This window comes from Erythrolamprus reginae, chromosome 1 (assembly GCF_031021105.1).
Source record: "Erythrolamprus reginae isolate rEryReg1 chromosome 1, rEryReg1.hap1, whole genome shotgun sequence".
In the NCBI taxonomy this organism is placed as follows: Eukaryota; Metazoa; Chordata; class Lepidosauria; order Squamata; family Dipsadidae; genus Erythrolamprus; species Erythrolamprus reginae.
The window spans coordinates 264,999,528-265,143,706 of record NC_091950.1 but is presented as its reverse complement, the minus strand read 5'-3'; the positions used below and the strand labels follow the sequence as shown (position 1 = coordinate 265,143,706).

The 144,179-nt window shown below is 40.6% G+C and overlaps 1 protein-coding gene across 1 annotated transcript; it reads right to left on the bottom strand.

Moving 5' to 3' along the window:
- Positions 1–82,286: 82,286 nt before the first annotated feature.
- Positions 82,287–138,946, bottom strand: DCDC2C (doublecortin domain containing 2C). The gene is made up of 16 exons (XM_070762692.1): positions 138,864–138,946; positions 138,328–138,619; positions 132,171–132,463; positions 125,925–125,976; positions 123,283–123,359; positions 120,556–120,687; positions 115,725–115,862; positions 113,470–113,518; positions 111,863–112,016; positions 103,746–103,846; positions 101,179–101,241; positions 100,761–100,817; positions 98,688–98,711; positions 94,929–94,986; positions 84,127–84,258; positions 82,287–82,337 (listed from the first exon to the last, which is right to left on the bottom strand). Exons 1-15 carry the CDS (start codon positions 138,944–138,946, stop codon positions 84,167–84,169), a joined length of 1,665 nt encoding a protein of 554 aa, XP_070618793.1. The 3' UTR covers positions 82,287–82,337; positions 84,127–84,166.
- Between the last annotated feature and the right edge of the window lie 5,233 nt (positions 138,947–144,179).

The window sequence follows — 144,179 nt, the reverse complement described above, 5'->3', positions numbered from 1 at the left end:
ATGGGGGGAGGGGCTTTTTGATCAAAATAAAAATATAAGTCTCAATTTTTCCAGTTCAATTTTCATATCATTATGTTCATAAATGTTCAAACTAGTTTTCCAGTTGAAAAAGTGTTCAAAAAGATCAAATTCAAGTACCTAATAAAATATTTTTGGTCCGGTCACATACGAACAGAAACAGATTCAAAGTTATGATTTTTTTTTGCCCAGAAAACAATTAGCCACCACCCCAAAAATATTTTTTGATGATCAGCATTGTTAAATTGAGTAAATGAATGCCTAAGATTTTAAAGAATATTTCAGATTTGGAGCATAAAAAAATAAAAAGTGAAAATGGTTGCAAGCAGCCAAGGGGGAGGAGGCCTTATTTCTGATGTTAAAAAACCAATAAGAATCATTTTTTTCAGTTCCTTTATATTTTTCTTATATTCAGAAATGTTCAAGCTACCAATCCCACACCAACTTTAGTAAAATAGAATGCATTTTGCAAGCAAAACTATCCATAAATTGAAAAAATTTTCACAAAAACGGGGGGGCGTGCATTATATCCGCAAAATAAACCAATAAGATTTACTTTTTTCATTTCAATTTTCATATCATTGTGTGCAGAAATGTTCAGACTACTTTCCAAGTGAAAAAAGCTTTCAAAAAGACCAAACATAAGCACTGCAAATGAAGAGTTTTTGGTCCGGGTCAGGGTGACCCAGGAACATAAGATTTGTAACTTTTTTTGCCCAGCAAAAACTAAGCCCCCCACCCCCCAAAAAAAATTCTCATAGAGAGAACCCCTGAAATGATGAAACTACATGAAATTTCAAGTTTCAGATATGCAGGGAAAATTTTTTACAGGGACTCAAACTTGGCTTCGGGTCACATACGACCCGAACAGAACAGCAGGGTTTTAAGGAGCTTACGAAAGGCAAGGAGAGTAGGGGCAGTCCTAATCTCTGGGGGGAGCTGGTTCCAGAGAGTTGGGGCCGCCACATACAGCCACTTTCATAATGAACACTGCTTACAATTTATAGCCTCTTAATGATCCTTGTGGCCCGTATTTTATCAAATTTTCTCCTTTTTCACTTTTTTTAAGGAAATTATAATACTAGATCAAGACTGTTCTCAAATTATATTTCATTGATGTTGCAGCTTGACTATAAAGAAATGCCCATCTGCAAGTAGATGTCTGATTAAGTTTGCCTTCATATTCTTTAGTCCTAGTAAGTTGCCAAATAATTATTTCTCCTTATGGCGCCAGCCAATTACAATCTAGGTTCAAAGCCTGATTAATGAAAAACTGGCCTGTTTTAGAGGAAAGAGCCATTACACACATACTTGATTTTGTATATGGAGAAAGAGACTGTGACCTTTGGATGAAGGACTGTAAATTTAACAGTGCTACAGTTTTAAATACAGGATTTAAGATACAGGAAATTAAATGGAATTTGGGCTGTGGGTATGTTTTTCCTATCGCAATAAATGAAGTTGAATGTGTATAATTTTAGAAGAGATGTGCATGTGTGTGTGTGTGTACATACACATACAGTTTACATAGAAAATAATGTATATTTTTGTGTGCCTGTGTGTAATATATATTATTGTGGTTGGCTCTGGCCCAGCTCCTGCCCCAAGGAACGTGGAGGTGGATGTGGGGGAAACATCCACAGGCCATAGGCCTGTTTTGCTCCTGATAGAATCTCCCGACGAAGGCTCCTCTGATGAAGGAAGGGTGAGTAGCAGGGAAGAGGGGAGTTTGGCAGACAGCCCAGGAGGAGACATCTACATGAAACCGCTGGGTGAGATCATCCAAGGACATGGGGTGAGGTATCATCAATATGCCGATGATACCCAGCTTTACATCTCCACCCCATGCCCAGTCAACGAAGCGGTGGAAGTGATGTGCCGGTGCCTGGAGGCTGTTGGGGCCTGGATGGGTGTCAACAGACTCAAGCTCAACCCGGATAAGACGGAGTGGCTGTGGGTTTTGCCTCCCAAGGACAATTCCATCTGTCCGTCCATTACCCTGGGGGGGGGAATCATTGACCCCCTCAGAGAGGGTCCGCAACTTGGGCGTCCTCCTCGATCCACAGCTGACATTAGAGAACCACCTTTCGGCTGTGGCGAGGGGGGCGTTTGCCCAGGTTCGCCTGGTGCACCAGTTGCGGCCCTATCTGGACCGGGACTCATTACTCACAGTCACTCATGCCCTCATCACCTCGAGGTTCGACTACTGTAATGCTCTCTACATGGGGCTACCTTTGAAAAGTGTTCGGAAACTTCAGATCGTGCAGAATGCAGCTGCGAGAGCAGTCATGGGCTTACCCAGGTATGCCCATGTTTCACCATCACTCCGCAGTCTGCATTGGCTGCCGATCAGTTTCCGGTCACAATTCAAAGTGTTGGTTATGACCTTTAAAGCCCTTCATGGCACTGGACCAGAATATCTCCGAGACCGCCTTCTGCCGCACGAATCCCAGTGACCGATTCGGTCCCACAGAGTGGGCCTCCTCCGGGTCCCGTCAACTAAACAATGCCGGTTGGCGGGCCCCAGGGGGAGAGCCTTCTCTGTGGCGGCACCGGCCCTCTGGAACCAACTCCCCCCGGAGATCAGAACTGCCCCTACTCTTCCTGCCTTCCGTAAACTCCTCAAAACCCACCTTTGCCGTCAGGCATGGGGAAACTAAATATCTCCCCCTGGGCACGTTGAAGTTATATATGGTATGCCTGTATGTGTGTATGTTAGTATTGGGGATTCTCTTAAACTTATAATATTTTAATTAATTGGATTGTATTGGATTGTTTTTCACTTGTTGTGAGCCGCCCCGAGTCCTCGGAGAGGGGCGGCATACAAATCCAAATAATAAATAAATAAATAAATCATCCTTATTATCCCTGGATTCTGAACAAGAACCTATGACGGACCCACACATGCGTAGAGTGATGCATAGGAGAGAACAACTGAAGGATTATTACAGGAGATAAGTGAGGCCACCTGTGGTTGGGTGGGGCTGCTGTAATTAGTGCTACAGATAAAAAGAGCAGTGTGCTGGTTTAGCCTTGTGGAAGTTTATCTGATTCATAGTTTTGTCAAGATCGTGGTTTTGCTGTTTCCCTGTTCAAGACTGTGTATGGCCTTTCTGGGCTTTGGAATTGAGCTCAATTTCCCAGTTACTGGGTGAGAAATTGGATTGCATTTAACCTGTGCCTTGTGTGTACCAGAAAATTCCTTTGACATTTAAAAAGGGAGTTTTTTCTGCTTTTCTGTTGATAAAGACTTTTGATTTTCCTTCTATAGTGTGGTATGTGTCTTTTTGGACTAATTACCCTGTAATTACGGGCGGTTGGGACACGCCGGCAGAACAATATATGTACACATACAGCATACAGCATACAGTATACAGTATATACATAGAATTAAAGAGTAATAGTAAATAGATAGGGAAATTGTATCTCTTTGAGGCAAGGTGAGGTCAGGCACCCTAACCCTAACTCAAACCAATGACATGACTGACATCCAGTTGGCCACATTTAAGCCAGTCACATGACTTTAAGTCACACCCAGTCACATGATTGTCAAGCCACTCCTACCTGGTCACATGGCCAGCAAGCTACACCCACAAAATAAACCACGCCTGCAGTGTGGTAGTAAAAATTTTTGCAGCCCTTCACTGGATCCATGTATTGTGGTCAGCTGTAATTCAAAATGTATTTTTGAAATATTGCTAATGTTCTTAACAGAAAAGGGGTGGCTCAGATGTAATAAAACCTTTTATATTAAAGGTACTTCAGACAAATTCTGCACCACCTGCTATGTTGACACGTGCAAAGAAGAATTGTCACCACTTTATCCTGAAAACTGAAACTGGATGTTTCAGTAATCCTTCAATATTTTATGTATTTGACCTGACTGGAAAACAAAATGCAACAGCAAGAATTCCATTTATGTCAACCAATGCTTTCGCAAGGTTTGTGTTAAATATTCCCAACTCAGTTGATAATTTGCATGCTGCCCTGAAATCATTCCAAATATAATGATTGTTATTGTGCCTCGACACACATATTCCTCATCAACCAGGCTGTGACAAAAAATGATAGACCTGCCTATAGAAGTGTCCAACACGCTAACAGTCATGCTGATGAAATCACAAGGACTGATTATTGATGAAATACCCACTGTGAAAGCACAGATGCTCAATAAAATCAATAGTTGTCTCCAAGACGTCCTTGAAAATCATGAGGTTTTGGGGAGAGCTCTGGTTGATTGTCTTTGGAGGTGTCAGACAGCTGTCTCCTGTGGGAAATCAGCTAATTTTTAAATTGTTGATCTAATGTTTTAGGTCACTAGCAAATCCATTTTCCTCCCTGTGTGAATGATTTAAAATATATGAACTGAGCAACAAAATGATGCATAAGTACTTGCAAAAGTATGCTAATGTATCATTTTATATATACTGTATATACTTTGAGGACTGCAATGCAACTAATTCAAGCAAGTTTCTCAAGCAGACTTCCTGAAGGAGGCAAAGGGTATAAAGAAATGTCAGAGAAGAGCAGGGGTGGGCTACTGCCCGAATGGGGGTGAATGCTGTGGGGTAGTGAAAATGGAGCTCCACCCCAGAGTACCCATTTTGCACTGAAAGATGTTGAAAGAAAATGCAGGGCATCCTGCATTAGCCACGCCCACAGTGTTGTACAGTGATCCCCCGCTCGTTGCGAGGGTTCCGTTCCAGGAGCCCCCGCAACGAGCGGGTTTTCGCGAAGTAGCGATGCGGAAGTAAAAACACCGTCTGCGCATGTGCAGACGGTGTTTTTACTCCCACAGCGCTAGCGAGGAGCCGAAGATTGGGGGCGGGGCGGCTGTTTGCCGCCGGCATGGAGGGCTTCCTAGCAGCCCCCCAAACCCGGGTTGGGGGTCCGGGGGGCGCTGGCTCTCGGCGCTTTTGAGCTGAGTCCGGAAGCGAATTCGCTTCCGGACTCAGCTCAAAAGCGCCGATAGCAAGCGGCAAGGAACGGCTTGTCTCGGCGCTTTCGAGCTGACCGGACTCAGCTCGAAAGCGCCGAGACAAGCCGTTCCTTGCCGCTTGCTATCGGCGGTTTTGAGCTGAGTCCGGAAGCGAATTCGCTTCCGGACTCAGCTCAAAACCGGCGATACCAAGCGGCAAGGAACGGCTTGTCTCGGCGCTTTCGAGCTGACAGCTCGAAAGTGCCGAGACAAGCCGTTCCTTGCCGCTTGCTATCGGCGGTTTTGAGCTGTCCGGAAGCGAATTCGCTTCCGGACTCAGCTCAAAACCGGCGAGAATGAACGGCGTGGGCGGGCGAAGGGCGGGCGGCAGCGAGGAGTGGGCGGCAGCGAGGAGGGTGGGCGGCAGCGAGGAATTCGCTTCCGGACAGCTCAAAAGCGCCGATAGCAAGCGGCAAGGAACGGCTTGTCTCGGCGCTTTCGAGCTGACAGCTCGAAAGCGCCGAGACAAGCCGTTCCTTGCCGCTTGCTATCGGCGGTTTTGAGCTGAGTCCGGAAGTGAATTCGCTTCCGGACAGCTCAAAACCGCCGATAGCAAGCGGCAAGGAACGGCTTGTCTCGGCGCTTTCGAGCTGACAGCTCGAAAGCGCCGAGACAAGCCGTTCCTTGCCGCTTGCTATCGGCGGTTTTGAGCTGAGTCCGGAAGTGAATTCGCTTCCGGACAGCTCAAAACCGCCGATAGCAAGCGGCAAGGAACGGCTTGTCTCGGCGCTTTCGAGCTGACAGCTCGAAAGCGCCGAGACAAGCCGTTCCTTGCCGCTTGCTATCGGCGGTTTTGAGCTGAGTCCGGAAGCGAATTCGCTCCCGGACTCAGCTCAAAAGCGGCGAGAATGAACGGCGTGGGCGGGCGAAGGGCGGGCGGCAGCGAGGAGTTTGCGTGGGCGGTGGGGAAACTCCTCGCTGACGCCAGCAAGAGGGGGAAGACCCAGGGAAGCCGCTGCCATCTATGCATGCGTGCCCGGCACGCATGCGTAGATGGTATTTTTGACTTCCGGGTTGAAAAATAGCGAAGTACCCTGTTCGCAATGGTTGGGGACGCAATAAACGGGGGATCACTGTAGTAAAAAATTTAGTAGTCCTTCACTGGAGAAGAGCATCCCCACAACACTGCAGTGCTGAATTAATTAACAACCAAAGCATGTGATGATGCTTTAGGAACAGGCATGGAGACAGCAAGGAAAGCCATCCTATTGGCTGCACACCTAAATAATTCAGTGAGGGATATGGATTATCGGTTCATCCATGACTGAAAATATCAGCCAAACGCACAATAACAAACATTGACCAAAGTGATGATACTGTCAAAGAGTTCACCTTTTGTGAGAAAGATCAAACAAAGAATGTAAAAAAGAATAGGTGAACATCCTCATGGACCCAACAGAGTTCTCATGTGAGCATAAATGCAACACATCTGGAGGCAAAGATGACCAACTTTCCCAGTACATTTTGAAGTCTGCCTTCTGGAACACCAGCCTCTCCAAGATCTGGATAGATGCCAGCCTGACAACCTTCTGAAAGTCTCTGGAGACCTGTATGTTCTCCCATGCACGGAGTTTAGCATAGGCATTGAACCTCTGTCAATGGTATCGGTGTCGAGCCCAGTTCGTGGATTTGCCATACTTGGGGGGAGGGGGTGCTCTGATGTGAACCACACCAATCCTTCTGTACCTCCCAGCTGATTCCCCACCAGTTGGTCAATCCCTCTAGTGTCTGCTGACTCCCAGCTGCTTCCTCTGATCACCACGCTACCGTCTGACCCCAGCTGAGGTCCCTGCTTGCTGACAGCATGGAGAGAGGCAGCTCATTGCAAACAGAGCTGCATACAGAGTTGAGAGGAAACCAGACATTTGGCCACAGGAACTATGGTTGCCGGGGCAGATGGTGGCTGGTGGGGGAATGTGGCTATCAGGTAAATAAATAAATTTAATAAATAAAATAAATTTGAAATGAAATTTCAAATAAAATTCATAATGAAAGTACAAGAAAACAAAACATTTCATGTGTGTGTCGGTGTTTTTATGAGCATGTGCATGTGTACACAGATAAACAACCAGGATTTCAAAGATTTTGGTGGTTATAGTTTACTAATAACTTCATTCATTCATTCATTCATTCATTCATTCATTCATTCATTCATTCATTCATTCATTCATTTGACTTCTATGCCGCCCAATCCCGAAGGACTCAGGGCAGCTTACAATATACAAATAGATACAGAACAATAAAAAGAATATCTAAAACTATAAAACCCCATAATAAAAATAACCCATTAATTAAAACAGTCATGATCACATGCATACATACCATTCATATAAATTGGCCATGTCAGTTGTTAGCACATGGCCACCCAGGCCTGCCGGCAAAGCCAGGTTTTCATGGCTTTACGGAATGCCAGTAGGATGGTAGCAGCACAGACATCAGGGGGTAGTTGGTTCTATAGAGCCAGGGCAGCCACAAAGAAGGCCCTCCCCCACGGTCCTGCCAACCTGTATTGCTTAGTCGACGGGACCTGGAGGAGGCCAACTCTGTGTGCTCTTATTGGTCTCTGAGAGGTATGTGGCAAGAGGCGGTCCCATAAATAGTCTGGCCCTGAGCCATGTAGGAATTTATAGGTAATAACCAGTGGTAGGCTCCTACGAGAATGGTCAGGAATGCAGTTCCGGTAGCAAAATTTGGAGCTCCACCCCAGAGCACCCAATTTGCACTGAAAGATGTTGAAACAAAATGCATAAGCCACGGCCACAGTGTGATAGTAAAAATTTTGGTAGCCCATCACTGGTAATAACCAACACCTTGAATTGTGCCCAGAGAACTAATAGGAAGCCAGTGCAGCTCACGGAGCATAGGTATACCCATGACAGCTCTTATGGCTGCATTCTGGACTATTTGCAGTCTCCGAACACTCTTCAAGGGTAGTCCCATGTAGAGCGCGTTGCAATAATCAAGATGGGAGGTGATGAGGGCCTGAATGTGTAGAGCCTCCTGGTCCAAATAGGGCTGCAACTGGTAAACCAGGCAAACCTGGGCAAAGGTCCCCCTGGATCTCACCCAGTGGCTTCATGTAGATATTAAATAGTAAATAGTAGGGTGGGAGAGGACAGACCCCGAGGGGTGGACCTCCTCTCCCCCACTAACACCGACTGCGAACAACTGGAGAGATAGGAAGAGAACCACCATAAAACGGTGCCCCCACTCCCAATCCCTCCAGTCGTCGCAGTATTTATTCGTATATAATTTTATTAGCTGTTCTCCCTAATGGTCTCTTACTGGAGTATATTGAAAATAATAAAAATCACTATGAACTCAAGATATCAAATTTATAATTAGCAAAAAGTATAAATCACCAAATGTAATAAGTTCAGCTCAAATTACTAGAAATCTATTCTGATTTAGGGATCTTATAAAATCAAAATATAAATTTCATGTATACTTAACCAAATTTTGGAGGTCATACCAGTCCATGTTTTAAATTATAAATCAAGAATGATTTCACTTTGACTTGAAATCTGTGTCAGATTTCCTTTTAGAAAGGAAGTTATTGTAGACATAAAAGTGCCTTTCCTCATCTTGGCTAACCTTTCATTGAAAGGATTGACTACTCTTCAGTAAGAAGCGTATTACATTTTTGCAGCAGATATGATATAGAAAACTAATTCAGCATACTTTGAGGGTTTACCTAAATTTCATATCATCTACTGTAATGAGAACTCATCCTTAAAGGTTGGTTTCATACCAATATGATTCATTTTCCAGAATTGTTAAGTTTCATGATATTGCCACCAGATGTAAAAAAAAATTGATCTTTTCTACTAATTACATTTCCAGCCATTTTTGGGGGGAAAATTATTTAGCAATTATAGCAATAGTAAAATATCAATTTTCTCTGAGTTCAGAATAGATTTAATGTTTTTCTGTTGTCCTTTATTCAAATTCTACATCCATGTAGTTATTCAATTTTACGTGCTTGATTTCTGAGTCATACTTTATCAGCAGTCTATAAACATGGCCCTAAATGTTTTAATTTATATAGGATTTCCAGATGCAATCAAATCTATAAGTATTTCTGATACGTAAGGACGTACTTAGTGATTATTTGCATAGCCGCGGCCGATTGGCTAATCTAGTAGTGGTAGAAATAAACTCCTGTCAGTGGCTAACAAGCTTCAGGGAAGCCCTTAAAACGGGCATCCCTGCAGCCTGCCGGCAGTCCTTATTAGTTCTAGCTAATAGACAATAAAGGTGCTGAACTGTTCTGTGACTTGCCTCTTCATTTACACAGGAAGCCAACAATTTCCACTTGTTCCTGCACTTTTTTTAATACTGTGCTGCATATTTGAAGATACTGAAACCATAACTGGGCCATTGCAAAGAAAGAGTTTCGAAGGATTTTTATCTTCACATAATCAATAATTAGGTCTTCACAGTTGGGTCTATTGGTTTGGCTACCAGGCTAGAAACCAGCTCTAGTCCTGCCTTAGGCATGAAAGCCTGCTGGATGTCTTTGGGCCAGTCTCTCTTTTTCACTCTGACCCAGCTCACAGAAGTGTGCTTATGAAGAATTTGTTTTTTAAAAAAAATAGATTTTATTATACAGTTTTCTTCTTTTTATATTACAATTTATCTTTGCAACCACTCTGTATCGGTATATATCTACAGTTTTTCCACATACATTTTTAATATATAATATATACATGCATTTAATATTTTTAATTGTACACATACATTTAGAATATATATGTATATGTATATGTATCACATATTTATATATATCACGTTTTTGCTGAATTTTTAAAATTAAGGGAGACTAGGGATAGCGCTATTTCGGCCTTGTTCTGGCCTCATCAGTTAGCCATACCCTTACTGGGATTTGATCTGGAGGCTTATATTATACATACATATATATGTGTGTGTGTATGTGTGTTCATTATCAGCATATATGTGTGTGTGTGTGTGTGTGTGTGTGTGTGTGTGTGTGTGTGTGTGTGTTGAAGGGATTGGATACTGTAGCCTACAGGATAATTCTCTGCCTTACAAGGCAAAGGTTGAGGCCAAAATAAGGCCGAAATAGATCCATCCTAGTCTCCCTTAATTTTCAAATTCAGCAAAAAAAACAACAACAACCATGTGACATATCCAATCCCTTCAGCTCTGCACCAGGAAAGGGTTACATATTTTTGTGTCGAATCACCCTGTTGTATTGAAGGAACATCACAGCTCCTTATTTGCCTCTCGGCCCAATATGTATGTATATGTATATCCTAGTCTCCCTTAATTTTCAAATTCAGCAAAAAAACCATGTGACATATATATATATATATATATATATATATATATATATATATATATATATATATATTCTTATTTGTGAAGAATTTTATTTCATTGGAAAAGACTCCCATTTTAATCCCAGTAATAATAAATGAACCCAATGATTTATTTGGTCCCAGATAAACAAGTAGATTCCCACTTGATTCACCCCATTTTGCAATTTTCCACTTGAAGCTACAGCACAAAATCAATCCACTTCTGCAAATGCATCTGCTCTTAAGGAACCGTCTGCACTGTCAAGGGACAGAGTCAAGGAGACACCCAAAACAAGATTTAAAAGCTGATCCTTCCAAGTGGAAGTAGATAATTTTCAGATTCCAGCTGCAATTAGACATGCCGTTCAGTAGGTTCCAGGAGCATCAACCCCGTAGGCGAGTACGATCATACAGAAGTTCTAGCCCAGTATGTAAGTCCTACAACCTTTGTACAAAAGAGGCCAAAAAAAGGCAGAACAAAGTGATACATGGGATTCTCATTAAGAAACTCCCATGAGTCTTCCATGGTTAAACCCTGTCCCAGTTTTTAGATAGCATTTTTTTCAAACCTACTTGGAAATGTTGAGCATGAAACCTGGGTTCTTTATTGAGCTACAGTCCCTTACAGGGAACTATATGTTTTACAGGGAACATAAAATTAATTCTGCGGGCAATTTTTTTTTAAATGGCCAAGAGGGAGAAAATCTTTAGGGTGTTTTTATGATCTATCTTCGCATCAGCCAAGCCTGATTCCTAGAGAGAACAAGAAGGAGCAGAATGACTCCTCTGCAGTCTCAGGTTGCCTGTTGAGTCTTCTCAGTAGAGATAGATGAGCTGCCCTTTCAGAGATTTGGAAGGAGGATAAAGGTGAAAAACAATGGTGGTGGGGGGTGTATTGTGTTAGGAACAGGTTTCATGATAGAGAAAGTGGCTAGATGTCTCCACATTTGTATGAGATTGGGCCAGATTACTTGCGGGACAGCCTTCTGCCGTATGAGTCCCAGCGACTGATTATGTCCCACAGAGTCGGCCTTCTCCAGGTCCCATCAGCTAGACAATGTTGCTTGGCAGAGCCTAGGGGAAGAGCTTTCTCTGTGGGGCTCCCAGCCCTCTGGAATCAACTCCCCTTGGAGATTCACACTGCCCCCACCCTCCTCGCCTTCCGTATGAGTCTTAAGACTCACCTATGTCGCCAGGCTTGGGACAATTACGTCTCAGCCCCCTGGCCAACGAAATGAGATATATGTTGTATGATTGAACTGGTATGATTGTTTTTAAATATTGGAATTTTAGACTGTAATTTTAAATTTAATTAGATTTGCTGTTGTACTGTATTGTTATATGCTGTTAGCTGCCCCGAGTCCTCAGAGAAGGGCAGCATACAAATCTAATTATTATTATTTCTCTTGCTTTTGGTACAGTGCAACAGGAATGACAATAATAAATAAATAAATAAATAAATAATAATAATAATAATAATAATAATAATAATAATAATAATCTACAACACTCCGTGGCCTGCATTGGCTGCCGATCAGTTTCAATTCAAAGTGTTGGTCATGACCTTTAAAGCCCTACATGGCACTGGACCAGAGTACCTCCAGAACTGCCTGCTACTGCACGAATCCCAGCAGCCGATAAGGTCCCACAGAGTTGGCCTTCTCCGGGTCCCGTCGACTAAACAATGTCGTCTGGCGGGCCCCAGGGGAAGAGCCTTCTCTGTGGCGGTCCCGGCCCTCTGGAACCAACTCCCCCTGGAGATCAGAACTGCTCCCACCTTCCTTGTCTTCTGTAAACTACTTAAGACCCACCTATACCACCAGGCATGGGGGATTTGAGACATCTTTCCCCCAGGCTCATTATAATTTATGTTTGGTATGTATGTGCTGTTTGGTTTTTAATTATGATAGGGTTTTTAGTTATTTTTAATATTAGATTTGTGCCATTATAAAATTGTTTTTATTGTTGTTGTGAGCCGCCCCGAGTCTTCGGAGAGGGGCGGCATACAAATCTAATGAATTGAATTGAATTGAATTGAATATTATTAATAATAATAATAATAATAATAATAATAATAATAATAATAATGAGATCTGAAGGCAAAGGAGTGAGTCTGGTGATTTATCTCTCTTTAATCCCCTGCCAGGAACCTGTCTCTACTAAAACACAAACAACAATTCAGCTTTGGCTGGTTGGTAGGTTTTGCCTGGTATTGGTCTATCGTCGTTCCTGTTGTACCAAAAGCAAGATAAATCCACAGTGCATATGAGGTCTTTTCACTTTGGAAGCCCCCTCATTTGCAAGCCACACCTGGATTCTGCAGAAGCAGCAAAGGAGGAGAAAGAAACACGACCAAAGCTGCCCTCTATTTACACCCGCAGGAAGGAGTAATTACATTTAATGGAAACTGCAGCTTCTAAATAGAGGCACCAAGAGATTCCACTTGCACACAGTCGGAAGTCAGGCTGCATAGAGAGGGTTCAATTAATTCCTGGTGTAATGTCATTGACATCCCTGGGCTTACCCCAGAGAAGCTTCTGGACAGTCTGCATTCTGATCATAATGAAGTGGAAGAGAAAAGCACGTGTATTCTGTGGCAGACAAAATGAAAAATGGGCCAAAATGTTGCTGAACAGCCTAATGATGGAGCTGTAAAAGTTAGGCTTCTTGTGGATAGATTTGTCAGAGTGGAGAAATGAGAAGCCAACATATTCACACAGCTTAATCGGGAGAGAGGGAGGGAGGGAGGGAGGGAGGGAGGGGGAGAGAGAGAGAGAGAGAGAGAGAGAGAGAGAGAGAGAGAGAGAGAGAGAGAGTGCTACTGCCAGATAAATTTAATCATCTCACTTTCCAGTCAATACAATCAGACAGGAGACATTTTCCATCTTCTACGATTAGAGTATGTTCCTCCAGGAAATTCAACCAACTATTTCTTTGCAACTCTTGTAAAAGATGTCATTAAATTTTGATTCTGACCAAACCAAACTGAAGGCACAATCGTACATGTCTGGTTGCCAAAACCCATTTTGAAGGAGGGAAAGACCCTGAGCTTTATGATCACAGGTAGTCCTCAGCTTATGACCATTCATTCAGCGACCATCCAGAGTTAATCTTAGAGTATTTATGTACTTAACGTTTTAGGGTTCTAATGCACACTGTAACCATTTCTGTAAAATAGACAGCATATAGATATGGTAAAAATATAAATATACAAAATAAATGTTAGTTTTGTTTCTGATTTTCCACATCCAATTTAGATCTGTTCCTTGACCAGTTACATTACTTTGATTTTTATCCCCGGTATAGTAGCTTATCTCAGGTCTTTTCTCATACTCTGTGGAGCTGCGCCCTTTCTCATTACTTTTTTTTTCAACTCATAATTTGCCAGTGGATTTTTTTGAATGTGTAGCACAGAGCTTCTACATGTGGTGAACCTACACTTCTGATGCTGCCATTGCATCCTGTCTCCACTGCTTTAGTCCGATTCAGAGGTGAGTTTCGGCAGGTTCTGACCAGCTCAAGAGAACCAGTAGCAGAAATTTTGTGTAGTTTGGACAACCAGTAAATAACCCTTCTGACTGGCCCCACCTAGTGAAAGGCTACCAAAACTTTTACTACCACACTGTGGGCGTGGCTTTTACAGGACACCCTGCATTTTCTTTCAACATCTTTCAAATTGGGTGCTCTGTGGTGGAGCTCCATTTTCGCTACCCCACTACATTCCCCCCTATCTGGGATGTAGCCCACCCCTGGCCCAACCCGACATCTCTTCTCTACCTCCCAAGTTCCAGCTGATTGGGAGGAATTGGAGATTTTGCAATAATGTTCCCCTAGATTGGGGTGGGAATGGAAATTATACAGTATCTTTCCACTGTCACGCCCACCAAGCCATGCCCACAGAACCGGTAGTAAAACAATTTGAAAATCCACCACTGGTCCAATCCCAGGGCAAAGTTTGGAAAATATCAGCACCTGTTTAAAATGTGTGAATCAGTTCCAAGATCCCAGAAGTGATATTATATAAAACATTTAGAATGAGAGTTGAATTGTTATTTCTCCTGAGTTAGACAACTAAATCTTGCCGCCAAAAATGTTTGCAGTATGAAGCATTTTATTTTTATTTATTTTTATTCATTAGATTTGTATGCCGCCCCTCTCTGAAGACTCGGGGCGGCTCACAACAATAAAAACAATATTATAACAAAACAAATCTAATATTAAAAGAGGCATATAAAACCCTATCATATATTTAAAAACCAAACAGCACATTCATACCAAACATAAAACAAAATATAAAGAAGCCTGGGGGGAAAGGTGTCTCAACTCCCCAGGGCCGCCGATAGACGGGTATTACTGGGAGTGCTGTCCCGGGCCCAGCCAAATTGGAAAATTGGGGGGGCCCGGCGCCCGCCAAAAACTCCCCAATCCCGAAGAGAGCCGCACCTTTCGGCCTCCAGAAGTGCTGGGCCGGGGGAAGCCTCCACCACGCAGGTTTAGGAGGCGGAGCAGCGCCGGAGGAGCGTTGGCGGCTCCGAGCCTTTCCTGGAGCGCTCCGGACGCCCCTCTCGATGGCCCGGCTGCCAACCCGGGCGGAGGCGCGGTTAGGGAAGGCGCCGCCCTTCCTGTGCAGCGCAATGCCAAGGCGAAAGCGCTGCCCGGCCGACACCTCCGTCCGACCCGTCCGATGCTGGCGCCTCCCTCCCTGCCTGCCGGCCCCTGCGCACCCCAAACCCCCCCGAACTCCCACGGAAGGCAGTCCCCGTTCCCACCCCCCGCTTGCCAGCTCTCGCTTTGGTGTTTCTCCGGCGGAAGCAAGGCGGTTGAGTTGCTCCGAGGTTCCGCTTCCAAGCAACCGTTTGCCGCCCCCCCCGCAAGCCCCCTGCCCGAAGCTGCAAGCGCGAGATCCTGGGGCGAGGGGGAAGCGGCAGTCCTGCGCTTTGCACCGGGGAGGTGCAGCGGGGAACCGGGGCGGCGAGGCACAAGGTGGGAACCTTTGGCTAACTTGCCCTCGAAGAGAACCAGCAAATGGCTGCTGGAGTTAATTAGCCTTCTCTGAGTCGGAACCGATTTTTGGGACGATCAATTTTCCCTCTCAGTGACTCCACCATCTCCCAGCTACCTTGGCTGGTGATGCAAGAGACCAAGGAAGCCTCAGTTCAGCAGCCGTTTTTCAAAAATTTCTGGAAAGCTGAAGTCTGAATGGAGCCCTTCCAGTGCCGTGTGGAGCCCTTCTTGATGCTGCCTCCCCCCCCCCCCCCCCCGCTGCTGGGAAGTTCTGTTTCTAAGGGGCTCCGGGAACCCAGGTGAGGCTTCTCATCTGAAACCTATTTGTGGAAGAAGTTGGGAGAGGTTGGTGAGCAGAGCTCTCCTTGCAGGAGGAAGCCACCCCTCTGTGCTGGGAGGGAAGAAGGAACAATGTTCACCATCTCCCAGGACCCCCAAGCCCCCTTCCAACAGCACATGCGAGGCTCCTGGCCTGCCAGCTCTCAGCTTCTCATTTCTGCTTTCTCTTTCTCTCTTTCTCTCTTGCTCTTTCATTCTTTTTTCTTTCTCTTTCATTCTTTCTTTCTTTCTCTTGCTTTCTCTCCTTCCTTCCCTCCTTCCATTTCTTTCATCCCCCCTCTCTATTTTTATTTCTCTTTTATTCTCTTTCTTTCTCTCTTTTTCTTTCTTTCTTGCTCTTTTTCTTTCTCTCTTTTACCTTCCCTTCCTCTACTTCTTCTTTTCTTTCTCCTTCCTACCTTCTTCCTTCCCTCCCTTCCTTCAGTCCTTCCTCTCTTACTCTCCCCTTTCATAAGTTTCCTTGCTTCCTTCCTCTGTTCTGTCCCTTCCCCCTTTCTTTCTTTCTTTCTTTCTTTCACTCCCTCCATTTTTTGCTTTCCTTCTCCTTCCTCCCTTCTTTCCTCCCTCACTCCCTTCTTTCACTCCTTCCTCTCTTACTCTCCCCTTTCACACCTTTCCTTGCTTTCTTTGCACCCTTCCTCTGTTCCTGTCCCTTCCCTCTTTCCTTCCTTCCTTCCCACCCTCCGTCCATTCATTCACCCATTCCTCTCTTGATCGCCCCTTTTACCATTCCTTCCTTCCTTCCTTCCTTCCTTCCACCCTCCCTCCTTCCTTCATAGCTCACCCCCGCCTTTCTTCCCTTCCTTCCAGATGGGAGTGCCCCCTCAAGACACCCGCCCAACTGCTGGTGCCCTGCTTTTTCTCTCCCCTCGTCCTTTCCAGCTCCTCGCCGGTGGCTGCCGGGTGTGGGATCCCCCTCCCCCCTCCCCTCGCTAGAAAGCACATGGTTTTGTCAACAAGAAGGGAGAAGTGCCAAGGAGCCGTAAATAAGCCTCGCTTTGCCTGACCGATGCCAGGAGGATCTTTCTTTCCCTTGTCACTCCCGCTTCTTTCTTTCTCCTGGACAAGTCCACACAATCGGCTTAGCCCAGTTCCTGAAATAGCCTATGGCAGTGCTTCCCAACCTTGACAACTTGAAGATATCTGGACTTCAACTCCCAAAATTCCCCAGCCAGCATTCATTGGCTGGGGAATTCTGGGAGTTAAAGTCCAGATATCTTCAAGCTGCCAAGGTTGGGAAACACTGGCCTATGGGACCGTCTCTCTTGGCGTGAAGCGGGAAATGATCCCCGGGGGATGGAGTGGCTTGGTGACTTAAAATAGTTTTAAAATGGCGGGGGGGGGCAAACACTTAGGCTGTATGGGCCCCCAAAATTCCTAATGGTGGCCCTGCAACTCCCCCATGCCTTGCGGTATAAGTGAGTCTTGAGTAATTTACGAAAGACAAGGAGGGTGAGGGCAGTTCTAATCTCCGGGGGAAGTTGATTCCAGTGGGCCGGGGCCGCCACAGAGAAGGCTCTTCCCCTGGGGCCCACCAAACGACATTGTTTAGTCGACGGGACCCAGAGAAGGCCAACACACACACACACACACATACACTTAGAGAAAGAGAGACATACTGCATATATGTATACACACACACACATCATAATGTCAAGATCAAATAAAATATTCCTGAAACGGACCTGTGTTTCTTATGTATCTTCATTGACTTTAATGAAATCTACCTCCGAGTTCACTTTTTCTTTGCTGTTTTGTAAGCTTTTCTCTTTCTATCTCATTACCATATATTTTCACAACTGCCGTAATTAGGTCTAATTACACAATTAGTGGAACTCATGCATGATCATGTCACCAGAATGTGTAATGATGTGCAATTACATAATTACCACACTTAATGGCATTAGGGTGCAGAGCTCTGAAATACTATAGCAGAACATTTTATGGGTTCAAAGACAGCGTATTATTTTTCTTATCCAGAATAAAATAAATCAGATGGCCATGTCAACAAACTTTAATAAAAATATGAAAGGCCAATGCACAGAAGCGGGAACTGATTTTAAGCGCCTAATTAATTCTAGCGACTACACAAAATAGTGCTTTTGTGGAATAAAATGAATAATGACCATTTGTTCCTTATTTGTGGTGTGCTCTGTATTTCTCTTACTTCAAATTTGCATTTAGTGATGCACACAGTGAAGGACCCTACTATGCAAAGTGCAATGTTCATTATGTGTTTGTTTCAATTACCTCCATCTCTCTCTTGATAAGTGCATCCACTGCTATTACCACTTATGGATGAAATATGGCAGTGTCTGCATGTCAGACAATTAATGCCTATTGTTTTTATTATAATTTATCATTCCAGCTATGAAATTAGAGATCCAAATCTGGAAAGAAGTAGAGTGGGGAGTTTGATCTTGCCCACTACATCAAAACTGACATTTCCTAGAATGACTAAATAGGTAGTCCACAGTGACAAAATGAAGGCATCAGCCTTCCAAAAACTGGCATTTGTTTAGGACAATATTTTTAAACTTGACTACCTCCAGGGAGGGAAACAGGAAACTGATGCTGTTTTAGCCCATTAGCCCAACATTGTCACCAGAATTTCAGTAAAGATGCTTTTCTGGTCTTTTTTGAAGATCACACGGACTAAGAGAAGGCCTAGTCCCAAATGTGATGGACATTACTACATTATCTCTATATATATTTTTCTTTTGTCCAATCAAGTCCATTTGGATAAGTCCAATACTGTGTCACTTGCATTGGGAGCTTGTCCACTTTTAACTAAAATTCTTGAATACAGAGTTCATCCATCCATCCATCCATCCATCCAACCAACCAACCAACCAACCAACCAACCAACCAACCAACCAACCATACAGACAGACAGACAAACAGACAGACAGACAGACATCATATTTACATGGCCTTCCATTTCATAGAACTTTGAAAGCCTTACAGAATTTGTAGCTTTCTTTATCTTGTTGATTATCATATTTATTGCTTCTAGTCAATAGGTTGACTGGTCAGGAATGATGGGGCCTGGAGCCCAATGGGAACTGTTAGATGACACGATCCCAATGATGCATGCCAGCAATATTAGCAACAGAATTGGTCCTGCTTTCCCATATTATTTTTAAAACAAATTAAGAGTACAACTATTGCTTTTGATATTTCAGCATCGTTCTGTATTCAAACATTGTCATGTGATTTAGAGGCATATTTATTTATTTATTTATTTGTTTGTTTGTTTATTTGTTTGTTTGTTTGTTTGTTTATTCAATTTTTATGCCGCCCTTCTCCTTAGACTCAGGGCAGCTTACAACATGTTAGCAATAGCACTTCTTTACAGAGCAGTTTATTAACAGAGCTAGGCTATTGCCCCCACAATCCGGGTCCTCATTTTACCCACCTCGGAAGGATGGAAGGCTGAGTCAACCTTGAGCTGGTGATGAGATTTGAACAGCTGACCTACAGATCTACAGTCAGCTTTAGTGGTCTGCGGTACAGCACTCTACCTGCTGCGCCACCCCGGCTCTTATATTACATCAGGAAGCGATTCTTGTGTTTTAGAAACAATTGTTCTTTGAATACTAGTAATTATCATGCTATTTAATATTCATAGAAGAGTAATGGAAAAACTATCATATGAACTATAACTACTATTCGGGGTTGATATTAAATTTCAAAGGAAATCAAAGATACTCAAATGCACCAAGTGAAAAATGCTTCATTAGCCTCCCAACATGCTTTCAATGCAGCTACATTCAGAGAAAATAGAAAAGCTTTTTCCAGTAACTTCGACAAATCCCTTTTTTAAAAAAGCTGAGTAGCAAACATGAAGAGTAGCCATGCCTAGTAATTTTGGTGATTTTCAATATAATCTTAGCTCATCCTGACAAGCTAATCTTTCAAGGGGGGTTGATGGGAAGTGGAACTGCCATTTATAGCAGCATTTGATATGAATTGAGCATGAACTTTGCAAATGATGCTTGCCTGAGAAATGTATGGCAAATATAATTATGAGCTCAAATTTATATTTATCATATAAATCATAAGCCTCCAACCCCAGGGTTCTAATCCTTTTTTTAAAAAAAAATGTGAATCTTCACTGCTCCCTCCCTATAAAAATGTAAATTTCATCTCAGCTGATGTTTGTGGAACTTTAAAGTCTATATGAGTACTGCCACCAATCAATTATCAGAAAGATACTACGCTCTATATTTTTAACAAGAATAAAAACCTATTAAGTAATTTAATCACTATTAATCAAACTAAAACAATAGGGAAAATTTATAAGTATTTGATTGCACACAAAAACATAGATCTGACTCTAAAAGACAATATGATAAGTTGGTGCAGAAATATTGGAAAAGAAATAGATATAGATACATGGGAGAAAGTCTGGATTTACAATTGGAAAATGACAAAATCAGTGTCCCTAAAAGAAAATCAAATTCAAATGTTTTATAGATGGCACCTCCCACCAAATAGGATAGCAAAAATGTTTCCCAAAACTTCTCCAATGTGTTGGAAATGCAAGAAAGAAATAGGGTCTTATTATCACCAATGGTGGACATGTAGCAAAGCCAGAATGTATTGGAAGATGATAGAGAAAATAATGAAAGAAATAGTAAAGCAAGATATAGAAATTACCCCGGAATTCTATCTATTAGGAATTACAAATCAGATCTATAAGAAAGAAATTTTATATTTAATTATACATATTTTAACTGTGGCTAGGATTATATATGCACAAAATTGGAAAGGGGAGGATATCTCCAAAGAAGAAGAAGTCATCACAAAAATATTGGACTGCGCCGAGATGGATATGAAGACAAGACGCTTAAATGACCAAGAAGATACGAAATTTTATGAAACATGGAACAAAGTTTATATATGGATAGATAAGAAAAAACAATAGAATATTAAGATACAAATGTATAAATTGTTTTGGTTATAATAGCGTTAGATAAACTAAGTTTGGTTTTGAAATATATTAGAATTAGTTTATATACAAAGAATTATTATGAGAAGAACTTTCTTTAATGAAAAGTTTAACAAATCTTTTTTTAACATTCAATTATATATTCAATTATGTATTTTTTTATATATGTACTTAACTTCATACTTTTGAGATAAGCGGGGAAAATATATTCCCACCTTTTGTGTTGAATGTATGTATGTCTGTTTGTCTATTTTATGAAAACTAATTAAAAAATTATTTTAAAAAAAAGTCTATATGAGTAGAGAAATGTGGATGTGATGTGCTAGCATATCACTACATACAAGTATGTTTTCCAAGTATTTTACATCAAAGAATTTCCAAGAAATTGCTGGAGTATTAGAATATTAGTGACTTAACAGAAAGGCTAGAATAGTCATGGCAAATCTTTTTTTGCTTGGGTGCCAAAATGACATGTGTGTGCCCACATCCATAATGCAATGCTCTCCACCCTCATGCATGGGTGCACAACCCTTCTGTGCTGCCCCCCACCCATGTACATCACAGTCCAGTACTAAACCCAGTAAACTCATTTACTTTATTAATGGGAGCAAAATAAAACTGATATTTTATGGGAGGTAGGTATATGCAGTGATGGGCTCCTACGGGTGTGGTCAGGAACGCAGTTCCGGTAGCAAAATTTGGAGCTCCACCCCAGAGCACCCAATTTGCATTGAAAGATATTGGAACAAAATGCATAAACCACGCCCACAGTGTGGTAGTAAAAATTTTGGTAGCTCATCACTGGGTATATGGGATTACAAAATTTGAGATCCTCTGCAGTAGTATAATTGAGGTGCCTAAGAATCTGTTATTTGTTTGTTCCAATGCTGGTGATTTCTGAGTGTAAAACGCACCTTCCCCCCCCCCTAAAATAAGTTTGAAATTTGGGTGCATCTTATATGCTGAATGTAGCTTTTCCAAAGCTTTTCTTCCCATCCCTAACGAGGTGCTAACAATTTTCCCAGCTTGCAGGATTTTTTTCATTGCTACTCTAAAGAACTTCTTTTCCAGCCCTAAGTCTTTGCAGACTTGTTTTCATTGCTATGCCCTCCGAAGAAGTTTCTCTTTTTTTTAACCCTAACCAGATGATAAAATAATGTGTTGAAGCTGACCAGACTATGGATACTAGCCAGATGAATAACTGGTAGGTAGATTATTTCTCCCTATTTTCCTCCTCCAAAACTAAGATGTGCCTTATGTTAGATATTTGCCTGGGTGACCTACCCAGACAGGGTAAAAGTCAAAAGTTCAGATTTGTTTATTGCATGTTGATTGGTTGCCTTCTTTTGGTGCTTAAAATGTATCTTTGTAAAACTGCCCTGTTGCTGGGCTAGATTGTATAAATAGGAGAACGGTCATTGTATAGAGCTCTCAATACTCCATTGCTTCTTGACTGAATTGACTTCCTTGTCCTGTTAGCAAAATAAACCTTGCTTGATTCAACCTTGCTTTGAGAGTTATTACATTGGTGACGAGGAAACCGACCCTCCGTGTGCTATCATGGCTACTCCATCGGTAGTCCAGCCACCTGAATTCTTTGACCCAGAAAGAATGACCTGGACAGCCTACATATCGAAGTTTGAAATATTTTTTGAAGCGGCCGGCATGAAAGACGCCGACAGTGGCCGCAAGCGTGCCCTTTTCCTCAATTACTGTGGCACACAGATTTTTGAGCTGGCAGAAACCCTCACTGACCCTGAACTGGCGAACTCAGTTTCCTGAGACACTCTCTCATCCAAGCTAGCCGCTCACTTCAAGCCTTATTCCAGTGGGTCTTATACTCCAAAAAATACAGTAAATTCCTCCTCAATGTTCATGTTGAGCTCAGCTAACCCATATCCCACCCAACCCTATAAATAGAATTCAATGTGGGTATTGCAAAATATTTTATGAGGCAACTGGATCTGTAATCACATGTAAGTCGAAATTGCCAGTGCGGTACCTATGTAGCATATTAATTAATATTAATTAGGTATTGGGTTCCTTTTCGTCAATAAATGTGACATTTAGTCAGACTGGTTCCCTTCTGTGAATGACTGCTGGCATTCTAAAGCCATTTAATGGCTGTGTGTTTCATGTTTGTATAGAAAGCTGGAGACCTGAATAATCAAGATTATAATGTTATGCTTCTGTTTGTTTTACCACTAAGGTGATAATATGATTAACACAGTAAATGTCAATTTACTCCTCTAATATATTACACCTATAGCCTACAACCGAGTTGATCACAGAGATGCTTAATTTTAATAGTCTGTATTTTTAGTCTTCAGGGGGGAAAAAAACTCATTAAACAACTATTCCTAGAAATAGCTGAGGAAACATTAAGAAACAAGGCCATTACAAGTACTTCACCATTGATTTCATGGGTAAGGAGAGGATTATAGGAAAGTGTCTTATGTCCAATCACTATGGAAATTTCTATTTCTCTTCAGAACACGGCCCATTATTCTGTACCAAGCTTATATAATGAAGGGCTTCTTCAAACTAAGTCACTCAATCATTCATGGAAATCATTCAAAGGCTCAGAATTCTGCCCCTGCTGGTTGTTGAAAGGTTTAGAACAGTGATGGCAAACCTTTTTTCCCTCAGGAAAAAACCTTTAGAACAAAAGGAGGAGTTAATTCCTTGAATGCCATCAAATCTAGTCATTGGGCCATTCAATATGCTGCAGACGCAGCACCAGCAGGGGGAAAAAGTAGAGGTGAGTTGATACCAGTAATCCAGGAAGTGGCAGCCACCAATCAGCTGGAGCTGTGCCCGCATCTTCATTTCCGCCGGTGGAACTGCGTTCCACCCCATCCTGCTTGCTGCCCATTCCTTGTGGCACCCAGTTTTTGTCTTGATCTCCTATTTTGCAACCAAAATACATGTTGTAGGCTTTCTTAATCAGGGTTGTGTACCTTCATTTTTGGGATGCAAAAGTAACTTTACCACAAATATAGCAGAAATTATCTGCTTTATTTTTAAACAGGCATAACTAAATTTAATAGCATAAAACAATGTTTAAAGACACTGTCTAACTCACCAAGCAACAGATACTGTGACTTTTATAGAATTTGGTGTATTATTGTCTAATATTGCATCATCTTCCTCCACATGAATCCCAAGGGACCGATTAGGAACCACAGAGTTGGCCTTCTCCGGGTCCCGTCGACTAAACAATGCCGTCTGGTGGGACACAGGGGAAGAGCCTTCTCTGTGGCAGCCCCGGCCCTCTGGAATCAACTCCCCCCCCAGGGATTAGGATTGTCCCCACCCTCCTTGCCTTGTGAAAGCTGTTGCCAGGCATGAGGAAACTGATATACCCCAAGCTATTATGGTTTTATGTATGATCTGTTAGGTTGTGTGATTGTTTTCTTTCTTTAACAAGAGTTTTAAATTGTTTTTTTAACATTAGATTTGTACATGGTATATTGCTGTTGTGAGCCGCTCCGAGTCCTCAGAGAGGGGCGGCATACAAATCTAATTAATTATTATTAATTATTATTATCTTGGTATGTGTGGCAGTTTTCTATTGGACATCAGTACTGATTATGTAATATATGGTGTAATTTGCATCATGCATTTTATAAAACTTACTTCATTAGTTGGTTTATAAAAAGCCAATACACATTTTAAAATGTTATTTTCATTTTAGCACCCCAAAATTATGTAAGAACAGCTGTTTTTATGCTTGCAACTTTTTACTTGTACAATAGTGTTACACTTGATTATTCATAACATATACATTCCAACAGAGAGACACACAGGCACACACACATATTACATCGTATCATATCACACACTCACAGGATTGTACAATTTAATATCAAATTACATTTAGAATGAAAGGTCATTAAACTAGGGTAAGGAACAATCATCCTGAGCTGGAAGATGCTTTGGAAATCTTGAAAGAGGAGCAGAAAATCGTAACAGCAATTTTATCCTTGAGTTTGATTCCAAAGCATCTTTATTCTGAGGGTGATAGTGTGGAAAATCCTTCTCCAGTGGTAGTGATTCAGGCAACAACCTACATTTAGCATGCTCACATTGACCAGATTCTACTTTGGTTCTAGCCCATAGAATGCCTAGGTTGGCATAGATATACCTGTGGGTGGATACCTGGCCAGGTGTAATATTTTTCCTCAAAAGTAGAATGAAATAAAAAGCTCACATTCAATGTTGCTAATGGAAGATTGTTTTACTTCTCTTACATGATAAGATACAGCGGTCTGCAGGATCTGGAGATGGAATCCAGTTTAGTAAAACTCTCTTACCAAAAGTTTTCTGTTCCACCAAAGATTTTCATCTCTGGAATGAAAAGAGAGACACAGCAACAGTGAATGATACACTACCTTCCTTCATCCATGTAAAGTAAAATCTCCATTTGTCTTATTGCAAAAGTCAACAGCCACTGAAGCAACTTAGACTCTGTATTTGTCAACATTTGGCATGCTTTGTTTTTAGTGCTGCTGACATGCTATGGAGAGAAGCCAGCTGGATTGTTTTTCACTTTACAAATATAACAAGTTTTTCTTAGCAAAGGAATCTCAATTGTGATCTCAATTCTGTGAATTTAAGTTATGGAAAGTTGCCTAATCAATGTTAAAGAAATGACTAGTATATACAATGGTATCTCTACCTAAGAATGCCTCTACCTAAGAACGCCTCTACTTAAGAACTTTTCTAGATAAGAACCGGGTGTTCAAGATTTTTTTGCCTCTTCTTAAGAACCATTTTCTACTTAAGGACCCAAGCCCAGAAAAATTTCCCAGGAAATTTGAGAGCAGCACGGAGGCCCAGCCATATCCCTGCCATTTCTTTCTCTGGCGCAGTGTATGGGAGGTAGCCACACGCCGGGTGTATGGGAAGTGTGTGCTCCTCCTCGTCGCCTCAGAGCGCCTCTTTTTTTTTTAAGCATTAAAGTTTGTGATTTTTTTTAATTCCCCTCATCTTCGGCAGCAACTGTCCTCCTCCTCCTCTTCTTCCTCCTCCTCCTCCTCCGACCCAAATTCCGAGCTTTTCTTTCTTTCCTAAGGGGTTTGCATGCATTATTTGCTTTTACATTGATTCCTATGGGGAAAATTGCTTCTACTTACAAACTTTTATACTTAAGAACCTGGTCACAGAACGAATTAAGTTGTTAAGTAGAGGTACTATACTAAGTATGTAAAAATAACAATCTGAAGCTGCATTTTATTTCTATTCCACTGCACTAAAAAAAGCAAGACGTTAATGCTACTTTCCTTTTTGTCCCCTTACCGCTCATTTCTTTCCCTTTCCCTTTTCGTTTTATATTATAATGATTTTAATAATTAATATATTTTAAAAAAAGAAAGTTGGCTTATCACTGAGAAAGGAGAAACAGCAAGTCATCTCTGACCTTTATGATGCAAGTAAGAACCAAATGACAAGAGAAGAGAAGGTTTTTTTAAAATAATATAAAACTTGGTGGAAATGTAAAAGTAAAGAAGAAACTTTTTCCCACATTTGGTGGCAATGTACTAAGGCAAAGAAGTATAGCGAACAGAGAAGGAGATGGCTACAAGAAATAGGAGAACAAATAGAATTTAAACCTGAACTATTTCTATTAGGAATTATTTTATTTTTTAAAAAATATACTTTATTAATTTATACAAAAAGGAATAAAACAGGGGGAAGGGGGATGGGAGTACAGAAAAGAAAAGTGGCAGGGGAGTGGGGTAAACAGTATTGTTATATCACAGCTTATATATATTATTGTATATACATTTCAGGCATTTGTCCATATATAAATATTTCGTATTCAGAGTTCTTATTTAAATATCTTATAGCTGTAATATTTAATAATCCAACAGTAATGTGGGAAAAGAAAGGGTAGAAAGGGAGAAAAGGGAGAAAAAAAAGAGAGAAGAGAGAAAGAAGAGAGAGATAGCAAGATGAGAAGTAGTACCTGCAAGCAAGCAGGCATTTGAATTGTGACGACTTAGATGGATTTCTATTAGGAATTATTAATAACAAGATAAAGAAACAAATCCAGTACATTATTTTACAAATAATAACAGCAGCAAGATTTGTATACGCTCAATACTGGAAACTTGAAAATCCACCGAGTGATGAAAGGATTATATATAAAATACTCAGATATGTAGAGATGTACAGGCTCACTTTGGAAATGAAGACAAAGAGGAAACAGAATTTTATGAGGTGTGGAATAGGTGGTATAATTGGGTAGAGGAGAAAAATAAAGATGTATAGAAATAAATGTAAATAACCATATGATATATATATATAACACCATTCTGTTTTAAAAGTTTATTGATTTGTATATTAAAAAATGAATTTTTAAAAAAGAGAACAGAAGTTTTTATTTCTCTTCTAAAGGCTACATAGCTGATGATTACAGGCATACTGATTTCCCTGTTCAAACCATTTTTCCCTGTTTAAATCAAACATATTCCGAAATATGTTTTTAGACTAGTAGGAAAAATATGGATCCAAAAATTAGGCACAAGACACGAGTCTTTGTTTCCAATATAGTGTTACACCTCTCACTCCTATGAAGGGAAACTGCCCTTCCCCAGTGGGCCGACCTCTAGGAAGGCACAGGATGCCATAATTGCCACATCAAAATGAAGCAACGGAGAAAATTTTCTCAATGAGACGACCTCAATTGTATTGAGATCGCTCCTTTTATTGTATTTTACTTTTCCTGACATGTGGTACAGAATAACCAATTCGCGAACGCCACATACATTAAGCCATCCCCCAACTACCATTCACTCATGTGCTGTATAAGGCAACCTCCTCATGACTTCCCTATAGATAATTAATGGAAGTTCCATTCATTGCCTTTTCCTGGATTGTGTGTTTACTGGTGATTAGCAAAGGAACGAGAGTAAGGCATATATTTCCTTATATGGGAGTTAGCTATATGTTATCTTCATGCTGTATATCAAGTTAATTATTTTCCACGTGGTCATGGATTCTGCAGCTTGCTTACTCAGCCTGGACTTTGCTGCCTTTCCATAGAGGAAGAATAAGGTTTATACAGCACCGATTAGGCTAAAACATCACCCTTCAGCAATATTCTATCCCAATGTTCAGTGCCTAAGAACCTATGATTACAACACTCCTACACCTTGGACTTGCTTTGAGTCTTCGGAGATGGGTGACATACAAATCTAATAAATAAATTCTGAAGGAACTAGTCACAAGCTTCCAATTTAACACGTGATTTGAGACTGTGTGCCACAAATCTGTAAAGTATTTAGCCAAAAGCTCATGCTGGAGGATTGCTGTCACCAAAAATAACCAGTTGTTCTGAAATCCCGCAGCACCCAATATGGTAGATGCCTGCTGGTGACAATGCTTGGAACCTAATATGTTCCTTGGGTGATGTTTAGTTAGATTGACGAAATACTGTAGCAATGGTCTGCCAATTTCTTTGAAATCCATGTATGGAATGAACTTTTAAATATTTTTGGGATGCTCCTTTACATGAAACAAGTGACTGTTTATTTAAAGAAATAAATTAGGGGGAAAACAACAGCTTTGGTAACAGCAACATGATTAAGTTCCTGTTATCAAATTCATAGCTTGCTCCATTTATAATGATACTGTGCAGTGAGATTAAAAAATGCCAGCCAACACATATTGGATCCAGTCCACGGTTCTGACAAATACACCTGATAAATCCTTTCATTTGCATCAGGTCCTCAGTTGCTTGAGTTTTGACTTTGATTTTTTAACACTAAAATAGTATTTTAAAACAGATAATCTATGACTATTTGGAAAAAGAATATTCTCCTGTTGGGAGAATTCTCTAATTATTGAAATCATTTTATCTTTTCTCAATGTTACATAGCTCTTTTGATTAAAGATTATTCAGATTGATGTTGAAGATTGTATTCAGTGAAGTTTCAGCCGCAGCTTTGATTCTCCTCCACTTTTTACAATGGGAAGCATCGAACAGTTTACACAACAAACAGAACAAGAAAATAAAATCCAGGCATCAAGAGGGACAACTGGAAGCTTAGAAGGTATAGAACAGTCTACAAAACAAATAAACAACAAGAAAAGAAGGAGATAACAAAGCTGGGTGGTATAAAATCGGGAGAATAGGGAGGTAGAAAAATAGAACTAGGTAAACCAAAAGTTATCTCTGGGGGAATGATGAAGGGTTTGGCAAATCCAGGAGAGAATTGGCAACAAAAAACAGTGGAGATGGAAACAATGGTTGGATGGAATATGAAACATGTAGATGAAGACTTAAGGGAGGAATATGGAAGGCAGGTTAAAAAAAGGAAGAAGTGTAACTCCTAAAAGGATGAGAGATGATGGTTAAGAAGGATTATTTTTGTTAATAATTAAAATCAGCTGTATTAAGAATTAGAATAGATAAGAGATTAGGAATAGGGGGAATATTATTGTACATATTCATATACTCAAAATACACTCAAATATACTCAAAATATTACATGGGGCAAAACCCGAACTCAGAACAATCTACATATATATATATATATATGTCACATATTTTTTATTTTTTATTGCTGAATTTGAAAATTAAGGGAGACTAGGATAGATCTATTTCGGCCTTATTTTGGTCTCATCAGCTAGCCATACCCACTGGGACTTGAACCTGCAACCTTTGTCTTGTAAGGCAGAGAATTATCCTCTAAGCTACAGTATCCAATCCCTCCAGCTATATATATATATATATGCATAGTTAAAGTGAAAGACAGAGGTTAAGATTATATTTATGTTATATGCTATGCTCAACAATAATGTTATTAGTATTAGAATGGTGTACCAATATTGAATAACTGAAGAATGAAGAGGTATGTGTTGATAGAAATATGTATAATAACATTAGTACCATGTAAGATTGATTAATGTAGAAATTATCATTTGTATCAATACAATTTTTGTATTAATATGCAGGAAACCCATACATCATATTGTACATGTAATAATATTGATTTATATTTTAAAAATTAGAAAAAAACTTGACCAAAAAATGTAGTCTTACAAAATTGTTATTTGGGAACAATTGTCCACAAGTTTTCCTTGCCCCGTGACACAAGCAATGTTGACAGGCATCTAACCAACTTGTGGCACCCAAAAGGTAGATGGCAACAAATGATATTAAATCAACAATGGAGGAGTTTCTTATCCTTAAAAGATGTGCCTATTTTTGATCTGCAGGTTTACCCTCCCATTCTTCCCTTGAAAATGGGTTAAACCTCAGTGCCTGCCTTTCTTAGAATTAGATTGTTAGGTTCAACTGCAGTTCTACAAAAGTCTCACATGAAGCAGATCAAAGACCAAACCCCGAGTATAAAAAGAATAATTTCAACTTCCTACTAGCAAAGAGAAAAATAGACTGAATTTTGTGGCTGTTGATTTCACAAGTCATTAAACATTTCAGCAAATAAAAAGAGTGTGTTTCCTGCCTGTTTTTGAAATGTAATGTCACAGGGTAGCATTGTAATGTTCTCTATGAGTGGCCATTAGATTGAGCATTACATGAGGGCGTAGCACGTAATTGCTCCTCTGGTGTCCTCCTCAAATAGCAGATGCAGCTAGTTGTAGCTGCAGGGGTAAAAAAAAAACCCACAAGTACTTTTTTTGATTGTGGTCAAAGGTCTTATCTGTGAACAGATTATTCATTTCTTTTCTTTTCTTCCCCAAGTGTGAACTACAGTGAATCAGCTCCGAAAAAGATAAGGTACATTTTCATTTTTGAAAGCCAGGTAAATGTTTACTCCTAATGCAAATAACACTTTTCCTTCAAAACTGCAGAGTGTTTGCCACAAATATGCACAGCATGGTTTCTGGCTGTTTCTGGAATTATATTACCTTGTTTATGACTTGTTGAGAAGAATCAGGAAGGGACATGGTAAAAGAAAGAAGATGACAGGGACTTTTATGACATCAGCCATAGATGAATTACAATTACAAAAAATATATTAAGACTCTAGAAAAAGTTCAGAGAAGAGCAACTAAGATGATTAAAAACCTAGAGACTAAAACATATGAAGAATGGTTGGAGGAATATGCCTAGTCTGTAGAATAGCGCCGGTCGACTTACCGGCTGGCAGCCTTTGCCGGAGGGACCGGGCAGACACCGGACTCCCTCATGGCGGCCGCCATCTTGTTTTCGGCCGAAATCTCGCGAGATGAGATTTCGGCCGAAAATCAGGCCCACGAGGCCTGACGTTGCTGCCGGTCAGGGGCGGGGCTGGGAGGCCCTATTTAAGGGCCTGCAGGCCCTGGGCCAAGCCTTTTCGCTTGGACCGGCAGCTGGAGCAGACACTCATTTGAGTTTTGCTCCTGGCAGCCATTTTGTGGTGGCCTCGTGTTGCGGCCGCCATTTTGGATCCAGTGAAGAGGCCTTTCTGCTAGGCCCAGCGGTGCCCTGGGACTCCGGAGCAGCTTCTGAGCGGCGGCGCTGGTGTCCTTGTCCCCCTCGGGCCCGAGGGGGAGTGGTGATTCACTCCCGGCTGGGAGGGGGGTCTGGTTGGGCCTTGCCCAGGGGTCAGGGGGTTCTTGGCCTTGGGGTCCACAGGGGTTCCTGGGGTAAGGGGCCCTGTTGCCACTCCAGGGGGGGTTCTATTGTTTAATCCCCCAGGGTGGTTTTTTCCTGGCAAGGTTTGGGCCTTGCTGCAGGGGTTTTTGGGGAAAAAAGGGTTTTTTTTCTTCATTCATATTGTTTTAAAAAGGTGGCATGGCCCCAAAGAAGAGGCAAGCCATGGCCCCTGTGGCTCAGCCTGCGGTTACGCGCCCCAGGAGGGCCCTTAGGCCTTCTGCCCGGGCTTGGGCAAGTATGGAGGGGGCCCCTGGGGTGGTGCCTGCGGAGGGGGCAGTGGGTCCTTTACCTACAGCCCCTCACTCTGATGTTTCTCCTGCCCTTTCTTGGGCTAGGGTGTTGGAGAGGCTCGATGAGCTCGAGCACTGGCGGAGCGGCTCGGGCCCTTGGGGGGCCCTCGAGCAGGTACCAGCGGCATTGGGAGGAGCTCCATCAGCAGCCCAGGCTGGACAGACGGCCCATACCGGGCAGATGGCCCACACCGGGCAAGCGGCCCAGTCGGGGCACTTGACGGCTTTTCCGGGCCCCGCGGTGGTGGGCCCCCCTTGGATGTCTTCAACCCCGTACGGGGCAGGTGAGGTTGCACCACACAATACACATTCTTCATTTCTCCCCCTGGCTGGTGCGAGTTTTCCCCCGACGGGGCTGGGAAATGGGGTTAGCTTTGGGGGCCCCCAGGCGGGCGCATGCGGGCAGGTATGGTCGCCGCCGGCCCCATTGGCGGGGGCGCCTGCGCCTGGCGTGGCGCCGCCGCTCGGGCTGGTGGGGGCTGGGGTGCCCGGGGTGCCCGGGGTGGGGGGTTGGACCCCTACAGCTCCTGCTGTTATGCCCCCGCTTCCATTGATGGCCTATCCCCAAGGTTTCGGGGTGCTAGGGCCGGGGGCCACCACGGTGTGGGACCCGTTCCCCAGTATTAAGGCGGGGGCCATTCCGTGTGGTCTGCCGGCCACCCCGTTAGGGTACCACCTTCACCCGTCCGTGAAGGAGGCCATTTGGAGGGGGGAGTACGTGGACCTCTTTTCATTGCTCAATCGGGAGGTCCCTAAACAAGAGAAAGAAGTAGTTCCTGGGGAAAAGCCCAAGAAAACAAAGGTCACCAAGTGCTTCAGCTCCTGGCTGTACGCTTTTCTGACATATGCGTCAGTGGTGATTCAGAGGCAGCCAGCCATGGCCTCGGCGATGCTTAAGTATATTGATTTGATCGCAAGGGCTAATTTTGAATACAAAGGCACCATATGGCGCCATTATGATAAAGGGTTTAGGATGAGGATGGCTGTGGAGCCCAACCTGCCGTGGGATATGGTGGTACCGGACCTGTGGTTCAGGGCCACGCATATGTCTGGCAAGGAGGGGTGTGAGCGGACCGACAGCGGTCATTTCATGGAGGAGGAGCCTGCGGTGGTCACGCCGGCCAAGGTGACTCCTGGGGCGGCTGGTAAGGGGGCCTCACCCGCCTGTCATGAATTTGCTGCGAAAGGGGCGTGTTTTCGTCCCTTTTGCAAATATAAGCATGCCTGCGGGAATTGTGGGGGGCCCCATGCATCTGCTGTCTGCCCCCGCCCCAAGAAGGGGGCGGAAAAGAAGGGTGGGGGTCCAGGAAAGCCTCCCGCATCAGCTGGGGGAAAAGGGGCCCAGCCCAATTAATGTCTCTGTGCTTGAGGGTTGGTTGACTACCACCTTCGCTCGAGAGCGGCTGCTCTCTTGCTAGGTTTTTCTAAGGGATTTAGGATCCCTTATGTGGGGGTCAGGAAAGCTTTCATGTCCGACAACCTTAGATCGGTTGTCGGACATGAGGACATTGTTAGGGCCAAGATTGGGAAGGAGGTGGCCGAGGGCAGGGTCCTCGGGCCTTTCCCGGAGCCGCCCTTTCCGAATCTTAGGGTGTCCCCTCTGGGGGTGGTCCCCAAAAAGGCGAGTGGTGAATTTAGGTTGATTCACCATTTGTCTTTTCCTAAAGGGGAGTCAGTGAATGATTTCATTCCTGACGAATTGTGTTCGGTGCGGTACGCATCCTTTGATGCGGCCGTGTCCATGGTTAGGAAGTGTGGGGTTGGAGCCCTTATGGGTAAGTGCGACATTAAGTCGGCATTCCGGCTCCTCCCCATACACCCGGACGACTTCGAGCTCCTGGGCTTCCATTTCGAAGGTGGTTTTTATGTAGACAGGGCATTGCCGATGGGCTGCTCTGTCTCGTGCTCTCTCTTCGAGAGTTTTAGCACCTTCTTGGAATGGGCGCTCAGGAGGCGTAGTGGCCTGGGCTCTGTCGTTCACTACCTTGATGATTTCCTCATGGCAGGGCCTGCGCACTCGGTGCAATGTTTTGCGCTGATGCGGGACTTCGAAGCCCTTTGTGCTCAGATAGGGGTGCCTTTAGCCTCTGAGAAGACCGAAGGCCCTGCCACCAGGATTACCTTCCTCGGTATTGAATTGGACTCAGAGGAGCAATCTTCTAGATTGCCCCTGGACAAGTTGGAAAAAATCAGGTGCAAGCTGGAGGCGGTCCTGGGCTGCAGGAAGGTGACTCTTCGGCAGCTCCAGGAACTGGCCGGGATCCTTAATTTTGCCTGTCGGGTAGTAGTGCCGGGCAGGGCCTTTTCCAGACGGTTGTATAATGCGATGAAGGGGCTGCGTTTGCCCCATCATCGTACCCGCTTATGCGCAGGAGTCAGGGCTGACCTCTGCGTGTGGCGGGAGTTTTTGGAGCACTTTAATTGATTGTCTTTTTGGAGGCATGAGCTTCTTTTGGAAACTGAATTGCAGCTTTGCTCGGATGCTGCGGGGACTTGTGGTTTTGGGGTAGTGCTAGGTGACCAGTGGTGCTGGTCGGTGTGGCCTCCGGAATGGAGTGCCTCTTCTCTGATTAAGGACCTGACTTTTTTGGAGCTCTTCCCCTTGATAGTGGCCTTAGAGCTTTGGGGGGAGCAGTTTAGGAACAAGACTGTGCACTTTTGGTGCGACAACCTAGCGGTTGTCCATGTTGTTAATGCCCTGTCCTCTAAGAGTGACAGGGTCATGCGGCTTGTCCGCCATTTTGTGCACAAGTCCTTGTCCCTAAACGCCTTGTTTTTGGCCAGACATGTCCCCGGGCTGGATAACGGTGTGGCTGACGCCTTGTCCCGTGGTCAGTTGTCCAGGTTTCGGACCCTGGCCCCGTGGGCACGGGAGTCACCAGAGGTGTTCCCAGTCCACCTTTGGAGCCTGGGCGGGCTCCCGAGCATTGGACAGACGAGGCCTCCAGGGCGATCGCCCTTTCGATAGCACCGGGCACCCTGCGGGCCTACCAGAGTGCAGGTAAGGAGTTTGGGGATTTCAGGCAGGGTAAGGGTTACCCCCATAGTTGGCCTGCCCCAGTTGAACACCTGGCGGAATTTTGTGTCCTGCTGAGGCAGCGTGGCCTTTCAGTTAGGACTATTAGGTCCAGGTTAGCCGGCCTCGCCTTTCTGTCCAAGGCGGGGGGCTTCAGAGATTTTTCTGGTGACTTCCGCATTTGGAAGATGCTGGAAGGCTGGTTGAGGGAGCGACAGGGGGTCCCTTCTGACACTCGTCAGGCCCTGACGGTTCAGCAGCTGTCCTTGATTAATCAGGCCTTGGACAGTCTGTGTGCCTCTCTGTACGAGGCCTGTGTTTTTAGGGCAGCCACTTGTGTAATGTTTTTTGGGGCCCTTAGGGTCAGCGAGGCAATAGCTTCCTCACAGGCTGACTTGTCGCTCCGTGCCTTCCAGTTCACTGATCTGGCCTTCAGACAAGGGGGTGTCTCACTTTTGGTGAGACATTCCAAGACAGATCAGTTGCACAGAGGGGTTAAGATAGAACTTAGTGCAGCCACCGATCAGTCTGTATGCCCGGTGGCCGCTTTGCAGCAATTTTGTGCCTTAAGGGGGTCAGGGCAAGGGTACCTATTTAAGCATCAGGACGGTACCCCCCTGACCCGTTATCAATTCTGGGCTTTAGTGTCTAAGGCAATGGCTCAGGTGGGCATGGATCCCGCCGGATATGGAACGCATTCGTTCCGTATCGGCGGCACCACTAGCGCGGCGCTTTCTGGTTTCCCGGCCCATCGGATTCGGGAGATCGGCCGCTGGCGGTCGGCGGCATATTTGGGTTATGTTAGGCCCACCGAGGATCCTAGGCAGGGCTTAGGCTAGGTAACCTCTCTCTGTGTGTCCTCTTTCAGGTCCCCATGCCAATCAGAAACCGACGGCGCTGCTGTGTGGCCACAGCATGGTATTTTGGGCCGGCCGCTCAGCAGCCAGAAGCGCCATCGGGACCCAGTTGTCATTGGGACGTTGGGTCAATGTTGTTTGGATGGGCCGGAGAGGTATGCGGTGGGAGGGGCTCCTACCGACGTTGCTGGGGGGGCGGCATCTCAGGGCTGTACCCGGTGCTGCTGGGCGGGCGGCTACCCAGGGTCGCGCTCAGATGGGACTGGGTGGGCGGCAGCCCATAGCCGCACCCAGATGGCTGGTCTTGCACCTCGGTGGCAATGACCTATGCCTGCTTGGTGGTCTACCGTTGATCATCCAGGCGCACGAAGACCTGCGGTGGCTTCGCACTGTGTGGCCAACCACGCAAGTGGTGTGGTCGGAGATCCTCCCAAGGATCGTATGGAGGGACGCCATTTCCCTTAGGGCCATTCACCGGGTCAGGCGTAGAGTGAATAAGGCCCTGGGTAAAACAGTTAGGGAATTAGGTGGGGTTGTAGTGGCCCATCCCCTCATCACGGTAGATCGGCCATGGCTTTACCGGGCCGATGGCGTTCACCTGTCAGAACAGGGGAACGCCATTTTCTTACAGGACCTGCAGCGGTCTCTGCGTGAGCTGGCGCAGATAGAGGGGGGAGTCGGGGGGCCAAGATAGAGATCTGACCCCCGCTCCATGGCAGGTTAGGGGCGGAAATCTGGGTGGTGGTTAGCAACTGTGCGTTCTCCCTTGGGCATCTTTGGGGATGATTGACAGGTTCTCTCCAAGCTCATGGTGGAGTGCTACCTGAGCAGTTGGGGGGAACCTGTCTTTGGGTCCCGCACATTGAAGTCCCCGGGTAGGGGTGCGCCGGCGGGACTCCCCTCATGCGAGAGCATGGCAGGGTCTCAGGTGAGGGAGAGGTCCCTCACCTGGACTAGCATCGAGCTACGCCCATAGTTGCCCAGGAATGTTGATTTGCTACGTCATTTCCGCCCCGGAAGTATTTGTTTGACCCTGCAGGTCCACTGTTTGGGTCATAGTTAAGCATGTTGATTTATGCTAATTTATGCTAATTTATGCTAATTTAATTAAATAAAGTATGCAAATTATTAATTAATAAAAATGACCCAAGTTTAAATCCAGCTCTTGTGTCCGTGTCGTTACTCCGTCTCTTCGGCAAAAGAAGGACTAAGGGTGACTAAGCTGCCACAAAGAAGCGGGGGTCAACCTATTTTCTATAGCAGTGTTTCCCAACCTTGGCAACTTGAAGACATCTGGACTTCAACTCCCAGAATTCCCCAGCCAGTATTCGCTGGCTGGGGAATTCTGGGAGTTGAAGTCCAAATGTCTGCAAGTTGCCAAGGTTGGGAAACACTGTTCTATAGCACCAGAAGGCAAGAAACACTTGTGGACTTCAATTTTACTCTGAGACAGAGATCCTTTCCTTCTTTCTAGTTTTCACTTTCATCTTACTAACACTGCGTCAGTGATGGTGGGAGGAAGAAAAGAAGGAGGAGGTCAGTCCTGGAGCAAAATATCATCCAGAAAAGTATTTACTTTTTTATTTTATTTTATTTATTTATTTCATCAAGCATGCATTCGATAACAGGTATAAGCATAAACATAATATATATGAATAAAAGGGAATATTAGGACAGGGATGGTAGGCACACTGGTGCGCTTATGCACTTCCCTTAAAGACCTCTTAGGAATGGGGTGAGGTCAACAGTAAACAGTCTAAGATTAAAGTTTTGGGGTTTTGGGGAAGAAACCACAGTCAGACAACGCATTCCAGGCATTGACAACTCTGTTACTGAAGTTGTATTTTCTGCAATCAAGTTTGGAGTGGTTTACCATAACTTTGTATCTATTGTGTGTTCGTTTACTGTTGTGGTTGAAGATGAAATATTCATTGACAGGTAGGACATTGTAGCAGGTAATTTTATGTACTACGCTTAGGTTGGATCAAAGACAGGAAAATTCTAAACTGTGAGCCTAAAATTTCAGGTCTGGTGGCATAAGATATTCTGTTGCAAGCAGAATAGTGGAGGATTCTTCTCATGAAATATTTCTAGACTTGTTTGATTGTATTGATGTCTAATATGCAGTGCTGGTTCCAGACAGATAAACTGTATTCAAGAATTGGTCTAACAAAACTTTTGTTTGCCCTGGTTTGCAGTTCAATATTACCAGAGAAGAAGCTACGCAAGATTAACTTAACAACTCTTAATGCCTTTTTGGCAATGCTGTTACAGTGAACTCTGGCACTGGATCATTTGAGATGAGAACTCCAAGGTTCTTGACAGAGTGAAGGTCGTCTATGAGGTTGTATCCATCCAGTTTGTATTTTGTGTTCTGGTTTTGTTTTACCAATTTGTAAGACAGAGCATTTGTTGGCTGAGATTTGGAGTTGCCAATAATTTGACCATTCTGACACATAGACAAAGTCTTTTTGTAAGGTAGCAGCATTGTCGGTGGTGTTGAAAGCAAAGAGAACACAGTTGCTTATTTATTTAATTATTTATTTATTTATTTGTTTGTTTGTTTGTTTATTTAATTTTTTTTTATGCCGCCCTTCTCCTTAGACTCAGGGCGGCTTACAACATGTTAGCAATAGCACTTTTTAACAGAGCCAGCATATTGCCCCCACAATCCGGGTCCTCATTTTACCCACCTCGGAAGGAAGGCTGAATCAACCTTGAGCCGGTGATGAGATTTGAACCGCTGACCTACAGATCTACAGTCCGCTTCAGTGGCCTGCAGTATAGTACTCTATCTGCTGCGCCACCCCAACTCTTATAATACAATATAATATATTTCTGTTTCTGACATCTAATATCCAAAGTGTATTTTGCTCAGAGATAAAGATTTAGTCCTAGATCTCCTTTGAAAGTGGGCAAATGCCATCCTTTCAACAATCTATTGCATAAGTGCCTAGGTTGCAGTCATTATGAGGATCTTGTTAAAATGTTTTAAATAAAAATATTTTTTTGCAAATAGTGTGTCTTTTTTCATGCAGTGATCAGATCTATCGTATAATATAAGGCTTTAGGGGTTTTGCCCTGTATAATTATGCAGCTCATTATACAAAACTAGTGCCATGTACACTAATAATAAAGCAGTTGTTTTAATCACTTTACCATTCCCAGTTTCCTTCTTTGTAAGGCTTTTGTTTTTTCTCTGATGCTTATAAAACTCAGGAACTGAGCTCACATTATCATAGCTGATTCCCAGAAACCACAGAATTAAAGCTGGGCAAGTAAAGATTATGATCTCTTTTTCTCCGTTTCCCACCAATTCATGGGGTAGTCAACTCTTATCAACATGCAAATACTGGATCCAATAATTACTTTGAAAAATAAAATAGGTTTTCCAACATACTCCTTGAAAATAGGTAAGGATAGCGAAGTATTTGAAAGGAAGATTTCAAAACCTAGTTGGCCCTTTTCTTCTCAATGCATCTTAAATCAAGGACGGGCAAACTGGATCTTATATTTGAGGTGGAGCTGCAAGGTAATTTGGGCTAACCTCAAAATTTCTAAGTGAAGGTTGGTTCAGAACTCAGGCAGTATTTTTATTTTCTTGAAGGTTAGATTAAATTCCTAAATCTGCTGCTTAGAAGGGACAGAAAATAAGAGTATCAGAAACAGAGGGGGAAATATCACGTCAAAAAGAGAAGAATCCAGGTCTACTTTTTGCTGTCTGTTTTAATGTATTCCTTTGAGGAAATACAGCCCAGGAGAATAAAACAAAAGATTGTCCAGTGTCAACCTCTTTTAAGCACTTAAAGCATGCTCAGAATCCAAATTCCCTGGAGTTGGTAGTTTGCTCTTTGTGGAAAACAAGGATTCGTGCTTGAAAACACAGGTAGCAGAACTGTCCCATGAGGACTAGAAACATGGTCATGGCCCATTTGAATTAGGCCTGGATTCAAAGGGATAAATAGCGAACTCCCATGGATTAATCATTTCCACATTTCCATATTCACCCTTGCTTAAATGTCACTGTCGTAGTCAAGCTATCTTCTTCATTTTATAATAGCAGTTCATTTTTCGCTCTGTTACATTTCTCGAATACACAATCTCAACTGGATCACACATGCAAACCTCCATGCAAGTTCATGCTCTCAGATGCCAAGTCTCCCCTTTTTATCTCTTTCCCCACCACTGGTTAGGCTCGGCAAGTAGCAAAGGGCATGGAGAAGAAAAAGGTCTCTTCTGTCACAGGTTCATTTTAGGAACAGGCTATATCAGTGATGGCGAAACTTTTTTCCCTCGGGTGCCGAAAGAGCATGCGTGTGCACTATCGCGCATACACAAGTTCCCTTACCCATAATTCAATGCCTGGGAAGGGCAAAAATAGCTTCCCCAAGCCCAACCCTCCCCCCAGAAGCTCTCTGGAGGCCGGAAATGGAATGTTTTCCAACTTTTAGTGGCCCAAGTAGGCTCATGTTTCGCTCTCCACAGGCTCCAGAGATTTCCCTTAAGCCAGGAGAGGGTAACAACTCCCTCCCCTATCCCCCCAGAGGTTCTCTGGAAGCAAAAAATGCCCTCCCACAGCCTCCTTGTGAGCCAAAAATCAGATGGCCGGCCCACACATGCATGTTGGAGCTCAGCTAGGGCAACAGTTCGCGTACCAGCAGATATGGCTCTGAATGCCACCAGTGGCACCTGTGCCATAGGTTCGCCATCACTGGGCTACATTTAACTTCCATTGGAAAAAGATGTTTTAATATAAAAATATTACTAAACCTGTATTTGTGTTCTCGTATATGTAGCACTCACTCTTAAAGGATCTGCTGCTGATTGGGTCTTTCTGTCCTTCTCAAATGACCAGCCCATCTGGCTCCAATATAGCACCTTGTGAAGTTTATGAAGTTTTAATTAAGATAATTAAGATGAGCTGTGGTGGTGCAGTGGTCAAAATGCAATACTGCAGGCTAACTGCTCACATTGCCTGGAGTTTGATTTCTTCGATACTGACCAGCTCAAGGTCGATTCAGCCTTCCATCCTTCCAAGGTTGGTAAAATGAGGATGTCAAGGTTCCAGATAGCATCCAAATTAAAAGAGAGTCCATGTCAAAGTATTCCTCAAAGTTTCAATTTATTTCCAGAGTCATCCTGGCACCTAAAACACCGAATCGGAGTTTTCCAACCAGTTGAAAGTTCACATCGCTTGAACTTCACCCACAAACTTGTCACGTTGCCCACTCAGATTGTGCCAGCATGGCAAATTCTCCTTCCGCTTCCACCCAGGTGGGAGGACATAGGATGTCCTTGAACCACTCGGAAGAATGCTTTGTGGCTGCATCTGCTCCCTCATGAAAATCACCCCTCCCAAGTTCCCATAACCCTCAGGCCTTCTATAGATAGTGTGGCAAGCTATTAATTTATCACCAACTTCTGCACCGGCTTGACAATCCCCACATTGTTGGAGGCAATAGGCCAACTCTGTAAACTGCTTAGAGAGGGCTTAAAGCGGTATATAAGTTTAAGTGCTATTGCTATAGTCGCCCAATCCTGCTGATTTCCTTCTGGGCACACTTTTTGCAGAGCTAGAGGGAGGTATCTAGGGCCCACCTCTCTAGCCAAGGGTAATGAACCCAAAAACTGCAACCGGATCAGGAATGCAGAAGAAATGGGCCAAGATGTGAGAGGCCTAGCTGCAAAGAGTCTAGCATGACAAAGATGACAGCTGCCTACCAGAATAAAGATCCTAAAGCATGTTGAGACATGTCTATTTTTTTCCAAGAGAAATGATTCAACTGCATTTAACACTCTTCAAGAAATTGTTCAATAAAAATCTTTCATCTAACTCACCCAAGACAGTTGGCTTGATATCTTTGTATGATTGATTTAGGAACAACCAAACTGTACTTGGGTGCAACATCCAAAGCAACAGGATTGTCTCTGTTGAACAACTGTACATGGCAGTAAGTTAAAGCTCAACATTTTGCAGTCCAGACTTTCACCAATATTGTCCATGGAACAAAAATGATCAAAAGTACAACCTGGTTTCAGTATAAACACGGGTATTTGGGATCACACTGCAAGCACCTAACGAATAATGGAAAAGACAAGAAGGTTTTCCAAAGACATGCATTTTTGCCTTAATTGATTATAGTAAGACGTTGGCTTTGTAGATACACATCTCACCTGCCTATTGAAAAGCTATATGACCATCAAGGAGCAACAATTAGAATAGCATATGGAATAATTAACTGATTAAAAATTAGAAGAGATACACTAAATTATATGTTACCACTGAATGCAAAATATATCCAGAGAAATGCTGGACCTATCAAGTTATTTGATATTCTGGTTTTAATAGAATTTTCTTGCTTCTGCGATGTCTTTTCAAGAAGCCAGCAGATTCCGTAGTAGAAGGGTTCATAAATGAAGAACAGCATCCATGGAAGGCCTTAGACAAGGTCCTGAATGACAGGCTGTTCACCCAGATATGGGATGGACAATTTATAGCAACTTTAGGACTTCAATTCCCAGATTTCCTGAGCCAGACCCCTGCCCTGCCTTAGTCATTGTGGGCCTGCATTTACTGATTTAATCAAAGTTTAACAAGCACAAATGATAATCTTTTGGTAAATTATAGGAAGAGAACTCCTTTCACTAGTCTGTTCTATTCATTCCAAGGTTTTTCCTATTAACCATAGATATTTCAGATTCTTGATTTGGAAGAAACTTCCAGAGTTATATAAGTCACCAATTTATTGCCACAATCATCTTTGGACATATAATTTTAATACAGATATTTTTAAAGAAAAATGAAAAATGAAAACTGATACAAAAGAAGAAAAGAAGAGTCTAAAAGTCTAAAAGGAGAGTCTAGATAGAAGAGAAAGTAGAAACATACAAAGCAGTAACTTCCAATCTTGTTTGTAGCAGTTATCAATACGATAATAATTTTACTTATTTTTTGATTTGATTTGATTTGATTTGATTTGATTTGATTTGATTTGATTTGATTTGATTTGATTTGATTTGATTTGATTTGATTTGATTTGATTTGATTTGATTTGATTTTATTTTATTTTATTTTATTTTATTTTATTTTATTTTATTTTATTTTATTTTATTTTATTTTATTTTATTTTATTTTATTTTATTTTATTTTATTTTATTTTATTTTATTTTATTTTATTTTATTTTATTTTATTTTTATGCCGCCCCTCTCCATGGACTCGGGGCGGCTAACAATAGTGATAAAAACAGCATGTAACAATCCAATACTAAAACAACTAAAAAAAACCTTATTTATAAAACCAAACATACATACAAACATACCATGCATAAATTGTAGAGGCCTAGGGGGAAAGAATATCTCAGTTCCCCCATGCCTGACGGCAGAGGTGGGTTTTAAGGAGCTTTCGAAAGGCGAGGAGGGTGGGGGCAATTCTAATCTCTGGGGGGAGTTGGTTCCAGGGGGCCGGGGCTGCCACAGAGAAGGCTCTTCCCATGGGTCCTGCCAAACGACATTGTTTAGTCGACGGGACCCGGAGAAGATCCACTCTGTGGGACCTAACTGGTTGCTGGGATTCGTGCAGCAGAAGGCGGTCCCGGAGATAATCTGGTCCGGTGCCATGAAGGGCTTTATAGGTCGTAACCAACACTTTGAATTGTGACCGGAAACTGATCGGCAACCAATGCAGACTGAGGAGTGTTGGTGTGACATGGGCATATTTGGTTACATATTTGGTTACATATTATGGTTACAACATAACTCTCTTCTTTCTAAAATCTATCCTATACAAATATCAAACCATAATTCATAAGTGTGCACTTGAATCCAAATTGCCAATCCAAACACAGAAGAAAAAAACCCAAACAAGTACGCCAACAAAATGGAAACTCAGGTTGGAAAATGGAACAGAACGGAACAGAACAGAATAGAATAAAATACCTGATCAAGAAACAAGGAAGATTAAGGAACCACTGGAAATAATAAAACAGTAAATAACAGCTGTAGTCAAGAAGTTCAGCTAATGCGAAGCCGGATTTATACTCCATAGCATGGGTGTCAAACTTGCCACATCATATTGCGGTTACATGATATTTTGCAATGTTTTTCCCATTTACAGAACTGAGGTGGGCATGGCCTGCATGTGACTCATCCAGTCCGCCGGCTGCCAGTTTGACACCCCCTGCTCTATGTTGTGGTTCAGCCTGAGGCTGCTCAGGGACCGGCTGTTTCTCTGCTGGCTCCATGCCCAGAGGAGGATGACAGCGAAGAGGAGGGGGCTGAACAGTTGGATGGGGGAGAGGAAAATCAGGAATGGGATGAATGAGAACAGCAGGAGAGCCCCGGGGGGGGGCTCTCCCCAGCCAGTAGTTTGGAGTCATTAGGTGATGAAGCTCAAGCCGTCATTGACATGCGACAGAGACGGTCAGATCAAAGAAAGGAGCAATTAAAGAAGTATTATCAGCACTGAATTAGGAACAGCTGGGTTTGGTTGTGGTCCTCCTTAGCAGGGTTTAAAAGGCAGGCAAGCCCTTGAAGCCATGTGGAGTGTTATCAGTTTGGAGTTGCGTTATCCTGTCTTGTTTCTCGGCGTCTCTGTTCCTGGCTTGTGGCCCAGCAGCTTTGGAAGACCCGTGGGAGGTGTAGGTCTGCTATCTACAGCCTCGGCTTGGCAGCAAGAATTCTGTATTGCTGCATGGACTTTTGCCTTCGTGGATATATCTGAAGATACAGCATTTTCCTGTTTGTAAGGACATTTTCTGTTACCTGTGTTTTTCTTGAATTTTATAAAACTGCCTTTGCCTTTTACCAGTGTGTCTGACTTCTCTTTTTGGGTTGGTATTGGCTTCTGGAGTGACCCAGACAGAACACTCTATAGGTAGATTCTCCTATTTTGGTCAAATCAGAAATGTTTCTACCAACAACAGAGGGACTGAAGCGAGCCAGTCAACACCTGACAAAGAATCACCTTGGGAATTCTAAGGAACAACTCAAACAAATACAATGAGAATGCATCCTAGCTAAAAGAGTTGGACAACAATGAAAAAGAAGCTGAAACTGAATAACTTGTAATAACAGCAGAAATAGTGGTGAAAAGGACAAGGAAGATCAAGAATTGATCAGTACCAGGGAAAGATGGACTACATAATTTTTGGTTGAAACATCTGACTGGTCTACACCCACTCATTGCCAAATATTTTAACAACATACTGCAGAATGCAGCTGCGAGAGGAATCATGGGCTTTCCCAAATATGCCCATGTTACACCAACACTCTGCAGTCTGCATTGGTTGCCGATCAGTTTCAGGTCACAATTCAAAGTGTTGGTTAAGACCTATAAAGCCCTTCATGGCACCGGACCAGATTACCTCAGGGACCGCCTTCTGCTGCACGAATCCCAGCGACCAGTTAGGTCCCACAGAGTGGGTCTTCTCTGGGTCCCGTCAAGCAAACAATGTCGCTTGGCGGGACCCATGGGAAGAGCCTTCTCTGTGGTGGCCCCGACCCTCTGGAACCAACTCCCCCCAGAGATTAGAATTGCCCCCACCCTCCTTGCCTTTCGATAGCTGCTTAAAACCCACCTCTGCCGCCAGGCATGGGGGAACTGAGATACACTTCTCCCTAGGCCTTTAAAATTTTATGCATGGTATGTCTGTGTGTATGATTGGTTTTTATATAATGGGTTTTTAACTGTTTTTAGTATTGGATTATTGTTATATACTGTTTTATTACTGTTGTTAGCCGCCCTGAGTCTGCGGAGAGGGGCGGCACACAAATCCAATAAATAAATAAAATAAATAAATAAAATAAATAAAGAGCTGAAATTGAAGAATAGCTAACAAATGGCAAAACCAACCTGATAATGAAAAGACCAACAAAAGGGCAGTACCTAGCAACTACAGGCCATTTCCTACGTATCACTGTTTGCTGATGCGGTATCTGATATAGACCAAGAGCTTCTGTTGTTGGCACTGTGGTGGCACAGTGGCTAGAATGCAATATTGCAGGCTGACTTTGTCCACTGCTCGGAGTTTGATCCTGACCTGCTCAAGATTGACTCAGCCCTTTCCTCCCTCCGGTGGGTAAAATGAGGAGCCAGATTGTTGGGGGCAATGTATAGCCCAGTGACTATTAAGGGCTTAGAGAGGGCTGTAAAGCACTGCGAAGCGGTATATACTGTAAGTCTAAGGTCTATTGCTTCTGCTCTCTAGTTGAAAACAAGCTCTTTCCACCTGAGCAGAAAGGAAATTGCCCAAATAGCAAAGGACCAAAAGATCAGCTCTTAATTGGTTCTGGTAAATTACAATGTTAAGATCAAACGGAACTTAGCTTGGATTGATTACAAGACGGCATTCAGCTCCCTGCCACATCATTGGATTATCAAGTATCTAGAAATAAGTTGGTAGAAACATCAGAAGTTTTATTCAAAGTTCAATGGCACAGTGGAAGACACAGTTGCTAGTCAAAGATAGGGGGGGCGGGAGGGACATGCCAATGTCTAAGATTATGAACAGTGAAGAAAGAGACAGAGAGGTTAATTCTGGCTGCTCAAGACCAGTAGTGGGTTGCAGCCGGTACGGCTGGGATCGGGGATCTGCGGAAATTGAGATGTGCATGCATCTCTGCATCCCTGGTGCATGCACGTGCATGCACATGTGAGACTTCACTTCTGCGCATGCACAGCAAGCAAAATCTTGGTGAGGACGCTCACACGCATGAGATTTTGCCAATTTTTGATCATTTTTTGCTTCTGCGCATGTGCAGAAGTGAAATCTCACATGTGCATGCGCATGCACAGAAGCAAACAAATCGCCGAAAATTGGCAAAATCTTACACATGAGAGCATCCTTGCATGAGATTTCACTTGCTGTGCATGCGCAGAAGCAAAGTCCCATGCCAACGGGTGCTCACATGCCCACGCTGATTCCAGAGGACGTACCAGTAGCGGCTGGTAAATGGAAACCACGCCTGCCTTAAAAACAAATGCATATGAAGCCAGAATTGAGAAGAAGCAACAGAGAACAAATGGTGCCTCTGCAAAGCAGCTGAAGAAACAGAGGGCCACCTAGTTAGTTGCTGTAAGATCATATGGACGGTCTACAAGTAACGGCATGACAAAGTAGCAACAATGCTACACTGGAAGAGCTGCAAGAAATGCCACTTTGCTGCAAGCAAGAACTGATGGGACGTGTGTATGTGTGTGTGTGTAACATATTTTTACTGATAATTGAAATGGGAGACTCCCTTCCTTTTCAATTATCAGCAAAAACATGTTACACATATATATTATAGTTTATCAACTATAAAAAACAATTTATCTGCCTCATATATGTTCTGTCGAGCTCTCTGGTAGAATCCTCCCAAAAATGCACAGATACAATTTCAGACACACAAACGTTTGAAAATTGAAAACAATGTTCTTTATGCCGAAAATGCAAATAAACAGAGCACTCTTTTTGTATAGCAAAGAGCACTTGTCTCCAAACAAATTGGTAATTTGTACAAGTCCCTTGTCAGTTCTGTGATACTTAGCTTGCAGCTGTGAGGCAATTCACAGTCCTTCTTCTTTCACAAAGTGAAACACACTTTGCTCTGGGTTAGTTTCAAAGCGGGGAAAAATCAGCACACAAAGATCAAAGTCAGCAAAGCAGTCATCAAACACAACCATAAGATAATCCTCCACAATGGCCAAACCCACAGGCTGCTATTTATAGCAGCCTCACTAATTACTACAGCCCCACCCAACCACAGGTGGCCTCATTTTCTTTGATAATAATCTCTCAGTTGTTGTTGCCTATGCATTGCTCTCCGCATGCGTGGCTGTATCATTAACTCTTGTTCTGAATCCAAGGAGAAGCTAGATAATTGATCTCCTTCTGAGCTGTCTGCCACACTCTCCTCCTCTCTGTCACTCATGTCTTCTTGGTCAGAGGAGCCTTCATCAGCAGATTCCACCGGGGGCAAAACAGGCCTGCAGCATATGGATGTCTCCCCCACATCCACAGTCCTTGGGGCAGGAGCTGGGCCAGAGCTAACCACAACAATATATGGCCTGGGTGGGGCCGAGAGGCAAAAGAAAAGCAAGATGCTTCCTTCCATATTTGTGTATACCAGGTGACTTGACAGAAAACAAACATACACAGAGATAGAAAGTGAAGAAGCTACATACTGTGTGCTAGAATTTTACAATTCAAAAAGACAAGCACCTTCAGCCAATCAGAGTAGAACATGAAGGGACCTTGGAGATCTTCTGGTCTATATAACATTCCAGACAAGTGGCTGTTCAGTCTCTTCTTTAAAACCTCCAGTGATGAAGCACCTACAACTTCTGAAGGCAAGCTGTTCCATTGGTTAATTATTCTCACTGTTAGGAAGTTTCTTCTTAAATCCAGGTTGTTTCTCTCCTTGATTAGTTTCCATCTGTTGTTTCTCATCTTGCCTTCTGGTGCTTTGGAAAACAAATCGACCTTTGTGGCAGACCCTGAAATACTGGAATACTGCTATCATGTCATCCTTAATTCTTCTTTTCTCTAGCCATACCCCATTCCTCCAACCTGCTTCGTAACACTTTAGACCTAACAATTGTTGATAAGAAAGACAAAAAAAGCTGGATACTGGACATTACAGTACCTGGAGAAATCAGAATAGCAGAGAAAGAGCTGAAGAAAATTCCCAAATGCAAAGGCCTGCATATCAAAGAAGAACTGTCACAAAACAAAGCAAAAATAGTACCAATAGTGATGGGCACCTTGGATGTAATCCCAAAATAATATGGAGCATCTCATGAACATATCAGCATTGGCGAAATCCCTATCAGTCAATTGCAAAACCCAACTTTATTTGGAAAAGCTTGCATCCAGCAATAATAAATTTTACATCAAGCTATGTCAGTTCCTTCGGAAGGACCTGATACCAAATCCAGTCTAAACCTCAGGCTGACTGTGTGACCAACCATAATAATATCAGCCTGAATACATCCATTTGATGAATGAAGTTTTCTTCACTGAAGATTACTGAACTATAATGTACAACTATCAGTATGGCTTGGAGGAAGAAGGAAGGCAGAAGGAAGAGAAATTGTGTGTGTGTGTGTGTGTGTGTGTGTGTGTGTGTGTGTGTGTAAGAGAGATACAGAGACAGAGACACGGAAGAGACAGAAAAAATAGTAAAATGGAATATTTCTCTCTTTTTTTCAAAGTTTTATAATAGTATTTATCTTTGACAGATTACCAAACCTACTGTTTTCTGTATTTATTGGATTAAATTGCCCATCATCTCCCTCAGCTGATGAATCTTGTAAGCAAAAATATCAGGAGATGTGATCTAAGACATCATTTTAATCATTTCTAAAGGAAGGAAATGAACAAGTCTGCACAACACAGATCTACTGCATTTTTAAAAACAGAAGACATGATTTGACATAATTCCAGAGGTATACCACCAATCACTCTGGGAAGCATTTTTATGGCTAGGAAAAGCTTGGCATGACTATGGACAAATACTGACATCCTGTGACCAGACTGGGTAACCACAACTTCCTTCTTGATTGCTTCAACAAATAGTTGAGAGAGATTCTTTAAAAAACAAAGTATATTCCTGTATCATGGCAAATAACAGTTTCTTCTGCACCTATATTTCTTTTGGAAGATTGTGTGTCTAGCTTTGAGCGTCATGCTTTAAGGAAAAAAATATTAATTTAAAAAGATTAAGAAATTGGAAGTGGGTCAGGACAAACAATTCAGAAGAACAGGGGGAAAAGTCCTTTGAAGGTTGTGAGTTCATTTAGCCTGCACCAAAGAGAGACTTAGAACAGCATTCTTGAAATAGCTAAAGGCCTGGTCTTGTGCTTTGCTGTTTCAGAGGGCATGATGAAATCCAACAGGCAAATTCTTGGACCACTAGAATTCAACAATACAGTCCATATCATCCACTAAAACATTGATAGATCAGGCTGTCCGACAGCAGTTGCTCTTATTGTAAAACCAATCTAAGCTGTACTTAAAACAGACCATTTCTGCTTTCTTAACTTTTCCTTAAAATTGCCAACTGCAGGACTTTAATGCAAGATTTAAAACGTGTATTTTCCCTATGTCATTTCAAGAAGAAACCATGAGCAGTTATCCCTTCTGTTACATACTGATGTATGGATTAAATTTGCATAGCCACTGCTGATTGGCTGATATAGCAGCAGCAGAAATAAACTGCTGTCACTGGCTGGCCAGCAGTCCGTTTTCAGTTTCAGCTGATTTCAGTAAAAGGTGTTGAACTGGCCTACTGGTCAACTCTTCATTCCCATGCAAATCTAACACTGAAGGTGGGATTGCAAGCATCACTGGGTTTGCTAAATTCCTATGCAGTTTTCTTAAAACAGAAGGCAATGGTTGCGGAGCCACTCTATAGACTCCTGGGAAAGTTGACCACATGAACTTGGGGACAAAGGGAAGCCAACGCTTTTGCCGCCATAAAGAGATTATTGTCTTCAAACAGCATACTTATGCAGTACAGCAAGACCCTCCCCCTACTGTTAACATGCGATGCTTCTCCTTTTGGAGTGGGGGTGGTCCTAAGCCACAAATTGCCCAATGGCTCAGGAGCTCCCATCGACTTTTACTCCAAGACCTTGTCTCCAGCAGAGCACAATTACAGCCAGCTGGATAAGGAAGCTCTTGCGGCAGTGGCTGGCATCAAGCACTTTACCGAGTATCTCTAAGGGCTGAAAATTTGAATTAATTACAGATTAGAAACCTCTATTGGGACTATTGGCAGGCAATCAACAAACACATGCTATCCTGCTAACTTGCTGGTCCATCTCTGGGACCGCCTTCTGCCGCACGAATCCCAGCGACCAGTTAGGTCCCACAGAGTGGGCCTTCTCTGAGTCCCGTCAACTAAACAATGTCGTTTGGTGAGATCCAGGGGAAGAGCCTTCTCTGTGGTGGCCCCGGCCCTCTGGAACCAACTCCCCCCAGAGATTAGAATTGTCCCCACCTTCCTAGCCTTTCATAAGCTCCTTAAAACCCACCTCTGCCATCGGGCATGGGGGAACTGAGATATTCTTTCCCCCTAGGCCTCTATAATTTATGTATGGTATGTTTGTATGTATGTTTGGTTTTATAAATAAGGGTTTTAGAGAGGGGCGGCATACAAATCCAATAAATAAGTAAATAAATCTTCCCCTGCGGGTACAACTACAAACTCACTCACATTCCAGGGAAGAGCATTGGACATGCAGACATACTCAGCACCCAAATTCATGGAGGAGCCCACATCTGTGGCTGAGATCCAGCGGTGGGCTGCTGCCCAAATGGGGGGGAACGCAGTGGGGTAGCAAAAATGGAGTTCCATCCCAGATCACCCAATTTGCACTGAAAGTTGAAAGAAAATGCAGGGCATCCTGCATAAACCATGCCCACAGTGTGGCGGTAAAAATTTTGGTAGCCCTTCACTGCTGAGATCCTACTCATCGACATAGAGTGAACCATTCCATGTCACATTGAGGCACACCGTGCAGTGGACCACACAGCAAAAGACAAGGTGCTCTCTAAAGGTGTTGAGGGGATGGCCACAGGGTGATGAAGGGGAAGAATATAAAACATTCAAACCTAAACAGACTGAACTCTTGGTGCTTAAGGGCTGTTTGTTTTATTTTATTTATTTATTCATTTGTCCAATACACAAATACATAGGAAGAAAAATAGACATGTAGTAATATATATAAGGGTAAAGTGAACTTAGAGGAGAGGATATATGAAAGAAAGAAAATATATATGATAAGTGAGAGAAAGGAAAGACAATTGGACAGGGGACGAAAGGCACACCAGTGCACTTATGTACGCCCCTTACTGGCCTCTTAGGAACCTGGAGAGGTCAATCGTGGAGAATCTAAGGGAGAAATGTTGGGGGTTAGGGGTTGACACAATTGAGTCCGGTAATGAGTTCCACACTTCAATAACTCGATTGTTGAAATCATATTTTTTACAGTCAAGTTTGGAGCAGTTCGTATTAAGTTTGAATCTGTTGCAATCCAAGAATTCTGATGAGGATTGAAATGCCATTTAATTTAGAAGGCTAAAAGAAAACACTTCTGGTTCTGCTTTTATTTCTACGCTTTCCCTATGCACGAGGACTGTGAGCACTCTTCAAATGGGGCAGATCATTACAGAAATGCCTGCAGGGAAAGGAGGGTCAAAAAAGTCAAGATGGTAGCCTCAGCCCTGTAGTTGAAACCCTGCCCTTTTGTGCATGTATGAAATATCAACACAAGCACAAAAGGGGAAAAGGACTTTGTGCAATAGCAACTGTCTCCTTGATTTTTCTTTTTACCCTTCTTCTCCCTCTGCCTGCAGATATTTCTAGGAAATCACTCACCTGAGACTGGATATTAGTCTTTCAAGAACTACAAGATTCTTGATTGTTCCTTCGGGACTCGTTCTTAAATGGCAAAGTGCTTCTGGTGTTATTTCTCAATCTGAGGATTTATACCTTTTTTTAAAATTTGGGCAGGGGGCTGGAAAACAAAAGGAGAGCTATGCTAGATCAGATTAAAAGCTTATACATTCCAGCAAATTTGGGCCTGACGCCAACCAAAACCCAACTGGAATCCAACAAGCAAAATATGACCTGCCACTCAGGCAGGCTTTGCTTCTAAAATCAGCACTTGCTGTCAGGATTAGTGGCCGTGCTGAATCCCTGCCAACTCCTAATTTAAAAGAGCAGAGAGTTAAGTGACGGTAAAGAGCTCCAGTCAAAATATTTTACTCAATAGAACAATCTGATACATGGCAGTTATAGTTCATCTGTTAAAGATGCGGCTGCAAATTTTCTTTCTATCAGGTTAAATATTTATGGGGGAGGGGGGTTCCTGTTCTGCCTGACTGGCTCGGCAATGCGTAATAGTCCAAGGAAAAGAAATCAAACACACACGTGCTCTGCTAATCAGCAAACTTGTATTAGATAAACAAAAATAGCTTACTCAAAAAACAGTTCTTAATGTCCGAAAACAATGCAAGGCTTCAGCCGCATACAAAAAACACAGGGAAAAACAAACAGACAACCTGGAATGAGCAAAGACGTTTCAGGAGTCCTTTTGAATCTTTGAAGCAAACAGCAAGTTCCAGAGTTTTCACCTCCCACTTGTCTGAAAAAGCTGGGTTGAAAACTCCAACAGCACAGAAACTTCAAAGCAGGAACCACAAAACAACACAGATAAACAGCCACAGTTTGCCTTGGCCTTTGTTCCCTTTTATCCCTTTAGCCCTCATTAAGGGAACCACACCCAGCCTACGTGCTCCTATAATGATTTGTAATACTCCTTAAAGCGATCCCTTCTTTGCATAGCTCTTCAGCTACGTAGATCAATATACTGATCTGCAGAAGAACCCAGGGAGGAAAGACTGTCTGCTGAATCCTGCGTCCCAATGGCCTCGTCCTCCTGGCTGTCTGCCACATCTTCCTGGCTGTCTGCCACTTCTTCCTGGCTGTCAGCCAGGCTTTCACATTCACTTTGTGCCGCGTCTCTCCCATCTGTGGGAGCAACGGCTGGCCCAGGCCCAAACACAACAGTTCCCAAGTATTTGCATTGGTTCTGGTACAGGGGCAAAAATGTTCCTGGACCAATTATGGCGAGCCTATGACATGCAGCTGACAGGTAACATGCAATGTCACAACAGACTTCCAGATCTTCTGAAAATTGCGCAAGAGGACCAGGGGTGAGTTCCACTTACCTTTGCCACCGATTCGCATCACGGCGTGCAATTTTGCTTCCGGGCATACTCAGTAGAAGGATTCAGACCAAAACATAGCTGAGGAGCTGATGAGCTGTGTTTCGTGCAAAGAAATAAAGATCAGTATTAACCCGGGGGCAGGTGGGAGGGCCCTTTTTCAAGCAGTGGAAGAGGAGAAACCATACAAAAAGGAAAAAAAATTCACTAGATTGCAGCACCCATGGACCTGAAATGACCATGATGTCACCAGCTGGTCACTAACGGTTTAGGCAATCTGGTCCAAACCGGAAGAAGCCTACCCCTGAAAGGGAGCCTGTTTTTGCGTGGCCTCTGGAGTTTCCAAAAAATTTCATAAGTATATCTTTCCCCTCCTTTTTTTGGAAGCTACAAGACCATAGAAATGCATCCTCCAAAGTTTCCAGAGTGAAAACTTTGTGCAACCCAGAGCTGCCTCAGATTAACGATTTTTTCCCCTGAGAGGTTCTCAGAGCTGGGGCAGAATGTTTATTTCACAAAGTACTCAAACTCAATCCAGACAAGACGGAGTGGCTGTGGGTTTTACCTCCCAAGGACAATTCCATCTGTCTGTCCATTACCCTGGGAGGGGGGGGGAATTATCTAATAAATAATAATAATAATAATAATAATAATAATAATAATACTATGCCATTTCAAACAATAATGAATACTTTGGATGTGCTTTTTATGTAATAGATAATACTACATTGATTGGGTTACATCTTTTTAAATAAATCAATATGTAAATTGTTTCTTTTGTTGGCAGCAGGGTGCATGAGATACCACACCAGCAGAATCAAATTAGATATTTTCTGAAGTTTTGATGCGAGATCAAAAGCTCACAATCACTGTCCTAGACTTTGACAACCCAGTAAACCATCTTTGGGAAGTAGAAATTATGACAATCATGAAGTGTTGTACCTCATGACTCTTGACAAATGCATATTCTCTTTTATATACACTGAGAGATATGCACCAAAGACAAATTCCTTGTGTGTCCAATCACACTTGGCCAATAAAGAATTCTATTCTATTCTATTCTATTCTATTATATAAGGCTTTTATTTTAGATTAGTAGAGATGACATATAACTGCATATTTTAAAATAAAAATAAAAAGGGATAAATGTAAATCACAAAAAAATGAGAAGCCATAATACAGATATACTGTATCAGTTTATATTGGTCTAGAAGTATTCCTTGATAGGCTAGTTTTTAGAGATACACTCCAATGCAGTGAAATATTCTTTCTTTGTGGTGTTTTTTGTGTGTTAATTTTGGATTCTTATTCATGTCTATAAACCTATTGGCAGGAGATATTGCCTTGCAGATTAAATAAAGGATAAAGAATACTACTAAGTGATCTCACCATGACTGCATTCAGATGGTTGTAGGAATGGAAGAAGAGGTTGTACTTAAAAACAGTACATAATGTACAGATAGAATATTTGTAGCTTAGGGTTGAACTGTGACGTCCTTAATGCTCTCTGAGTTTGGTGGTTTTCTTGCAGATGTTTCATTACCAAACTAAGTACAGTAATACCTCGTCTTACGAACCTAATTGGTTCCGGAAGTAGGTTCGTAAGGCGAAAAGTTCGTAAGACGAAACATTGTTTCCCATAGGAAACAATGTAAAAGCGATTAATCTGTGCAAAAAGAAAAAAAATCACAAAATGGCGCTCCAATGGGCGCCACCGCCCTGCTGTCACCTTTTTAAAACAGCCGGGGGGCTTCTCGGTGTTCTCCCAAACCCGAACCCGAACTTTTCGGGTTCGGGAGGCCGCTGAGAGGCGCCGCCACCCAGCTGTCACTTTCTGAAACAGCTGGGGGACATCTCGGCGTTCTCCCGAATACCGAAACCGGAGGTTCGGGTTCCGGTTCCGGTTCCGGAGGCCGCCGAGAAGCGCCGCCACCTGGCTGTCATCTCAGCATTCTCCCGAATGCCAAACCCGGAAATTCGGGTTCGGGTTCCGGAGGCCGCCGAGAAGCGCCCAGCTGTTTCAGAAGGTTACTGCCGGGCGTCGCCGCTCAGTGGAGCGCCGTTTTTGCGATTGGCGGTGGCGTTTTCGGCCGATCTGGAGGCTAGAAAGGATGTGGGGAATCCCAATAGGGAATTCCATGGGCGGAGCTTTGAAGTCGGGAGTGGGAGAGTGGAAGCTTTCTTTTTTCTAACTTGCTCCATGTTTAAGAGCTGTTAGAAAGATGAGTTAGGAAAGACAATAGAGTTACACGCTGCCAGTGTTGGTGTAACAATGGAATTACACACAAATGTTGGAGGAAAAATAGTTCACAAACCCTGGAATATGCAATACTCTGGAATTGTCACCTTCAGTCTATTTCCTCCAGATATGAAGGAGCTATGATCCCCAGTTCTGTCTAAGAAATGTGGCAATTACAATTCTAACTCTTCCAAGGCTACTGCTTGAAGTAATCATAGAGGAAATAGCGTTTAATCAGACCATTTAGCCCTGTGTGCTGGCTATTGGCAATTCTTCAGAAATTTGGCCAACCTGTAGATGCTAGGGTTGACCTGCAACTGTTTGTGTGCAAAGCATGTCAACTTTCCACTGAGCAATGGCCTTTCCCTTTGCAGAGTGTGATCTTCTTTTCAGGAAGCCAAACAAGTTAAAGTGAAGAAATTCCCTGATAAAAAGATGGCTCCAGCCAGGCTGAGTCAATATTAATTAGGACTGATATACAAACCTGCAAGCAACATGGATTATGTCAGTACTTGCAGTCATCTATGGAAGTGAAGAGCCTGATTACACAAGAATAAAATGAAAATTAGTCTCCTGGTCTCCGTTTTCTCTTAAATTGCAAAGCTCTTTGCTAAAATGTTAACAGCACATTTATCAGGGATATTGTAAATAAAAAATACATCATGCTTTTAATATTTACATTTACAGAGTGCTTCTTGTTGTCTGTGTGTTTTTTAATATAATTAATCGTCCACAGACCCAAATAAAAAAACTATTGGAAAACAGTGATTTGTAAAGAAATTTGAAAAGCAGGTGGAAATTCCTTGAAATGATCAGCAGCAAGTTCCAGCTCAGACAAACGATATATGCACACATGCAAGCGAAATGGAAACATGCAATCTGTGAGTGAGAAAGAGGGTGGTGGAAGATGGAACAGACATGTTGATGGTCAATTACAAGTCAACACCATTTTCTATTTGTGTCCATCACAGGCATGTCCAGATGGGTTTGAATCTTAGGGTTGCTTCTACCACCTTGCATTTTTTCACCCTCATATAACCACTAGAAGCAATAGTTTTAATGAAAATGAAACAAGTTTACTCTCTAAGCATATTTTATTTTTCTAGTTGCATTATTTGTCCATGTTTAAACAGGATTTGTGGATGGGGTAGGGGAGGGGCTGTAAAAGTTGTTTGTCTCTGAGAAGCATCTTGTCCTTCATTTCTGGGCTCCCTTTCAAAATTGCAGATATTACAAGGCAAAGATTTGCCAGGACTAAAGTTCCACTACATTACATTCCAATTTCCATTTCATGATGGCTTTTATTATCTGATAGTAGCCAAAGACTGAAATCTGAACATCACCGCTGTGAATCCTGTTTTATTATATACGCTGAACTTTACAGGATATATAATCATTTTACTGCATAATCATTTGGATTTTATGATTTCAAACTGTGAGCAAATGCTGTAGCTATAATTCACCATTTCGGCACTCAGTCCAAAGTTCTCCCTCTGCCAATGCCACACTGCAGTTTTTAATAAATCTCTCTTGTAAATTTCAGTCTTGAAGTCAATGTCATGTAACAGATGGGAGTTTAATTGCCTATCTTAAGTGGTACTTCAAGATGTTCTCTGAAGTTTTCTTTTAAAAAAACAAAAACAAAATATATTTAGGGAAGGGGGGTGGAATCCGTATATATAATTGGGAAATATAGGCCATTCCCACATCCCACCAACTTCGCTTTAAAGTTATCCCATAATCACAATCATTTAACTTCTGCTGGCTTTGCAACATTGGAAATATGCAAAGAAAACTATGAGCCAATGAATGCTCCTTCCAGTTCACCAACCAAGAGAGTGCAAAGACAGAATTCAATCAATACTAACCAAAGTTTGTGTGCCAGGAGTTTTCCCTCCTTCTTTCCCATTCACATATTCAGTCCATGTGGGATCAGGTTCATTCACACAATCATTTGGTGAGAACTTCAGTGGCTATGATGAAGGCAAATTTACCTTGTTAGTTGCCTTGGCTTCAAGCTATATAATAAATATCAAATGTCTGCAAAATAAGATCGCATCCAGTCACAATATAGTTGACAGATGAACAGCCAGAGCTGGTCTGGATTACTGAAAACATGTTTGTAGCTTTGACCGAAAATTGCCCAGCAAGGGTTTCAGAGTTATTATTATTTATTTATTATTTAGATTTCTATGCCGCCCTTCTCTGTAGACTCAGGACAAGTCACAACAGAGATAAATACAAAAAGAAAGCATATAAGAAAATAGAACATGTAAGAAATCTAAGCTTAAAATGTAATAAAAACTCCGGTCCTTAAAAGCAGTCATCCACATTCATCCCTATCGTAAATTATGCATTCATATGTTGGCCGGAATTAGATAGTAACACTCAAGGGCCTGCCAGCAAAGGTGAGTTTTTAAAACCTTGCAGAAGGCCAAGAGGTTTGGGGTGATAAGAATATCTGGAGGGAGTTGGTTCCCAAGGTTGTTCAGGAGACAGGATACAAAAGTCAGAGAACAAAGATTAAAACAATTGTTCTCTGGTGGCGATGCAGATCAGAGAATCCTAGGTGAAGCATTTTATCTAGATCCTTTGCAGTAAAGTTTCAAATCCAGGCATGGAAGGAGATCACCTCTGATAGAGGACCTAGCATGTGGATCCTCCTGATATTTTGATACTATCCATCATTGCATTTTTGTCAGCTGCTAAATTCTATCTACTATCAGTGGACATTCAAGCAGTCATAATGGGGAAAGAGCAGTTGAACTCATGGTTGCTCCAATGTAAGGTGCCATATAGTCGGACCGGGTAAGGAACAGATTGTCATGGAGAAAACCTATCAGTGTGGCTGCTAAGGGCAACAACTTGATGCCACATCATCATCATTTCCAACCAGTATGTTAGTGGGCAAGGATAATTATTGTAATATAATGCCATTCTTTGCTTGCTTCTATGATGATGAACAGGTTTCAAAGTCCAACTCAGTGCGCTGCCTTGGTCTCAAAACCTTTTATGAAACTATCATTCACTCAGGTTCGCCTGCTGCACCAGTTGCAACCCTATTTGGACTGGGAGTCAATGCTCACAGTCACTCATGCCCTCATCACCTCGAGGCTCAACTATTGTACATGGGGCTACCTTTGAAAAATGTTCGGAAACTTCAGATCGTGCAGAATGCAGCTGTGAGAGCAATCGTGGGCTTTCCCAAATATACCCATGTTACACCAACACTCCGCAGTCTGCATTGGTTGCCGATCAGTTTCCGGTCACAATTCAAAGTGTTGGTTATGATCTATAAAGCCCTTCATGGCACCAGACCAGATTATCTCAGGGACCGCCTTCTGCTGCACGAATCCCAGCGACCAGTTAGGTTTCACAGAGTGGGTCTTCTCCGGGTCCCGTCAACTAAACAATGCCGCTTGGCAGGACCCAGGGGAAGAGCCTTCTCTGTGGCGGCCCCAGCCCTCTGGAACCAACTCCCCCCAGAGATTAGAATTGCCCCCACCCTGCTTGCCTTTTGTAAGCTACTTAAAACCCACCTCTGCCGCCAGGCATGGGGGAATTGAGATTCCCTTTCCCCTTAGGCCTTTACAATTTTATGCATGGTATGTCTGTATGTATGTTTGGTTTTTTATATTAATGGGTTCTTTAATCGTTTTTAGTATTGGATTATTATTGTACGCTGTTTTATGATTACTGTTAGCCGCCCCGAGTCTTCGGAGAGAGGCGGCATATAAATCCAATAAATAAATAAATCTCCCTCAGGTAAAATCTGCAGGGAGGGGATATAAGTAGACATTGGCCCAAAGGGTAGCTCCTCAGTGCTAATAATGAATACTTTCCCTGCAGAGTGTATTGGCACACTCTTTCTTGATTTTCCACAAAGTTGTGAAGATTGTTATACTGCAACGGGCACTTGGAGCTGGACTTTTCAGTACTCTTTGATTTGTGTACTGTTGATATGAATTTTTTATGGCGACTGGGCTGCTGTTTTTATAGTTGTTTTTATAGCATGAGATTGTTTGGTTTATTGAATTTTTAATCTGATTATTGTAAACCAGACAGAGTATAGGAAAGCAAATACAGGCTGCTTATTCATCATTGAGGAAAAGACAAAGACAGCATCAAGAAACAGGACATGGCATGCATAACAAATATTTGTGTTTTCATGTCTAGACATACATTTAGACGTATTGACTCTCCCTTAAACAACAAAGTCTCTTATGACCCATAAGGGATTTAACAATCCTATTCATCTTGCTTTGGCTTTAGTGAAACACAACTGACTTAGTAAGACACAGGAACATCTGCAGAAAGACTAAGATGGCAGATATGGCCATAGAAAAGAAAACCATTCCTTTTTACATGCATAACTCATCAATGAACTGTGAGTTGGGCTTCATTTGCATGGTCAACCCACTGTCTTGGCAGTTCTGACAATATAGAGGGATATTTAACTTGGTTAAGAGATGTTTCTTTAAGAGATTGCATCAGGGGGAATGTAGTCAGAGACTGGACTCTGGGTAATGTAGTCCATGACATATGACCACATATCTGTGTTCTTATTGGCCATCAAGCTGTACCTAGGCTGCTTGGTAATTGTGCAATGCACACCAGTGGGCATTTTAAGTCTTAACAACAGACAATGTAGCAATGGGAAGATGTGGAGGAATGAATCTCTTTTCACCTACTTGTAATGGGACAGATTACGGACAGACAGCCTGAGGAATTTCAACTCAACAGTAAGTCTTGATGTGAAGATACCAGGCAATAAACGTAATCTGTATGATTTACCCAGTTGCATGGAGTTTTATCTGACTGAGAAAATCATTTATAAGCTTGGACATTTGGCTCACTCTCACAGGTGCCCCTGGTGAGAACCATTAAGGATCGAAACATTTAAATATATTAAAGGGTGAAATAAGGTCCAGGAGGGAAGTGTTTTTAATAGGAAAGTGAACACAAGAACAAGGGGACACAATCTGAAGTCAGTTGGGGGAAAGATCAAAAGCAACATGAGAAAATATTATTTTACTGAAAGAGTAGTAGATCCTTGGAACAAACTTCCAGCAGACATGGTAGATAAATCCACAGTAACTGAATTTAAACATGCCTGGGATAAACATATATCCATCCTAAGATAAAATACAGAAAATAGTATAAGGGCAGACTAGATGGACCATGAGGTCTTTTTCTGCCATCAGACTTCTATGTTTCTATGTTTCTATGAGATGCATGGGAAAGGCATAAGGCTGTGATGGTCAAAAAAGTCAAGATGGCACAGGCAACTGGATAATTAAAGTCTTGCAATGCACTTTTAAAAGACAATGCTTTGATCAGGCAGGCATTTCCATTATCTTGACTTTTTTGACTTCAAAAATCTACGGATAGAAGAATAGAAGAGCTGGCATTTAGAAGTGGTACTGAATTGGATTCCAGTCCCTATATTAGTGCAACATGGCCCAGATTTAATGGCTAGCAGTATTTGCAAGTTAGGTAGCTTACAAGCAAGTACTGTAAAGGTCCATTTGCAAGACTTGTGAGATGGGATTTTTATTGTGCTGGATTAAGCTGAAGATTGTGATATATGTCACATCTTAGAGACCATTCCAAGTACATTCTGTGCTTATTCAATCATTGAAGCATTCCTCTTTCTCATTGCATCTTTACAGCAGACTATCCACATCCTTTGCAGCAATGAAGAAATCTGATTTTGTTTTCTTATAGAACAGCAGTACAAGTTATTTCTAAGGTCCTACCCTAGCCCTGGTCTAATCTAACCAAAACACATCTCCAAATCACACCTGCTCTATGATCAAATTAGCAGAAACAGCAAAATAGGAAATATTACAAACCCCTTTAACAGGACACTGTGTGTGTGTGTGTGTGTGAGAGAGAGAGAGAGAGAGAGGGAGAGGGAGAGGGAGAGGGAGAGGGAGAGAGAGAGAGAAGATGCATCTCATCGCTGAATAAACCATAAGTGTCTCCAGGGCAGCAAAGTTCAATAGCATACAACACTTGACACGTACAATTCAATTTAAGCAGGTGTGTGTGAGAGAAACCAGATTTCTGCCTGGGAAGCTTGTAATCAAGGAGGGCAATGAAGGAATATATTCAAGTGCCCCAATTCCAAGAGCCAAATTATTTGTCCATGTCCTTGTTCATCTTAACACTAAGGCAGGGGGCTTTCCTGATGCCATGATGTATCTGCAAGAAAAAAAATAATGATGTTTAAGAACCATTAAGGCAAAAGCCCTCCAGTTTGGGTAAGTTTAAAAGGCCTGCCTGTATATGCCAGGAGATATCTGCAGCACAACTTCAAAACTTAGGATGCTTGGCTGCATAGCTAGAGGTATAACAAGCAGGAAAAGGGAGATTATGATCCCGCTATATAGAATGCTGGTGAGACCACATTTGGAATACTGTGTTCAGTTCTGGAGACCTCACCTACAAAAAGATATTGACAAAATTGAACGGGTCCAAAGACGGGCTACAAGAATGGTGGAAGGTCTTAAGCATAAAACGTATCAAGAAAGACTTAATGAACTCAATCTGTATAGTCTGGAGGACAGAAGGAAAAGGGGGGACATGATCGAAACATTTAAATATATTAAAGGGTTAAATAAGGTCCAGGAGGGAAGTGTTTTTAATAGGAAAGTGAACACAAGAACAAGGGGACACAATCTGAAGTTAGTTGGGGGAAAGATCAAAAGCAACATGAGAAAATATTATTTTACTGAAAGAGTAGTAGATCCTTGGAACAAGCTTCCAGCAGACGTGGTAGATAAATCCACAGTAACTGAATTTAAACATGCCTGGGATAAACACATATCCATCCTAAGATAAAATACAGAAAATAGTATAAGGGCAGACTAGATGAACCAGGAGGTCTTTTTCTGCCGTCAGACTTCTATCTTTCTATGTTTCTAAAATAGCAGGCATGACCGGGCAAAAGTCTGGCCTCTTTTACAGTTACAACTGCCATCTCTAACTTCATACAACCCCTACCCAACACCACCATTTTGCCTTCAGATGTGAAGATATGAATCCCTGCATCATCATCACTGTCTCGCTTTGTTACATATGCTTCCTTGAGTTATTTATAAACTAATAATAAAATCGGGATAAATAAATATTGTTTAGACATGCATGTCCTTCTTTTTTAAATTCCTTTTTACTACCGTGTAATTAAAAATATATAATCAGGCAGACTTCCAAATTGAATAAATAAAGTAAGTAAAATAAAAACATTCTATAATAATATTCTGGCTTTGAAAATTTTCTTTTTTATATAAACTTTATTGATTTTCATAAAATTGACGAACAGACTTACAAACATTAAACATATAGCTGGGGTTACAATTACCCCTCTCATCTTAGAAGTCTATTTGTATACAGAAAAAGAATACACTATTAACTCATTAGTTTCACATGCTAATTTAAACGAAAAGAAGAATTTTGTTCAAACATTATAATAAAAAGGGTAAACAGGAAAAAAGAAAAAAGAAAGAAAAAAGAAATCATTTTAATATATTTATACTTTTCCATGTCATTTACATTTTATTTTTATTTTTGTTTATCCACGTATATACCTTGTTCCAAATAATATAAAATTCTGATTCTTCTTGATTATTCAACCGTCTTGTCAATCATATCCATCTCTGCGCAATCTAATATTTTCTTTACTACCTCTTCTTCTTTGGGGACATTTTCTCCCTTCCAATTTTGCACATAAATTATGTCAAAATATGGATTACTAAGTAAAAAATATATTTCTTGTATTTCTGTTTCGTTATACCTAATAAATAAAATTTTCTTTTCCTCCTTCTATCCTGGAATATCAATAATTGGGTGCCGTTTTGTTGGCTTACCTGTAGCAATTCCAGTTATTGTCTTCAGATGTCGATCTTATTATTGCTTTTGGGCCTGTCCCAAACAGGTTTTTTTTTCCTCTGCAGCCAATACTTGGATCAATTCACAAGCTAGTGATACATGTTATCAAAGATGCCTTGGAAATATGCTGATGCAGCTGTTCCTTTTTTGGCATCTCGGAATCATTAGGATTCTGCTTGAGAAGGCCCCAAACATTTGGAAATGGATTGTGTTGAGCTTTTACTTTTAGTGAGTGCCCAAAAGACTCATTTTTCTTTCAGGCAATTAATTTTGCAGTTATGTTTGCCTTTAAGAAAAACACAAAATGACATTTGTTCCTGATTGCTTTATATTAAACCATTCCCTCCTCTAAACAAATCTCTACATCAAACCAGTTTGCATTTTATAGGCGCTTATAAAAGTGTCAGAACAAATTATACAAATCCTGTCAGTTCCCCAAGGCAGTTTTGTTACTGGCAATGTTTAACTTTCTTATGCAGTGGTGTCCACCAGGAGATTGTGCAGAAGCCTCCCTTATGCACCTCTGAAGTCATTGCTATGAATAAGGGGAATGTGCAGTACACTTTGGTTCCTCGATTTTCCACAGGCTGCAATACAGCATTTTGTGGTTAGCTCTGGCCAAGCTCCTGCCCCAAGGAATGTGCAGGTGGATGTGGGGGAAACATCCACATGCGGCAGGCCTGTTTTGCTCCCGATGGAATCTGCCGACGAAGCCTCCTCTGACCAAGGAAGCATGAGTGACAGGGAAGAGGGGAGTTTGGCAGACAGCCCAGGAGGAGATCAATCATCTGTATCATCCCTGGATTCTGAACAAGAATTAATGACACATCCATGCATGCGTAGAGTGATGCATAGGAGACAACAACTGAAGGATTATTACAAGAGAAAATGAGGCCACCTGTGGTTGGGTGCGGCTCCAGTAATTAGGGCTGCTGCTATAAATAGCAGCGTGTGGGTTTGGCCGTTGTGAAAGAGTATCTGATCGCAGTTCTTCAGGAATCGTGTGTTGCTGTTTTCTGGACTTTGTTTGTTGATTTTTCACGCCTTTGAAAACAAAGCAGAGCAACGTGTGTGTGTGTGTCTCACTTCGTTGGAAGAAGAAGGGGTGTGAAGTTTCTTCACAGCTGCTAGCTAAGTACTTAATGACTGCTTAAGGGAAATTGTACAGACTACCCAGTTGTTTTGGGATGAGTGCTCTTTGCAATACAAAAAGAGTGCTTAGTTTATTTTGAATTTTGTGATAAAGAACATTGTTTTGAATTTTCAAACGTGTGTGACCCTTGAATTTTCGGGAGGCTGCTATCAGAGAGCCCAGCAGAACAACAGCGTAATGCAGGAGAATGTTGAATTTCAACTGGAAACTGAGGTTCAGTCCCCATGAAGAGGGAGCTCAATATGGCCCAATTGGTTTCTCTTTTTGAAAGCTGAGTTTTCTCCAACTGGAGAAAAATCTTCAAGATTTTTTTTTTTAAAAAATCTCAACTTAGTTTTTTAGAGTACTATGGTAGAAAAGTAGAGATATTCCTTCCAAAAGAAGATGGCTTACACTTCCAGAGTTTTATGTGTGTATGTGTACACACACATGCACAGTACTTGAGTTATGATCACCACTGAATCCAAAGCTGATGTTGCTAAGTGAAATATTTGTTAAGTGAGTTAGTCCCATGTACGACTTTTCTTGCCACATTGGTAAGTGAACGATTGCATTTGTTAAATTTGTAACATAGTTGTTAAGTGAATCTGGATTCCTCATTGACATTGATTGTTAGAAGGTCATAAAAGATGATCCCATGACTCTGGGGACATTGCAACTATCATAAGGTATGAGTCATTTGTTAATGATCTGAATTTTGATCACATGACTCTGTGTGTGTGGTTGTGTGTGTGTGTAGGTTTTGCCATATTCGGGAGTGAATGAGAGAAATTATACCCACAAAATGTAAACAGTTACAGTTTAGTACAGTACATTTGCTTCTTCCACCCAGTGCCTAATATGATTTGATGCATTCAAAATACTTCTACTTATTTGTTTGTTTACTTATTTATTTATAATTTTTACAAACAATCCAAGACTGCAAACATTTCTAACACTTCTTCCTACTCCTATTTTACCCATAACAACAATCTTGTGAAGAGAGCTGGGCCAAGTCACTGGGCAGGTTTTCTAGTCTGGTGCCTTAACACAAATGGGGTAACTGGCCAACATGCCATAGAAGGCAACGAGGGAAACAAATTGTTAAATAAGGATTTGTGATATCAAAATTTTCTGTACCAGATTGCCAGTCCATTATAAATGTAGCATGTATACATTAAATGTTTGCTAATTTATGTTTCGACTAAGGCCTACCCTGAGAAATATCTAGCTTTTTTAAACAGTAATACTACACTGTGTGCTACATCTTTTTCAAGTAAACTACTGAATTTTACGTTCCTTCTACACAAAGTGTGTGAAAATGCTGTTTTTGTGATAACACTAAACACTAACTCTTAATAAGACTTTTACTTCAGACACAGCCTTTTATCTGTTTCCTTTTCTTGTTTGATGGTTTACTTTTTTTTTTTTAAAAAAAGGCACATGTTTAGACGTTGCTTCTTATGGGATTTTGTGATTGTTGGCACATTACCAACTCAATAATGGCAACATTTGAGGCTTAATTAGTATCATGAAGGCATTCGGAAAATAAAATGTGCAATGCGCATGTTCGAAAGCAAAGATAGTTAGCAACAACTACTTAATGAGTTGGGAAAATTTGAGGAACACTCTCAAGAAAAATAAAGGCTCGTTGGCAGAAGGTAATGTTTATTTCAGTCAAATGGATACTAGCTGTTCTAAATAAATTCTGTTCCAAATTCAAGGCTGAAATATAAGGAAAAACACTAATTGCAACAAACACAAATCATTTAAACACAAATGATTTAAAGTTAATATTAACCGCTCCAAACTTGACTGTAAAAAATATGACTTCAGTAACTGAGTTGTTGAAGCGTGGAACTCATTACCAGACTCCATAGTGTCATCCCCAAACCCCCAACACTTTACCCTTAGATTATCTATGGTTGACCTATCCAGATTCCTAAGAGGTCAGTAAGGGGCGAGTACAAGTGCATTAGAGTGTCTTCCGTCCCCTGTCCTATTGCTCTCCTATATCTCCTATACCTTTCTTCTATTCCTATATTTCTTCTTCTATTCTTTCATTGATATGTTCTATTACTTCATCTTCTTTTCTATTATTTCTTAGATATATTTTACTATGAGTATCTCCTCTATAACCTTCATCATGTATTTTATTATGTATATATAGATATATACCCACTAAAACCCTCATTGTGTATTGGATTAAATAAATAAGTAAGTAAGTAAGTAAGTAAGTAAGTAAGTAAGTAAGTAAGTAAGTAAGTAAGTAAATAAATAAATAAATAAATAAATAAATAAAATTGTCATATGTTAACAGTAAACCCCAATATTAGTTTAGTGTCAGATGCTGAAAGACAGCTAAAAGACATGAGCTTTGCGTATCTGACACTGGAACCTACAAAAGGGTTTCAAGTTTCTAAGCCCTATGCACAATCTCCTCCTCCTCCTCCTCCTCCTCCTCCTCTTCTCCTTCTCCTGGTTATTATTGTTATTGTTATTGTTGTTAGTTATTTTTATTGTTATTATTATTGTTGTTATTATCTAAGAATGCTTTTGAATTTCACATTTACAGAGGATGAGGTTTTAGAAAACAAAAATTGTCCTTGAGAAACTGCAGCTCATTCTGATTGTTGGGAAGTGTGTGTGCTTGCCCAAGAAAGCCAACTTCCTAGAGAACTGAAGAAGTAAAACAACCACAATGTGCCTGCCCTTTCGTGCATCTACCGAAAGAAGGTGAATATGGGAGGGAATGTAGTTGTATCATACAACCTTAGCAACTTTTGGGAAGTCTCTGCCTCATTACTTTTCAGTAAAGAGATCTTGGATTAGATTGGATTGGGATCACATGAAATCTGGTGCAAGTGAAATCATAACCAAAATGATTAGGGGACTTGAAACCAAGACTTACGAAGAGAAATTGCGGGAACTGGGCATGGATAGCCTAGAGAAAAGGAGGGGCAGAGGGGACATGATAGCTGTATACAGGTATATGAGGGGTTGCCACAGAGAGGAGGGAGCCACTCTATTCTCCAGACCAGAGCACCAGAGGGCCGGATGAGGAACAATGGCTGGAAGCTGACCAAGGAGAGATTCAACCTAGAAGTAAGGAAGAACTTCCTGACGGTCAGAGCGATCAACCAGTGGAACAACCTGCCTGCGGAGGTTGTGATCTCCCCAACTCTGGACACTTTCAAGAGGAGATTGGACTGCCATTTGGCTGGGGTGCTTTAGGATTCATGCTCAGCCAGGGGGTTGGACTTGATGACCTGCATGGTCCCTTTCAACTCTAACAATAAATAAATAAAATAAAATAACTTTGCTCTATCACAGTAATGGCAAACCTACGTGCCACAGGTGGTACATAGAGCTATATTGGAGGGCACATGAGGTGTTGCCCTATGTCAGCTCCAGCGCGCATGCACACACCAGCCAGCTGATTTTCAGCTTGGGGAAGACCGTTTCACCCACTGGAGGCTTCAGGGAAGCTTCCTGAAGCTCTGGAGTGCAAAAAAATTGCCCAATGGGCAAACCGGAAGTTCGGAAAAATGAACTTCCAGTTTGCCCGTTGTGCTCTTTTTCGCACTCCAGAGGTGTTGGGGAAGCTTCCTGAAGCCCCGGAGTGTAAAAATCAACTCAAAGGGCAAACTGGATATTTGGAAGAATGGACTTCCAGTTTGCCCGTTTAGCCATTTTTTCACCATCCCTGGCTTCAGAGAGGCCTGTGTGCATGCGCGAGGGTGGTGGATGGGTTGTGTACATGTGGAGGGGCAGCGCAGGGTGGTGCACATTCATGGGGGAGGAGGGAATGGGTGTGGGCATGCAAACCCCCTTTTGGCATGTGGAACCAAAAAAAGGTTCGCCGGTACTGTTCTATCAGTTCTCTGAATGTACTGGCCTTGCAAATGAATTTTATACCGTTTTTGGTTTAGCTTGTAGGATTAGCTGAAACTTAAGAAACCAATGCTTTAAAAATGCTCTGTTTTTTTAATTTTGCAAAAGCCAACCGGGAGCATTGCCAACTCTTGCCTTGGGATTACTAGAGACCGACATGGAGCCCAGTGGATAAAGGTCCCAAAAGATTTGGATTTACAAAGCCAGTCTGATGCTTATTCTTTCCCTTTGTATTCTACAGCAAAGAAAAAGAGAGATCTGTCTTTCAGCTATGACCATTTTCTTGAGCAAAGTGCTACCCCATAGATTAGTATTAGATGGCAAAAATTACTTATGGGTCATCAAGTTTTTTGAGAAAATAGAAGACTGATCTGGTTTATCCTGATACTGACAATCAGAATTTTTTTCCTTGACTTATACCCTAACAAAAGCTCAATAAGAAGAACAAAGTTAAATTAAAACAAAAGCTCAATAAGAAGAACAAAGTTAAATTAATCAGTAATGCAGGTACCTTGAATTATTTCATATGTGTAGAGCACAGAAATGACCATGGAAAAGATAGGCAGAGACTGTTAGTAAAACATGAGTATGTCTAGGAAGACAAAAAAGTGTGAGATTCAAGACTGCCTCATCTTGACTTTCTTTGGTATGAGAGAGAGCATTGTCAGGTTTTCAAAATTTGCTATTACTTGCCTTGATCAATGGAGCAGAATTCTACAATATCTCCTATTATCTCTAGCAAGTTTTTTCTAGAAGAAGAGGGTCTATATATAAATCAATTACAATGATCTGGAGTGCCTTATTAATTTAGATGTTAAATAGTGGCCCAAATTATGCCCAAGTCATCTTTATGGCTTTTCTATTGCATTTGTTTGCACCCTTAAAAAAACCCCAAATCCTCCCAGCAAATTGATCTCTATCAAAAAAAGCTGCAAGGGATCACATACAGTCAAGGGCTGCAAAAAAACTTTACCACCACACTGTGGGCGTGGCTTATTTGTGGGTGTGGCTTGCCAGCCATGTGACCAGGTGGGAGTGGCTTGATGATTATGTGACGGTGGACTTAAAAGTCATGTGACTGGCTTAAAGGTGGCCAATTTGACATCACTCATGTCAAGGATTTGGATTAAGGTGTCTGGCCTCTCCTCACCTTAAAAAGATACAATTTCCCTATCTATTACTGAACATTCAAAATATACTCTTTAATTCTATGTATATATGCCATGTGTGTACATACATATTATACACAGGCAAACAAAAATATACATTATTTACTATATAATATACTATACACACAGAGCTCTTCTAAAATTATGCTAAAATTCAACCTCATTTACTGTGATAGGAAAAACATATCCAGAACCGAGAAAAAAGAAAAAAATTCAAAAACAAAATTTCTACCAGTTCTGTGCACCTGACCAAAAATTTTCTACCGGTTCTGCGTAACTGACCATACCCCTAGGATCCCATCACTGATCACATACCCTTAAAGGCTTCCCCATATCTGGAGTCAGTTCCTGTGTTAGAAATGTTGAAGGAGCATTTTGCAATCCTCTAACTTCCTGTACAGCTTTTTTACAAGCCTTGGGCTTCATTTCCACCCTTCACTGATTTAATTCTCCATGCTGGGCAGCCAGGCACCCTTCCATTCTTCCAGAAAGGTGGTCTTATTTCATTCCCTCTTCACCTTGCAAAGATCAGCTGTAAAACGACAAGTAAAACAGGGCTTATGCCCTTTCTTCCCACCAATCCCGGTTACACTGATTACCCAAGATTTATCATGTATTTACAAGAAGGGGAGGGGAGAGGCTTTTAATTTCTTTCTGCCAAAAAGGTGATTGCAAAGGCATAGTTTCCTCACTCGCTGCCTCTTACCTAACAATGAGATGTGCCAGCACTTATTTTTACCTTGCACAAAAAAATGGAGGAGCGATCTGTAGAGGGAAGGCTGGTATATAGTCAGTCCTGGTGTGATCTACCTACAGATCGGGATCAAAGAAAGAAGTGAGTCGGATTCTATGATGGTGATAGTACAGACAGCTCATCTACCAAGCTGTGGTGTTTTTTTTATCTACTACAGAAAACCAGGGCAGTGCTTGGAGACATTCATGCAAAGAAGGCCTCAGGCCCTTTCTGCGTTCCTGATTTATAGCATCTTACAACATCATCCAGCCATTGCTGTGTTAATAGAAATCCTGTCTTCGTTACTGATATATCGCCACAGCGATGGCCGGATGACGCTATAAGACTCTATAAATCATTGCTGTGGAAATGGCCTCAGTGTCTTATGGTTTATGAACTCACTGGGAATGGGGAAAATGAAGACAGAAATTGATTTCTAGGAGTCAAGGGGACTGAATGGCATGAGAAGGAACATTAGTCATCACTGCATTTCTCAGTCAATCCGAATAATGTGGAAGTATTCATGTGAGTGTTTAATTTGCTCCTTCAAACTATAGAAATCATATCTTTCTTTCTTTTTTCTTTTGAAAAGCTCCTCCTTTGCTAAGGAACTCTTTTGCCAGTGATTAATCCGTCAATCCCTCCCCCAAAAGGTGAACATTTGTTTTAATGGATCCATAAGGTATGGGAGAAAAAAAAATCTTTGATTTGGACAACAAAACAAAGAAGCATTTCCTGAACTAGGCATATAAAATAGAAGAATCACCAACCAAGTATCTTGCACTGTCTCCTTTGCAACATCATGCGCCTTTGTTACATCACTAACAGTATGAAAATGAAGGTTCCCATAAAGGACTGAGATATTCTAATATTGTTCTGTCGGGCTCTCTGGTAGAATCCTCCCCAAAATTCACAGGTACAAATTTCAGACACACACACACGTTTGAAAATTCAAAACAATGTTCTTTATAATGAAAATTCACTTAAACTAAGCCCTCTTTTGGTATAGCAAAGAGCACTGGTCTCCAAACAAACTGGTAATTTGTACAAGTCCCTTATCAGTTCTGTGATACTTATCTTGCAGCTGTGAGGCAATTCAAAGTCCTTCTTTCACAAAGGGAAACACACTTTGCTCTGCTTTAGTTTCAAAGCGGGGAAAAATCAGCACACAAAAGGTCAAAGTCAGTAAAGCAGTCATGAAACACAAGGATCAGATAATCCTCCACAATGGTCAAACCCACAGGCTGTTATTTATAGCAGCCTCACTAATTACCACAGCCCCACCCAACCACAGGTGGCCTCATTTTCTTTGATAATAATCTCTCAGTTGTTGTTGCCTATGCATCGCTCTCCGCATGCGTGGCTGTATCATTAACTCTTGTTCCGAATCCAAGGAGCTAGATAATTGATCTCCTTCTGAGCTGTCTGCCACACTCTCCTCCTCCCTGTCACTCATGTCTTCTTGGTCAGAGGAGTCTTCATCTTCAGATTCCACCGTGGGCAAACCAGGCCTGCAGCATGTGGATGTCTCCCCCACATCCACAGTCCTTGGGGCAGGAGCTGGCCCAGAGCTAACCACAACAAATATAGAGGAGGGTAATTTTTGGTCCTTGTTGTCATTTCCTGGAGCCTTCAGATTAATACCAAGAACTCTCTCTAAATTAGCAGTTCAGGCTGGTAAGAGCCGTTTGGCTTTTCCTTGGTAACCTTCTACCAATACATGTGTTCTAACGTCAAGCGCATTCATACCACCACCCAAAGATGTATTATCAAGAGAACCCATAACCTGGAAAAATCACCAGGCTGCAGACACTTCTCAGTGAATGCAGAGGTTCTTGAGATATCTGTTTTTACCTCCTCTTTACTATGGAGAAAACAGAGTACAGGTACTTCTTGACTTACAACCACTTGTTTAGTGACTAGTCAAGTTACAATGGCACTGAATAGCAATAGCATATACCGCTTCACAGTGCTTTACAGCCCTCTCTAAGCGGATTACAGAGTCAGCATATTGCCCCCAACAATCTGGGTCCTCATTTTATCCACCTCGGAAGGATGGAAGGCGTCAACCTTGAGCCTGGTGAGATTTGAACTAGTGAACTACAGCCAGCAGTCAGCAGATGCAGCTTGCAGTACTGCACTCTAACCACTGTGCTACTAAACCTCTGTGAAAAGAATGGCTTATGACCATATGCTGATGATACCCAGTTATACATCTCCACCCCATGTCCAGTCAACGAAGCAGTGGAAGTGATGTGCCGGTGTCTGGAGGCTGTTGGGGCCTGGATGTGTGTCAACAAACTCAAATTCAACCCAGATAAGACGGAGTGGCTGTGGGTCTTGCCTCCCAAGGACAATTCCATCTGTCCGTCCATTACCTTGGGGGGAGAATCATTGACCCCCTCAGAGAGGGTCCACAACTTGGGCGTCCTCCTCGATCCACAGCTCACATGAGAGAAACATCTTTCAGCTGTGGCAAGGGGGGCGTTTTCCCAGGTTCGCCTGGTGCACCCTACTTAAAACCCACCTCTGCCGCCAGGCATGGGGGAATTGAGATACCCTTTCCCCCTAGGCCTTTACAATTTTATGCATGGTATGTCTGTATGTATGTTTGGTTTTTTATAATAATGGGTTTTAATTGTTTTTAGTATTGGATTATTGTTATACGCTGTCTTATTATTGCTGTTAGCCGCCCTGAGTCTCCGGAGAGGGGCGGCATACAAATCCAATAAATAAATAAATAAATTTTGCACACTTACAACCATTGCAATGTTCCCCCAGTCATGTGATCGAAATTTGGGCACTTGGCAACTGACAAGTATTTTTATGAGAGTTGCAGTGTCCTGGGATCATGTGATCTTCATTTCCAGCTAGCTTTCCACAAGCAAAGCCACCAGAGAAAGCCAGATTTCCTTAATAACTGCTTGATTTGCTTAACAATTGCAGTTACTTGTTTAACAATGGTGGCAAAAAAAAAAGATCATAAAATGAGGAAACATTCACGTGACCAATGCCTTACTTAGCAACAGAATGTTTGGGTTCAATTGTGGTTGTAAATTGAGGACTACCTATAGTTGAGGTTGGAAATTTCTAAACGAAGAGAAATTTTGTAAGGTTTGTGTTTACTTTGTATTCAGCATGGAAGTTGCAGGAGACTGATGGTTCTTTAGCCCTTCACAAGATAAGGGGTTAAGAGGATAAGAATGGAGTCTTTTAGGTTTGTCAGCTGTAGGTGAGCATTGATTAGGATGTGATACTTTCAGCATTTTGAGATAAGTAGAAGTGAAGATGAACCTAGGTTGACTTTGAATAATTTGGACTTATTCACAATTTAAACTTGTTAAGATTATTTTTGTTTTACATTTAGTTTCACTTAAATGTTCACACCATTTTTTCTGGTCTGTCTTAATCACCGTAGTTGTGTACGGCAGACTAATTAACTGCTTCTAAGAGCCAAGCAAATAGTCCCGATGAAATTAAAATTAAAATCTGAGGATGTGGCGCATGGAAAAATATTTTATACTTTTACATCGTTTAGATTTTAGTGGTGAATTAAACTTCACTTAAAAATCAATAAGGTTTAACAGAGCTTAATTTCAGCAAGATAGTGTATAGGTATTTTAACACAGAATGCTTTTTCAGTTTTACTTCTCTGGTTAGAATAATCTATTCAGACAATAATGCTGTAGAATATTTCATCTTGTGAAACACATTATTTGACTTTTGTACTGATCGTATTATCAATTCTTAATTCCCTATTGGGCCAGCACAATAAGAAATATTCAGCTGAATCTCATTCCTCAACAGAATGCATACTCTGATTGAAACATTCAGATGCCTCTATATCTGGTTGAGAAAGAATTTAATCCATGCCGAAGAAAGTAGCCTTAGCTGTGTGGACTCCAAATCCCAGAAAAATTCTTAACTATGGTCATATTGGCTGAGGGCATTCTCTGTAACTGTAGTTTACATATTAGAAAATTGCCCAGTTTAGGAAACACTGATCTACAACATAGAAAACTAATGATACAACACTGGTGTAGTGCAGGCAAGTCACATTTTTAATAGATTATTTATATTTGCAATTGATGACCTTAATCCTAGTATTATTCTCAAAATGTATCTGTGATTGTGTGCCTGTAATTCCAAGATGTATATATATAGGTCTATAAAATCTGCCTCAAAGTACCGGTAAGTTAATGGACATTTGATCAGCAGGAGAGAGAATATATTTGGACTTATATATTCTAGTCGGTTACACTATCTGTCAGTAGCCTAATTTTTCCTCTGGAAACTGCCAATCCAGTTGCAAAATCAAAGTTAAAAGCAGAACAGTTCCTTGAAAAATAGAAATGAATTAGCACCAAACTTCAATTTAAAAACAACAACAATGGAGAGAAAAGCTGAGCTAGAAGAAAATTCAAACAGATCTACTAGCGCATGCACTAATGTCATTTCCATTTGCGATTGCTGTATAATTAATAAACTGTCTCCAAACTAGAGCATATATACATACACACACACACACACGCACTTGTTGATATCAGAGGTAGGATTCAGCAGATTCTGACCATTCTGAAGAACCAGTAGCAGATATTTTGAGTAATTCAGAGAACTGGTAAATACCATCTCTGACTAGCCTCACCCCCATCTATTCTCTGCCTCCCAAGTCCCAGCTGGAAAGAAATGGGCATTTTGCAGTAACCTTCCCCTGAAGTGGGGAGTTAAAGAGGATTTTAAAGTATCCTTACCCTGCCATGCCCACCAAGCCATATCACACCCACCAAGCCGCACCCACAGAACTGGTAATAATTTTTTTGAATCCCACCATTGGTTGATTTGCTTCCCTTCTGAATGCAACTCAGATCTCCCCCCTAAAAATTATCCTTCTGTAGAAATGCTTCATATTTTATTGTACATAGTATGTATATTGATTATTTATGTATTTCTCAAGGGAGGGTTATTTTTCTGGTGCATTATTTCATCTGACACCATCTTTTTAAAAAAGGGGGGGGGGGTAGTTTTTGAAATTTCCCTATCATTGAGCAAGTAAATTCTTATCACTTGGCAAAACCCAGAAACTACTCACCAAACAAGTCTCTATTCTCCCAAACTTGTAACATTTTATTTTTAGCAATATTCTGTTTATTTCTTTTCTCTGTAGATAACATTTTGGTTTAGACTTATCCAAAATGTTTGTTTTTGTCTGGAAGGGAGCTAGATGACTTGTCATGAAGTATGTGATGATGTAACTGGCTTTAATCACAAACTGACAGTGTTATCAGTCACCCAGCTGTCAGTGTTTGAACTGGACAGGAGTGAAAGACACACACCTCATTGAGCAAGAATTGTTATGCCTTACACTTTAGCAATTTTATCATCATCAAGACTAATTGACCATTTGCTGGAGGTGCAATAAAAAAATGAAAATAGATTCTGTGTCCCTTTCTACTGGGTAATTGGTGACTCATATGTTTACTTTTCCTCACTAATATTATCTGAATGTATGACTTACACAATAGATATGAGCAATGCTCTGTTTTATAACATCTTCTCAAGGGAAGTTGCAGAAGTTGCCAAAAAAAAAAAAAAAAGACATTTCAATCTCTCTCTTCAAGAATCACATCACAGAATGTACTCACTAAATCAAGAATATGAAGACTCACTGGAAAAATACCATTCAGAAAACATGAGGATCACAATACAGTACCTCTACTTAAGAATGCCTCTACTTAATAACTTTTCTAGACAAGAACCGGGTGTTCAAGATTTTTTGGCCTCTTCTTAAGAACCATTTTCTACTTAACAACCCAAACCCGGAAAAATTTCCCAGGAAATTTGAGAGCAGCACAAAGGCCCAGCCAGTTTCCTGCCATTTCCCCTGGGTTTCTCTCTCTGGCTCAGTGTATGGGAGGCAGCCTCGCGCCGGCTAAGTCCGAATCCGATCAAACACTTGGCGCGTATCATGCCGCCTTGATTGCATCAGTGGAATCTCACCCGGCCGCTCTGTTTAGGGTGAACTGCTCCCTTCTTAACCAGCGGGGAGTTGGGGAGCCCTTGCAGAGCAGTGCCGAGAATTGAAACACATTTTTCGCTGATAAAGTTGCTCGGATCCGGGCGGACCTCAACTCCGATTGGATAACAGAGTCGACTGACAATGAGTCAGTCGAGGTGATTGGGGTTCATACTTGTCCATCTGTCTGGGAAGAGTTTGATCTGGTGACACCTGATGAAGTGTACAAGGCCATTGGAGCTGTGAGTTCCACCACCTGTTTACTGGATCCATGTCCCTCCTGGCTGGTTTCGGCCAGCAGGGAGGTGACAGAGCTGGGTCCAAGAGATTGTCAATGCTTTTTTGGCGAGGGGGTCCTTCCCGGCTTCCTACAAGGAGGCACTTGTGTGCCCCCTCCTCAAGAAGCCTTCCCTGGAGCCAGCCATCCTTAACAACTATTGTCCAGTCTCCAACCTTCCCTTTATCGGGAAGATTGAAACGGTGGTGGCGCTCCAGCCCCAGCGGTCCTTGGAAGAAGCCGATTATCTAGGTCCTCAACAGTTGGGTTTCAGGCCCAGCTACAGCACGGAAACTGCTTTAGTCGCATTGATGGATAATCTCTGGTGGGCCCAGGACAGGGGTTTATCCTCTGTCCTGGCGCTTCTTGACCTCTCAGCAGCTTTCAATACCATCGACCATGGTATCCTTCTGCGCCGGCTGGAGGGGTTGGGAGTGGGAGGCACTGTCCTTTAGTGATTCTCCTACCTCTCCGGTCAGTCGCAGTCGGTGTTAGTGGGGGGTCAGAGTGTTAGTGGGGTGCCTCAGGGGTCAGTCCTCTCCCCCCTGCTATTCAATATCTACATGAAACCGTTGGGTGAGATCATCCAAGGGCATGGGGTGAGGTATCATCAGTACGCTGATGATACCCAGCTGTACATCTCCACCCCATGTCCAGTCAACGAAACAGTGGAAATGATGTGCCGGAGCCTGAAGGCTGCTAGGGTCTGGATGGGTGTCAACAGACTGAAACTCAACCCGGATAAGATGGAGTGGCTGTGGGTTTTGCCTCCCAAGGATAATTCCATCTGTCCGTCCATTACCCTGGGGGGGGAATTATTGACCCCCTCAGAAAGGGTACGCAACTTGGGCGTCCTCCTCGATCCACAGCTTACATTAGGGAACCACCTTTCAGATGTGGCGAGGGGGGCGTTTGCCCAGGTTCACCTGGTGCACCAGTTGCGGCCCTTTATGGACTGGAACTCACTGCTCACAGTCACTCATGCCCTCATCACCTCAAGGCTCGACTACTGTGATGCTCTCTACATGGGGCTACCTTTGAAGAGTGTTCGGAAACTTCAGATCGTGCAGAATGCAGCTGCGAGAGCAATCATGGGGTTCCCTAGGTATGCCCATGTCACACCAACACTCCGCAGTCTGCATTGGTTGCCGATCAGTTTCTGGTCACAATCCAGTGTTTGCCAATAAAATTCTATTCTATTATTCTATTCTATTAATTAGATTTATATGCCGCCCTTCTCCGAAGACAGTTGGGTGCTTCATTACTTGAAGTTCTTAAGAAGAGATTGGACAACCACTTGTCTGAAATGGTATAAGGCTATGATGCCCAATATCAGCTCCAGCGCGCATGTGCATGCTGGCCAGCTGATTTTCGGCCTTGGGGAAGGCTGTTTTGCCCTCCAGATGCATCAGCTTCTGTTTTTCCGAACTTCCGGTTTGCCCATTGGGTGGTTTTTTCACTGTCCCAGGCTTCAGTGAAGTCTGTGTGTATGCGTGGGGAACAGGGGGGGGTTGTGCACATGTGAAGAGGGGACATGCGTGTGGGGGAGGGAAGGGGTGTGGGCATGTGCATGCAAGCCAGCACACCCACACACACCCTTTTGGCACACAAACCAAAAAAGGTTTGCCATCACTGATATAGGATCTCCTGCTTGAACAGGGAGCTGGACTAGAAGACCTCCAAGCTCCCTTCCAGTTCTGTTTGGATAGATTAATTGATTGAAAGATTGAACTTTCGACTCTATTATTAGCTTCATCTTGCATCTGATAAAGTGAGCTGCAGTCATGAACACCTAAACCTTTTGAGATAAAATGTTTTGAGTCTGAAAAGGTTCTATAAGACTCCTGATTTTGGCTACCATAAGATCAACATGGCTCTCCTTCTACAAGGCTTAGAACTCAACAAGTGGTGCCAGAAATTTATTTTGATCAAACGCAGCATGCACTAAATAATCCACTTGACTTAGACTTTTAGAGACAGTATTTATTCTGTTAGAAGTATGAGAGATTAAAAAAATATAATGCATTAAAAGAAAAAGATTCTAGAGGTGACATTGAGGTGAGTTATAAGGGAGCTGAAAGAAATACCACTTTATTGATGTTGTGATGTTCCTAAGGTTATTCTGGTTTTTCTGTTTTGTTTTTTTGACAGCTATAACAATGATTCAAAAGGTTGGGCTGCTGAAAAACAACGGCAGATTGGCAGAACATTAGAAATCCCCAAATATGTTAACAGCCCACTAGCAAAGCTAGAAAAAAAAAATTAAGATCAACCTGTCTCTCATTTACATATATTCTGTCTTCTTCTCTGAAAGAAAGCACACTGACCTTTCATTACAGCTCAGTTTTACACATATCAATATTTCAAAATGCTTTAATTTGCCAGTGAACCATCATTTAAAAAATCCATTTCAGAAATGACTGGGAGCTATCTTGATAAGTCATTCCTCAGAAACTAGATGTCCTTGTCCTGTTTCTCGGGGATCTGTCAGCAGTTACCTCGGCAAAGCAAAAAAAAAAAAAAAGCATCAGGCGAAACCAAAGATTGCTCGCTTATTGCTAAATATATTTTCAACAGTCAGGGGGAATAAGGGATATCAACACAGCATGGCAGAAGCTATCCTGTACTTTGTAATATATATCTGTAGGATTCCATCCTTAATCTTTTCACGGGTTGCCATATGCAATACTTGATAAGGAAATAGAAATTTTGATGCAACTGGAAAAGCTGACAGATGAATGAAAGATGATACATGAAAGGAGAGCTATAAAGGTTTATGGGGTATTTATGGAGCAGAACATTTCAAGTCTTTTATTATTTTTCACCATTGTGGTTTTAACTCAGAATTTCTTCCCCTGTTCATAAACAGCTCTATAGCTTATTTCTGTCTCTACTAGAAATATTAAACAAATAGGTGGCTGTTTCTTTTCATCAAATTTGTTTAAAGGAAGACACAATCAGAAGTGGGTTCCTTCTGGTTCGTCTGAACCGGCAGTGACCCACTGGTGACATCATGATGACATCACCGAATCAGGTTGCTCAGTGACATTCCATATGTAAATGAGAGATTATCTCAGGGACCGCCTTGTGCTGCACAAATCCCAGCAACCAGTTAGGTCCCCCAGAGTGGGTCTTCTCCGGGTCCTGTCAACTAAACAATGCCGCTTGGCGGGACCCAGGGGAAGAGCCTTCTCTGTGGCAGCCCCGGTCTTCTGGAACCAACTCCCCCCAGAGATTAGAATTGCCCCCACCCTCCTTGCCTTTTGTAAGCTACTTAAAACCCACCTCTGCCGCCAGGCATGGGGGAATTGAGATTCCCTTTCCCCCTAGGCCTTTATAATTTTATGCATGGTATGTCTGTACGTATGTTTGGTTTTTTATATTAATGGGTTTTTAATCGTTTTTAGTATTGGATTATTTTGTATACTGTTTTATGATTGCTGTTAGCCACCCCGAGTCTTCGGAGAGGGGCAGCATATAAATCCAATAAAAATAATAATAATAATAATAATAATAATAATAATAATAATAATAATAATAATAATGGGCACCACCATCTTTTTTTAAAAAAAAACATTCTTCTGCGCATGCACAAGCCGTGTTTCTGCGTATGCGTCATCATTTTGTTTTCAGGTCTTTTTTTCTCTCAGGGTTTTTTGCACCACATATGCATGTGCAGGAGGAAGCAAACTGGCAGCGAGGTAAGTTGGAGCCCATCCCTGCATACAATCATTGAGTGGAAAGACTTGAATGCTTCAATTCAGTGTTTTTTCATTCACCAGCCAGCATTAAAGCACTGCTAAAATTGGAATCCCTGTTAAGAACAGAGGTTACATGATAGTTCTAGTTCTAGCCTGCCCCAGACAGGATGCTTAAAGAAATTAACTAATTTGGATCAGTCGCTCTCTCTCAACATAGTACAAATCACAGGACTGTTATTATAGATTAATTTAGTAGGAAGTAGTTCCATGTGTGCCACCTTGAATTCTTGAAAGATAGGAAAGATATCGAAGCGTGAAACTCATTACCGGACTCAATTGTGTCAACCCCTAACCCCCAACATTTCTCCCTTAGACTCTCCACGACTGACCTCTCCAGGTTCCTAAGAGGCCGGTAAGGGGCGTACATAAGTGCACTGGTGTGCCTTTCGTCCCGTCCAATTGTCTTTCCTTTCTTTCACCTATCATATGTATTCTCTTCCTTTCATATATCCTCTCCTTTAAGTTCACTTTTACCCTTATATATATTACCACATGTCTATTTTTCTTCCTATGTATTTGTGTATTGGACAAATGAATAAATAAAATATAAATCCACCCACCCACCCATCCGTTTAATGATCCAGTAGATAAGAGATCTGCAACCTTGGCAACTTTAAGACTTGTGGACTACAAATCCCAAAGTTCCTCAGCCAGCCAACAAAATTTTTAATTTTGTTGGCGTAAATGGTCAAATAAGCATACATGAGCAGTACAAATTATATGTAAAAAGTACCTTTCCTCAAACCATCACAGAGGTACAGAAAGAACATATCATCCTCGTACTCCTCCCTTAAATTTCTTTGCTTTAGCAGTATTTGTTCCTCCCATTGTTATAATATCCATGAAAAAGTAGATTCTATATCTGTAACTTGGGAAAACAGGCAAAGGAAGGTGTGTTTTACAAATAATTCACAGCCTTGAGTTAGTTGTAAAAATAATAAAGGCAGGATGCAAATAGAATAAAAATGAATAAATAACTGAACCAGGATAAGAGTAAATAAAAATGTTTTCAAAAATCTTGGGCTCCAAAAACTCTCCATGTCTCTACCTTAAACTGGCTTAAAGGGATTTGGCTGGTTCTACAAGTATTTGTAATTTATGAGATAACGTTTATGGGTTCAAAAAACACAGTAATAATAAGAAAAATTCCAACAGCTATCACTGAAAAAACCTGTGATTAAGATCAGGCAGGCAGGGAGGGAGGGGAATTATTCTAAATATAATAATTATTTATACAGTTTTTTGCTGATATGAATTGATAGGGGATAATTATATTTCAGATACATTTTTGGAATTAGATTTAACAGCATATCTTTCCCTTATGAGATCTGTGAGTATTTTGCTTCTTAACATTCTGTGAATATTTTCTTGGCCCCCTTTCGAGACTGGTTTTATTAATTTAACTGATGTGAAATGTATTTATTCTTCTATAAGAATATAGTTTCTAAAAATTCAGATGTTATAAATTACATCAAACTAGATTATTCCTAAAACATTGGTGTGTTTTAGCCTCAAAGCACAGGAAAAGATGCTATTCTGTTTGGATATTTGAATGTTATTTCTTCAATCTCTCAGATTTAATAATGAAGTTTATTCATTTCATGACGTGGTGATTCTCTTTCAAGTGCAATTATATTACACAGCAGGCTTGCTGATTATGGAGACATAGGAAGATAGTTCATGATGAAGTTACAAAAGAATTAATCATCAACAACTTGTATAGTGAAAATCACTTAACGTTGCAGTTTTGTTCAAGTATTTTACATGCCCATTCTTACCATAGAAACATAGAAGATTGACGGCAGAAAAAGACCTCATAGTCCATCTAGTCTGCCCTTATACTATTTCCTGTTTTTCATCTTACGATGGGTATATGTTTATCCCAGGCATATTTAAATTCAGTTACTGTCGATTTACCAACCACGTCTGCTGGAAGTTTGTTCCAAGCATCTACTACCAAACCTTTATGGAGAAATGCACCCAAAAATATAAATCAAACAACCCTTCGCTAAAGATTACATTTTTAATTATGCTTGAGAGATGAAATAGTTAAATTTTTTAAATGAAGGCATAGAATATATCATCAATAAACATGATTTTCAAGGGTTGTAAGATTAGAAACCTAAAAAAGAAAAGAAAGAATTTTTATTAGTTCATAATGTGATATTTCCTGTAAGAATGATCAGGTTAATTCTGAATAATGCAATAATAATTTTAACCTAAAATATGCAAACTAATCAATGTTAAAAATATTTACCCTTTAATATCAACAGGGTAATCTTATATGCCATTATTTCAGAATAAGTTCTAATTCATGAAATGTGTCTATTCTACTTTAGTATTAGTAGCTCTCTAATTCTACAGCTATTTAAAGTGCAGTGTCCCATAAAACTTTAAAAATATAATATAATAAATATAACAAATAATATAGTATATATAATAGAGTATAGTAGAATATAGTACAATATAATACAATATAAATATATAGGAATGTACTGCCTATTACTGTACTAATATCAAACCTATTTTTTATTTTTATTAAAGGCTGAAGTTTTATCTAGATCATTTTCTCAGGTATGTGCTAAGACAGTGATGGCGAACCTATGACACGCGTGTCAGCACTGACCCGCGTAGCCATTTTCGGTGGCACGCCGCCGGGGCGAGAACACCGCCTCCCAGCTGGGCGCCCCTGCGCAGAGCGCAGGCTCGCCCACACGCTGCCTTTGGCATGCCTGCCGGGCCGGGGGAAGAATCGCCCCGGTCGGACGTCCGTTTCAGCTGGGGGGGGGCGCCGCCTCCCAGCTAATTGGCGCGGCGCCAAGCGTCGGAGCCCACCACGGACGGTGGTTGCCTCGCAGGGGCCGCTGGGAGCGAGGGGAGGGGTTGCAGGCCTATTTCAGGGTCTGCACCCCTCGCCCCTCTGCTCCCTGCTCGCCTTCCAGAACGGTATTATAAAGGGAGAGAGGGAGAAAGAGAGGGAGGGGAAGGAAGGAAAAGAGAGAGAGAAACAGAAAAAAGTGGAAGAAAGAGAAAGAAAGGAAGGGAGAGAGAGAGAAAAAAAAGTGGAAAGAAGAGAGAAGGAAAGAAAGGAAGGAAGGGAGAGAGAGAGAAAGAGTGAGAGAGAGAAGATAGGAAGAGAGAGAGAGAGAAATGATAGAAGGGGAGAAAAAAAAGAGAAATGAGAAAATGATTGAGGCAGAGAATGAAGTGGAGTGTTTGGCATAAGAACTTTACAATCCTAAAAACTCATTATTGCCTTTAGTTACAGTACTTAGCATTTTCTTTGGAAACTGGGCAGCATATCAATATACGTACTGTAATACATTACTATTTTTCCCAATTAGTTTGTGCTTCTTTATCAAAGTGGGGTCAAACATTTATTTATATGCAACAAGTTATAATGTCACTAAATCAGTGATGGCGAACCTGTGGCAGTCCAGCTGGACTGCCACAGGTTCGCCATCACTGGAAGAATTCCCCCTCCCCCTCACTTATCTTAGTTCATGGCACCCCACACAAGTTAAATAACAGCAAAACAAACAAAAGAAACCAACTGACAGATTAACAAAGAAGTCACTAAGTGGGTAAGTTAAATAATTATGCATATTAGTTATTTAAACTATAAATATCACAAAATTATGTTTTTTTCTCAAGGTGACACACCACCCGAGTTATGCTCAGTTTTTTGGCAAATTTTGACACACCAAGCTCAAAAGGTTGCCCATCACTGTGCTAAGATATATGATACAAGTACCAGATTTGAGTTGCAAAGTCTGTTGACAAGAAGATAGCAGTAGAATTTTCTACCTCTTATTGCTACCTTCTATTAATAATGAAGACTTCTGAAGGCAGATCTGGCAGACTTAATAGAAGAGAAAATATGTATGAAATATTAAACTTTTATATTATACCTTTATAAGAACAGGTGACAATATGTTTAAAATAGTTCCTTCAGTCATACCCATAGGCATCCCAGTAGTCATTTTCTGGAGTGTAATCCATTTGTTTCTTTCTATCTTGTTCTTCGCCGTTTTCCTTTATATCTAAAAATTGTATGCACGTTATTACAATGGTAAAATTCATTTCTACAGCAAGAAACTTTGTCTTTTATGTGAAGAAACAATTAGCAATGGTCATTGTTGTTAAAACGTATCCACGTTTTACATTTTATCAGTAAGAATGAAAAGTAGAATATGGCACAATACCTCTTAATAAAAGCACATCATAATTTCATGGAATAGTACTGCCATTACACATTCAACACTATCTGTTTGATATACACAGAACTATGGGATTTTTTTTCATAATACTGTATTTTATAATGGAATCACTGGATGTAAATATCACTTCCATTTCAGAAGCACTTATTTAAAAATGAGTAGTACTTAAAAACTATGGGGAGTTAGTGGAAAAAACACTGGGAGTATTTAATAGACAATAATAGATAGTCAATATGATTTCAACATCTAGATTTAGGAATATTCAATGTTGCAAGAAAATCAAATTTATAGGAAGTCAAAACATCCAAAGGAAAACATGAATCCTATATACACATTCTTTGATGTTTATTTTCCCGTAATCTCAAGATCACCTACCGTTCCAAGAAAGTTAAGGGAACTGAATGTGGAATTATCCCATTTTACCATTTAAACTTTTGGCAGACTAGGAAACATTCCCAGGTTAAAAATTATCACTAAGGTTAGAATTAATGTTTCAAGCTGAATGGCCAGGCTTTGTGAGAGAAAGTCTACTGCCAGAAATGTCAGCTGCCTGTCTGGTTCTTTCTTTAATGTCTAATAGTGCCTACGTTCTGCTATGACATTACAAGATTCCCACCCCTTCTCTGATTAGCTAGGGTTAGCAGATGAGAAAAAACATTAATGGAAACCAATGGGTGGAAACTAATCAAGGATAGAAGCAAATTAGAACTAAGGAAAAATTTCATGACAGAACAATTAATCAGTGTAACATCTTGCCTCCAGAAGTTGTGAATGCTCCAACACTGGAATTTTTAAAGGTTATGTTATTTATTTATTTATTTGTCTGTCTGTTTGTTTGTTTAGTCAAATACGTATTGGTAATATACATAGATATAACATTGTTTATATCTATAAGATGGGTACTGATAAGAGGGAACATTAGGACAGGGACGGTAGGCATGCTGGTGCACTTATGCACGGCCCTTAATGACCTCTTAGGAATTGGGTGAGGTCATTCTCCTCCTATCTCTCCGGTCAATCACAAGTGGGTATTGGTAGGAGGACAGAGGTCCACCCTAGGCTCCCACTTTGTGGGGTGCCACAGGGGAGTGTCCTCCTCCCCTCCTATTTAACATTTACATGAAGCCATTGGGTGAGATCATCCAACGGCATGGGGTGAGGTATCAGCAGCATGCTGATGATACCCAGTTGTACATCTCCACCCTGTGCCAGTTCAGTGAAGCAATTGATGTGATGTGCCGGTAAGGCTGTAAGGATCTGGATGGGAGTCAATAGGCTCAAACTTAACCCCGACAAGACTGAGTGACTCTGGGCATTCCCTCCGAAGGACCATACCATCTGTTCATATGTGATACTGGGGGGGGGACTTTGACCCCCTCAGAAAGGGTCCACAATCTGGGGGTCCTCCTGGATCTTCAGCTGAGACTTAACCACTGTCTCTCAGCTGTGGCCAGAGGGACCTTTGCACAGGTTTGCTTGGTCTACCAGTTGCTGCCCTATCTGGACCAGGAGGCTCTGCTCACGGTCATTCATGCCCTTAACACCTCGTGGCTTGATTATTGCAACGTGCTTTATATGGGGCTATCTTTGAAAAGTGTTTAGAGAGTTCAGCTACTTCAGAACATGGACATTTGTAAAATAATGATCAGAGAACTTCTGTTTTATTAATATGAAATGCACCTGTTTAACATAACAAAATTATAAATGCTTACTTAATTATAACAAAATCGTGAATGCTTATTTAATCATAACAAAAATCTTTAAAGGTTGTTTTAATTGTAACAGTTAGCGTAATTATTACAAAATGATTGAAGCTTATTTGACGGTGGCTTGCTGATATTGTTGGGAAAGTCAGTCCTATTGTATATTCCAGAGTTGTAGCTGTAATCCCTTCCCTCCCCTCTCCTCCCCTCTTACACTCCGCTTTCCTTTCCTTTCCTTCTTCTTCCCTGTCTTTTCTTTTGCTTTCCTTCTTTCCTGTCCATTCTTCTTCCTGGAGTGGATTAATTACACTTGGCCTTGTCTGGCCCAGGGGCCAAGATTTTTCCATGGGCCACCAGAATTTTCTCATGGAACACAGGTTGGGTGTCCTGTGGACTAGAAGAACTTCAAGGTTCCTTCCAACTCTATTATTCTATTATGTTCTGTTCTGTTCTATTCTATGTAATCCTCAACCTATGACCGCAGTTGAGCTCAACATTTTTGTCGCTAAATGAAACACTTGTTAGATGACTTTTTGCCCCATTTTACAACTTTTCTTGCCACATTTGTTAAGTGAATCACTGCAGTTGTTAAATTAGTAACCCGGTTGTTAAATGAATCTAACCTCCCCATTGACTTTGCATATCAGAAGGTTGTAAAAAGTGATCACATGACTCCGGGACATTGAAACCATCATAGATACAAGTCAGTTGTCAAGCACCTAAATATAAATTATATGACCATGGGGATGCTTGCAATGGTTGTAAGTTTGAAAAATGTTCATAAGTCACTTTTTACAATGCCATCATAACTTCAAATGGTCACTAAGCGTTGTAAGTAAAGAACCACCTGCCCCGAGTCTACGGAGAGGGGCAGCATACAAATCCAATAAATAATATAATAATAATATAATATGGATTACTGAGGCACTGGCTAAGCTGAACTGTGTGACATGGCAAAATATTACACACCACTGTATTTTTAAGGCCTTCATGACTAAATGAAAAAGCCTGGATTTCTTTCTCCAATTTTCTAGACTAACTACCAAAATAGCTTTAGAAGAAACATTTTAATACATTTCTGTATGATTTCATTATCACTGACTTACATGTAGCAGAAGTCTTTCAGACCGCAGTCTCCTTCTTCATTTCCTATAAATTTTCTACCAAGATCAGCAAATGAGGCAGAATCCTACATCTGACAGCTCATGAAAAACTATTTTATTGCCAGGCTCTCATTTCCATATTTTGCTGAATATCTCATCATTCCATACAGCATAGGCAAACATGTGAGACCATAATTAAATACATTTTTACCACACATAGAGCAAGAACATATGTAACCCTCTAAAGACAGCATGCATTTATAGTACCAATTTAGGGTTACAAAATAAGACATTCTGGTTTCTAAATAGGGTTTCTTCATAGCTACATACCGCACATTTTAAAATTTAGGGTTTATTGTCTAGTAAGTATGCACCTTTTGTGTACATTGGCACAATAAGCAGGATATAATCAAATTATCTTTATAAAAACTGCAGCAATCCTCATTCTGTGGATTGCGCAAAACAGGAAATTAAATGAAATCAATTAAGGAACCTGATCCAGTATAAAGAAGTCTTAAATCTACATAAAAGAAGGCATTTGCCTATCAAGACAAATGAGATTTTACATATTATTACTTCCCTGGAAATGGCATGCCCATTAATTGCTGAATATTTGCAGCCTGAGGGAAATGTGAAATGTTTCCACAATATGGCAATGGAAATAAAAACAGGATATTTTAATCTGTATGTTAGGCAATTATATTGACACAATGTACTACTACATCTGCAATAGACATGAAATAATAATACTAAGAACTAAGTGTCTATAATTACACCTTTTCACCAAGAAAAGTAATTGAGAGTACAAAATATTTTTCTCATTAGAGTTATAATGCTCAGTTATTTACCTAAACCTAATCAACCAAGAATTAAAACCTTATGTGAAAGGAAGAGTAAACAGGCTGGTTTTGTTACTATATGAATTTTAACATAAAGTGCTGAATATCATAAAATTTAGAGTATTTTAATAACTGTGCCTCTGTATTTAGGGATTTAATGTGGTGACATTTCAAAGAACTAATTAAGGGAGAAAGAAAGGTTAGAAGACTTCATATGGAAAGCACGAAAAACAAATATATGGTATACATGAAACTGGTGCATTTATTTTACTTTCATCCAATTAAATATAGTAGATTGCAAATGGGAAAATGAGATGTACTATATTTAATAAATATGCTGTCAGATAACTTTATTTATTTTATTCAATTTATATGCCGCCCAATCCCAAAGGACTCAGGCTTACAATAATAATATAAATACAAATACAAATAGATACAGAACAATAAAAAGAGGTTGAATATAATATCTGAAACTATAAAAACTGTATTAAAAAGAACCCATTACTTATAAAACAGTCATAACCACATGCATACATAGTTTGTTATTGCTATTGCCACTTTCTAGAAACAGGTAATATTGATTTTCTCATTGAGTTTGATCAAAGCTAATTATTTTACAATCAGCAGAATTATAAAATAAATTCTTCCCAAAGGCAGAATAAATATAGAAATAGAAATAGTGCAAAGTAAACATTATATGTTTAGTAATACGTGCTGACTTCATGAACTTGCAAAAATTTTACATAGAACTACAGTTGTACTAGCAATTTTCTATACTTTTAATTTATATGGGTAAGAAAAATGTTTCCTTTTTTTCCCTTTTGTTATTAATTTTATTTAATTTTGTGATTTCTTTTTTACTCTTAGCATTTTAGTCTCTTACGTACATCATCTTCCTCTGACATTTTTGCTTTAAGAGCTTTGCCTTTGGTATATAAGTTACACATAAACTTATATTCCAAAGGGAATTATGGTAAAACACTCCTGCATTAAATTCTATGGTTAAAAGCTATGCACTTGTAAAATTTAAATTTTCTCAACTTCTATCGTTTCTTAGATCAGCCTATTAATCTTTTGCAACTGGAAATCTGCAGCAGCATATTCATGCTAGTTATTAAATTTAATAGTAAGACATTTATGACATTTTTTAAAAAAGGGAAACCTTATTTAGCCTCTCCAGTGATAAAAACAATTTTAATAGCCATGATAGGAACAAAGATAATAATTTTCAAAAAGTAATGAAAGAGATGAGGTAAGCAATATGTGGATTAGGTTACAAGTTTACTATACACTTAATATTGGAAAAGATTTCAGAAGAAATAACCAACAATATTGTCTAAAACAGAGCCTCATTCATAACAGAGATTGGTTCATAAAGCCACGTCCATTTGAGGGGAAAAAAGCTTTGAAGTTCTTGAATTACGGAATGGGAGGATTGACGCTGCAAGGGTTCTGCTCTTTCACTGTGAAGAAAAACTTCTTTGAATCATTAACTGAATTATTTAAGGCTCTTTACTACTTAATGTTCATGCCTTGTTTTCTCTTCGCTATAACTTTGGAATGATTGTAAGCTTTGAATAAAATGCAAGGGAGCAAATCTGTGGTCTGTACTACACACAGAGAGAGACAAAATCACTGTAACATGTCAGAATCATAAACAAAGGCAAGCTTGATGGCAGACTAAGCATTAATTAAATATTGATATCCTGGGAGTTAGCAAATTAACTGATCTAAGTGGGTCACTTCATATAAGAGATCTGGACACTTCCCACCTTGAACAGGCTATTCTCCTTGGCTTTGGGGCAGAGTAAAAATTGAGCCTCTGCTGGAAGGGGGTTCTAATAATATGTCATTTTTTTCCTACTTTTTTCTTACTTTTTAACTGTAAGTCATTGGGAATTGGGCACTATACATGTATAAATGAATAATATTAGCGGAGTACCTTCCATCTCAAACAAGAAAGTCACAAATGAAATTGAGCAGTTAGCAATATTAGTGCTCAGGTGCAAACCCGAAATAACAGAAGGATCTCAATTTGAATTAAAGGTAAATCTTTCAGACTGGGGGCACCCCATGATTACGCTCCAAGCATAAATTCAGGATAAACTGATATTGAAAGTTCTATTTTTTTTTCAATACAACACCAAAATTGCTAAAGTTGAAAGTAAAACAACGTATGAAATAAACTGAGAATTTGTACAAAATAAAGCATGAGTACCTCTGGGGAAGCTGCTAAAAATGGCTATGGATTTGTTTGTAGTTGACTGTAGATGTATAGTTCATTTGTTGAATTTTAAGAAAAGGTGATAAATTACTGTACTTTTAAAAATTTACACTTGGGATAGAAGTAAATTTTCTTTTTCTTTATTCTATTCTTATGTTTCTTTCTTTTCTATTTTTATTTTTATTTTTCTATTCTTTCCTACCCCTTATATTATTTTTAAGTTTTAGTTTTGATTTCTAATTAATTTCTAAACTTTAACAAAATTACCATCAAAAAAGAAAACACTGCAATCAACAAACCTAGAGAAATTGATGAAATACAGCAAAACTGTTTAAAATCTTACAAGATGCAGTTCTGCGGCACGAATTCCAGCGATCAGTTAGGTCCCACAGAGTGGGTCTTCTCCGGGTCCCGTCAACTAAACAATGCCACTTGGCGGGACCCGGGGGAAGAGCCTTCTCTGTGGCAGCCCCGGCCCTCTGGAACCAACTCCCCCCAGAGATTAGAATTGCCCCCACCCGCCTTGCCTTTCGTAAGCTACTTAAAACCCACCTCTGCCGCCAGGCATGGGGGAATTAAGATTCCTTTTCCCCCTAGGCCTTTACAATTTTATGCATGGTATGTTTGTATGTATGTTTGGTTTTTTATATTAAGGGGTTTTTAATTTGTTTTTAGTATTGGATTATTATTGTACACTGTTTTATGATTGCTGTTAGCCGCCCCGAATCTTCGGAGAGGGGCAGCATACAGATCAATCAATCAATCAAACAAACAAACAAACAAATAAATAAATAAATAAAGTGATACATGTGGGTTTTAAGGCGGTACAGAAAACACAACAGAGGCCAGAAAAGTGGAAAGCATTTATTTTATTCCAGGACTTTAAAAAAAATGTTAAAGAACATTCTAAAGACAATTGAACTGATATCACATTATAGCATTAATGGGGGGGAAAATCCCAAAGTTCTCAAGATTTTACAGATCTTACAATCTAGACTGCAACAAGACAGAAAATGAAAACTGTGATACATATAAATTGGATTCAGAAGAGGTGGGGTCACTGAAAACTCAATATTAAAATTCAATGGAAAATGGAAAGTGCAAAAAGACTTCCAAAAAGATGTCTATTTTTGTTTATTGACTTTTGACTGAATAGATGGCAAACCTATGGCATGTGTGCCAGAGGTGGCACGGAGAGCCCTCTCTACTGGCACACGCACCATCGCCCCAGGTCAAATCTCTGTGGCATTTCTTTCGTGAGCTTCTGTTTCCCTGCAAACGATGAAACAGAAGCTCACAAAAGAAAAAGATCTTACCTCTTGCCACGCTGCCGATATTGGGATGCCTCACTTCTAACTTACCAGCTGGTTTTCGGGTCTCTGCTGTGCATATCCGTGCATGTACATGCATGCACACATTCACACATGTCTGCGCATGTGCACATTCACACACATCTTTCCATTTTGGCATGCATGCGTGCATAGTTTATTTTATTTATTTATTTGTTTTGTCAAGTACGAATTGGTAGTGTACAAAGATATAACAATGTTTATATACATGATACTAGAAAGAGAGGACAGAGGACAGAAGGCACACGCTGGTACACTTATGCATGCCCCTTAGGAACTGGGAGAGGTCAACAGTGGATAGTCTAAGGGTAAATTTTGGGGGTTAGGTGATGATACTACCGAGTCAGTTGGTGATTCCATGCATTAACTACTCAGTTACCAAAATCTAATTTCCTGCAGCTGAGTTTGGAGCGGTTTAAGTTTGTATCTGATGTGTGCTCGTTACTGTGGTTGAAACTGAAATAGTCATTGACAGGAAGGACGTTGTAGCAGATTATTTTAGGTCATGTTTAAGGCGACGTAGTTTGGGCACTCAGTGTCTAAAAGGTTTGCCATCAGACCATTCTAATTATGAATAGCTATGGATAGGAATGGATTAACAATAACCTTCTAACTATATATCAGTCGAATCACATATTCCCTCAACACTGTCAGACATTCTACTAAATCTGCACTTCTATTCTACTAGTTTTTCTCATCATTCCTATCACCCATTTCCTCCCATGTTGACTGTATGACTGTAACTTGTTGCTTATATCCTAAGATTTTTATTAATATTGCTTCTTCATTGCTTATTTGACTCCTATGACAATCATTAAGTGTTGTACCACATGATTCTTGACAAATGTATATTTTATTTTATGTACGCTGAGAGCATCTGCACCAAGACAAATTCCTTGTGTGTCCAATCACACTTGGCCAATAAAATCCTATTCTATTCTATTCTATTCTATTCTATATGATCTTAAATTTTTTAAATCCATGATAATGATACTCATAAAACGTGCTAAAGAACAAGACAGATATCAACCACACTGGAATTCCAGATCACTTTAAAGATTATGCTTCTTAATGTGCAGCAATGCCATTACAATACCCTTAGCATTATCCTATCCTTCCTTGAATTCAGAGAAACATGATCCCTGAAGGTATAAATGTTTTAACAAAAAGGAATGAGGCGAGAATGCAAAGTTCTGTGTTTTTGATCTCTTGCAGAGTGAAATGGGACAAGGTAAAAGAAATCCGTCTCTCTCTCGCTCTCTCTCTTCTCGTCCCCCCCCCCACCATCACGTAACATTGAATCAAAACTGGAGCAAAAAAATTATACAAGTAGTCCTCCACTTACAGCCATTTGTTTAGTGACCATTTGAAGTTACAACACTGGGGAAAAATGGACTTATAGCTGTTTTTCACATTTATAACCATTTTGCAGCATTCCTGCGGTCACAGGATCAAAATTTAGATGCTAGGCAACTGCCATGTATTTGTGACGGTTGCAGTGTCCCAAGGGGATCATGTGGTCTCCTTTTTGTGACCTTCTGATAAGCAAAGTCAATGGGGAAGTCAGATGCACTTAATAATTTAACAATTGCAGTGATTCACTTAACAACTGTGGCAAGAAAGGTCATAAAATGGGGCTCAATTGTGGTCATAAGTCAAGGACTACCTGTAAACTAAATTAAGGTGCTGGCGGTTGTCTCAGAGGCAGGCAAGCGAGCAACCAAGATACTTACCTCCAGTTACTACATCTCGAGCAGAAGTATCATTCCAATGCTGGATCCAATGGTCCCTCGCAGTAATTTCTTCTTTTGTGTGGCTCATTCTCCAATCAGAGTCCAGAGGCAGAGACACAATAGGTCCCTCCCAAGTGCCTTGCCCCAGAACTCAAGTGACATCATCCCCCCACCCAACCAACCTATGTGAATAGTAGGATGAACATGAATGCTCTCTTTACTATGGCTTTACTATACTCTTTACTAGAAAAGAAAAGAAGTAAGGCTACTTCCAATCACAACAATAAGTAAAACAAAAGAAATGAAACTTTTCTACCCAGAACTGCATTTTGATCCCCGTCTGGAGCAAAACATCTAAATTCAACATGTTTTAGAACCCCAAACTATTTGTTGCATGTGTCAAAAGATTCATAGATAAATATTCTGCATAAGCGGAAGTGACTGCTAGCATCCATATGGTCATTCCATTGTTCTTTATGGCATATTTCAATTCTGGGGTTATATGTTCCTCCCAGCTGCTTTTTCAAAGGCACAAGATTTACTCTACCTTTTGTAAATAGATGACCAGGAGGCCATTTTTTGGATGGGCTTTTCACCTACAGTTCAAATGAGTATTTACGCAAGCTACCACAGGAGGTAGTACACAATTCTTCTCCATTTCATACTATTCATTTTTTTCAGCACAAACCTAAGAAAATGTTAGCTGCATCCACAAAAATATAAAGAATTAATTCAATAAATACACACGTGCACATATCAAAGATCTCAAACTGACTGCTAAGGCATGCCAGGACCCTACAGAAAACGTGACATGGCAGAATATTAGAATGGAATAAGAAAAATATATGTCATAATTTTTTTTCAAAGAAAGAATCAAATGGTACATCGATGGCCACATTGAACTGCCTCTTACAAAATGTCCACAAGTCAGGACTGATCAAAGAATGCCAAGATGACGACAGGTATAAACCTCTTACTAATTATAACAGCCAAGAGCTAAAATGTGAAAAGCTGTATGGATCAGACTATCGCCACCCTGAGTTGGTTGAGAAGAGCGACATAGAAGTCAAATAAACAAACAAACGGGTCTATCTAATCCACAATTCTGTTCTATCTGTCGAACAGCCTATGAGCAGGATAAGAAAACAGAAGCACACTGCTGATCAGTCATCTCACACACTGCAAGTGGTACAAAAATACACTGTCCCACAAAGGGAGGGACATCCATGATTGACAGACTTGCTCTCTTTCAGTATGTCTATTTCCAGTTAAGTTCATACAAAGTTTTGGCTATCACTAAATTTTTAAGCAGCAAATTCCACAAAATGTGCTATATCAAAAAGCACTGAATCTGTCCTGAATCTCAAAACACTTAACTTTAAAATCAGCCAAGAGAATAGAACCTTTTTTCCTATCGGTGAAATTTTCCTGAGCATCTATCACAATATAGATGGTTGATGTTAAGTATGCAGTACTAATACTTGTTGGTGAAGTTGTGTATCTGAAGGCATTTACGATGTCGAAAGAGTAAATATGACATACCTTTTTTTGATCTACTGAAAAAGAATCCAAACACTCTTTTGAAAGCACCTTTTTTCTCCTGTAATAGAAATCAGTCATTAGAGATCATGAAAGTCCTGTTGAATAGCAAGATTTTTATAGATAATATATATTATAATAATAATTTAACAATAATAATTTATTAGATTTGTATGCCGCCCCTCTCCGAAGACTCGGGGCGGCTCACAACACAATACACAATGTACAAATCCAATATTAAAAAAACAGATTAAAACACTTATCATAAAAATTAATCACACAACCCAAGCAAACCATACATAAATCATAGTAGCTAAGTAGAATATACATATATAGTATACGTGTGTGAGAGAGAGGGGGGGGAGAGAGAGAGAGTGAGACTATATATAATCTTATTTAATCCTCTTAATTTTAATCACTTTATATTAGAAAAAATAGAAATCCAAATAATAATAGTTATCATTATTATATTTTGTACCTTTTTAACATATTGGAAGTCACCCAGAATCACTTCATCAGTGAGATGGGCAGCATACCAATTTTTTAAATAAATAAAGCATGTGTACATAGACATTTATAATATATGCATACACGCAAAAATAACAGTAAAGGTAAACACACCCTTACTAAAGGTAAATGCATACATACACACACAGATAACGGTAAAGGTAAACGTTTCCCTCTATAGATATGTCTGATTCTAGGGCATGGTGCTCATTTCTGGAAGCCAGCATTGTCTAAATTTCCCGTGATCATGTGGCCAGCATGGCTATATGCAGAGGCTCACAGAACGTTATTACTTTCCCACCGAAGTGGTACCTATTTATCTGCTCACATTTGCAGGCTTTCAAACTGCTAGGTGAGCAGGAGTTGGAGCAAGGATGAAAGTTCACCCCATCACACAGTGCTCAGGTCTTGAACCGGACAGTCAGCTTTTCAGCTGACAAGTTCAGTGTCTTTAACCACTGAACTATCAGAGGTTAAAGACACTGATACACACACATACACACATTATTAAAATACTGTGGAAATATATTAATTGCTATATTAATATTATGTGTTAAGGTGATATATTATATAAAATATATGTGTCATTAATAGTATATAATGCTATGTAAATATATAAATATTCATACACACACAAATACACATACTCAAACAAGCACACACAGTTATAGTTTGGCTTTCCGGGTTCTTTACTCTTTTTTTCCTGTCGAAACTTCTGCAGCCATTCTCCCCGACAAATGGCAGAGTTTCAGTAAGGAGCGCTAGGTCAACTAGTAAAAAAAAAGATTTTTCTTTTCCTTTCACAGAGATTCCAGCCTTTCCAATAATGTAGAAAATATTTAGAATTTGCACCATTTTGAACTAAAAGGTTTTGAGTCAGAAATTTATGTGCAAAATCATTTTTATTTATAATGGTGCCAAAGGCCTTCTTATGTCACACAGACATTATATAATAGTCTATAGTCTTCAAAACCAAATGCAAAAAATATTGAGTGGGATTTCAAGAGAGTGAGAGATAAAGGATGTGATTGTTTGAGAGCAATAATAAGTTGTACAATGGTACCACTACTTACGAACACCTCTACTAACAAACTTTTCAAGATACGAACCCGGTGTTTAAGACTTTTTTGCCTCTTCTCACAAACCATTTTCTCCTTACGAACCTGAACTGGCGCCACTGGGATGCTCTGCCTCCGGACTTCCGTTGCCGGCCAAAGTACCTGTCATTCTGCTGCAGGGATCTTCCTTTGCTTCCCCCTCCTGGGAATCCCTACATTTCGTGCTTGCCGTCCGTCTGAAGCGCCTATGATTCTGCAGGGATCCCCCTTTGCTTCCCCCCATTTGCCGGCACCGCTGGGATGCTCTGCCTCCAGACTTCCGTTGCTGGTCAAAACGCCTGTCATTCTGCTGTAGGGATCTCCCTTTGCTTCCCCCCGCTGGGAATCCCTGCATTTCATGCTTGCCATCCGTCTGAAGCGCCTCTCATTCTGCTGCAGGGATCTCCCTTTGCTTCCCCCTGCTTGCCGGCACCGCTGGGATGCTCCGCCTCTGGACTTCCGATGCTGGCCGAAGCGCCTGCCATTCTGCTGCAGGGATCTCCCTTTGCTTCCCCCCGCTGGCAATCTCTGCATTTCGTGCTTGCCACCCGTCTGAAGAGCCTGTCATTCTGCTGCAGGGATCTCCCTTTGCTGGGATGCTCTGCCTCTGGACTTCCGTTGCTGGCTGAAATGCCTGTCATTCTGCTGCAGGGATTCTGCTGCATTCCCAGCGGGGGGAGAAGCAAAGGGAGATCCCTGCAGCAGAATGACAGGTGTTTTGGTCAGCAACAGAAATCCAGAGGCGGAGCATCCCAGTGGCGCCGGCAAGCAGGGGGAAGCAAAGGGAGATCCCTGCAGCAGAATGACAGGCGCTTCAGAGGGACGGCAAGCACAAAATGCAGGAATTCCCAGAGGAGTCCCAGTAGGAGACTCCTAACATTTCCAGTAGGAGCAGGTGAGGGGGATTTTGAAGCAAGATCGGGCGGCTGCAGATAGCTCCTCAGACTCACTTCCAAAATGCCACTCGCCTGCTGCTACATTCTCTGCCTGATATCCCTTCTAAATGCCCTTCTCCTGCTGCTACGTTCTCTGCCTGATATTACTTCTAAATGCCCTTCTCTCACTGCTTTGTTCTCTGCCTGATCTCGCTTCCAAAATTACCTCTCGCCTGCCACTTCCTTCGGTCACCACTTTTTTTTTTAAGCCTTAAAGTTTTGGATTTTCCTAATTGGTTTGTATGCATTATTCACTTTTACATTGATTTCTATGGGAAAAATTGCCTCTTCTTACGAACTTTTCTACTTACGAACCTGGGCACGGAACGAATTAAGTTTGTAAGTAGAGGTACCACTGTACATTAAATATAGACTATGAGAATGCATGATATTCTTTAAAACCAAGGAAATAGAAAATTTTTAAAATGTATTAATTATATTTTTCTTCATCCAGAAGAATTATGTGTCAGATCAAACCATCTTTTGATCATGTATACTAAAAATCTTACTCTAAAATTTCCAGACATAGTTTATATTCAGCATAAATATTTCTTAAGCATATTAGCTATTTATGATGTTACAATATTCTACATAAAATTAATCCATTAATGGGCATGTGTAGAACTGTGCCAAAATTTTAATTGCATACCGAGAAGAAACCTAGATTAAAAACTTGAATTGCAAGTTACAGTAGTTCTACACATCTCTTCAGATTTCAGCTGATGCATAATTACAGTGAATTAATATCAGATAATCTTTGGTAGAAATTCTAAAATACTGTATATAACTGTAGGCACGAAGTTGTGTTTCGAAAATAAGCAGAGATATTCACTTAAAAGGATTTGTGGGTAGTCCATGGAAAACCAATCAGAAAATCAATATAGATTTAATTTTTTAAAGTCACACAATTTCAGTGGGAGACAAAATGCTTCATCAAGCAATATGCACTTTATTGGCAGATTTGGCATTGTTAATTAAAAGGTACTCTTTCACTGATAGTAGATTGCTGAAGTAATCAATAGTAATAAATTATTCAAATGGATTTTAGCAAGTATTTAAATCACATTCCTTGCTTAATCCAATAGAAGCAAATGTTTTGTAATTTTGCCAAAGCAAATGTTTTACAGATATAAAAGGACTATAAAGCAAAGAGCATAATTTCCCAACTCAAGAATTTTAGATTTCATAAATTTTAGCAACTGGAAAAAAAATTAATAACTAACCTGCAGTTGCTCACCTTCTTTTGCCTACAGGAAAAAAGCAGTAAGAATTAACCTTTCCACTTTTTAGTCTTTTAATCTAAGAGGTACATTTGCTACATCTTATCCATTATAGCTCAATATAGCTTTTTATTGTGTTTTAGGTTCTACAATAAACAACACTCTAGGTTACTGTTATTTAAAAAATATCTTGCAATAAAAATGAATAGTACCTAGTACTAGAATAACAAGCTAGAGGAAGCCTGTATAAAAGCCAAAACAATCTTGTGCTCATGCTTTATGGCCCAAACCAATCATTTATTTATTTATTTACTGGACTTTTATGCCACCCCTTTCCGAGGACTTGGGGCGGCTCACAGCATATAATTAAACAATACATAACATTTCGGCTCCAATTAATTAAATATAAAATATAAAACTAAAAACCATAAAAAACCAGTCATTGCCATTCAATCTGTTTCTCTCAGTCCATTCATCGGCCAGAGGACAAGAATCTAATGTCCCCAAGCCTGGCGATATAAGTTAGTCTTGAGACTCTTGCGGAAGGCAAGGAGTGTGGGGACAGTACGAATCTCCGGGCAGGGTTGATTGCAGAGGGCAGGGCCCCCCACAGAGAAGGCTCTTAGCCTAGGCCCCGTCAACCAACATCGTCTAGTTGACGGGGCCTGGAGAAGGTCAACTCTGTGGGACCTAACCAGTCACTGAGATTCATGCGGCAGGAGGCGGTCCCGTAGGTATTCTGTCCCGATGCCATGTAGGGCTTGAAACATGAAACATCAGACCTATAGCTGGTGCTTTAGTTGCTGCTTACATTACTATGTGCTGGTTATAACTTAAAAGTCTCAAGTGCTTGAGACTTGCAACCATTTGCTTCAAGCACAGATAGTCCTTAACTTTCATTCAGTGACAGTTCAAAGTTGCAATGGCCATTGGAAAAAAGTGACTTATGACTCTAGGTTTTTCACACTTGTGACTTATTTCAAGCTTATGACCATATGTGTTTGGGGTTTTTTTTACACTTATGATCTTTGCAGCATCCCCACGGTTACATGATCAAAATTTGGGTGCTTGTCAACTGGTCTCTGTGACAACTCAAGTCAACGAAGAAGCCAAATCCACTTAACAAATATGTTACTAATTTAACAATTGCAATGATTAACAACTGTGGCAAGAAAGACTGTCCACCCTCCTCTACCTTCCATGATATTTGAGGAAGGCCAGAGAGACAATGGTCAAAATTGCTATGGCTAAAATCCTTTGGAGGATAAGCACAACGTTTTCGCTCTCCATATAAAGATTCCTCCTGTCCTTAGCGGACGACCATCTGCCAGGGCTGAATTATGTAGCCTTGTGCACCCATACAAGGAGGCAATTTGGACAAAGCAGTGTTGTAATGTTCTGATGCAAGCCCTGTCCCTGTTCCATGTGATGTTACATGCATGTCTCAAATGGCTGAAACTCCGGGGATGTGGGGGTATACTATTTTTGTCATTGTGATTCAGCAGTTTGTCTCAGAAAGGCTTTTCCAAAGGGCAATTGGATCCTTTTGGGTTTTTTTTCCTTTGAAAACATTTCACTTCTCATCCAAGAAGCTTCTTCAGTTCTTGGGAACTAACTTTTTCAAAGAAAAACCCCCAAGAAAGTCCAGTTGCCTTTTGGAAAAGCACACACTTAAAACTGCGACTGAGTTGAATAAAACAGAAATGAGATTGAAATTATACTTAAAATGTATACTAAATATTTTTATGTAAACATAAAAAGTAAATTAAATAGAAATCATATAGTTGTGCTCTCTTGCAAAACATGCCTAAACCATTAAACAGTTAATTCTTAAGAACATAAATTTCAATATTCCTGAAACTATGCTACCCTTCAGTTGAAGTGACTGGCACAATGTCTGGGCTGATTTTTTTTTTTCCAGCTGTTAATCTGATCAATTATCATATACCAGTAGTTTTTTTTAATTTTATGTTCATTTCTTCTTTTAAACTAGGAAGCAAGCACCCAAAGCAGAGATTTCATGTTAAACATCTACGTTTGCTTTCTGGCATTATAAAAAATAAAAGTCAAACTAACCTGTTCCTCTATATTCTTAGCATCAATTGTCTGATCCTGAACAATCTCAGATGGAGCCTTGGTAAGATAAATTCTAGTTACATTTGCATAAAAGATGGAAATGAATCAAAGTTTTCCTATATTATTATGAATGAAAGAAAAGTAACTTTGTTCTGCTATTTAAAAAAAAAATACTTTACTTTTTGCCCTTTGTTAACAACCCTGAAGGTCGCAAATGCAAATGACAAATATCCTACATGATTTTAGTTGCTAAGATTCTTTTATTTATTTATTTATTTATGATTATTCCAATGGGATACAGGGCGGCTAACAATTTTTGGTTTTCAAATGAAAAAAACTTTTAAGTTATCTTCAGGATTTCTTTTTACAATTCCCCATTGCTTAAAACAACAACAAATAAACAAAAAACAAAACAGACCTGCTCTTTTATACTCCCGGGATCTGCATAAATCTCCTCATCCTGGATGATCTCAGCTGGAACCTTGGATAACATAAATTCCAATTCAGATTTATATAAACAACTTTCATCTTTTTTAAATTACAGATTAAGGAAAAACAGCAGTTGGAATAAACTTTCTACGTAGCAAACCTAAGACTCGCTTCTTTCAAGTAACAATATCAACACAAAACCTGCATCAACTGTAATAATAACTGTTGTGGTTAGCTCTGGCCCAGCTCCTGCCCCAAGGACTGTGGATGTGGGGGAGACATCCACATGCTGCAAGCCTGTTTTGCCACCCCCCCCCATGGAATCTGCTGATGAAGGCTCCTCTGACCAAGAAGACATGAGTGACAGGGAGGAGGAGAGTGTGGCAGACAGCTCAGAAGGAGATCAATTATCTAGCTCCTCCTTGGATTCAGAACAAGAGTTAATGATACAGCCACGCATGCGGAGAGCGATGCATAGGCAGCAACAACTGAGAGATTATTATCAAAGAAAATGAGGCCACCTGTGGTTGGGTGGGGCTGTGGTGATTAGTGAGGCTGCTATAAATAGTAGCCTGTGGGTTTGGCCATTGTGGAGGATTATCTGATCGTTGTGTTTCGTGACTGCTTCACTGACTTTGACCTTTTGTGTGCTGATTTTTCCAGCTTTGAAACTAAACCAGATCAAAGTGTGTTTCACTTTGTGAAAAAAGAAGGACTGTGAATTGCCTCACAGCTGCAAGCTAAGTATCACAGAACTGATAAGGGACTTGTACAAATTACCAGTTTGGAGAGGAGTGCTCTTTGCTATACCAAAAGAGGGCTTAGGTTAAGGGAATTTTCATTATAAAGAACATTGTTTTGAATTTTCAAATGTGTGTGTGTCTGAAATTTGTACCTGTGAATTTTTGGGAGGAGTCTACCAGAGAGCCCGACAGAACAATAACAAACTGACAAAAAAGTATTTATACCTGAGATTTCATTTGAAGTAACCAATATCAATTCAAATGCTGTAAAAATAATTAACAAAAAACAAGTAACCTGCTGTTTTCTAATTTCAAGATGCAAATACCTTTTCTAATTTTGGACGTTCTCTGCTACATCTTTGCTTAGAAATAAATCTTGTTTAAGATTTGCATGAATAGAATTCAGTAAAATGAAATTTACCCTATATTATTTAATCACAAATAAGGAATAAAAGACAAGCAGTGATTTATTTCCACTAAAAGCACTGAAGTTTAAACACCTTATATTACTTTCTAATGTTGAAAAACCAGTTAAGAAAACTAATATGTTTTATTATAATCCCAGGATATGAATAAATTTCCTTGTTCTGGAAAACCTCAGCTACAGACTTTATTAGAATAAAATCCAGTTACAATTTAAATGACCAGGAAAAAAAACAAAGCATAAGCTTTCTGGCATAACTTTATCACAATCAGAAAATAAGCCATGTTCTATTTAGCTTTTAAAAACTGATTTTTCTATTTGGTACAAGCAAAATCAAAAAGGCAGTTCTTAGTAATGATTGTGTTTGGTCAGAAAAAAAGTGTGGGCTTTTTTTGTAATGCTCTACCTTTAATAATGGAATATCAAAATCCGGGCAATAGACAACCAGTAGAATTTAAAGATGATTATAAAATATACTGTATACTGCTGCTTCTTTGAAATAAGGGTCACAACCATACCTGGCCAGTAGATGGCAGCAAAAATATGAACACCATCCATCTTTGAAGATGGAATAGTATCTTTAGACCAGTAAGAAAAGTCATTCATCTGGAAATCCTCTTAATAAACAAGGTATGACTATGACTCATTACATAAGTCAGTGCTCAAGAGTCTTGAAGTAGAATTAGGCCAAATAATAATACCAAAGGTAGAGATGAATCTACAAAGTCAGAGACTTCCTAAGATTTTCACATCCATAGTATTTTATTTCTGAAGATATAGCATAGACTGTTTTTTTGAGTATAGGTAGGATTCAAAAACTTTTACTACCTATTATGTGGGCCTGGCTTGGTGGGCGTGGCAGAGCAAGGATACTGCAAAATCTCCATTCCCTCCCCACTCCACAAGAAGGATACTGCAAAATCCCCATTTCTTCCCAATCAGCTGGGAAGCAGAGAATAGATGGGCGTGGAGCCAGCCAGGTGTTATTTACCGGTTCCCCAAACTACTCAAACTTTCTGCTAGCAGTTCTCTGGTACTTCCACTAGCAGTTCTCTGGTACTGCTGAATCCCACCTCTGGTATACATATTAATACCAGTGGCTGTGTTTTCTCATTATTGTTTTTATTATTTATTAGATTTGTATGCCGCCCCTCACCGAAGACTCAGGGCGGCTAATCATTTATGTTCACCTAAAAAACCACTCTCCCTCACTTAAAAAAAAAAAATGTTGTCTGCTACTTAAAATCTGAAATGGAGATCTAGTTGACAAGATGTTAGGTCCTTTACAAAAACATTTTGACTTTATTACTAGTCCTAAAAAAAATAACAAGAGCAGTTGAGAAACAAAATCCTAATACATTCATTCAGAAAAACAAAATCTAAACTGACCTGATCAATGGGGATTTCCACTTTAACATCTTTGTCTTCTTGAATCTCACGAGCCCCTTCAATTTCTGTCGGAGATTGATGAGCTATATAGACACTACGCACTGAAAATAAATTAATTTAAAAACCCTGTTTATCTTACTTTATGGAATTACTAACATAGACATTGTACATATACATGTCTATAAGTGAAAAGTGCAGCTACATTGTTTTGCTAAGTGTCATTTGTAGCTAACAAATATACTGCTCAAAAAAATAAAAGCACTCAAATAACACATCCTAGATCTGAATGAATGAAATATTCTCATTGAATATTTCATTTGCACAACTAAACGAGTAAGCAACAGCATTTGAAATTGACTGTCAATCAGTGTTGCTTCCTAAGTGGACAGTTTGATTTCACAGAAGTTTGATTTACTTGAAGTTATACAGTAATCCCTCACTACTTCACGGTTCATCTTTCATGGATTCGCTATTTCACGGGTTTTCAAAGATGGCTTAAATCCATTAAATCCATTAAAAATTCATAAAATCCTTCTACAGTTCTTCTACTGTACTCTATTAAAGAAACTGGTAGGATATCACATGTAGTTCCAGCTGAGAAACATTATAGAATGACTGTTTAATGCAAAGGGTGGGTTTTAAAAGTCCAAATATTTGTTAAATACATAAAAAAATATCTTTCCTCTACTTCATGGAAATTCATTTTTCACGGGTGGTCTTGGAACGCATCCCCAGCGAAAAATGAGGGATCAGTGTAATCTACTTTTTAAGTGTTCCCTTTATTTTTTTTGAGCAGTGTATTTGAACCTCATTTTTTAGTAACTAGTCTAATAATTATTATTAGAGTTAGTATTTTTTACATTATGAATCATCCTTATTAGTAAACGAGTAAGCAAAAGGAGATATTATTCAGCTTTATTTTGTACGTGTGGGTTCAATTAGTATTTCAAGGCAAATTGATCCTTTTTGGACTGCCTAAAACTCAAATACACAAAAAAGGAACTACTGTAAGCCTTGAATTTTTGCAACTGTTTTCTAAAATCAAAAAACCAAAGTGAGTAGAATAAAAAAGCAACAAAAGTATACACATCAATGAAAGTGAATTGTTCATTGAAATAGGAAGACTCCTATTAGAAAAGCACGCACTGTGCAGAAGTGGTATATTCACTTAATTTCCCTACCAGCTCGCGTGTGAGAGCGTGTGCGTACACACACACACATGTCCTTTCGCACATGTGTTGTGCTTGTGGGTGCTCCTTGCACGCGACTTCTAAAGGAGCCTAAATAGAATGATATAGCACCAGGGCAATCACCGCTACTGGTTCACCCGAACCGGTATGAACCAGCAGAATATCACCTTTGATACTGTTTTTTGAACAGTTGCTAATTTTTCAATATTGCGGTAGTATAATACAATACTTTAGGGGGCATTAGCTTACACTTTTAAAAAAATGCTTCAGCATTATCCACTTTGTTATTTATTACAGCTACGCTAATTTTTGGGTGCCTTTAAATCTGAAGAGTAATCCCTGCAGTTTTCTTGGCAAGGTTTTTTCAGAAGTGGTTTGCCACTGCCTCTTTCCCAGGTCTGAGAGAGAGATAGGAGCCAAGGACCACCCAGCTGAGTTTGTGCCTCAGGTAGGAAAAGGTCATAATCTCCTTCTAGCCTGATCCCTTAACCCAGTGTTTCCCAACCTTGGCAGCTTGAAGATATCTGGACTTCAACTCCCAGAATTCCCCAACCAGCGAATGCTGGCTGGGGAATTCTGGGAGTTGAAGTCCAAATATCTTCAAGTTCCCAAGGTTGGGAAACACTGCCTTAACCAACCTGGCTCTCCTTATGTGGATCTGCAGAGACATAAAAAGAATGAATGCATCAAAAAAAAGGTCATCTAACGTGTTTTCTAGCACTGTCAGAGATTCACTGCTACCTTTGTTGCGACCTTAGAAACAGTCAGCCCTTTATTATTGGCCGCTACTGGGAAGCGGGAGTTTGGGCACGCCTGATTGGCTACCACGCCTGAAAACCCATATAAAAATGCTGTCAGATGTGGCTGAGGTTATTCTTCCATTCGACTTCCTGCTTGCTATTCTTGCTATTAGGGTTGCTGTTTTTCTGTTCCAATAAATAAGTTCTTTGATGTTCATCGCTCTGGTCAATATTTAATAGCCTTCGTTTCGGTTATTAGTTGTACCTCTCTTAAGTTTGATGATAACTAAGCAATGTCGTTTGGCAGGACCCAGGAGGAGAGCCTTCTCTGTGGCGGCCCTGACCCTCTGGAACCAGCACCCCCCAGATATCAGAGTTGCCCCCACCCTCCTTGCCTTTCACAAGCTCCTTAAAACCCACCTCTGTCGTCAGGCATGGGGGAATTGAAATTTTCCTTCCCCCTAGGCTTATAGAATTTATACATGGTATGCTTGTATGTATGAGTGGTTCTCTAAATTGGGGTTTTTTTAGATTGTTTTTAATATTATATTTGTTTACATTGTCTTTTTATATTGTTGTTAGCCGCCCCGAGTCTTCGGAGAGGGGCGGCATACAAATCTAATAAAATAAATAAATAAATAAATAAATAACTGCAACCAAATGTTCAGTCCTTCACATCACTAAATAGGGACGTTAGCCAATTCTCCATGGCAAACTATTTCATTTCAGTAGTAGAAGGTTTTCTAGAATGACCCACACACTTCAGTGCCTGCTGTAATGTTTATGTGATGTTAACGAAGTTGATATTTTTCATTCCAAATCAATTAGTTTGTTTTTCTTTATCCATGCTTCTTGGAGACTTACTTGTACGTTTGGGATCACTACCTTATGGTTTCTACTTAGTAGACAAAAGGTCTAATATTCTTCTGTGAAACCTTCCAAAACAAACAGAATCCCCCTTCCTTTAAATAGTGACATATCCAGATTCTAAAGCAGCAAAGTGTCCCTAAACTATGATACTACCATCTCTCTGATTGACAAGAGGTGTGATACTCTTGTTGTGGAATACCATGCTTGGGTTCTAATAGCCATAACCTCATGTTAGCTTGAAAAGCTGTACTTTTGATTTATCTGTCCGCAGAACATTCCTTCACAAGTCTGGAGAGTCATCCAGATACATTTCTTCCAAACTTGAGATGAGCATTAATGTTCATTTATGAGACATAACTTCTGTCTTGCTATTCTCGCATGGATTTCATGTTTGCTCAGTTTTGTTCTCTTTTCTTGATGTCGAAGTCCTATAAACTTATTTTAAACAAAGGTTAGAGAAGCCTGCACGTCTTTCGATAATGTTCCGGGTGACTTTCTGGACAAATTTATGTTGTGCTCTTGGAGAGATTTTGACAGGATAGCTGTTCCCTATTGTTCTAACTCTTTTCATTTTAAAACCATATTTCTGACTATAATACATGGGTGGATTCCAAAGCTTCATATAAGATGTTGTAATTTCTTCCAGCGATACAGATATCAATATTATTTCTACAGCGGTCTTCAGAAATTACTTTTGAGTAGGCACAACGTGCCACTAGGAAAAATCAAAGTTTGTGTAATATATATAAAGCTGGATCAAATCAGATGATGATTTACTGAAATACTTGTTGGTCCTAATTAACTTTTTAATTACATCAACCAAATAAGGAGAGGGATTAACTTTTCCCTCTGACAAATTACATGTCAGATGACCCTGTTTATTTTTTAAAAATGAAAAAATTTGAAACCTTTGGGTGATTTCTTCACCCAGAGTTCCCTTTTATGTGTAATTTTTATTAAAACAGCAGCAAAGATATGCAAAAATCCAGAAAAGTATACTTTTTCTCATAATTGTGCATTAAGCACAAATACTTTTCATTTGTCAAATTCTGGTTCCTAACCTGAGCTTTGAAGTAACTGAATATGGGATCTAAGCCATTAATACGTGAAATTTGGCCATGGGTTTTACGCCCAAATTTCAATGGCAAATGAGAAGGGTCTGAAGGGACTATCAAGGTTGTGTAATATATAATGATAATATTTTGCTACACAATTCTTAAAGAACAATGATATTACATATCTTGAGACTTAAATTATAACTAAAACAACCTTGTATCTCTAAGTAGTCGCTTATGCCCCTCAAGAGGTACCTATGCTAAGTGTAAATTTTGAGGCTCTTTCTTTGCACAACTGATTTTAAGGCAAATAATTTAAAATGATAGGAACAAGAATTAATATTCTTGAAGAGCAAATTCTTCTGTTGAGCTTATAGAACTAACTGTGAAGTGTTTAAAACAAAACTTGCATTTGGAGACAATTGTTTTGCAATTACTGTCACATATAATTTAACCAAAAGAGTAAGCACCAATTATGTTCATTTCTCAAGCACAAAAAGAATATACACGTACAATTACAAAGGGCCTTTTCCCACTGCTGCCATCCATCCCTTCAGAAAGAATATCATGTGAAAGTTTCTGTTTTCACTGGCAGTCCTTATCTTATAACTATTGACTCTGTTCCTAATCATTGCTGACATTTGACTTCTGTCCAAAGCAGTGTTTCTCAACCTCAGCAAAGTGAAAATATATGGATTTAAATTTATTTATAGTTTATTTATTTATCTATAAAATTTATTGGCTGTTCCTCTTACCATCAAATAACTCTGGGCAGCTTTCAGACATAAAAAAAAAATATCTATCTACCTTAAAACAAGAATAAAATAAAATCAAGGACATGTGGAGAGGGCCTGAATGGAATGGGGAGAGGTGGAATCTGTTGTTACTCGATCAGTCATTGATCAATCAACTGTGCTGTTCCCCCATTGGGGCTGCAAGCCACCTGGCAGGACCAGGTCTTTAGGTCCTTACAAAAGGCCCTTAGGAAAGGCTCTTAGGGAAGGATAGGCAGGTTGGGGCCAACCTCATTTGGAGGGAGGGGAGATGTTCCAGAGGGGGAAAAGGAACAGCAGAGAAGGACCCCACCAGCCAGAATAATCGGGCTGTAGCGACCCGCAGCATACCTCCGCTGCCAGCATGAGTGGGATGAGCCAACCCTAGGGTGGTCAGATGCTCCCTCAAGCAACCTGGAGTCATGCCATGAATGTTTTAATGGTGATTACCAACATATTGAATTACACCTGGAAGCAATGTACCCTCTAATTTTTTTCCGGTGTGGGTGGAAAAGTATAGTGTCTGAGCGACAGTCCCTTTGGGACTGGGCGGAATAGATAGATAGATAGATAGATAGATAGATAGATAGATAGATAGATAGATAGATAGATAGATAGATAGATAGATAGATAGATAAATAAGAAAAAAATCCCTTTTATTAAAAGAAATTAATAATTTAAAAAAACCAAAATCCATTACTACCGTATTAAAACTAAATCAACCAGCAAAACCAAAAACATAACTATTAATAAAAACAGGTGAGGGCTGGGTTTTTTTTCTCTGTTATTATTTAAGTGCTTTTACCATATGCTTTAAATCAAGTCACTTCTCTCTCTGTTTCTCTCTCCTGTCATTCTCTTCCTCAATCATTTTCTCATTTCTCTTTTCTCCCCTTTTTTCTATCATTTCTCTATATCTCTTCCTTCCACTCTTCTCTCTCTCTTGCTTTCTCTGTCTCTCTCTCTCTTGCTTTCTTTCCTCTCTCACACTCTCTTCCTTCCTCTCTCATCTCTCTCTCTCTTTCTTTCTCTTTCCCTCTTTCTCTCTCTTTCCCCCTCTTGGTCTTTCTTTTTCTCACTTTCTCTCTCTTGTTTTCTCTCTCTCTCTCTTGCTTTCTCTCTCTCTCTCTCTCACTCTTTCTTGTTTTCTTTCTCACTCTTTCTCTCTCTTGTTCTCTCTCTTGCTATCTCTTTCTCTCCCCCCTTTCTATCTCTCTCTTTCTCACTTTCTCTCTATCTTGCTGTCTGTTGCTCTCACTCACTCTCGTTCTCTCTCAGTTCTTCTCAGCGGAAGCTGGTGAAGGTGATACTCAATGTCGGGGGCGCGCGGGCGGTTGCGCGCGCTCCCTATCTCCATACCAGCCCATTCGGAACATTCAAAATAAGAAAAGCCTTCGCCGGCAGGCGTTCTCTCAACAGAGGCCGGCAAAGGTGATATTCAATGTTGGGGGCGCGCGCGCAGTTGCGCGCGCTCCCTATCTCCATACCAGCCCACTCGGAACATTCAAAATAAGAAAAGCCTTCGCTGGCGAAAGTTTTTCTTATTTTGAATGTTCTGAGTGGGCTGGTATGGAGATAGGGAGCGTGTGCAACCTGCCCCGCCTCTCCTGCAACCCCCTTGCTGAGAGCCCGGGATGAAAGTGCTCTCAGCAAAGGGACTGTGAGACGGGCAGGGCGTGCATTCTGGGTGCGGGAGGAGCCGCGCCCAAAGGCAGGAGGCGGCGGAGGAGCAGAGGGGGCGGATCGGGCGGGCGGCAATGACGAAAGGCCGAGGGGGCCGGGGGCACCATGGGGAGGCAGGGGCGGCCGCGGCTCCCTTCCCTTCTGCTGCCGGCACCTCCCCACCCCCGCCCCCGCCCCGCGGGCTGGCAGGGGGATGGGGACTGCGCGCTCATGGAAAAGGGCACGCAGGGCGGTATTTTGGGGTGCGCGCGCGCTCATACGCGCAGCCTATAAGGAACAGTGCCTGGAAGCAGATCAGCAATCAACGCAACTTGTGGAGCAGTGAGGTTATAAGGGCTATGAGGTTATATTGTTGTTAGCCGCCCCGAGTCTACAGAGAGGGGCGGCATACAAATCTAATAAATAAATAAAAGAAATAAGGGCCATTCTTGGTGAGCCCAAAACTGCCCTAGCCACTGCACTCTGCACCAGCTGTAGTCTCCAAATGCTCTTCAATAGTAGCTCCATTTAGATATCATTACAATACTCCAATCATGAAATGACTAGGAACTGAGCGACTGACCGCAGGGAATCCTGATCCAGGAAAGGCCACAACTAGCGCACAACAGGAAGTTGTGCAAAAGCTCTCTTAGCTACAACAGCCACCTGCGTCACAAGTCCAAGACAACCCCCAAATTGCAGACTGAAACTGACCGAGGCAGTATCACCCCATCCAGAATCAGATCCCGGAGTTCCGGGTACCCAAAGATATTCAGTTTTGCCCAGGCGGGGGTTGCTACGTACTTCCACTACCAGTGCGATGCACACACAGCTTTGGGTCGCCAGCATGCATGTGCGTGCATCCCAGCAATATTTTGCTTCTCCGCATGTGCAGGAAGTAAAAATCTCACATGAGGATATGCATGTGAGCAAGTTTCAGGGAATTTTGGTTCTGCGCATGCGCAGAAGCAAAAGAATGCTAAAATCTTACACGTGCGCCTTATCCCCTTCACACAATTTTGCTTCCTGTGCATGTACAGAAGCAAAATCTCAATGGGACGCGTGCACGCAGCTCCATTTTCGCTACCAGTGTGGCACGTACCGGGTAGTAACCCAACACTGGTCTTGCCAAGGTCCAGTCGAAGCCTGTTTTCCCTCCATCCAGGTTCCCACAGCCTCCAGGCGCCCTGAAAGAGCAGCTGTGGCATCACTTGGGTCACCAAGATTAGAGGTATAGAGCAGGGTGTCATCAGCATACTGTAAATACCTCAACCTTCGGTGATGGATGGTCTTGCCCATATAGATGTTGGAAAGGCATAGAGAGAGTACAGAGCCCTGCAGTACTTTACAAAAGTGAAGCCAAGGGCCGGACCTCTCGGGACCCAGAATTCTTCAGCCAATCATGCTGTCTGAAGATTTATGCATGGTATGTTTGTGTGTATGTTTGTTTTTAATAATGGGGTTTTTAGTGTTTTTAAATTATTAGATTTGTCGTACATTGTTTTATTGTTCCTGTGAGCCGCCCCAAGTCTACGGAGAGGGGCAGCATAGAAATCTAACAAATAAATAAATAAATTCTGGGAGTTGAAATCCATACAGCTTAAAGCTACTGTGGTTGACAAACACTGCTCCAAAGTAAAGGTGACAAAGGTTAATACATTTTTTTACATCTTGAACCTGGAGTAAGGGCAAAACATGATTTTAATGCTAGTATAGTTAAAGATGACTTAACTCCCATATCAAATCTGTGCCACAATTAAGTGCAAGTAGGAAAAGACCCAATGTCATTCTGAAATCTTAGGCACCAGCTACATTATGTCATGTTACCATCATTGGGAGACACAGGTCTAGTAGCCTGTGTTTCTTGACTTGCTTTGTCAGATTTGGCATAATAAACGGAGGGCCTATCTCCTCCTCCTTGTCTTGATGCTTCTATGGGAGTCACAATGCGATCTCTTTGCTTAGGTGCTTCTATAGGCAGCTGCAATAAATACAAATCCAAAAACGATGGATTTATTTCTTTGGTATTCAGAACTCTCTCGCTCTCTGCTCTGGAGTGCCAGTGCCGTATAGAACAGGGGTCTTCCACTTGTCAACTTTAAGACTTGTGGACTTCAACTTCCAGAGTTCCTCAGCTAGCAAAGCTGACTGAGGAAGTTGGCAAATTTAAGACTTGTGGACTTCAAAACTGACTGAGGAACTTTGGGAGTTGAAGTCCACAAGTCTTAAAGTTGCCACGGGTGGAGACTCATGATATAGAGATTATGGTGTTGGATTGCAAGTGGGAAGACCCAGCATTAGTTCTCTGTTAGGCTGAGGGGTGTGCCTTGGGTACAAAGCCAACTGGGTGATATTGGGCCAATCACTCTCGCTCTACAAAGGAGACAAGGGCAAACCACTTCCAAAACCTTGCCAAGGAAATGCAGGGACTATTCAAGGCAATCACCAAGAGTCAATATTGACTTGAAGGCAAAATAAGTAAAATAAAAAATAAAGAAAAGTAAAATGTAAAGTAAGTAAAACCATATAGTACATCCACTCAAAGTCCAGAGGTAACAAAGAGAAATGGACTGGAAAATGAGAAGACATGGCACAGTTCTTTCCTTTGTTAGAAAATACCCATTTTTAATTATCATTTCTTCAGCAATTGTTCAAAGGTACAAGGGACTGAATGGTTTTTATGCCCTGTCCTCAAACTTCAGGCTGTTACTTTAGCTCAGAGATAACATGACTTCCAACCAGGGATGGGTTGCTTACCGGTGCGGTAGCACATGACCACTCAGATGCCAGTCTTTCTGGCTCCGCCATCTTTTTTCTTTATTTTTTGTATTTTTTTCTTCCTGCACATGCACAGAAGCAAAATCTCACAAGGATGCTTGTGCATGTGAGATTTCGGTGATTTTTTTGCTTCCACGCATGCACGGAAACAAAAAAAATCACAAAAATTTCAGACACACGCACATCCCCTCGTGAGATTTTGGTGCATATTTGCTTCCTGTGCATGCACAGAAGCAAAATCACATTGGGGATGTGCATGCGAGACTCTCCATGCTGTGCGCGCAGTGCACCGGTAGAAGGAGATAGGAGCAATCCGCCCCTGGTTCCAACCCCTTCTAATGTGCTGCCCCAAAGAAGATGGGTCAATCTATGGTGGCTTAGTGAGTTGATATATTTAACCATTATATCTTTGGAATTTAGCAAGATTTTGATTTTTTGCATTGCCACAAGGGAAAAATAACATTTGTGCTGTGATGCTATGGTATTATATTTCGTAATACATGATATGCAAAAATAGTAAGAGTAGTAACTAAAAATCATTTAAACTGAGAGTTTGCTCATATAAATTTAGCTTCACTGCAAGGCTTAAGCAGTATTCAGGACTTAATGTTATATATGCACTGCATATTTCATAGTATTTTAAAACAAATTTTTACCTTTTTCATAGGGGGCTTTTCTGAAGGTTCCAGTGAATTCAAAAAATTTCTAAAATGCAAAGGAAAATTTATCGAAATAATTATTTATAAATGTAACTGTAAATAATATTATTGTAATTATCTTCATTTAATAGAGTGAAAACTACCATTCTGATTCATAAATATATTTCACATTACTTAGTCACAAACTATAATAATCTCAGTGATGAACATGAGAACATTTTTTAAAAGTAGAAAAGTAAAAGAATAGAAACATAGAAACATAGAAGACTGACGGCAGAAAAAGACCTCATGGTCCATCTAGTCTGCCCTTATACTATTTCCTGTATTTTATCTTACAATGGATATGTTTATCCCAGGCATGTTTAAATTCAGTTACTGTGGATTTACCAACCACGTCTGCTGCAAGTTTGTTCCAAGGATCTACTACTCTTTCAGTAAAATAATATTTTCTCATGTTGCTTTTGATCTTTCCCCTAACTAACTTCAGATTGTGCCCCCTTGTTCTTGTGTTCACTTTCCTATTAAAAACACTTCCCTCCTGAACCTTATTTAACCCTTTAACATATTTAAATGTTTTGATCATGTCCCCCCTTTTCCTTCTGTCCTCCGGACTATACAAATTGAGTTCATTAAGAAAACCTTTCAGAGACGTCTTAGGATTTAAGAATTTGCTTTAGTATACAATATTTTATGCGTCTGGACTAAGGGGGAAAAATCAATAAAGCCAGGATAAAAACTAAATTTGTTCAAATTTAGTTTAATTAAATTTAATTAATATAGTATAATTATTCATCACATATTCCCTAGACATTTATCAGTATGTCACACTAAAACTTTCAATATGCTGACATCTTTTGGCAGAACACTGAAGTTGAACTCTAAACATTTGAATACTAAACATTGTTCGCTTTCAATTTAAGTGTATGATCTAGTTTTTGGACATACAATTTCTTCCTAGATTTTATCTTTCAGGTAAATGAGATGTATTTACTGCTAGATACTGTCCTGAAAGTGCTCATTCCCGTATTTCTTTTCTGATGTGAAGCAATTCAGACTGCTTACCACCTAAACTGTTAACCGTTAAGGATGGAAAGTACATAAAGATCAAGGAATACAACATTTCAGATCCCACAAAGTTCTGAATGAAACAGGCCTGTTTCAGAGCTAGACCACTCCCATTACTTTTCAAACCCGTTCCAGATTGTAGTTTGGTAATTACTTTGAGAAATTGTCAAATCTCCCACAAAACATCATGTTCCAGAGAACTCTGGTAATGTCTGGAAGAGAAGCGAACATTCTGGAATGTTCTAAAGCCATTCATTGCTGAATTACTAAGTATAACACACCCTAGAATTATTATTGCAGTCCATCCATAACTTTATTTCTGGAATTTCTCTTCATATTGCCTACAGCAGTGTTTCCCAACCTTGGCAACTTGAAGATATTTGGACTTCAACTCCCAGAATTCCCCAGCCAGCAAATGCTGGCTGGGGAATTCTGGGAGTTGAAGTCCAAATATCTTCAAGTTGCCAAGGTTGGGAAACACTGGCCTACAGGCACAATTTTCCCTAGATACTTCCTTTGCTACGCTTCATTGTCTTTGTCCCACCTAATTTTTTAAAAAGTATATTTTAATAAATAAACAAATTGTTATGGTCATCTCCATGGAAAACCACAAGTGGCCGGAGAGAGTGACTTTTATAACCCGCGAAACGGCTTTGTTGGGGAATGTGACTGGTGACACATATTGGGAGAAGGGGGAAACAGAGCCAGAGGCAAAGTGTGAATTAACTGAGGTCAAAGTTCACTCCACCTGGTCCGTGCAGGTATTAAGCTCCTAGTAAATAACTGGATTTCTTTTGAAGCTTGGCTTGAGGCTCATGATTTAATTAGGGCATCTGTCGGAACCCTGACACCACTATTGTTTTTAAAAATCTCTAAATGATTAGACATATTATGGACATATTAATAATGAAGTTAACATATACAGTATATTAAATAAGTACATGATTCAAGCAAACCAATATTAAACAAATTAGAATAGAGACAAATGATTTAATAATTAAATCTGCATATCAACTTCATAGTTTTCATTTCACCAAAAGAAATAATAATAATTCCTGCAAAATACATGCAATCCTAATAATAATAAGTCTGTATCTTAACTTTAGGAAAAGTAAAGTTTTTGGCTCAGCTACAGCTGGTTTTCAGCAACTAGCTACATATGTTCAGTTTAGATAAGACCAGCTTACCGACGAATATTTTCTGGAACTTTAGAATGATGCCAGTATGGCAAATGCTGAAATCTTTCTTTGCCACATGCAACATAAAATTGGTTATCTTCTAATTGATCAGGTCCATGTATACGCTGACCTTTTAAAGTAAACAATCTGCAAAGAAATTAATATGGGTATAAGTTTACCTAAATGACATAAACTTTACTCACCATTAACTGTTTATTTTTATATTCTGAATTCTATCTTTAGTCTTCAATTATGTAAAACCAAAACAGAGAGAAGTACTGGTAAACTTGAGGAATCTCAAATTCCAAGAAGGAACAGAATGGAATTATTATAAAAAGAGAATTAAGAAACAATGACTATCAAAATATATGGAAACAATGACCTAAGTGAATGATAATTTTTAGTTCTAACATTGAGAAAATTGTTAATTGTTGCATTCAAACCGCAAATTTTTGGCTGGGTGAAAAAAAACAATACCCATTAAAATATCTTTCAGTATAAATCAGGATTAGATCTTTACTGCAAGTTAAAGGCAAGTACAGAGAAAAAAACAGCTTACCTGAAGCTTGCAGTGCTATCCATTGGCAACGCTGCAAAGAAATGTAGTTACTTAAGTTGTAAGCCAAATCATGCATCCCAGATGCATGTAGAAATCTCATGTTCCTTCAACTTGCATGCAAACTGACAAGGGTTTTAAATATTGAAGAGCAAAAACAAATTAGCCAATGGATTCTTCCAAACTATGGTTTACAAAACTGAAAGGGTCCTCAGAATAACAGAGTTGGAATGGACCTTAGAGGTCTTCTAGTCTAACACTCTGCTCAGATAGGAAACCCTATACCACTTCAGACAAATGGCTGTCCAATCTTTTCTTTAAAACATCCATTGTTGTAGCATCCACAAGTCGTTCCATTGATTAATTTCCTGTCAGGAAATTTCTCCTTAGTTCTACATTGCTTTTCTCCTTGATTAGTTTCCATCCATATCTTCTTGTCCAGCTTTAGGTGCTTTGTAGAATAGGCTGACTCCCTCTTCTTTATGGCAACTTGAGATATTGTAACATATCCAATTCCAGCAACCACTCTTTATATGTTTTAGCCTCCGGTCCCCTAATCATCATTGCTCTTCTCTGTACTCTTTCTTGAGTGTCAACATCTTTTTTACATTTTTACATCGTGGTGACCAAAATTGGAGGCAATATTCCAAGGGTAGTCTTACCGAGGCATTATAAAGTGGTATTAACCAGTAGAGGATTCTAAAACCCGTTGCTACTGGTTCGTGTGTGCACTTGTGGGCGCAACACTTCTGCACATGTGCAGAAGCATCCTGAGCAGGTGGGCAGAGCCTCCTGTCGCTGCTGCTACCAGTTCATTGAACTGGGCCTAACCATGAGCAACCCACTGCTGATATTAATACTTCATTTGATCTTGTTTGTATCCCTCCCATTAATGCAGTCTAGGACCATACAGGCTTTTTTGGCAGCTGCAGTACACTGCTATTTTATTTATTTGTTTATTATTTATTAATTTAATTTATAGGTTGCCCAACTCCTTCCGGACTCTGGGCGGCAAACAACAATTAAAAACAATATAAAAAGATGGTTTAAAACGTTAAAACCCCACTTTTTTTTTTGTGCTGAATCTAAGTGGTAAAGCATTGATCAATGGCCCCGGGCCTGCCGGCAGAGCCAAGTCTTCATGGATATTCAGAAGGCCAGTAGGTTAGGGGCAGTACAGACCTCAGAAGTATCTGGTTCCAGAGCCGGAGCCACCACGGAGAAGGCCCTTCCATAGCCAAAACTGTCTAGATTAGATTAGATTAGATTTATTCGATTTGTATGCCGCCCCTCTCCGGAGACTCGGAGTGGGTCACAACACAAAACATGGTACAAATCCAACAATAAAAAGCAATTTAAAACTCTGAGTATAAAAAACAATCATACATCTCAGACAAACCTTGCGTAAAACGGGAAACGGCCCGGGGGAGTCGGCAGAGGTGAGTTTTGAGGAGTTTGCGAAAGGCAAGGAGGGTGGGGGCAATCCTAATCTCCGAGGGGGAGTTGATTCCAGAGGGTCGGGGCCGCCACAGAGAAGGCTCTAACCGATGGGACCCAAAGAAACCCACCCTATGGGCCCTTATTAGTCACTGGGAGCTATGCAGCAGAAGGCGCCCACGAAGATAGTCGGGCCTAAGCCATGTAGGGCTTTATCGGTGATAACCAACACCTTAAATTGTATCCGGAGACTGATTGGAGGCCAGTGCACCTCGCGGAGAGTTAGTGTGATGTGGGTGTACCTAGGTGCAGCCACAACAGCTCATGTGGCTGCATTCCAGACCAATAATAATAATTATTATCATTATTATTATTATTATTAATAATTTATTATTATTATTATTATTATTATTATTTATTAGACTTGTATGCCGCCCCTCTCCAAAGAGAGATTCTAGCACACATGCACACCTGGAGATTAGCTGGCCAGCACGCATGTGCGCACCATTTTTCAGCACTGCTGCTGCATGGAAGACAGCTGATCATCACACATGCATGCGCTGCAGAAACCCAGAAGACAAACAGGCAAGGCCATGTGTACCGGGCCACAAGGCTTCACATGCCACTTTGGGCACACATGTCATAGGTTCACCATCACGGATCTATCCTATACCTGTACGTTTGATTTTTCTTGCATAAATGAAGAACCTTAGTTTTTTCTTTCTTCATTTGTCAACAATAACAAGAGTTTGAACTTTTAACTCAACAAGTTTCACTGTAAATCGTGTTTACTTTGTAAGCACTAAATTAAAGTACAGTTTAGGGAGTGCGGGGATTCCCAGCAGTGGATGTCAATTATTTGGCTCTCTGGAAAAGTAATCTGGGCAAACAATGAAAATTTAAGAAATGTGCTTTTGCCATCAGTAGTACCAACAATATGGTATGAGAATTATTGTCCTCATACTTGATAGAGTACTTAGTATTTAGCCAATTTTATGCTTTTGATTCAGCAGCAAGGTTCTTTTGAAGTATCAGTGCCTTTGGTGATAGAGATTAGGGCTTCAAAAACAATTCAAAACTATTTCAGAACTTGTGTAAGCACAAGCACAGATTGTGCCCAAGCCTGAGAAAAAGATAATTACAGTATTTTTCGCTCTATAAGACACACCTGCTGATAAGACGCACCTAGATTTTAGAGGTTCGGGGGGGTGCTGGGAAGCCCCCCAGGCCGGCTGCGATCTTTTAAAACAGCCGCGCCGCTTCCCAGCTGTCTCCTGAAGCCAAACGCCAAAGGCGAACTTCCGCGTTCGGCTTCAGGAGTCAGCTGGGAAGCGGGTTCGGGGGGGTGCTGGGAAGCCCCCCAGGCCGGCTGCGATCTTTTAAAACAGCCGCGCCGCTTCCCAGCTGACTCCTGAAGCCAAAAGCGAACTTCCGCGCTTCAGGAGTCAGCTGAGAAGCGGCGCGGCTGTTTTAAAAGATCGCAGCCGGCCTGGGGGGCTTTCCAGCACCCCCCCAAACCCCCAACCCGGGTTCGGGGGGGTGCTGGGAAGCCCCCCAGGCCGGCTGCGATCTTTTAAAACAGCCGCGCCGCTTCTCAGCTGACTCCTGAAGCGCGGAAGTTCGCTTTTGGCTTCAGGAGTCAGCTGGGAAGCGGCGCGGTTGTTTTAAAAGATCGCAGCCAGCCTGGGGGGCTTTCCAGCACCACCACCCCGAACCCCCAACTCGGAACCGCCCCCCCCTCTGCTCCAGCGCCTCCCCCCCCCCTCCCTGCCTGCATCTTCGCTCCATAAGACGGGGCTGATTTTTCATCCTACTTTGGGAGGAAAAAAACTGTGTCTTATGGAGCGAAAAATACGGTAATTCTGTTTTAAGAGTTTCATTAATCATGTAACTTTATCTTTCTTTTTAAGCTCATATGGAAACCTACAAAAAGCAGGTCACTTTAATGAATAACAGACTAACAGCCCTGCCTTAAATTTCTGCAAACTAATATTTTGATTATTATAGTGACCTTAAAAGTTCTAATTTTAACTATACTTTAAAGAAGGGCAAAAATTAATATATTAAGTCCACTCTTATAAGGTTACTGTTTATTATTTATTATTATTTAGGATATGGAATCATAAGTCATGCAATCACTGATACACAAACTTGGTTTAAGTGAAGCATCAACATATACATACACATATATATGCATATAAAAGATATGTGAACAATATAATATAGGAGATAAAATATTAAATTCAGATAAAACCAGAGGTGGGCTGCTAAGGTGGAACGGTGACATGTGCTCGCCCCCGTGGCTCTGAGTGCTAGTTGAGTCCAGCACAATTCTGCTACTGCACCTGGGCAGGTAGCAAAATCACACGTGGACACTGGACTCCGCTAACACTGAGCCACGGGGGCAAGCACACGTCACCGTTCCACCAGCCCGCCTCTGGATAAAACCATAATAAAATTACCATAATATGAAGCCATAGAAATACAATAGCATGGATGTTATAATTCGGAAGCTAATCATCTAACTGCTTCTGGTGTGGTTGCAATAATATCATTCGAGGTGCTTTGGAATTTCCTGATGAGGCATTTTTGAACTATATGTGTTATAGTTTGTTCCAGTGTAACACACAGTCACGTTGTGGGCTCTTGGTTATTTGCTTTAATTCTAGCATGGCATGGCCTGGCCTGATTGTATTCAGGTAGCTCCATATTTTGGGTGGAGGAGGGGAGAACTGTATTTCTGGAAGTGATTTTGTTGGAGTTCTTTGGTTGTGATTATTAAAAGGCTCCTATCTTAATTGCCGTTGTTCACTCTTTTTATAGAAGGTTACTATAAGATTATCTTACCTATGAATACCCCCAGAGCGAGGAAATACTTTTTCATTTACAACTGCAAGGACACCGTTCCAATTTTTTAGTGTAAATCTAGGTATAATGATTTTCATGGGCGGTAAGAAGAGATTTCCATTTGTGAAAACACTGTCAGAAACAAACATATATATAAACCTAATTTTAATTAGACACATTGTTGAAGATATATAAGCAAATCACTTTGATGATATTTCATGAATAAATTCTAAACTCCTTAGGTTGTTAATGTTCATATTTCAAATATATAAATATGTCTCATTGAAGAACTTTTGAAAATTTAATTATTTTATCTCTATACTAACTGAAGATGTCTTCAATAATTCCCAAAGGAAATAAAGTGCAAATCTTTTAAAAAGCTAATAAAATCAATTGATTTTTCTACTGAGGCTTGTATTAGAAAACATTTCTTCCTCAACCTGTAATTATATATGGAATTATTGAGGGACTAAAATATACTAATCCAGATATGGTTAGAATGAAATCAATGGGACTTATGCTCCTAAGAAACTATGATTGAGAATGTGGATACAAAAATCTTTGTTTAAAAGGAGGGAATATGGATAATTTATCAGGTAGGTAGGTAGGTAGGTAGGCAGGCAGGCAGGTAGGCAGGCAGGCAGGCAGGCAGGTGGGCGGGCAGGCAGGCGGGCAGGCAGACATGAAGGGGGGATAAACATATGTGTGTGTGTGTGTGTGTGTGTGTGTGTGTGTGTGTGTGTGTATGTATGTATGTATAGATCTTCCATTCATTTACCTTTTCTTTTACAATCAAACATGTGCATTAAGGAAAGGGAAAAGGATTGTTCTCAATATTGCTGTTAATTCCCTTAAGCATTTTACTTAAGTTTGTATCTGTTCCATTACATGAAAAGCTATAAAATACAACTCAACCTCAAGGGTTGAAGAATAGTGAGATACCAATGTACCATATAGTTCTGAAAAATTCAACTACTTAGTTTCACATCCTACTTCTTTATCTAAAGCAATATATCATTAAAACCATTTGTAACAACTATAAATTATTGCTTTAAGTATTATAAATGTACTGTTGCATATTATCTAGGAAAATACATTCCAATATCATTCTTAGTACAGCAACATACTAAAATCACAATGTATTCACTAACCGTCTAAATCAATTATGTAAATCTGGTTTCAGGCCAAATATTTGTGTCTGACTGATTCTTTAAAACAGGATTCTAAAGCAATGGAAGTTGCATTTATAAGACTTTGGGGCCATCTAGTGGAACTGTCATTATATTCAAAGCTTCTTTGTTGAAATAAATTTTAGTGGCACTTACGTATCTTTAAAGAAAGATCCATTATCTGATCATAATAAAGGCATAATTAAGCCTACAGTGGTACCTCTACTTATGAACGCCTCTACTGATGAACTTTTTGAGATATGAACCCGGTGTTTAAATTTTTTTTGCCTCTACTTCCGAACCATTTTCATCTTACGAACCCCAGCACCGCCACTGGGATGTCCCGCTTCCAGACTTCCGTTGCCAGCCAAAGCGCCTGTCCTTGCGTTGCTGGGATTTCCCTGAGCCTCCCCTTGCTGGGAATCCTCACCTCCGGACTTCCATTGCCACCCAAAGCGCCCGTTCTTGCGCTGCTTGCCCTTCGTTTTTGCCGGCGCTGCTTTGAATCCCAGCGAGGGGAGGCTCAGGAGAATCCCAGCAGTGGATGCTTCGGGTAGCAATGGAAGTCTAGAGGTGGGGATTCCCAGCGGCGCAAGGCAAAAGGGGTGACTTTTGGGATGGGTTTGCACGCATTATTCGCTTTTACATTGATTCCTATGAGCCGCCCCGAGTCTGCAGAGAGGGGCGGCATACAAATCTAAATAATAAAATAAATAAATAAAATAAAAATAAAATTGCTTCTTCTTACGAACCTGGTCACGGAACGAATTAAGTTCGTAAGTAGAGGTACCACTGTATTTGCAAACATTGCAAAACATTGTTCCTTCCTTTTCTTTTTTATATATCTCAGAAGTTTCAAAAACTTAGTGTCAGTGCTAATTTTATCAACATAGCTTCATCCTTGTAATTTCAGGAAAGTGAGATTACTTAAAGGTTAGTACTGAAAACAAAATATTAGAGTTTCTCAGGATCGTTTATATAAAAGGAATTTGCTGTTTGCTAAAGTGGTCCAGTTGGAATCTTGTTGCAACAAAAACCAAGAAAATTAGTGTCTGGATGCTCCTACATAAACCAAACTGACCTCTTTTATTTGCTTGATGAGCCTTTTGCCCATCAGATAAACAAATATACCTGGATGGTACCAGATTGGAGAAATTTGTCTTATGATTATTATTATTTTTGTTTGATCCCACACCTGCTCCAGAATCCAGAGCAGCATGTAAAATTGTCTTCCCCTATCCCCAGAAAAGCCCTGTGAAGCAAGTAAGAAAGAAGCATAATTAGGCCCAAACTTACTTCTTTGGTTGTTGTGAGCCACCCAGAGTCATTTTAAAGTTGGGTGGGCCAAAAGTTTAATAACGTTAGTGTGGTCGGTCATATAGACTTCCAAATGTTTATAATGATTTTGGCATTTTTATCCAACTTATTCTATATTGAACTGAATTCTAGCCCAACCCTTAACCCATTTCAATATATACTTTTTCAGTTGGACATAAATTGCAATGTAAGCACTCTTAACAAACTTACAGTCTTAACAAATTGAAAAGAAAATACTCACTTAATATTTCTTGGTTTATTATAAGCTGATTGCCATTTGGAAGGAACTTTTATATTACTATGGACTACTGGTCGAATCTGCAAGAAACAGAAAAACTCCAGAATATTAAACGCTAGCTCATGTTTGCCCAATATATCTGCGCAACTGTAGACAAGGCCAGATTTGAAACCCAAATACTTTTCTAACTATTCAAATTCTGATCAGAATGTATTGCAAATAAAATTCCCTTAGAATTTAACAAGATTTTGTTTTGATTGTCCAGACTGAATAATATTTGTATCCCATTTCCTCACCCCCACCCCAAATAAGACATCCCCTGATAATAAGCCCAATTGGGCTTTTGAGTGCATGGCAATAGGGCCAAGCACAGGTAATGGGCCCCACTCAGTATGAATGGAATCTGCAATCTGTTAGGACTTCTTAGTGGGCTCCGGAGTTAGGCATGGGCGGGCATGTGCCCGACATGTGTGTGCGCACACCCATGCAATACTTCGCTTCTGCACATGCACCCGAAGTGAAATCTCACACGAGGACGCTTGTGCAGGTGAGATTTTGGCAATTTTTGCTCTTTTTTTGCTTCTGTGCATGCGCATGCTGCACATTACTAGGAAGAAATGTCTGTATAGGCATAAAATCTTCCCCAGGACATTTTTCTGTACATATATTAGCATGAACCTCATCTTATCTACTGCGATGAAAACAGGGGAACAAGCAAGGGACATGTTCTTTCCCCTACTGTTTTTATTTTAAAAAGTTAGAAATATTTTGAATTGTGTTCCACAGGGAATGTTGAATTCATTGCAATGTTTGCTCCACTGGAAATTTCTGAGTAAAGTTTAGTTTAGTTTAGTTTAGTTTATTTAGATTTGTATGCTGCCCCTCTCCGAAGACTCGGGGCAACTAACAACAATGAAGAAAACAATGTAACAAATCTAATATTAAAAAGTAATCTAAAAAACCCCAATTTAAGAGACCAATCATACCAACTAGCATACCATGTATAAATTCTATAAGCCTAGGGGGAAGGGAGAAAAAAATTTCAATTCCCCCATGCCTGATGACAGAGGTGGGTTTTAAGGAGCTTGCGAAAGGCAAGGAGGGTGGGGGCAACTCTGATATCTGGAGGGAGCTGGTTCCAGAGGGTCGGTGCCGCCACAGAGAAGGCTCTTCTCCTGGGTCCCGCCAAATGACATTGTTTAGTCGACGGGACCCGAAGAAGGCCAACTCTGTGGGACGTAACCGGTCGCTGGGATTCGTGCGGCAGAAGGCGGTCCTGGAGATATTCTGGTCCGATGCCATGAGGGGCTTTATAGGTCATAACCAACACTTTGAATTGTGACCGGAAATTGATCGGCAACCAATGCAGACTGCAGAGTGTTGGTGTAACATGGGCATGCCTTGGGAAGCCCATGATTGCTCTCGCAGCTGCATTCTGCACGATCTGAAGTTTCCGAACACTTTTCAAAGGTAGCCCCATATAGAGAGTAAAGTTTGGTACATTCACCAGCTTCATGTAAGGTGCTGATATGGATATTTGCAATTCCACAATTCTATGATTGATTTTGTACATTACTTTAAGCCAGTGATGGCAAACCTTTTTTTTGCTCAGGTGTCAAAAGAGTGCGCACGTGTGTGATAGCATGCATGTGTGTGCCCATGTCCATAATGCAATGCCCTCCTCCCATGCATGTATACACAACACACACACACCAACACACAGGCCTCACTGAAGCCTCCAGACTTCCAGTAAGCCTGTTGGGCGATTTTTCACCATCCACAGGCTCTGGAAGCTTTCCTGACGCCCCGGGAGGTTGAAAATAGCCTCCCCCCACCCTCTGGAAGGCCAAACATCAGCTGGCCAGCACGCACACGCGCACTGGTGCTAACATAGGGCAATGCTTCACATGCCCTCAGATATGGCTCTACGTACCACCTGTGGCATGCATGCCATAGGTTCACCATCACGGCTCTTAGCCATAGATTGCATATTCTTGGATTATTCAATAAAATGCAACGTTTAGGATATTACAATAGACTTTGTCACATTACAGTGCACCTATTGAATGTCACTATCATGTTCTTTCTTTGGCCCTCAGAGATGATAATGGAGGAGGAATACTTTCCGTTATATAGCATGGTTTTAAACTATTAATAGGCCTGCAATTACTGTGAAGCATGAATTCATAATTTTACAAAACACTCAATTGTATACAATGGCTCTGTAGTTCAAAGATTAATATACTTATCCTACATTTGATTACAACACAGCCCAGTAAAATGCTACAATTTGTTGATAAACATGTGTGTCTATGTGTAGTTCATATTTCCGAGTCTGCGGAGAGGGGCGACATACAAATCTAATAAATAATAATAATAATAATAATAATAATAATAATAATAATATTTTGCATCATGGTTTATCAACCAATTAAAGCAATTTTACTGGGCTGTGTGGTATCAAATGTAGGATAAATATATGAACTTTCTATGGCATATAAAGTAGTAAAATAAATTCAGGATTTCTATATTTTACTAAACCATAACAAACTGAATTAAATTAAATTGGTACATGATGAATTGATAAAATGGAGTCACTGCTTTTTTCAGAAAATTATTGAACATGGCACTAATGGGATACTCACCACCGCATCCCTCTTCTTTCTTTGAGGTTTCTTTGCCCCTATATCAGAGTAACTGAGGAAAAGTATAATATATCACATTCTTATTAATTTTTCAATCAATTTGTAAAATACGGTCCAAAAGAGAAATCTGGTCCAATAGAGCAGATTTAGCAGTAGAAGCTCAAGGTACCCAGATTCTCTTCAATCAAATGCCAAATACACTAAGTATCTTTACATGCATTTAAAAATGTATAAGCCACAGAATTTCAATATTATTTAATTACTCCCCCTCCCAAATGAACAACAGAATAAGCAGGAAAAATTTATTTGATCTAAACAGATAATAAATTCTCACTTATGTCTATTTTACAGGCTCAGTTTTTAATTATTAATCAATCTTTACATACTGTATGTCTCTAACTAAACTTTCTACTTTTAGCGACTCTCTGTGGAAGAGACCGGAGGTACACAGGGGAACATAAGAATTGAGGTCCCAACAGAAACTCTGAAATTAACTCTCAGATAAATAGTCTGCATGATTTGATGGGAGCTACCCGTAGATATCAGTGTTTTCCTTAGTCAAAGCTGTCAATTTCACCATCTCCTTCAATTCCATCAGCTTCACTTCCATTATAGGTATTTGTAAGTCTTTCCACTTTTGTAACATATAAAATGTAGCATATAGCAATATCTCATTTCTGTTATCATATATAAAAGCGAAGTTCCACAAGATGATTTCCATTTGCATGTCCATTAAATAAATAAATAAAAAATCCTCTGGTTTCAATTGCACATTAACTTTTAAAATCTTCTGCATCAGAATATATGCTTGATCCCAATATTTCCTAGCTTTCTTACATGTCCATCAAAGATGGAAAAGTGTACTCTCAGTTTGATTACATTTTCAATGACTATTGAAATTCCCCTGTATATTTATAACAGCTTATTTAGTATCATAAACCAGCAGTACATCATTTTATAAAAATTCTCTTAAAATAATTTTACACTGAATTATAATCTTAAATTCAACCTCCTTCTTCCCACATACTCTTCCATTGATGCAAATATATACAGTGATCTCTCGGTTAGCGCGGGGGTTACGTTCCAAGACCTCCCGCGCTAACCGATTTCCGTGTTATACTGGATGCGGAAGTAAAAACCACCATCTGCGCATGTGCGCCATTTTTTTCATGGCCGCACATGCGCAGATGGTGGAGTTTGCGTGTGGGCGGCGGGGAAGACCAAGGGAAGATTCCTTCAGCCGCCCAACAGCTGATCTGCTCCGCAGCGCGGAAGCAGCGAGGAGCCGAAGATGGGGTAAAGGCAAAGGGGAAACCCCATCTTCGGCTCCTCGCTGCTGCCGCGCTGCGGAGCGGATCAGGTGTTGGGCGGCTGAAGGAACCTTCCCTTGGTCTTCCCGCCGCCCAGGCAAAGGGGAAAGATCGCTTGCCGCTTTGCAGCTTGGAGCCTTGCTTCGCCTCCTTCGCTGCAATAGGCAAGCGGCAAGCGATCTTGAGAAAGAGAGAGAAAGGAGGGCGACTTGCCAGTCCACGCCCCCCTGGATGAACAGCCTCGCATGGCCCCAGCGCCGGGCTCCGCTGTTGCCTCCGCCCCCATTCGGCTCTGCAGCTGAGAGGCCTTCCCGGCGGAGCCCTCCCCAACAGCTCCCGCCGCCAGCGCAAAAAAGAAAAGAAAAAAAAATCCCCAAAAGAGGCAGGCACAAAGCGGGGGCACAAGGGGAGCTGCCCGGCAGAGGTTGCTTTTTTTCTTCTCGTGGGCAAGTGGAGGGGGGGAGAGAGAAGGGAGGAAGAGAGTGTGAGAGAGGAAGAAAGAGAGAGAGAAATGATAGAAAAAAGGGGAGAAAAAAAGAGAAATGAGAAAATGATTGAAGCATAGTGACAGGAAAGAAAGAGAAAGAGACAGAAAAGTGACTCTTGGTGATGACGTATGACGTCATCGGGTGGGAAAAACCGTGGTATAGCAAAAAAAAACGCGGACTTATTTTTTTATTAATATTTTTTGAAAAACCGCGTTGCAGCGTTTCGCGCTAATCGAGAACGCGCAAATCGAGGGATCACTGTATTATATTTTTAATTGCCTGTTTTATCATACATATTTTAATTGTTCATCCTGTTTCCTTTTCAATAAAAGTTTATACATCTTAGCAGAATTCATCCAATTTAGTGTTACCATGTTCAAATTCATAATTCTTATCAAGCTTAAATCTTCTTATTAATTAAACACAGGGAAATCAATGACATGTAAAATCTTCCAATAGATCAGCAGATCAACGTAAGTTAACCATTTTTGTTTAAATATCATTACCCTTCTCAAAAAATATTCTTGGGCTGACAAACATAAATGGATTTTAGGAGACATTTTGCCTTACGTCTATTCTAAATTCTCAATATGGCACATCTAAGTAAATAATTTTTAGAATCGATATTAACTTTAACTTTATTGTACCACAAATAGATGTGTCAACCAAATCTTAAATTATGTCCTTTCAATTCCAATAACTGCCTATTTCCTAGAGTCGCCCACTTTTTCATCCATATTAAAAAACAAGCTGCAAAATACAGCTTCAAATCTGATAGTCCCAATCATCTTCTTTCCTTAGTACCCTGCAGCACTTTGTATTTAATTCTAGCCTAGCCAAACAAATTTGGAAATATCTTTTTGCCACTGCTTAAATGCTCTTTCAGTTGTCAATGTAGTCTGGAATAAAAATAACCTTCTAGATAAAATATTTATCTTAATCACAGATATTCTTCCCAATTTCAATTTTTTCCACCTCAAAGTATCATTTTTAGCTTCATTCAAAACTCTGACATAGTTATTTTGACAACATACAATTCATATTAGTCAAGACAAAACCAAAATATTTAATCTTTTCCTCAATTTTAAAACCAGATATTTTTCATCAGATCATTATGACTTGTGTAGTTACATTTTTACCAAGACAGTTTTTGATAATTAATCTTAAAAATGCCAATGCCAAAATCTTACAATTTTTTATCAAAAATTCAAAACCCTTCCAGAGGGTCTTGCAAAATCAAAACTAAATCATCATCAAAAGCTCCCAATTTAAAGGTCTCGTTTTTAATCATTAGACCCATTATCTTCTCATCTTGTCTAATACAGTAGTTCTATTTAAAACTTCTATCTTTCTATAGAAAACAAGACTACATCAAGAAAGAACAAGTACACCACAAGATGAACCCTATTATTCATCAAAAATTAGCTGTATCTACACCAGTGCTTCTCAATTATTTTCTGTTACAATCCCCCCTCCCCAAACTCTCTGATCTGAGCCCCAATGGAATTTTACTGTTAATATTTATTATTTTACTTGTTATAAGCTGCGAGCAAACTATTTTCTGGGGAAGACTGCTCTACCCACTTACCTGGGAGTAAGTCACACTGAACTCAGTGGTGCCTGTTTTTAGTTAGACAGGCATTGGCTACCATGGTTAGAGCCCTCTTTTGACATGGGGCCAGGCCAGCTTAAGTTCACGGCTACTGTGGCGCCCATTGAGAGCAACAGGAACCCACGCAGCTACTCCGCCTAGCCACATTCTCTTCCGGGCTTGGAGCAGCGTGCAATTGGGAAAACACTCCCCGTTTGGGGGATTCGATTGAGAGGAACCATGCATGTTCCCCAGGGTCACAGGTGCCTCCCTGGCATGGCTCTGTGCCCCCCATGGGGACCCACCCCACTATTTGAGAAGCACTGATCTACACTGACATTCATTTTATTATAATGGAGTTCTATTGTGATTCTAGGAAAAAAATAAAGCATCAAAATGCCATTTTGGACTGCAAAACAAAAAGAATTATAATTGAGTATCATTATTAAAAACGTCATATTCCAAATCATAACCACAGCTTTCTCCAATAGTTTATGTAAACATTAAGTAGTACAGTTCATACAATAAAACCTACAACACTCCAGGAGTTCATTCTATTTTTTTTCACTTTAAATTAAAGTAAGAATAGTAATGCATTTTGACAATTCTATTCCCTTATGCAGGATAAAGCAACAGAGGCTAAAATTATGTCTTCTGTGCTCTGTAAATAGACTGGCCAGGTATCACACAGTAAGCGCATCAAAAAAATAAAATAAAACAAAACATTATCTTACAGTGGGAATTGCAAGCAGCAGCCTATTTCATTTAATTTGAATAGCAGCTCTCATCAACTAAGCAACCAAGAGTTACCAAGTTTCAGCAAACTCAATAATTAAGTTACAGTTCAAGAAATTTGCAGTTCAGTTCTCATTTACAGATTTACGACCACAATTGAACCAATGTTATATTGAGTGAGTTTTGCTCCATTTTACGATCTTTCTTGCCACAGTTGTTAAAAAAATCACTGTAGTTGGTTAACCTGGTTAAGTGAATCAGGTTTTCCCATTGACTTTGTCAGAAGGTCACAAAAAATGATCATGCGCAGAAGCAAAATCTCATGAAGAGACGCATGTGCGCGAGTGATTTTGGCAGGAAAAAAAATCATGGAAATCTCTCTCGCAAGCGCGTCCTGTTGTGAGATTTTACTGCATTTTTGCTTCCTGTACATGCGCAGAAGCAAAAACACGCTGGGGATGCGCACACGCCATGCAAGACAACCAAAGCTGCACATGCAATGCACTGGTAGTGGCGGTAATGGCAATCCTGCCTGTTATTGGCCTATACCAGGGGTATCAAACTCACTGTGTCACGTTGCCGACATTTTATCCCTTTGCGGAGCTAGGGCAGGTGTGACCTGCGCATGATGCATCCGGCTTGTGGGCCACTAGTTTGACCCCCTGGCCTATACTGTAATACCTCTGGTATTAATTTCCTTGCTCCAGGCAAAAAGAAGTATGTAAAAGAACTCTACTCATTGGCTATATTCATCAAACATATAGCTTGGTTAGAGAATTACCCATTTTTCTATGAACTAATCAATAACTTGGGCTCACACAACAAATCAATGGCAAAAAGTATGGTCAAAAATAAAACTGAGGGGTCCCTGGTGCTTTCTGAGCTTGATTGTTTTCTTGCAAATTTTTCACTACCCAAACTAGTAACATCATCAGTGCTAGTCTTAAAGATAAAATTAAGCAAGCTTATGTAGCTACTAAATGTGTAATGGATCTAGATGTTGCATGAATATAGCCATCTCTTCTTATCTCTTTGCAACTCCTCCCTTACCCAGTTAGACTTTAGCAAAGGAAAAAGAGCAGTTCATATTGCATTTGAGCCTTAAATAATTAAGTACTGTAAATCCAAGGCAGGGGAAGGAATAAGAAATATCAAATTAGCAAATAAGGTTGTGTTGAAGCAGATCAGTTATATACTTCCAAAGATGGACTGCCTATGGAAAGATAGAACACAATGCAAAAGAAAAATTCAAAGAAGTTAATATTTCTTGCATATGAATTATAGATTAACTAACAATTTGAAGCATTTTCTATTTTGCAAGATTGTAAAACCGTTCTTCAGAACATTTAATCCCTACTATATATCAGGCCAGCTTTAAATCCACTGATTTAACCAGTTTCTTTTTTTTTACAAAAAAAAATATTTTATTATAAACATACATAAACAAATATAAACATTATAAAAACATTGCACAATGTATGGCAGTCCTGTTTCTATTTTCTATAATTATATTTCTATATTACCATTATTTAATATTTCTAATACCATATACATTTTATTTTACATAGGTCTCATATCGGTATCTCTTTTATTCCTATATTCAACAGATCCTTTTTTCTTTTCTTTCCCTGTTATTTAAGTTGACTAAGACTTAATCAGTTTCTAATGCAGATTATGAATACTGCAAAGTTATTATTGCTATAAAGATGTAGGGGAGGGGAAACCTTTGCAGCAAGGACTTTTGAATTTCCCAGTAATATTTTCAGTGTTATGCTAAACTCAGCTATCTGCTCCCCCCCCCCCCGCCCTTTGGGCAATACTGTACTGTACTGTACTGGATAAAGTAAATTAGCATCCTGCAGATTTTCTTTGTACAAACCTGGGATTGTCATCCAATGAAATAGAGGAGGAAGGACATAAGTAGTTATTTTGGCAATATTGGATAAATGAAAAATTAAAGATTTAAATTAGCATCCTGCAGATTTTCTTTGGAATTTGTACTATACAGTATCTGGGATTAGTATCCAATAAAATCGAGGAGGAAGGAGAGAAGAAGCAACTTTGCACAGTTGTGATACACTTGAACAAAACTTTTTTTAAGGCCCTGGTCTTCAATACTTACTTTATCTTCCTAAATCTCTCCCTGCCAGCGACCACGTATCTACCTCCCTGCTGCAATTCCGGGAGGTCTGCAACAATGTGCCCTTGGGTGGGTGTATAGAGCTTCCGCACCCCGAAGGGCGTTGGCACACCTTCATTCAGCTGGATCATGAAGGCTTCAAAAGTGGGCACGTACCGAGGGTTGATGATAAATTTCCTCCCCAAGTAGAACGGATCCCCGTTACGGTAGACCCAAACTGTCCGGGCAGGGGTGGAATCTGTTAAACTGGGCATCGCCCGGGGCCGGCCAGAAATCTACTATTTCTGACAGAGGGTTGGGGAAAGATAGAAAATACATCTAAACAAAACAAAAAACCCCATAAAACTCCTATCTATCCCACCCCAAAACAAAGTATATGAGGTAAAAAATAAGAGCCTCAAAGTCTCCCTAGTAGCCTCTGCTTCAAGACTTTGCTTCAAGCAAGCTCCTACCTCATAGTGTCACCAACAGGGGTCCCTCCCCACCCCAAGCCCCCCCACCCTTTCCCCGACATGTCCTCTGAAGGGGCAGCTTTGTCTCGGCGCCCCCTTTCACCTCAACCCGCCGGGCTGAGCGTCACGCCGAGGGTGAGGATTGTGACTCACAGATTACACCCGGTGTATCCCGCGAGGGAGAAGGCGGTGCGGTTGCCTCGAAACCTTATTAGGTTGCCGGGGGGGGTGGCGGTGGTAAAGGGAAGGCGAGAGAAAGGGACTCTCTTGTAGTTTGCGCTCAGGCTGCTTGCACCGGGGAGGTGGAGAGGGCGGGAGGAGCTGCTCCGTGCGTGTTCTTGCAGATCGGGCAGAGAGTCTTGTTGAGGTCCCGGGTCTGCTGGCGGGAAAGTCCTCCCAAAATTTTGAAACGTTGCTTGGAGTTCGGGAATGGTTGGCTCTTCGCTGGTTCAGGCGCAGCCTTAGGAAAAAGAAAGTTTTGTCCTCGGTTCCAGGATGGGGGAGTCGAGAGAGAATGGAAGGATTTGCAGCAAAGGGACAAGGGACGCTGGATAAAACCGATTAAGTCCCACAGAGTTGGCCTTCTCCGGTCCCGTCGACTAAACAATGTCGTTTGGCGGGTCCCAGGGGAAGAGCCTTCTCTGTGGCGGCGCGGCCTCGACCCTCTGGAACCAGCTCCCCCCTGAGATTAGAACTGCCCCCACCCTCCTTGCCTTTCGTAAACTCCTTAAAACCCACCTCTGTCGTCAGGCATGGGGGGACTGATATAACTTCCCCAGGTCTATATTGTTTATGTATGGTACGTTGTGTGCATGTTTTTTTTAAATTATGGGTTTTTAGTTTTAATTATTAGATTTGTATTCTACATTGTTTTTTTCTATTACTATTGTGAGCCGCCCCGAATCTACGGAGAGAATTGAAATTGAAATACAAATTGAATAAATAAATAAATTTAATTAATTAATTAATTAATTAAAAAACCATGGCAGAGGTTGAGCCAAATTCTGGTTAGGAAGGGTTTCCTCCCCTTGTAAGTAAAACGTGTCGCCTTTGCAAGGTAAGTTTAGACTATGAGGGATTGTTTAGAGAGGGGTGGGTGGGAAAGAGAAACTCCCAATAGAAGAACAAAAGAAACTGTTTTACTAGTAATGATAATTAAAATTATCCAAACAGGTATTTATTTATTCATTCATTCATTCATTCATTCATTCATTCATTCATTCACTTATCTATTAATCAAACATGTAGCTTGTTGCGTGTATCCTAAGATTTTTATTAATATTGATTTTTTTCTTCATTGCTTATTTGACCCCTATGGCAATCATTAAGTGTTATACCACATGATTCTTGACAAATGTATCTTTTTCTTTTATGTACGCTGAGAGCATATGCACCAAAACAAATTCCTTGTGTGTCCAATCACACTCGGCTAACAAAATTCTATTCTATTCTACCGTATGTATAAGGTAGTAGGTATTGGTATAAACATTAACAAAGTAGGTGCAGGTAAATTAGGCAGTAGGACAGGAACGGTGGGCACAATGGTGTGCTTATGTACACTTATGTACACAGTGGTGCGCGGTATCCTTAGGTAGGAAAATTAAATGTTCAAACTAGTATAAAAATATGCAAATAGCAATTAGGAGGAGGAGGAAGAAAAGGTGGGGCAGGGCTGCCAGAATGTCTTTTTTATTATTTTGCAAAAAGCCCTTTGCTTTTGCTTTTGCTTTTTTATTTAATCTTCATATACATGTGTGTGTCTATCTTCTGTGTTTTGCTTGCATGCCTTAGCAGATAAGAAATAGATGTTTAAAATGACCAAAATTTCAACTGATCATTAGATCGTCCTTTTCAATTCCCCTACACAATCTAGAAAACTTATTGTAGGTTACATGATTTAGTTTTAGTGTATTGCTATCTATGAATTATTTTGTTAATCAGCTGTAATGATGACTGGCCAAAATAGATTTAAAACAAATTCTATGTCTCAGAAAACTTTAAAGAGAATTTATTTATTTATTTATTGGATTTGTATGCCACCCCTCTCTGTAGACTCGGGGCAGCTAAAAACAGTGATAAAAAACAGCATGTAACAATCCAATACTAAAACAACTAAAAAACCCTTATTGTAAAACCAAACATACATACTAACATACCATGCATAAATTGTAAAGGCCTAGGGGGAAAGAATATCTCAGTTCCCCCATGCCTGATGGCAGAGGTGGGTTTTAAGGAGCTTACGAAAGGCGAGGAGGATGGGGGCAATTCTAATCTCCGGGGGGAGTTGGTTCCAGAGGGCTGGAGCCCCCACAGATAAGGCTCTTCCCCTGGGCCCCGCCAAATATTTCAGTTCATATCCAAAAATATCTTCCTGAATATTTTTTTAAACACTATTGTGCTTCAATTTAGCTGCTATACTGCTAAATATTATTTGACTTCCTCATAATATGAATTGCCTTAACTAGAGGGTATCAAAGTAGTTTTTAACATTTGGTATGCATGTGCCATCATCAAGCTTTGGTTTACATTACATGTTTTACCATGTCTTTATTTGTTATGATTATCTTTTTGATATGTACTGCATCTTTTGATTCTTCACCTTCCATGTTATGCACGACTTACTGTCATGTAGACTAAACCTGATTTGAAGTACCGTATTTTTCGCTCTATAAGACGCACCTGCTGATAAGACGCACCTAGATTTTAGAGGAGGAAAATAGAAAAAAAATATTTTGAGCCAAAAAGGGGAGAGGAAGAGAGGAAGGAGTGAAAGAAGGGAGTGAGGGAGGAAAGAAGGGAGGAAGGAAAAGGAAAGCAAGAAATGGAGGGAGGAAAGGAAGGAAAGAAAGAAAGAGGGAAGGAACAGGAACAGAGGAAGGAAGCAAGGAAACTTATGAAAGGGGAGAGTAAGAGAGGAAGGACTGAAGGGAGGGAGGGAGGGAAGAAGGTAGGAAGGAGAAAGAAAAGAAGAAATAGAGGAAGGGAAGGTAAAAGAGAGAAAGAAAAAGCAAGAAAGAAAGAGAGAAAGAAAGAAAATGAAAGAGAAATAAAAATAGAGAGGGGAAATGGAAGGAGGGAAGGAAGGAGAGAAAGAAAGAGAAAGAAAGAAAGCAAGAGAAAGAAAAAAGAATGAAAGAGCAAGAGAGCAAGAGAGAAAAAGAAAGAAAGAAAGAAAGAAAGGCAACTTCAAAGAAAGGCTCACTGAGCATCTCTCACTCTCTCTCTCTTTCTATCCCTCTTTCTTTCTTTCTCTTCCTTTCTCTCTCTCCTCTTCCTTTATCTCCTCTCTCTCCCTCCCTCTCTCTTTCTCTCCCCCTTTCCCTCTCTCTTTCTCTCTCTCCCTCTCTTGCTATCTCTCCCCCCTCTCCCTCTCTCTTTCTCTCCCCCCTTTCCCTCTCTCTTTCTCTCTCTCCCTCTCTTGCTATCTCTCCCCCCTCTCCCACTCTCTTTCTCCCCCTCTCTCTTTCTCTCTCTCCCTCCCCCTTTCTCTCACTCTCTCTTTCTCACTATCTTACTGTCTGTTGCTCTCACTCACTCTCCTCTCTCCGTTCTTCTCAGCGGTGACGCGCGCACGCCCTGCCCGCCTCACCTTTGCCGAGAGCATTTCGTCCCGGGCTCTCAGCAAGGGGGTTGTAGGAGAGGCGGGGCCGGCGGCAAAGGTGATATTCAATGTCGGGGGCGCACGGGCGTTTGCACGCGCTCCCTATCTCCCTGCTAGCCCACTCTGAATATTCAAAATAAGAAAAACCTTCACCGGCAAAGGCTTTTCTTATTTTGAATATTCCGAGTGGGCTAGCAGGGAGATAGGGAGCGCGCGCAACCACCCATGCGCCCCCGACATTGAATATCGCCTTCGCCGGCCTCCGCTGAGAAAAGCCTTTGCCGGCATTTCCTCTCGGGGTCAAGGAGGCGCAGCGGCGGGCGGAGAGAGGGAAGGGGGGGCAGCGGCGTCCCTCCTGGCCTTGGCGGGCCGCCCGACCCTCCCCACCTCCTGCAAACGCGGCGGGCGGCGGGGGGAGAGCGAGGAGCCGGTCCCGGCGGGCGCGGGGCTTGGCTGGCTGGCTGGCGGGGGAGCGCCGCTGGTGGTGCGGAGGGAGACCCTCCTCCGGGAGGGAGGGGGCCAGGCAGCAGCTAGCCAGCCAGCCGGCGGGATGGCGCTTCCGAGTTGGCAGCCTCCCCCCCCCCCCTCCCTGCCTGCATCTTCGCTCCATAAGACGGGGCTGATTTTTCATCCTACTTTGGGAGGAAAAAAACTGCGTCTTATGGAGCGAAAAATACAGTAATAGTATATTAACAGTTTCCCATTACTCCCTCCCAAATAACTCCTACTGCCTTGTTAAAAAAAGATTTTCTCTTAAAATAGATGGTAAGAATTTTATCCTACTCGTTTCTAGGTATCTTTTGTCTTCTTTTTTCATCAGGCTGTGTAATACTGTACATACATACAGTTCTGCATCATCTTAAAAAGAACACTAAAATTATTTTATACACTTAAGTACGATACACAACTGTATTATTTTTTCTTGTATTAAGTTAATATTTAGCTCTTAGGGTTTTTTTTACCTTCAGTAGAAAAATTTACAATATTTTATTTTTAAAAAACTTTATGGAGAAATAATATAAATAATTTATCAAGAGCTGCATGCTTGTTGGTTATTTTTTTCTTCTGAATAGCAACTTATTATTTATTAGACTTGTATGCCTCCCTTCTCCGAAGACTCGGGGCAGCATGCAAATCTTCAAAATTTCCTTCCTTCAAATAACCCTAAAAGCTCAGTCTTTTAACTGTCAGTGCAGATGGCTGGTTACCCAGATCTATATTTGAAGAATGTAAACTATGTTGACACTAAAATCTTATATCAGTGATGACGAACCTTTTCTTCCAAATGAAGTGCATGGAAATATATGGTGATGAAGTAGTGTTTCTAGAGCAAGGGTCTCCAACCTTGGCAACTTTTAAGAGTTGTGGACTACAACTCCCAGAGTTCCTTAGCCCACCTTTGCTGGCTGATAAACTTTGGGAGTTGAAGTCCACAAGTCTTAACGTTGCCAAGGCTGGAGACCCCCGTTTTAGAGCACTAAAGATTCAGCTAAACTCCCGTTTTCCTCAAGAGAGAGAAGACTTTAAGAAGCTGCAAGATTTACCAGGAAGTTATAAACTAGGAACACATCTTATTCTCCCCCCCCCCTAATCTATTCTTATCTACAGTGTTCCCTTGACTTTCGCGGGTCCAACATTCACGAAAAGTCTATTCCACGGTTTTTCAAAAAATATTAATTAATTAAAAAATACTTAGCGGGTTTTTTCTATACCACGGTTTTTCCTGCCCGATGACATCATACGTCATCGCCAAACTTTCATCCGCCTTTAGTAAATATTTTTGTAATAAACTTTAATAAATAAACATGGTGAGTAATAATCTAAATGGTTGCTAAGGGAATGGGAAATGTAATTTAGGGGTTTAAAGTGTTAAGGAAAGGCTTGTGATACTGTTCATAGCCAAAAATAGTGTATTTACTTCCGCATCTCTACTTTGCGGAAATTTGACTTTCGCGGGCGGTCTTGGAGCGCGTCCCCCGCGAAAGTCAAGGGAACACTGTATTTTCATCTTTCCCCTCTGCTGCCTTTCCATGGCCGGAGGGGGGTCGGCGGGAGGGGGAAGGAAAGGTAGGCGTGGCTAACCTACCAAGGGAGAGAAACGCCGAGGAGAGCAGCACAGCAGCTTGGCACTTGCAAATCTTTTCCCCGGTCTTGAATCATTTGCTGTAGCAACCTCAAATGCCTCGAAAAAGAGTTGCAAGTGCCGAGCTGCGTCTTGGGGGGAAGCAACTACGAAGCAGCTGCCACGTGCCCCACTAATCCCCAGGGCCGAGCCACCAGCACCCAGCCGAGGACTGCCGGGCACCTTGGGGACGGCCCCAACCCAGCTGACCGCCGCCCAACATTCAGCATATAAGACGCACCCATTTTTGATGCTCCTTTTTGAAGTAAAAATATGCATCTTATACACCGAAAAATACGGTAGTATTAACACTTCACATGATCTTGATTCTATCCTTCTGTTAATATACTTAATGGACCTTGTTGGCATTTTTGGTGGTTGCTGCACTCTGTTGACTCATATTTAAGTGATTTTCGACTAGGACTTCTAGATCCCTCTTGCAGTTACTGCCATTGAGTCTGGTGCCACTTATTCTTACCTGTACATTTGGTTTTTCTTACCTGTGTTTTTTTCTCACCGTCGAATTGCATCTTGTTAGATAGGGCTTAGTGAACCTATCTTCAATGAGCCTATCTTCTGGCATGTAAGCGTTCCTTTCTTGCGTACCTATATACTGTTGTGGTTAGCTCTGGCCCAACTCCTGCCCCAAGGAATGTGCAGGTGGATGTGGGGGAGACATCCACATGCTGCAGGCCTGTTTTGCTCCCAGTGGAATCTGCCGACGAAGTCTCCTCTGACCAAGGAGGTCTGAGTGACAGGGAAGAGGGGAGTTTGGCAGACAGCCCAGGAGGAGATCAATCATCTGTATCATCTCTGGATTCTGAACAAGAATGAATGACACATCCACGCATGCATAGAGTGATGCATAGGAAGCAACAACTAAAGGATTACTGTATTACAAAAGTAAATGAGGCCACCTGTGGTTGGATGGGGCTGCTGTAATTAGTGCTGCTGCTATAAATAAATGTGTTTCATGAATGTCTTGCTGACTCCAGCCTTTGTTTTTTGACTTTTCACCACTTTGAAACAAGCAGAGCAAAGTGTGTTTCACTTGGTGGAAGAAGGGTTGTGACTTTCTTCACAGCTGCAAGCTAAGTACTTACGAACTGATAAGGGACTTGTACAAACTACCAGGTTGTTTTGGGACAAGTGCTCTTTGCAATACAAAAAGAGTGCTTAGTTTATTTTGAATTTTGTGATAAAGAACATTGTTTTGAATTTTCAAACGTGTGTGTGTGTCTGAAATTTGTACCTTTGAATTTTTGGGAGGCTCCTACCAGAGAGTCCGGCAGAACATATACTAAAGAGGGTCAGTAGTTATCCAATCAGCATGCCCATGAAGTGGCAAAAAGTTCCTTGACACATTTCAAAGCATTTAACCTACTGCTGCTTATAAGAAATCCATACCTCTTGGCTTCCACATCCAAGGGCACTAGAGGGCAGTGTGGCAACATAAATAATTATATTGTACATTACTCAACTTGAGTGGCAGGCACTTTCCACATTCAGGACTGATTCAACCTGAAAAGGTGTTTGTGACAGATCCTTCAGATAGCTGAGAAAAATAGTGCAGTATGAAGTGAGGAGAATTGCACACAAGGGGATCTAATGCTGATGTACCAGAGAACTATGGTTAGCTGTCAATTATTGGTAGTTGTGCTAAAACACTTTTCAGAAATATTAGAATCAGCTGAGCACCTATTGAAAAGCTAATAGGTTATGCTATTTCTTCTCCTGGCCCAGAATCATTCAGATTTAGACAATGGAAAAGTCCATTTGTTTCGAACCAAACTTTATTATCTTAACCATTGTTTCTCTAATGCTGGGGATCAGCTGATTTGTGAGTTTGGAAAATGACAATTAAAATCTTCCATTTTCTCTACCATCCAGATCAAACATCTGATTCCCATATCTGGAAAAGTATCAGTAAAGAGATCAATCAATCAATTTATTATTATAGCCTTAGATCAGATTTCAGAACAAATAAAAGCACTCTGTATATACTGTATACATATAATTGCAAATTCTAGTATAAAATAATAAATAATTGAGATCTGTAATAAAATCCAGTCTATCAATTATACATGGTCTGATTATATTATAGTTGCAATCCACAAACTGTGGCCCGCTGAAGGTTCAATGCTAAAAGGGAAATTGCTGACTAGTGCAAAGGGTTTGCCACAATTGTTCTATATAGTAACATCACTTTGATGGTGAAGACACCTGTTTGTGACAAATGCCCAGTGCTGTTGTGCAGTATCTGGCCACCTGCGTTGTAGTTATGGACTGTTCATACTTAAGCAGCCACTGAAGATAGATAGTGTCGGAATGGCCAGGATACCTAGCAGTTATTGGCAGAATATGTTTTTTTCCCCTAATCTCTGTATAAAAGGAACATCTAAGGAGCATGTGACCCACAGTCTCTACCTCTCCTGAGCTGCAGGCACAGAGTCTGTCCATCAATGGTATCCTTTTATACTTGCCATACAGAATGGCCAATGGAAGTGCATGGTACTGTGCGAGTGAAAATGTTTTCCAGTGGTTTGCTGACTCCAGCTGACTAAGATAGCTGACTAATATAGATGGCATCTGGAGCCAGAAACAGCGGAGTCCGCTTGCCTCTCCATGTCCTCCACCCTTCGTCGCAAGGTTTGTATTGCTAGGTTGTAGTTCATCTTGAGTATTAAAGCTGGGGAGAAGCCTACTTTGGAAAGGTGGGACTCGACAGCCTTGATCCACGATGAAGAGAATTTGGAGCATATGCACCAAAGACAAATTCCTTGGGCATCCAATCATGCTTGGTCAGTAAAGAATTCTACTCTATTCTTCATTCTATTTTCTTCATTCTATTCTACTCTACTCTAATCTACTCTACTCTATTTTACTCTATTCTTCATTCTAATCTAATCTAATCTATTTTACTCTATTCTTCATTCTATTCTATTCTGTCTTGGAGGATTAATGGAGAAAGACCTTGAAGAAAGAAGTTAAGCTTTCGTCAGAGATTTAAGGAAGCTATGCAGATTCTTCCTTCAACTTTTGTCAATCCTGTCTCCAGGCACAGAAGTGCATTTCAGACACAACGCAGCATCTGTAGAATTGATCTAATGAATTTGGATTGAACTATTTCTAATGGTGTAAAACACGAAGCTGACAGACCACTGTAGATTTAAAAGTAGTGCAGTGTTGTGTGGTCATAGCCTGGACTATGTTTTTTCATGCAACCAGTATTGGAATTCTTGCAATTACTGGGCTTTCAGGTCTAATTATCCAAAAGGAAAATTAGAAAATTAGAACAAGATCCTAGCATTGCATTTAAAAGATTGAATTTGCTGCCAAACTATAATGTTTAATATGAGCAAAATGGGAATACTTACATGGAAAGCATAATATGTATATGAAAATGGAACCTTCTGTCATAGAAGAAAAAGTCAAACTTCGTGAAACTAAATAAATTACCAGGTAAATTTTCTTTAAAATTTATTACTGGTACACTATCAGATTTTAGCTTTTGCTGAATGATAAATTGGTACAAAAGAAAAACACAACAAAATAAGATAGAACTTTTTATTCTTTTACACATAAGATATTAATAATTATTTTGAAAGCAAACACAAGAAACAAAATTATTGCTGTGTGTTCATGTGCTAGTTGTTAACAATATATTTTTCAGAAAGATATGTTCAGTCTTAGAATAATTAATTGTAAGGATTTGAAAGTTTCTTAATTATCATTTACTGGAAGCTCTTGCCAGTTTGTCTATACAGTATTATGCTAAATATGCAAATACATTTTAGCCATTTAAATTTTGTATTTTTTAAGATCAGTAATCCACTGTTTTTTATATCTTTTATATGAACTCAAGATGGTGTACATCAATAGGTCATAAAGTATTTCACATTCAATTCCAAAAAAGTAGCTTGGAACACATGGAAATGCCAATTGAGCATCTTGTCTGCAGTTTTTTAAAGAAATTTCATTTTTTTTCTTGGACCTTGTCATCTGGAACTGTCATATGAGCCAGGGAAAAATATAACAATGCAAAATATAACTCCTTTAATTATGTTCTCACCCCCAGAAGCCCTTTTAGGGAAGTGAATTTGAAGCACTAAATAGCACTAGTAGATAGAACTTCATTTTTCACAATCGCTTTGTGAGATAAGTTGAGAACTAAAGATCTACCCATTTATCAAATCTGCTTCTGTGGGTCTCCCAAGTACTTATCTAACATCTTTTCTACTGGCCTATAACAATACACTGAAACAGTCCGTGAGGACTCATTGGTATAGTGGTGGAGAAAATTTGCAAAGAAGAGTCATGCTAACAGAAAATGATTTGTTTATCTAATGTGCCCTGTAGCTCAATAGGGCTGATTCAGTGACTTATTTAGAAATGTCATAACAATGTACGCCATAGGTCAACGTACATAAGTTTAATATAGCATAATGATATGAACCTAAACCAGAACTACCATCAATCACAGCAAATATTCAAATTGAACATCTTTATTAATTGTGTTTATTAAATAAGCATATGCAGTTTGTTATCCATACACAGGTCTAAAAAATCATTAATTGACTTGTTTCCTTGTGCTGCTGTGAAACTATAAGCCACTGATACTGTTTGTGGTAAGGAAGCTGTAGGGTTCTGGATTCCCCAAAAGTCAAGCAGAGACAGTTAATCAGTTTTAACATTAGATAAGTTAATTCAAATTTTTGTTGTTTAGTGCCAGGATCAGTGATGGCAAGAATAAAGAAAAAACATTTAAAAATTTATATTATTACACCTTGGATACAAAAAGTTCAACAACTATATAATAACCACCCCAGAGCACCCAATTTGCATTGAAATATGTTGAAAGAATATGCAGGGTGTTCTGCATAAGCCACGCCCACAGTGTGGTAGTAAAAGTTTTGGTAGCCCTTCACTGGGGTGTAGGCACTGGCACGCACGCTATTGCACACATACATGCCCTTTTGGCACCCGAGCAAAAACAGGCTTGCCATCACTGACCTATAGATTTAAAAAACATTAAATTCTTGTTGCCATCTGCTGCTTATTAAACTTTGCAGTCAAGGCCTGGTCATCATAAAACCACATGGATAACAGAGATCTGTGTAAATTTATTTCTTTAACTCCAATCATACATACATAGGTATAAGCATACCAACCACCCTAAATCAAGAAAATAGTTTATTCTTTTTATAATCTTGTTTCTTTTAATTTCCTATTGTCAGGTTGTAAAGTATTAAATGCTACTTGGACTGTTCACTTAAGTTAATTCAATCCAGGAAATGTATAGCTACAAATATTTTAAATGTTAAATATTAAATATACTAGAGAATATGAGGAACTAGTGTGCTACATTTCAGAAATTACTATTCTTCTGAAGATGTATTTATGAAACTACATTAACATGACTTCTTGTTTAAAAAGTAAGATTTTTTGTGTAAAAAAGGAAATCATAGACATATTATTTAAATATCCTGAAAGAATTGTATATCTTTTATTCATCTCAAAAATTGAAGAAATTGAGGTTTCTGGACCAGAACTGTGTTTAAGCCCAGTGATTTCAAACAGCTGAGCATTGCCTGAATGCTGAATGTGGTCCATATTTATTTCAGGAATGCAAATTGTGCCATCACTGCTCTTTCCTTCTAAGGGGAATTGATCTTTGAAATACCTAGAAATACCTAGATTATATTTACAGCTGTACAATTCTAATATATATTTCTAAACATCTTATAACCCATCACATTAGGAGCAATTAGGGTTAGAGTTCGTTTACAAACGAACATCTTTTGTTACTTTCCCTG

Excerpts from the sequence above, each read along its gene's own strand:
- DCDC2C (XM_070762692.1), bottom strand. The coding sequence starts at position 138,946 with ATGCCAGAAGATAGGCTCATTGAAGATAGGTTCACTAAGCCCTATCTA. Across the intron at positions 120,688-123,282 it reads AATAAACCAAGAAATATTAA|TGTTTTCACAAATGGAAATC; the intron begins GTGAGTATTTTC and ends TGTTTCTGACAG. Across the intron at positions 113,519-115,724 it reads GTTCCAGAAAATATTCGTCG|AAATTTTTTGAATTCACTGG; the intron begins GTAAGCTGGTCT and ends TTTGCATTTTAG.